Source organism: Pan troglodytes, chromosome X (assembly GCF_028858775.2).
Source record: "Pan troglodytes isolate AG18354 chromosome X, NHGRI_mPanTro3-v2.0_pri, whole genome shotgun sequence".
NCBI lineage: Eukaryota > Metazoa > Chordata > Mammalia > Primates > Hominidae > Pan > Pan troglodytes.
This window is the reverse complement of record NC_072421.2, coordinates 69141438-69285616: the sequence shown is the minus strand read 5'-3', so window position 1 is coordinate 69285616 and position 144179 is coordinate 69141438. Positions and strand designations below refer to the sequence as shown.

Sequence of the window (144179 nt, the reverse complement as noted above, 5' to 3'; positions counted from 1 at the left end):
CTTCTAGAGATAAAAAAGGCAATGTCTAAATTTTTAAAAAATATGTTAGATGAGGCCAGGTGCGGTGGCTCACGCCTGTAATCCCAGCACTTTGGGAGGCCAAGGCAGTTGGATCACCAGAGGTCAGGAGTTTCAGACCAGCCTGGCCAAGATGGTGAAACTGGTCTCTACTAAAAATACAAAAATTAGCTGGGTGTGGTGGTGGGCACCTGTAATCCCAGCTACTCGGGAGGCCAAGGCAGGAGAATCGTTTGAACCCAGTAGGCAGAGCTTGCAGTGAGCCAAGGTCGCGCCACTGCACTCCAGCCTGGGTGACAAGAGCGAAACTCCGTCTCAAAAAAAAAAAAAAAAAAAAAAACATACATACATTAGATGGGACTAACAGCAAATTAGGTACTACAGAAAAAAAGATTAGTGAACTTGAAGGCATAATAATAGAAACTATTGGAATGAAGCATAGAGAAAAAAAGACGGAAAGAAAGAACAGATCATCAATGAGCTGGGGGGCAATCCCAAGCAGCCTTCTATACATGTGATGGGAGTCCCTGAAGGAAGAGGGGTGGATAAAAAAAAAAAAAGGCTGAAATTTTTCCAAATGTGATGAATACCATTAACACAGATCCAAGAATCACAACATACTCCAAGTACAGTAATTATGAAGAAAATTATACCACCAAGAAGAGCAAACTAAACCCAAGAAGAAAATAATAAAGATTAGAGAGGAGATAAACAGAAATAGAAAGTAGACTAATAATACAGAGATTCCAAGATCAACAAAATTGACAGAACTTTAACTAGATTGACTAAGAAAAAAAGGCTCAAATTACTAAAATCAGAAATGAAAGAGGAAACATTACTACCAACGTTACAGAAATAAGAAGGATTATAAGAGACTATAATTATTGGATAATCTAGATAAAATGACCAAATTCCTAGAAACACAAACTACCAAAACTGAGTCAAGAAAAATAGGAAATCTGACTAGACTTACAACAAGTAAAGAGACTGAACCAGTAATCAAAAATTTCCGGCCAAGCTTGATGGCTCACGCCGGTAATCCCAGCACTTTGGAAGGCTAAGGCAGGAGGGTCTCTTGAGAGACCTGCCTGGGAAACATGGTGAGACCCCTGTCTCTACAGAAAAAAAAAAAAAAAGATAGCCAGGCGTGGTGGTGTGCACCTGTAGTCCCAGCTACTGGGACTGGGGTGGGAGGATTTCTTGAGCCCAGGAGTTGGTGCTGCAGTGAGCTATGACCAGGCCACTGCACCCCAGCGTGGGTGACAGAGCAAGACCCTGTGTCTAAAACAAATTAAAAAAAATAATTTTAGGCAGAGCACAGTGGCTTATGCCTATAATCCCAGCACTTTGGGAGGCCGAGGCAGAAGGGATCTTTTGAGCCCAGGAGTTCCAGGCCAGCCTGGGCAACATAGTGAGACCTCGCCTCTACAGAAAATCAAAAAATTAGCGGGGTGCCTGTAGTTTCAGCCACTCAGGATGCTGAGGTGGGAGAATCACCTGAGCCCGAAAGGTCAAAGCTGCAGCGAGCCATGATCACGCCACCCAGCTACACGAGAGGCTGAGGCACGAGAATCGCTTGAACCCAGGAGGTGGAGGGTGCAGTGAGCGGAGATTACACGACTGCACTCCAGCCTGGGTGACAACGCAAGATTCTGTCTCAAAAATAAATAAATAAATAAATAATAAATAAATAAAAAGAAAAAACGTAGGGGAAATATTAATGATCTTGGATTTGGCAATGAGTTCTTGGATATGACTCAAAAGTACAGGTAACAAAAGAAAACTAAGTCAATTGAACTTCATCAAAATTAAAAATTTTGTGCATTAAACAACAATAGCAACAGAGTAAAAAGGCAACCTATAGGATTGAAGAAATATTTGCAAATCATATATCTGATAAGGCATTAATATCCAGAATATATAAATAATTCCTACAACTCGACAACAACAACAAACAACCAAATCTAAAAATGAACAAAGGATTTGAATAGACATTTCTCCAAAGAGAATATACAAATGACCAATAAGCACATGAAAAGATGCTCAACATCACTAGTCATGAGAAAAATGCAAATCTAAACCACAATGAGATGCCACTTCACACCCATTAGGAAGGCTATTATAAAACATACGCCTGCACGTGCACACATAGAAAGCAGCAAGTGTTGGTGGGATTGTGAGGAAATCAGAGCCCTTATACATTGCTGGTGGGAGTGGAAAATAATGCAGTCACTGTGGAAGACAGCTTGGCAGCTCCTCAAAAAGTCAGACATAGAATTACAATATGACTCCGTAATTCCACGCCTAGGTATATATTCAAATGAATTGAAAACAGGGACCGATAATGTACTATAGCTATGCAAGATGTTACCATTTGGGGAAGCTCGGTGAAAAGTATTGGGATCTCCATACTACTTATTTACAATTGTCTGTGAATTTACAGTTATTTCAAAATCAAAAGTTAAACCAAAACCATGCATTGACCTCACTGTTTCCATGGATCAGGAATCCAGGCACTGCTTAGATAGTCTTACAGTTCAGGGTCTCTCACAAGGTTGCAGTCAAAGTGTTGGCCAGGACTGAATTCATGTCAAGGTTCAACTGGAGCAAGATCTACTTCCACATTCACTTTGTGGTTGTTAGCAGGGTATAAAGTACCTTGTGGACTGTTGGACTGAGGGTCTCAGTTCCTTGACATGTTGGCTTCTCCACAGGGGAGCTCGCAACAACACAGCAGCTGGTTTCATCAGGGTATTGAAGTTCATCACCTTGAAGCAAGCAAAAGAAAGCAAGAGCATACCAGCAAGACAGAAGTCATGGTCTTTTGTAACCTAGTCTTGCAAGTAATAGCTCCATCACCTTTACTGTATTCCATTTGTTAGGTCATCGGACCCAGCCCACACACAAGAGGAGGGACTTATACAAAAGCATAAATACCAGGAGTTGGGGATCACTGGGGACTACCTGTCTACCTCAGTAGCCAAATAAAACACTTAAAGGATGAATAATAAGTTAATTTTGGCCAGGCGCGGTGGCTCACACCTGTAATCCCAGCACTTTGGAAAGCCAAGGCAGGCGGATCACCTGAGGTCAGGAGTTCGAGACCAGCCTGGCCAATATGGTGAAACCTGTCTCTACTGAAAATACAAAAATTATCTGGGTGTGGTGGCAGGCACTTGTAATCTCAGTTACTTGGGAGGCTGAGGCAGGAGAATCACTTGAACCCGGGAGTCGGAGGCTGCAGTGAGCTGAGATCACACCACTACACTCCAGCTTGGGTGACAGAGCAAGACCCCGTCTCAAAAAAAAAAAAAAAAAAAGTAATTTGACCCACCAGATACAATGAAATGCATAGTAATTAATATTATAGTGGTCCAGAAAGAAAAAGATTAAGTGGAACTCAATAGAGTCCAGGAGACTCAAACATTGTTAAAGCAAAAAATTGGAAAATTAAATGTCTATCCATAGGATGTTTTAAAAGAATGAGGGCTGGATGTGCTGGCTCACGCCTATAATCCCAGCACTTTGGGAGGCTGAGGCCAAAGGATCACTTGACGCCAGGAGATTGAGACTGGCCTCAGCAACATAGTGAGACCTCATTTCTACAAAAAATAAAAGAAAAAAGAAAAAGAAAAGAATGAGGCAAACTGGGGAAACCTGAATAAAGATTGGTGAATCGTATCAATGTCAATATCCTGGTTGTGATATTTGCAAAATGTTGCCATTGGGAGAAACTAGGCAAAGTGTACAAGGAATCTCTATTATTTCTTATAAATATCTCAATAAAATTTTCAATTAAAAAATGGGTTCCAAGTCACTGCAGAAGAAAAAAAATAATGAGGGATGTGTATATATATATATATATAGAGAGAGAGAGAGAGAGAGAGAGAGAGATGTTCACAATATATTATGTGTAAAAAGCAAGTTGGAAAATACAGTAGTCCCCTTTATCCGAGGTTTCCCTTATCCACCTCTAAGTGTCCAAGTGAAAGGAAGAGCCACACAGCTCTCTATTTATGTATTTATTTATTTGTTTGTTTGTCTGTTTGAGACAGAGTCTCACTCTGTTACCCAGGCTGGAGTGCAGTGGCACAATCACGGCTCACTGCAGCCTCAACCTCCTGCTCTCAGGGGATCCTCCCACCTCCGCCTCCTGAGTAGCTGGGACCACCACGCCCAGTTAATTTTTTAAAAAAAATTTAGTAGAGACAGGGTCTCCCTATGTTGCCCAAGCTGGCCTCGAACGACTGGGCTCAAGCAATCCTCTGGCCTCGAACAACTGGGCTCAAGCAATCCTCCCACCTCGGCCTCCCAAAGTGCTGAGATTACAGGCATGAGCTGGTTCTCACTTTAAGCCAAAAGCTAGGAATGATTAAGCTTAGTGAGGAAGGCATGTTGAAAGCCGAGACAGGCTTTCAAGAAGCTAGGCCTCATGTGCCAGTTAGCCAAGTTGGGAACACAAAGGAAAGGCTCTTAAAGGAAATTAAAAGTGCTACTCCGGTGAATACATGAATGATAAGAAAGTAAAACAGCCTTATTGCTGATATGGTCCAGATAGAAGATCAAACTAGCCACAATATGCTCTTAAACCAAAGCTTAATCCACAGCAAGGCCCTAACTCTCTTCAACTGTACAAAGGCTGAGAGAGGTGAGGAAGCTGCAAAACAGAAGTCTGAAGCTAGCAAAGGTTGGTTCATGAGGTTTAAGGAAAGAAGCCATCTCCATAAAATGAAAGTGCAAGGTGAAGCAGCAAGTCCTGATGTGGAGGCCACAGCCAGTTATCCAAAAGATCTAACTAAGATGATTGATGAAAGTGGCTACACTATGGCCAGACGTGGTGGCTCACGCCTGTAATTCTAGCACTTTGGGAGGCCAAAGCAGGCAGGTCATGAAATTAGGAGTTCGAGACCAGCGTGGCCAACATGATGAAACCCCCATCTCTACTAAAAATACAAAAAACTAGCCGGGCGTGGTGGCACATGCCTGTAATCCCAGCTACTTGGGAGGCTGAGGCAAGAGAATTGCTTGAACCCAGGAGGTAGAGGTTGCAGTGAGCTGAGGTCGCACCACTGCACTCCAGCCTGGGTGACAGAGCAAGACTCCGTCTCAAAGAAAAAAGAAATGAAAGTGGCTACACTGAACAGGAGATTTTCTATATAGATGAAACAGTCTTCTATTGGAAGAAGATGTCATCTAGAACTTTCAAATCTAAAGAAAAGTCAATTCCTGTCTTCAAAGTTTCAAAGGAACAGGCTGATTCTTGTTAGGGGCTAATGCAGCTGGTGACTTTTTTTCTTTTTGAGACAGGGTCTTGCTCTGTCACCCAGGCTGGAGTGCAATGGCACAGTCACAGCTTACTGCAGCCTCCTGGGCTCAGGGGATCCTCCCACTTCAGCCTCCTCAGCCTCCCCAGCAGATGGGATTACAGGTGTGCACCACAATGCCAGGCTAATTTTTTTGTATTTTTTGTAGAGACAAGGTTTTGCCACATTGCCCAGGCTGGTCTCAAACTCCTGGGCTCAAGCAGTCTGCCTGCTTCAGCCTCCTATCCATTGCAGCCTCCTCCCAGCAACGAATGAGGAGTCACTAGGATTACAGGCATGAGCCACCACGCCCAGCTGGTTTACTGAATATTTTAGGCTTACTCGTTTTCTTTCTTTGTTTGTTTTTGTTTTGTTTTTTGCCAGGCGCAGTGATTCACACCTGTAATCCCAGCACTCTGGGACACCGAGACGGGCGGAGTTGAGGTCAGGAGTTCGAGACCAGCCTGGCCAACATGGTGAAACCCTGTCTCTACTAAAAATACAAAAATTAGGGCCGGATGCAGTGGCTCACGACTGTAATCCCAGCACTTTGGGCGGCCAAGGCAGGCAGATCACCTGAGGTCAGGAGTTCAAGACCAGCCTGGCCAACATGGCAAAATCCTGTCTCAACTAAAAATACAAAAATTAGTTGAGCGTGGTAGTGCATGCCTGTAATTCCAGCTACTAGAAAGGGCTGAGGCAGGAGAATTGCTTGAACCCAGGGGGCGGAGGTTGCAGTGAGCCAAGATCGAGCCACTGCACTCCAGCCTGGGTGACAGATCGAGACTCCATCCCCACCCAAAAAAAAAAATTAGCTGGGCGGGGTGGCGGGCACCTGTAATCCCAGCTACTCAGGAGGCTGAGGCATGAGAATTGCTTGAACCTGGGAGGCGGAGGTTGCAGTGAGCCGAGATCACGCCACTGCACTCCAGCCTGAGCAATAGAGCAAGACTCAGTCTCAAAAAATAATAATAATAATATTTTTAAGCCCACTGTTGAGATCTACTGCTCAGAAAAAAAAAAAAAAGATTCCTTTCAAAAGATGACTGCTCATTGACAATGCACCTAGTAATCCAAGAACTCTGATGGAGATACACAAAGAGATTAATGCTGTTTTCCTGCCAACACCCATTCTACAGCCCACAGATCAGGGAGGAATTTAGACTTTCAAGTCTTATTATTTAAGAAGCACATTTTGTAAGGCTATAGCTGCCACAGATAGTGATTGCTCTGATGGATCTGGGCAAAATAAATTGAAAACCTTCTGGAAAGGATTCACCATTCCAGATGCCATTAAGAACATTTGTAATTCATGGAAACACGTCAAAATATCAACATTAACAGGAGTTTGGAAGAAGTTGATTCTATCTCTCATGGATGACTTTGAGGGGTGCAAGACTTCAATGGAGGAAGTCACTAAAGATGTTGTGGAAATAGGCCAGGCACGGTGGCTGATGCCTATGATCCCAGCACTTTGGGAGGCCAAGGCGGGCAGATCACGAGGTCAGGAGTTTGAGACCAGCCTGGCCCACATGGTGAAACCCCGTCTCTACTAAAAATACAAAAATTAACCGGGTATGGTGGCACACGCCTGTAATCCCAGCTACTTGGGAGGCTAAGGCAGGAGAATTGCTTGAACCTGGGAGGCGGAGGTTGCAGTGAGCCGAGATTGCACCACTGCACTCCAGCCTGGGCGACAGAGCGAGACTCTGTCTCAAAGGGAAAAAAAAAAAAAAAGATGTTATGGAAATAGCAAGAGAACTGGAATTAGAAGTGAATCCTGAAGATGTGGCTGAATTGCTATAATCTCATAGTAAAATTTGAATGGATGAGTAGTTGCTTCTTATGGATGAGCAAAGAAAAGTGGTTTCTTGGCCAGGCGTGGTGGCTCACACCTGTAGTCCCAGCACTTTGGGAGGCTGAGGCAGGAAGATCACTTGAGCCCAGGAGTTCAAGATCACCCTGGGCAACACAGTGAGACCCCATCTCTACAAAAAAAGAAAAAGAAAAGAAAAAAAAAAAAAGCCAGTCATGGTGGCACATGTTTATAGTCCCAGCTGCTAGAGAGGCTGAGTTGGGAGAATCACTTGAGCCCAGGCGGCATGAGCCATGATCATGACACTGCACTCCAGCCTGGGTGACAGAGCGAGACCCTGTCTCAAAAGAGGAAAAAAAAAGTGCTTCTTGAGGTGAAATCTACTCCTGGTGAAGATGCTATGAGCAATATGGAAATGACAACAAGCGTTTAAAATATTACATAAACCTAGTTGATAACACACTGGCAGAGTTGGCGAGGATTGACTCCCATTTTGAAAGAAGTTCTACTGTGGGTAAAATGCTGTCAAACAGCATCACATGCTACAGAGAAATCCTTTATGAAAGAAAGAGTGAACTGATGCAGCAAATTTCACTTCTGTCTTCTTTTTAAATATTGCCACAGCCACCCCAACCTTCAGCAACCACCACCCTGATCAGTCATCAGCCATCAATATCAAGCCAAGACCCTCCACCAGCAAAAATATTACCACTCACTGAAGGCTCAGATGATCATTAGCATTTTTTTAGCGATAAAGTATTTTTAGACGTGCTATTGCACATTTAATAGACTACAATATAGTGTAAACATAACTTATATGCACTGGGAAACAAAAAAATCCCTGTGACTCACTTTATTGTGATATGTACTTTATTGCAGTGGTCTGGAACTGAACCCACAATATCTCTGAGGTATGCTTGTGTTGTTAATTGTCCACTCAAGAGCCACCCCCTCCACTTCTTATTTGCCAAAAGAACCCATATATGTGCAGGGAAGAAATATGCCCAACCCCAATATGAATCACGCTTTGTCTAAACCTGTTTCCATTTGTGAGATTCACAATTGTACAACCTTAAAGCTGCAAGTTGCCATATTGTCCAGTATTGGCCATGAGATAAAGGGAAGTGTGTTGATAGTGGGAGAAAGCTTGTGCTTTCATGATATAAGGGACAGCCATAGTGCCACTACTTTCTCCAGTTTCCTTCCCCAAACATGAATGTGATTACTAGAACTAAAGCAGCCATCCTGTGACCATAAGGCAACAAGCACGAAGGCCGAAAGCCAACCTGCTAAGGAGGGTTAAGCAGACAGATGGAGATTGAATTCTTGATGCCATTGCTAAGCCTTTGAACCAAAGCCAACAACTATCTATCTCTGGACTTCTTATATGAGAAAGACAAATACCTACTTATTTAAGTCAAGTTTTTTGTTACTTATAACCACACAAATGGCATCATGTCATTTTCCTACTTAAAACCCATCAATAGGCCGGGCGCAGTGGCTCATGCCTGTAATCCCAGCACTTTGGGAGGCCGAGGCAGGCGGATCATGGGGTCAGGAGATCGAGACCATCCTGGCTAACACGGTGAAACCCCGCCTCTACTAAAAATACAAAAAATTAGCCGGGCATGGTGGTATGCACCTGTATTCCCAGCTACTCAGGAGGCTGAGGCAGGAGAATCACTTGAACCTGGGAGGTGGAGGTTGCAGTGAGCCGAGATCGTGCCACTGCACTCCAGCCTGGGCAACAGATATTCCAAATCAAAGATCCATTATGAGATATATTCTTAAGCATCCATACCTATAGATATGTGGTTTTCTGTGGAATGCCTTCATGATTTGTACAATTAAATAACTCTTTTTATCTGTCAAATATCAGTCCAATGGTTACTTTTTGTGTGTGTATGTGTGTGTGTGTGAGATGGAGTTTCACTCTTGTTGCCCAGGCTGGAGTGCAATGGCACGATCTCGGCTCACTGCAACCTCCCCCTCCCGGGTTCAAGTGATTCTCCTGCCTCAGCCTCCCGAGTAGCTGGGATCACAGGCATGCACCACCACGTCTGGCTACTTTTTGTATTTTTAGTAGAGATGGGGTTTCGCCATGTTGGCCAGGCTGGTCTTGAACTCCTGACCTCAGGTGATCCGCCCGCCTCGGCCTCCCAAAATGCTGGGATTACAGGCGTGAGCCACCGCGCCCAGCCCATCCTGTCCCTTCTCTAAACACTTTTCACCATCTCCATTACTATCAACCTCAACCAAGCCACCATCATCTCCTGCCTAGATTACTACAATAGCCTCCTAAGTACGCCTTGCATGTGTTTTCTCTTTGCCTGGAATGATCTTCCCCCAGATAGCCACATAATTTATTCCTTCACTTCATTAATTTCTCTGTTCAGATGTCACCTTCTCTGAAAGGCCTTTCCTGATCACCTTATCTAAAATAGCAACTCTCTCCTCCTTAACACATACACATTCTCTTTATACCATTATATTACTTTAGTGTTCTTTATAGTACTTATCACCACCTCACAGATATTTATTGCCTCTCTCCACCTCCATGAAAGGACTTTTGTTCAATGCTGTATTTCCAGCACTTAGATTAATCTTGGTACGTAGTATTCACTTAATAAATATTTATTGAATGAATATATGAATTATTTCTGGCTTTTAGAAGAATGGGTAACTACATAATTGAATAAATATATCTCTGTACCCCAAGGCCCAGCATACTACCGGGTACATAGTGGGAATTCAATAAATGTTTGTTGAATGAATCAAGGCTGTAAACGTGCTCATAAGTCTTTCTCTTTTTTTAAGAGACAGGATCCATGGTGGGGTGCAGTGGTGCGATCATAGCCCACTGCAACCTCGAACTCCTGGGCTCAAGGGATCCTCTTGCCTCAGCCTCCCGAGTAGCTGGGACTACAGGTATATGCCACCATGTCTGGCTAGTTTTGTTTTTGGTTTTGTTTTTTGAGACAGTCTCAGTCTGTTGCCCAGGCTGGAGTGCAGTGATACAGTCATGGTTCACTGCAGCCTCAAACTCCTGGGCTCAAGTGATCCTCCCACATCAGCCTCCCAAGTAGCTAGGACTGCAGGTGCACACCACCATGCCCAGATAATTTTTTGATTTTTCACAGAGACTTGGTCTCGCTATGTTGCCCAGGCTGGTCTAAAATTCCTGGGCTCAAGAGATCCTCCCACCTGGGCCTCCCAAAGTGCTGGGATTACAGGCATGAGCCACCACAGCCGGCCTCATAGGTCTTTTAAAATTTTTCTGGTTATCCCATTTCTCCCTTTAGCTATTACTATCATTCTCCTTCCCCTGATAGCCTAGCTGCTTTCTCACCTTCCAGTCACTTTTTTTTCAGCTTAAAAACTTTTATGAAATATATCACAAATACAAAAGTATATCTGACATTTATGGTAGATAAAAATCTCATATATAATTTAAAGAATAAGAAAATGAACATCTAAGTGCCCACCAATCAGCTTACAAACCAGAACCATTACCAGAGCCTCTGAAGCTCTCTGGATACCCTGCTGAATTGCATTCCTTTCCTTCCCTGCAAGATATAACTGCTATTAGGAATTGTACTTTTTTTTCTTTTTGTTTATTTATTTTTTGAGACGGAGTCTCACTCCATCACCCAGACTGGAGTGGAGTGGCGTGATCTCAGTTCACTGCAACCTCCACCTCCCGGGTTCAAGAGATTCTCCTGTCTCAGCCTCCCAAGTAGCTAGGACTGCAGGCATGCGCCACCACGCCCGGCTAATTTTTGTATTTTTAGTAGCAATTGGGCTTTGCCATGTTGCCCAGGCTGATCTTGAACTCCTGGCCTCAAGTGATCCTCCTGCCTTGGCCTTCCAAAGTGCTGGGATTACAGGCATGAGCCATCATGCCTGGCCAGTAATTATACTTTTCTTTATGGCTTTCTCACCCGTGTTTTTGAACCTTATATACATAGAATCATATCATATGAATTTTTCTGAACTTTCCTTCCACATTATGTTTGTGGGACTCATCTATGTTGATATTTGTATCTGTAGGTATTTTTACCAATGTATAGTTTTCCCTTTTATAATAATACCATAATTTACTAAACCATTCTCTTATTGAAGAACATTTGAGCTATTTTCAACTTTTTGCTATAAAGATCAGTGCAGCTATTAACACTCTTGAATTCTTGTACATGTCTTCTGGTACGGTGGTGCAAGAATTTTTCTAGCATATATACCTAGGGGTAGAATTGCTGATTAAGTCAGCTAGGTGCAGTGGCTCACGCCTGTAATCCCAGCATTTTGGGAGGCCAAGGCGGGCGGATCACCTGAGGTCAGGAGTTCAAGACCAGCCTGGCCAACATTTTCACGTTTATTGGCTATTCCTGTTTTCTCTTCTGTGAAATGCTGCTTTATGTTTTTTGGTCAGTTTTCATTGGATGGCTTGTCTTTTTCTTACTGATATATTGTCTTACATATTTTTTTTTCAGAATTTAAAAAGAATTTTTGCCAAAGATAGACCTCCCTATGTTACCCAGTCTGGTCTCAAACTCGTGGACTCAAGCAATCCTCCCATCTCTGCCTGTCAAAGTTCTGGGATGCTGAGATTACAGGTGTGAGCCATCGCACTTGGCCAGGATTCTCTTGTTTTTGTTTGTTTGTTTGTTTGTTTGTTTGAGACAAGGTCTTGCTCTATCAACTAGGCTGGAGGAGTGCAGTGGTATGATCATAGCTCACTGCAGCCTCGAACTCCTGGGCTCAAGTGATCCTCCTACCTCGGCCCCCAAAGCATTGAGATTACAGGCATGAGCCACCGCAGTTGGCCAGGATAGTTATTCTTTTTTTTTTTTTTTTGAGAAGGGGGTTCACTCTTGTTGCCCAGGCTGGAGTGCAGTGGCGTGATCTTGGCTCACTGCAACCTCCATCTCCCGAATTCAAGCAATTCTCCTGCCTCAGCCTCCCAAGTAGCTGGGATTACAGGCACCCACCACCACGCCCAGCTAATTTTTTTGTATTTTTTGTAGAGATAGGGTTTCACCATGTTGGCTGGGCTAGTCTCAAACTCCTGACCTCAGGTGATCCGCCGGCCTCAGCCACCATGCCTGGCCCAGGACAGTTATTCTTTATCAGTTATATGAATTGGAAACATCTTCTGCCAGCCCATCACCTTTTAAAATGATGTCTTATGATGAACAAAAGTTTATTTATTTATCTAGAAACAGAGTCTTGCTCTGTCACCCAGGCTGGAGGGCAATGGTGTGATCTCGGCTCACTGCAGCCTTTGCCTCCTGCGCTAAAGTGAGTCTCCTGCCTTAGCCTCCCGAGAAGCTGGGATTACATGTATGTGCTACCATGCCCAGCTAATTTTTGTATTTTTAGTAGAGATGGGGTTTCACCATGTTGGTCAGGCTGGTCTCGAACTCCTGACCTCGAGTGATCCACCTGCCTCGGCCTCCCAAAGTGCTGGAATTACAGGCGTATGCCACCGTGCCCGGCTTCAAAAGTTTATATTTTTTAACACAGTTAAATGCATCCAAATTTCATTTTATGATTTACCCTTTATGTTATTGTCTAAGAAATCCTTTTGTATACCAAGGCTATAGAAATATTCTTGGTGGGCACAGTGACTCACACCTATGATCCCAGCACTTAGCACTTTGGAAGGCTGAGGTAGGAGCATCGATTGAGGCCAGGAGTTTGGGACTGGCCTGGGCAACATAGTGAGACCCTGTCTCCATAAAAAGTACAAAAATTAGCCAGGCAGGTGTCATGTGCCTGTAGACCCAGCTATTCAGGAGGCTGAGATGGGAGGATCAATTGGTCCCAGAAGGTTGAGGCTGCAGTGAGCTGTGATTGCACTATTGCACTGCAGCCTGGGTGACAGAGTGAGACTCTGTCTCAAAAAAAAAAATTAAAATTAAAAAAAATTTTAAAATTATCTTTATTTCTCCTAAAAGATCTAAAATTTTGGCCGGGCACAGTGGATCATGCCTGTAATCCCAGCACTTTGGGAGGCTGAGGCAGGTAGATCACTTGAGGTCAGGAGTTCAAGACCAGCCTAGCCAACATGGTGAAATCCCATCTGTACTAAAAATACAAAAATTAGCTAGGCATGGTGGCAGGCACCGGTAATCCCAGCTACTCGGGAGGCTGAGACAGGGGAATCACTTGAACCTGGGAGGCGGAGGTTGTAGGGAGCCAAGATTACACTACCGCACTCCAGCTTGGGCAACAGAGCAAGACTCAGTCTCAAAAAAAAAAAAAAGTCTAAAATTTTTGCCTTGCACATCTAAGTCTTTTATCCATCTAGATTGATTTTTGCGTGATGTACGAGGTAGGGTTCCCATTTCATTTTTTTCCTATATAGATAACCAACTGATCTAGCACTGTTTATTGAATAATCTGCAATGCTACCTTGATATTTACCAAGTTTCCTTATGTGTTCAGGTCCGCTTCTGAGTTCTCTACTCTATTCCATTGCTACATTTGCCTATTCCTGTGCCAATCCCAAACTCTTAACTGTTGCTTTAAAATAAGTCTTTTTTTTTTTTTTTTGAGGGAGAGAGAAAGAGAGAGAGGGTCTCACTCTGTTGCCCAGGCTGGAGTGCAGTGGCATAATCATGGCTCACTACAACCTCAAACTCCTGGGCTCAAGCGATCCTCCAACCTCAGCCTCTCAAGTAGCTGGGACCACAGGCGTGTACCACCATGCCTGGCTAAATTTTTTTGTGTGTGTTTTTTGTAGAGATGGGGTTTCATCATGTTGCCCAGGCTGATCTTGAACCCCTGGACTCAAGCGATCCTCCCACCTCCCCTTCCCAAATTGCTAAAATTACAGGCATGAGCCACCACACCCAGCCTAAAATAAGCCTTGATATCCGAAAGGGCAAGTTCCAGTTCCCTCACCCTGTTTGTCTCCTTAGTTATTTTTGGTCAGTTCCTCTTCCATATAAAGTGCCGAATCATTTTGTCAAATTCTATGAAAAATCTTATTGGAATTTTGATGAAACTGCCTTGGAATTCATAGATCAATTTAAGATATCTTTTCATCTGTGTTAGTCCGTTTGTGTCACTATAAAGAAATATGTGAGGCTAGATAATTTATAAAGAAAAGAGGTTTAATTGGCTCACGGTTCTCTGTAGGCTTTACAGGAAGCGTGGTGCTGGCATCTGCTTCTGAGCAGGTCTCAGGAAGCTTACAATCATGGCAGAAGCTGAAGGGGAGCCAGCATGTTACATGGTGAAAGCGGGAGCAAGACAGAGAAGGGGGAGGTGCCGCATTCTTTCAAACAACCACATCTCAGTGAACTAATAGAGAACTCACTCATCACCAAGGGGATGATGCTAAGCCATTCATGAGGGATCTGCCCCCATGACCCAAACACCTCGCACCATGCCTCACTTCCAACATTGGGGATCACCTTTCAACGTGAGACTTGTAGAGGACAAACATCAAACCATATCAACATGTTTACTATATTGAGTCTTGCTATTCATGAATCTAGACTGTCTCTCCACTTATTTAAGTCTTTAATATCTTTCAGTAAAATTTCATTATTTTCTTCATAAAGGTCTTGAAAATCTTTTATTTAGATTTATCCTTTTTCTTTTTTTTTTTTTTTTTTTGAAACGGAGTCTCGCTCTGTCACCCAGGCTGGAGTGCAGTGGCGCGATCTCGGCTCACTGTAACCTCCACCTCCCGGGCTCAAGTGATTCTCCTGCCTCAGCCTCCCGAGTAACTGGGACTACAGGCTCCCGCCACCATGCCTGGCTAATTTTTTGTATTTTTAGTAGAGACGGAGTTTCACCATATTGGCCAGGCTGGTCTCAAACTCCTGATCTCGTGATCCGCCCGCCTCAGCCTCCCAAAGTGCTGGGATTACAGGCGTGAGCCACTGCGCCTGACTCCTCTAGCTTCTTCTACCTTTGCCCTCCCACTGAACATTGGGTCTTTTCCCAAGTTCTCCCCTTGGGCCTGATCTCATCTCCGTAACTTTACATTCTGTCCATTAGCTAATGACATAACAACCCAGCCTTTCTCCTGAGCTCCACTATTTCCAGCTACTTACTGAACATCTCCGCTTGGATGTCTCCCAGACATCTCACTCACCAAATTTGACACTTAATTCATTACCATCTTCAACCCAAAACCTATTCCTTAAGTTCTTCCACAATCATGTCCCACCCCCATCCCTGATTTCCTAAGACAAAAACCTGGAAGAATTCCACTCTCCCCTTTGCCTATTACACTCCCAGAAACTCTAGCAATATTTCAGTTCCTCAAATACACCAACCTCTTTTTTGCCTCAGAGCCTTTGATCTTACTATTCCTTCTACCTAGAATGATCTTCCCCTTGCTCAATGCACGGATGGCTCTTTCTCATCTTCAAGTCTCAGCTAAAATGCCACCTCATTATTAGACACCTTCTCTGTCTACCTATCTAAAGTAGGATGGCCTCTACTCCAACCCAGCCACAATTACTTCAATGCATCACCTTCTTTTACTTCTCACAGTTTGTGTTTACTTGTTTATTGTCTGTTCTTTTCCACTGGAATGCAAGCTCCGTGAGAATAGGATTTATATCCATGTTTTCCATGCTATATTGCCAGAGCCTAGAACAGTGTCAGGTGCATGGTGGGTACACTATATTTATTGACTGGATGAATGAATCCTATATGCCTCCTTATTCCTTGTCTGCCAATAATAGTCAGTCACCAAATGCAGTTGAGTCTACCTCCTAAACATCTCCCAAATCTAGCCCATATTCTCCAACCCAGTCATTGCTTTAATTGAAGCACTCATCACCTCTTACCTTATAGTCTTATAACAGGTGCTTTTTCCCCAAGCCTGGCTCCTTCCCTAATACATTCACTACATTAAATATATACATACTCTGAAACCAGGGCTAATCTCTCTGCGACCAAACTAAATCTAATCACATCCTTCACCTGCGTAAAATTCTGCATTGTCAATCACGATCAAGTCCAAACTCCTTACCATGGCCCATAAATCCTTTGAGGACTCTTGCTTGCTTGCTTGCTCTCTCTCTCTCTCTTTCTTTCTTTTTTCAGAGTTTTGCTCTTGTCACCCAGACTGGAGTGCAGTGGTGCGATCTTGGCTCACTACAACCTCTGCTTCCCGGTTTCAAGCGATTCTCATACCTCAGCCTCCTGAGTAGCTGGGATTACAGGCGCCCGACACCACGCCCAGCTAATTTTTGTACTTTTAATAGAGACGTAGTTTCACCATGTTGCCTACACTGGTCTCGAACTCTTGACTTCAGGTGATCACCCTCCTTGGCCTCCCAAACTAGTGGGATTATAGGCATGAGCCACCGCGCCCAGCCAGAGGACCTGTTTCATAATCTGCCCTGCCTTCTTCACCTTTCCCCAACCCTCACCTTCCTTCCCTATATACCCAATGCTCCAATTATACTGGGCTACTCGTAGCTGTCCAAACATTTCATGGTAGTTCATGTCTCTGGTTTTGTTGTTGTTGTTGTTGTTATTGTTGTTTTTAAGAGTCGGGGGTATCATGCTCTGTTGCCCAGGCTGGAATGTAGTGGCTCCATGTAGTGGCTCACGGCTCACTGTAGCCTTCTCGAACTCCTAGGGTAAAGTGATTCTCCCACTTCAGCCTCCCAAGTAGCTAGGACTAGAGGTGCACACCACCATGCCCGACTAATTAAAAAATTAAAAAAAAAAATTTTTTTTAAGAGATGTATTCTCACTATGGCAACGTCTCAAACTCACGGCCTTAAGTGATCATCCCGCCTCAGCCTCTAAATCGCCGGTATTACAGGCAAGAGTCACTGCACCTGGCCATGGCTCTGGCTTTTGGATATGGTACTATCTGTCTGGAATATCCTCACCCCACCTCACCTGCCAACCCCCTGTTATCCATTCAGATTCAGCTTAAAGGTCTTTTGTACTGTAAAGCTTTTCCTCACACTCACCCAACCTGCCTATACCCTGCAAAGTTGATTTCCTTTTCCTCCCAAATTTCCCCCTTCCTCTCATGTACTTCTGCTGCATCAGCCACACCCTACTCTCAGGTTTGTGCTTATTGTGTCTGACTACCTGTGACACTTGAGGGCAAATGCTGTATCTCATTCTTCATATTCTCAGTTGTCACATGTACTAAGTGCTGGAATGTTTATTGAACAAGTGAAAATGAGCAACAAAAAAAACCCTTTCTAAATAATATCTAAAGTTGTCAAAGTTGTAGTGAAGTTAGTATGTTTACATAGGACTTCTGGCAAGATAAACAAATACAAACTTTTGAAAAGCAATATGACACTACATATCAAAACTCATAAATATCTTTGTAACAGATAAAAGTGGTCACCTCTGGAGAAAGTGAGCAGAGGAGAAAAGGGAAGGGGTAGGGAAGGGAACTTGCTATTCATTCTGAGCTGTTCTGATTTTTAACTGTGTTTTACATAGATAACTATTTTATTTTATTTTATTTTATTTTATTTTATTTTATTTTATTTATTTTTTTGAGATGCAGTCTCACTGTCGCCGAGGCTGGAGTGCAATGGCGAGATCTCAGCTCACTGCAACCTCTGCCTCCCAAGTTCAAGCGATTCTTCTACCTCAGCCTCCCCAAGTAGCTGGGATTACAGGTGTGCGCCACCACGCCCGGCTGGTTTTTGTATTTTTAGTAGAGACAGGGTTTCACCATGTTGGCCAGGCTGGTCTCAAACTCCTGACCTCAAGAGATTCGCCCACCTCGGCCTCCCCTGTGCTGGGATTACAGGCGTGAGCCACCACACCTGGCCAATAACAATTTCAAAGAACTGTTTTTGACCTTTGGCTTAATAATTCTATACTCAAGAACTGATGCAAGAGAAGCAATGAGACAGAAGTAAAAGCTATATGGATGAAATGTTCATTGTATTATCGAAAATTCTGAAATCTTAGAACAAACTAATAATAGGGAAATGGCTAAGTAAATAAGGATAAATTAATTCAATAAACTATTAAGCCAAGGTGGGCAGATTGCTTGAGCCCAGGAGTTCGAGACTAGCCTGTGCAAAACCTTTTATCTATTAAAAAAATACAAAAAGTTAGCCAGGCGTGGTGGCACATGCCTGTAGTCCCAGCTACTTGGGAGGCTGAGGTTGAGGCAGGAGAATAGGGTCTGGAGGTAGGGAACCTAAGGCCGTTTCACGCTGACTTCCTAGAACTAAATTGAAAGGAAAACTCTAAGTTTCCATGTCTAAGTAACAAAAGGACCAGAGGCTATGCCCTTTGCAAACCCCCTCCTTTTCTGCCTGGCAGTTGGGAAATTGAAAGTACCTCAACTAATCAGAGGTTTGCATAGGAGTGTAACTTAGTAATGTCACTTCAGCCTCAGATTGGTTGCTGTCCACAACCAATCAGACTGATTGTGGGCCACCACTTCATTTACATGGGGTGAACACCAAGTAGCCAATGGGAAACGTCTAGGGGGTATTTGGACCTGAGAAGATTCTGTGTTGGGGCCCTTGAGCGGCTGCTCAGGCCCGCTTCCCACCCTGTGGAGTGTACTTTCGTTTTCAATAAATCTCTGCTGTGCTGTTGCTTCATTCTTTCCTTGCTTTGTTTGTGCCTTTTGTCCAATTCTTTGTTCCAAATGCCAAGAACCTGGACACCCTCCACCAGTAACAAGGTGGGAGGATCACCTGAGCCCAGGAAGTCAAGGTTTCGGTGAGCCATGATTGCACCACTGCACTCCAGCCTGGGCGACAGAGGGAGACCCTGTCACAAAAAAAAAAAAAAAAAAAAAAAGTGACCATTTCATAAACTATGTAGAAACATGGAAGACAATTTATGACATAATGTTTAGAAAGCATAATATATATCTGGGTTCCATTCATGTGTGTGTGTGTGTGTGTGTGTGTGTGTGTGTGTGTGTGTGTGTGTGTATATATATATATATATATATTTTTTTTTTTTTTTTTTTTAGACGGAGTCTCGCTCTGTCACCAGGCTGGTGGAGTGCAGTGGCGTGATCTCGGTTCACTGCAACCCCTGCCTCCTGGGTTCAAGTGATTCTCCTGCCTCAGCCTCCCAAGTAGCTGGGACTACAGGCATGTGTCACCATGCCCAGCTAATTTTTTTGTATTTTTAGTAGAGATGGGGTTTCACCATGTTGGCCAGGATGCTCTCAATCTCTTGACATCGTGATTCTCCCGCCTCGGCCTCCCAAAGTGCTAGGATTATAGGCATGAGCCACAGCACCTGGCCATGTATATATATTTTTGAGACATGGTCTTTCTCTGTTGTCCAGGCTGGACTGCAGTAGCAATGATCACCACTCACTGTAGCTTCGACCTCCTGGGCTTAAGCAATCCTCCCACCTCAGCCTCCCCAGGAATTGGAACCACAGGTTCATGCCACCTGTTTTTATTTATTCTATTTATTTTATTTTATTTTATTTTATTTTGTGTTATTTTTAGACACTGGTTCTCCCTTTGTTGCCAGGCTGATCTCTAACTCCTGGCCTCAAGTGATCCTCTCACCTCAGCCTCCCAAAATGCTGGGATTACAGGCATGAGCCACCACACCTGGCCTATACATTCTTTTTTTAAAATATGAATGGAAGGGCTTGGGCACAGTGGCTCAAGCGTGTAATCCAAGCACTTTGGGGGGCTGAGGTGGGCGGATCACTTGAGGTCAGGAGTTCAAGACCAGCCTGGCCAACATGGAGAAACCCCGTCTCTACTAAAAATACAAAAATTGGGCCGGGCTTGGTGGCTCACACCTGTAATCCCAGCACTTTGGGAGGCCAAGGCAGGCAGATCACGAGGTCAGGAGATCGAGACCATCCTGGCTAACACAGACATATATATATATGCACATAATACATGTGTATACATATATATACACACACAGAAAATATTGTGGTAAAAGAAATGTCACCTATAATTTCATTACTGAAACAATTTTCATTTTTGAATATCACCTCTCCGTCTTTGTTCCCTCAATTGTGTAATATTACCTGATAGCAGTCATGGTGCACAAAACATGTTTTTTAAACTTTTATAAATTATTATTTTACAATATTATTACTCTTTATAGGAAATTAGACAATATAAACAAAAAGAAGTGATATAAACCTGTAATCCCACAGTCTAGAGAGAACCTCTGTTAACTTGTTTGTCTATAGCTAGCTTCCAGGTTTGTTCTTACACAGCTGTGTGTATATAATTATATAATTTTTCAAAACTAGATCATAGTTGCACATAACACTTTATATAATGCTTTATTTTAAAACTTTAGGCCAGGCACGGTGGCTCACGCCTGTAATCCCAGCATTTTGGGAGGCCAAGGAGGGCGGATCACCTGAGGTTGGGAGTTCAAGACCAGCCTGACCAACATGGAGAAATCCCATCTCTACTAGAAATACAAAATTAGCCGGGCATGGTGGCACATGCCTTTAGTCCCAGGTACTCAGGAAGCTGAGGCAGGAGAATCGCTTGAACTGGGGAGGTAGAGGTTGCGGTGAGCCAAGATCACTCCATTGCACTCCAGCCTGGACAACAAGAGCGAAACTCCGTCTCAAAATAAAATAAAATAAAATAAAAAATAAAACTGTATTATTAATGTATTTGTTCTGGAGACACTTGAGGTGGGAGGATCACTTGAGCCTCAACACCTCAGACTTAAATGATCCTCCCACCCGAGCCTCCTGAGTAGCTGGGACTACAGGTGTGCACCACCATGCCTGGCTACTAATTTTTTCATTATTTGTAGAGAGGAGGTCTCCCTATGTTGCTAGGCTGGTCTTGAACTCCTGGACTCAATCAAGCCTCCCTCCTCGGCCACTCAAAGTGTTGGGATTACAGGTATGAGTCACTGTGCTCAGCCACCATTATTATTTTCCAGACCTTTTCTACACTTAACAAAAAAAGTGGTCATACTTAATTTTGTATATTGTCTCACTTATTATGTTATGAGCTTTTCCCCATTTCCCATGTTCATCTTGTGGCCATACCCTTTTTCTTTGTCACCCAAGCTGGAGTACAGTGGTGTGACCATAGCTCACTGCAGCCTTAAACTCCTGGGCTCAAGGGATCCTCCTGAGTAGCTGGGACTACAAGCACATGCCACCACACCCAGCTAATTGTTTTTTTATTTTAGTAGAGACAAGGTCTTGCTATGTTGCTCAGGCTGACCTCAAACTCCTGGGCTCAAGCCATCCTCCCGCCTTGGCCTTCCAAATTGCTGGGATTACAGGCGTGAGCCACCGCACCCAGCCTCCATTTTGTTTTGCTTTGTTTTGTTTTGTTTTGACATAGGGTCTCCCTCTGTTGCCCAGGCTGGAGTGCAGTGGCACAATCATGGCTCACCATAGCCTTGACCTCAGTCCCAAGCGTTCCTCCTGCCTCAGCCTCCCAAGTAGCTGGGACCATAGGCTTGCACCACTATGCTTGCCCCCCCGCCCCTTTTTTTTTTTTTTTTGGTAGAGACAGGGTTTTACCATGCTGCCCAGACTGGTCTTGAACTCCTGGGTTCAAGTGACCTGCCCACCTTGGCCTCCCAAAATGCTGGGATTAAAGGTGTGAGCCAGCAGACCCAGCCTGTTTCAATTTTTTTTTTTTTTTTTTTTTTTTGAGAGGGAGTCTCACTTTGTCGCCCAGGCTGGAGTGCATGGCGTGATCTCGGCTCACTGCAACCTTCGCCTCCCGGTTCAAGCGATTCTCCTGCCTCAGCCTCCTGAGTAGCTGGGATTACAGGCGCCTGCCACCACGCCCAGCTAATTTTTGTATTTTTAGTAGAGACAGGGTTTCACCATGTTGGCCAGGCTGGTCTCAAACTCCTGACCTTGTGATCCGCCCACGCCAGCCTCCCAAAGTGCTGGGATTACAGGCGTGAGCCACAGCACCCGGCCTCTGTTTCCAATTTTTAATATTAAAAATATAATGCTTTGATGGGCATATTTTACATGGATCTTCATGTTCATCTCTGATTATTTCCTTAGGATAATTTTCTAGAAATGACTACTAGATGCAAGGGTATGAAAATTCTTTTTTCTCTTTTTTTTGACAGGGTCTCTGTTGCCCAGGCTGGAGTGCAGTGGCACTATCATGGCTCACTGCAGCCTCGATCTCCCGGGCTCAAGCGATCCTCCCACCTCAGCCTCCTAAGTAGCTGGGACTACAGGTGTGTGCCACCATGCCCGGCTAATTTTTATATTTTTAGTAAAGATGGGTTTTCACCATGTTGCCCAGGCTGGTCTTGAACTCCCAGGCTCAAGCGATTCACCCACCTTGACCTCTCAAAAGTGCTGGAATTACAGGTGCGAGCCACCGTGCCCAGCCTGAAAATACTTAATGCTCTTGATGCACGGTGTCAAATAGCTTTCAGCGAAGTTGTACTGAGTTACACTCCCAAGCAGTGTTTCAGGGCCTGGTTTACCACATTCTCATCATAATATTTTCTTTAAAGGTATACTGTGTTTAAAAACATGTTTTGAAAACAGGTAGTCCCATGTTCAAATCCTGGCTCTACCACTTAGTGATGTTACGAATGTCACTTAATCCTTCTAATCTTCAGATTTGTCATCTGTAAAAATAGGCATACTACCACCTACCCTCAAGGTTATTGTGAGGATTAAGGGAGACTACAAACTAGATTGAAACATGTGAAACTGCCAATATTTATTCTTTTTGACCTACAAAAATGTTTTTCATATGGTTAAACCTAATACATAAAGCATGTTATGTGATCTGGAATATTATGTGATCAATAAATTGTAGATATAGAAATTATTATCATGGAAGTGGGATGATAAAAGTGAATGGCATCCTTACTGAAACCTCCCAAACTTAGAAGAAATAAGCACAGATAAACTCAAGAAAAACTGGCCTCTTTAGAAAAGGATTGGAAGCCAGGAGTGGTAGCATGCACCTGTAGTCCCTACTACTTGGGAAGCTGAGGTGGGAAGATTGCTTGAGCCCAGAAGTTCCGGGTTATTATGCTTGAAGGCAGCATGCTCGTTAAGAGTCATCATCACTCCCTAATCTCAAGTACCCAGGGACACAAACACTGTGGAAGGCCGCAGGGTCCTCTGCCTAGGAAAACCAGAGACCTTTGTTCACGTGTTTATCTGCCCACCTTCTCTCCACTATTATCCTATGACCCTGCCACATCCCCTGCTCCGAGAAACACCCAAGAATCATCAATAAATTAAAAAAAAAAAAAAAAAAGAATGCCCTCCCATCCCACCCCTATGAATATCTGGTAAATTCCTTTCCACTCTTCATGGTTTTTTTTTAAGGGTCTCCTCTGTGAAGCATTCTTGTTCCTACTTCGTAAAGAGTCAAGAACTTTTTCCTCTCACCACGGATTCTTGTAAATATTTATTGCAATGATCACTTTTTATTAAACTTGTTTATTTACATATCTACCTCTCATTCTAGACCTTAAGTTCCTTGCAATCAGGAACTATATCTTACTTCTCTATCAGCATCTGGCAGGCTGCTTATAAAAACAAGTGGCTTGGCCAGGCACAGTGGCTCATGCCTGTAATCCCAGCACTTTGGGAGGACAAGGTAGGTGGATCACTTGAGGTCAAGAGTTCTAGACCAGCCTGGCCAACATGGTAAAGCCCCGTCTTGGCTGGGTGCGGTGGCTCACCCCTGTAATCCCAGCACTTTGAGAGGCCAAGGCGGGCGGATCCTCTGAGGTCAGGAGTTTGAAACCAGCCTGGCCAACATGGCGAAACTCCGTCTCTACTAAAAATACAAAAATTAGCTGGGCATGATGGCAGGCGCCTGTAATCCCAGCTACTGAGGAGGCTGAGGCACAAGAATCGCTTGAACCCGGGAGGCGGATGTTGCAGTGAGCTGAGATCGTACCACTGCACTCCAGCCTACAAAAATCAGCCCGGTGTGGTGATGCGTGCCTGTAATCCCAGTTACTCAGGAGGCTGAAGCAGGAAAATCGCTTGAACCCGGGAGGTGGAGGTTGCAGTGAGCCGAGATCACACCACTGCACTCCAGCCTGGGCAACAGAGGGAGACTCCATCTAAAAAAACAAAACAAAAATAGGTGGCATGATAAATGTTGAAATGAACCAATGAATACCATGTACTCACCCAATCCCCCCAACCAAAATTCTGGAAGCCACCTTCCATTCCTCCTTCTCTACCCCCAAATGCCAAGTCCTACTCCCTAAAGATCTCTCAAATCCATCCCCCTCCTCCCCATCCCAATGCCATAGCACCAGTTTGGGCTCCATTCTCTCTTACTTGAACTAGATCCATCCAAACCATTCTCCACACTACTGCTGGAATTTTTAAAAATTTTTATTACAAAAATAATACATACTGTAAAAAAATTCAAACAATACAGAAATAAAAGCACAATATCCCACCCAGCATACATAACAAACACAGAAGCCCCCTCCCCTCCAATCCCATTCCTGGGGGGTTATCATTGTGAACAGTTAGCATATATCCTTTCAGACTTTTACCTTTGCATACACAAGTATATATATAAACACATATAAATAAACACACATGGTTCTTTTACAAAAATGGGATCACATATATGTTACATGAATCTTCAATTTCTTTCTTCATTCATTCATTACACAGATTTCTAAAACGCAAACCTGATTATATCACTTCTCTAAGAGCTTATTTCCCATAATATAAAAATCATACACATTAACATCAAACACAAAGCTTGTGATGATATACTTCCTGCCCATCTTTCAGTCTCATCTCAGCCCTTCCAGCATTAAAGGACTGGAATATAAACCACATTAAATCCTTCCTGGAACAAGGCAGGTACAAACAAACAAACAAACAAACTAGGAACACACTCTGCCATTTCTAGACTGTGGCCTTTCCCATTCGTGTTACACTTTGCCTGGACTTTTCCATCTGGCAAGCTTCTACTAATTCTAAAACAATCAGCTTAAAAATTACCTCTAGGAAGACTTTCCTGACTTTTCAGACATGATTACTCCTCTATTTCCCCTATACTTTATAACTAGCTTCTTAATTGCACTTATCTCACAGTACTATGATGATTTATTAACATGTTTTGAATTCCACTTTCCCTCCCCCAACTTGATGGTGAGCTCTTTGGGTAAAAGGGATTTGTCTTATTTACCTTTGCATCCCAAGGATCTGATAGAGTGCTTATCATGAAAAGCAGATGCTCAGTAACATATCTGTTGAGGATTTTATGATTCTAGGAACATTTACTGAGTACCTACTATGCACAGAACCATATCCTAAGCATGAAAAGAAACAGAAGACACAGTCTTTGCCCTAAGAAACTTACCATTTTCCTACCATTTCCCCTGGGGAGGGTGGGGGGGACAGAAAACATTTAGGTGGCAACATTATCATTTCTGACATATAGGCTGTTTCAAAATTTACGGTAATTTGCCTCCAATCCATTTAGGAACTAGGCATTGCATAATCAAATAATAAAATAATGGGCGGTTTGTCTCACAGGTTTAAGTGTAGCACAGAGTCCACTAGAACCCAATTCTCTGTCCCAGCAGGAGGGCTCTCATCTGCTCCAGCCTGTAAATTAGAAAAGTGAGATGATACCATGCTTGGAAAATTTTTTTTTTTTTTTTGAGACTGAATCTCACTCTTTCGCCCAGGCTGGAGTGCAGTGGCGTGACCTCCACTCACTGCAACCTCTGCCTCCCGGGTTCAAGTAAGTCTCCTGCCTCAGCCTCCCGAGTAGCTAGGATTAACAGGCATACGCCACCACACCTGGCTAATTTTTGTATTTTTAGTAGAGATGAGGTTTCGCCATGTTGGCCAAGCTGGTCTCGAACTTCTGACCTCAGGTGATCTGCCCGCCTCGGCCTCCCAGAGTGCTGAGATTACAGGTGTGAGCCACCACGCCCGGCCGGAAATTTCCTAATCCATCAAGAGGACATAAAGTTACTAGTTCTTTCATAATTTCCCCTCCTTCCCCAGGGAAAAATTATACCAAAAGCAATAAATGGAGTTAAATAAAGGAGGACACGGAAAAATGAGCTTGCTCTTTTCCGTAGTGGTAGGGGAAAGGGGGTTGCTTTGTTTTAAATCAAAGGGTGACATTGCCCCAGGAAGATTAGGAGAGGTGATTTATTATCATTTACTTACTACTTTTAAAAAGGCTAAGGTGTTAGTTAATTTCACGATTTCAGGATCAGATACTGTACAGATATGAACAAATTGGGGAAAGGTGAACCACCTAGGCTGGAGAACAGGGAAGGCTGACCAAGGAGGCCCAAAGGAAGCCTCATTCATCAGAGTCCAAGTCACTGTCCCCAGCAATGGAGTGGAAATCCTCACTGTCCTCCTCGTCCTCTGACAGGTGGACCTGGCTTAGTACGCTCGGCCCAGAGCGCTGCTCTTCCTCCTCCTCATCTTCTTCCTCCTCTGATACCTCATACCCACCGATGCTGCTGAAGCTTGTGTCTTGGGTGTTCGACTTGGGATCAGGCTCCTCATAGCTCCCATAACTGAGAAGAGAAACATGTCATCTCTCAAGCTCGGACACCATCCTCTACCTGACCATTCCCATTCTCAGTGCCACCAAAGGATCAGCCCATCTCACCTCCCCTGGACACTAAAGTGACTGGTTCTGGACTATTCTACATGTCCCTGAGAGAAAAATGACCCTGTTCAAAAACATCAACTTGCCAACGTCATATACACAAGAACCTGAATGGAAGAAACTCCCTTACACCTGAACAACACACTGCCATCTTACATGACCATAAATGCTCTGACAGCCTCATGGTTTCATCTACCACTTACAGTATCCAATTAGTCAATAGTCCTGAAGATTCTCTCTTCAATATATCTTTTCTCTATCCCCTCCTTTCCATCCCTACTCTGCCTGCCTTGGCTTAGTCCTTTGTTATCTCTGGCCTGCACTACTGAAATAAGTCGTCATGCCGCCAGTCTTGCTCTCCTCCAACTGCTTCTTCACACTTCTGCCAGAGTGCTCTTTATTTTTTTGTTTGTTTGTTTATTCTTAATTTTACTTGAAAAAAAAAATCACACAAGTAATGCACGTTCACTGGTTAAAAAAATTAGAATATACACCAGAAAAAAATTTAAAAAAATCAATAACTCCATCATCCAGAGATAATCTTTTGGTATATTACCTTCCAAAATTTTTTGTGAACTTTAGATGCTTAAACATTTTTTTTAATTTACAAAATTGGGATGCTCTACATACTCTCCAGGAAATCTGCCCTCTTCACTAATGATTATAATGAACATCTTTCCATGTCAATAAACATAACGTCTATAGCATAATTTTAATAGCTACATGGTATTCCACACATGGCTGTAACATGACTTAACAGTCTCTCACTAGGACATTTAAGCTGTCTCCAATTATTCCACTATTAGAAACAATGCTGTCATAAAACATCCTTACACAAACATCTTGATGGTGTGTTAATTATTCCCATAAAATAATTTCCTAGATGTGGATTTTTTGGGCCAAAGGGGATGCACGTTTTTAAATGTTTTTATTTATGATGATAAATAAATAAGCCTCTCTCCAAACCACCCCATTTCTATCAATCGACATTACCACCAGTAGTTTGAGAATGTCTTTTTCCTCATAGCCTTTCCAAACACTAGGCATTATCATTCACTTTAATCACCAATATGATAGGTAAAAAAATTGCACTTCGTGGTTTTACTGCGTTTCTTTATTAGGGGAGTTACTATTATTGTTGTTGTTATTATTTTTATTATCATTTTGAGACTGAGTCTTGCTCTGTCGCCAGGCTGGAGTACAGTGGCACGATCTCGGCTCACTGCAACCTCTGCCTCCCGGGTTCAAGCGATTCTCCTGCCTCAGCCTCCTGAGTAGCTGGGACTATAGGTGTGACCAGGCCCAGCTAATTTTTGTATTTTTAGTAGAGACAGGGTTTCACCATGTTGGCCAGGATGGTCTAGATCTCTTGACCTTGTGATCTGACTGCCTCGGCCTCCCAAAGTGCTGGGATTATAGGCATGAGCCACCGCGCCCGGCTGGAAGTTATTTTTTCCTATGATATATTGGCCATTTACATTTCTTTTGTAAATTAGTTCATGCCTTTGCCCATTTTTCTTTTGGGGCACAGGACAATCTTTCTAAAATGTAAATCTGGTCATACTATTCTCATTCAATGACCGCCCAGAACTTTCAGGCCCTTCATGATTTCTTATTTACCTACCTCTTTAAGTCATTTCTATCACATGAATTATAGATCTTACATGGATCAATCAAAAAATCTCCAGTCACACTGAGCTATGTGTGTTCTCTGAAAGCGTTTCATGCCTGTAAAGTGTTTCATGCCTGTGTCTTCATATAGGCTCTTCCTAGTCTCTGGAATGCCCATTGCTTTCTTATTCATTTAGCTAATTCCTATTCATATTAGGCTCAATTTCCTTCTCTAGCCAGCTCTCCTCCCTCCCCACCTCTACCCAAGTCCTAGAAAAACCCTGCGGTTGCCTAGCATAGCACTTTTCATATTACACTATGATTGCCTGTTTTACCTGTTTTAGGTTTCCTACTAGACTGATCTCCTTGAAGGAAGGGACCATATCTTAGTTGTTTTTGTACTTATGATAAATATTTGCTGAAGTAAAAAATTTTAATTTGTTTACAATGTTATTGCATATTATCTGCTTGCTGGTTAGATGTATCATAGATACATTAAATTTAACTTGTCCAAAGCCAAATCCAAATCCATTTTTTCCTCCTTTCCTGCCCCATCTAATATGTATTCTTCCTCTTTCCTCTACCAGACATCTCCATTCATTATTCACCTAACCTCCTTACCTCTTTATGTCCCTTTATTTTCCCCACTCCTGACAAGTCCCTGTTGATAGCCTCATCATCTGTCCCACATTGTCCTAAGTTATACAAATTTGATGTTACTTCCTTTTCCTTAAACTGATGACTCCTATTACCCGCAGGTTAAGGTCCAAAGGTCTTAGCATGCCTTTTAAAGTCCTTCACAATATAATCCCCCTTGCTACACTTCTGGAGCCTCAACTCCCCAACAACTTCCATTTGCTCTGGAACATACTTTGTGTTCCACTTCTGTGTCTTTGAACACATTGTTCCACCTATAAAGTTCTCCCCACCCCCTGCCATAGTACCTACTTAGTAAACTCCTATTAATCTTTTAAGGCCCAATTCAAATGTTCCCTTGTCTGTGAAACTTTCCCTGATAACTCCAAGCAGACTGAGACACTCCCTTCTCAGTGGTGCCTTGACACTTTGTCTTACTTACGCTATAGCACTTATCACATTGTATTTGTAATGTTTTGTTTGTGTCAGTCTTTTCCGCTAGGCTGTGGGCTCCTCAAGGGCAGGATATGTTTTGCTCCTCTGTGTATCCCCCCAGGGCCTAGCACAGTGCCTGGCCCTAGTAGGTGCCCAGGAAATGTTTGATGGATGAAAAGTAATCTGATGTTGGGCCCCTCAACATCATAGCTGGGCACTGATGCCACAGCCCTGTAGCATGTTGCTGCCGATTACCTGATGTTGCTATCCTCCAAACCATGGGAAGCCTCCCCACCGTCTCCCTCATAGGACATCATGCTTTCTTCATTTTCCATGTCCATCCTTGTGTTCTCCTGAAGCATGCGGGGTTGTTTGGGTCTTATTCCACCAGATCCCACATCAGAGTCACTTCCACTTTCACTCAGCTGGATAGCTGTAAAAAGAGACAGATTCTGGGTCATCAAGAGTTAAGCTTGACAGATTTAACTTGATCTTTGGCTTGATCTTCCCAAACTAGTAACTCTCACACATCTACACAGGTATCTTGCCTATACGCCTCTCCTCAAATGCCTCTTATAACTGCCTAGGGTCAACAGCAGCAAGGTTTGTAGTTTAGAATCTGAATCCAAATAACAATTTCCTTTTCCATCTCATGCCAACCTATCTGTATTTTTTCTACCATCTACTCCCATACTTTTCCTCGGCCATTGCCATTAATCCACAAAATATCCCCAAACAGGATTTTTCTTAATTTTCCTTCCCTGTTGCCACATATAACACTTGATCATTCTGTTCTCATCTTTTTTTCTTTTTCTTTGGAGACAGAGTCTCACTATGTTGCCTAGGCTGTAGTGCAATGGTATGATCATGGCTCACTACAGCCTTGAAGTCCTGGGCTCAAGCGATCCTCCTGCCTCAGCCTCCTAACTAGAACTACAAGCACTCGCCACCACACCCAGCTAATTTTTATTTATTTACTTTTTGTAGAGACAGGGTCTCGCTATGTTGCCTAGGCTGGTCTCAAAACTCCTGGTCTCAAGTGTTCCTCCTACCTTGGCTTCCCAAAGTGCTGGGATTACAGGCATGAGCCACTGTGCCCAGCCTTTAACAAGTATCCAGATCAAAGCTGTTACTTAGGCACTGTCTTTTCCACTGTTGTCTTTTGTACCTCCTGCTAATGAATATGATCATCCTACGCCTGAGTGCTCAGTACTCTCAGGTCTATTAATAGGAATTCAATAAAAGAGGCAGCTTCCAATAAAAGCATATGTGGCCAAGAGCGCCTATCCAGTCCAGTTCTGAGGGTGCTGTAGTGAGTTATAAAGGAATAGAAGCAATGGTCGAGGCCTACCAGAGAAAGGATTGTCTCCTTCTTCATCACTCCCAGCATCTTCCTCATCATCTTCTCCTTCAGACATAAGCAAATCCTCATACAGGACACTGGCTTGAGGCTGTTGTACAGTTCCTTCCTCTTCATCTGCAAGATCACCATCTCCATCTTCACCTTCCTGAATGAGACCAGTTGGGGGTCAAAGTCCTATCAACTGACCACATAAGAGACCAGAAGCCACCACCAGGCACACCCCTCCTCCCCGCCCCGCCCATCCCTCCACTTGCTGCCTCACAAGAAGTTAAGTAATTATTTTTGGTGGATAGACTGTTTAGTTGGTCCCAAGGATTAAAGTCAGATTGGGGCTCACTAAGGAGACCCCCTGATATCATCTTAGGATTTGGCCTGGCCTGTACTGATGGGGCTCCTATCATATAAGGGCATAACGTAACCATAAGCTTTCTATAAGCATACTCACTGGGGCTGGAGTCTTAGGTTTCCCATCCTCCTCCTCATCATCATACCCTTCAATATCTACATCAGAGTCTTCCTCGCCCAGCCTACCTCGGCCCTGGCGCATCTGAGTAAGGAACACAAATAGCACATCATTGAGGGACGTGCCTGTAGGAGGAGTTAACCAAGGGCTCTCACCCAGGGTGGATGCTCCTCCCTGATATCCCAGCCAATCCCACTGCTAGTGGGGGCTGTTTAGACAGCTCAAGGCATGCGCATTTTCCCCCATTCTTTGGAAATCACAGCCAGAGTAAAAAACCCAAAGAACAGGAAAGGCTCTTAGTCTACTCTTACTGTATTATTACAAAGAGACTCTTCCTTTCTAACCCAAACTTTCCTTATAGCTTGTGTTGAACTCTTTGGGATAGAAAAACCCTCCTGGGTTTTACACTTTCCAGTGGAACCCTGACTGAGAATAGCTGTAGAAAAGCTGTAGATATTTCTGATATCTCTAGAAAAGGCCAATTTTTAAAATTTAATTTTATAAATAATTTTAATTTAAATTATAATACACATAAAGTAGGCCAATTATTTTGAACTGTCTGAGTGCAGTTGGTCGCTCTAGTCACCCGTCAGGCTACTCTGATGCTTCACACCCTTTTTTCATACTTGTGTCTTCCCTGAAGTTCTGCTGTGCCTGACTCTACCCATGGGGACAGAGAGAATATAACACCAGTCACACGACCTGCTGCCATCCCAACTTGAAATCCCATTTCTAAGCTTTCATTCCCAGGGCCAAAGGGCCCAGTCATTCTTGACATATGTCACATATCACCATCACCATCACCATTCCCCTAGCCCCACTTGCAGGCACAATAACAATCCTATAAAGAGAAAAAGAACATCCTACCTGTGTTACCTGCTTTTCTGGAGTGGCAGTGGGAATATCCAAGACAGACATATTGCTCTCATCTTGAAATACAGAGGCATCTCGAGACATACTGAGGGATGTGTTGGTATCATACAAATCAGGAGGCTGTGGCACAAAACATACAACTTAGCTTCTATCTAGAAAAGGGAAAATAAATACAGATAACTCCCCTTTAAGGCATTTACTGGAGAAAAAGATCATGCAGAGCAATTCAGTTAAAGAGAAACATAGTTTGACACAGCTTTACAGACAAGTTTTTGGGACTCTTATAAATGTTGCCTATTCTAGTAGACAGGTGCCTGATGCACATAATCAGAAGCCTGAAGCAGAAATGCACCAAAGCTATGGGACAATTTTATGTCCTAACAGCCTTTCTGGTCAATAACCTAGTTTTTTTCTAAGCCTTGTCTTTCGGTTTTTAGGCCCAAGGCTTCATATCAGTGCTATTTTGATTGCTTGATTTGGAGACATCTAAGAGGAAATGAGATAAAGGAATTTCAATTCCAACAAGAGCATAGAATGCTTTGATAGTTTATGAGCCCATCAGAGGATGCTACGAAGCAAAATGGCATGGTGAAAAATCATAGGCCTTGGAGTAAAATGTCCTGGGTTTGAGTCCTGGCCCCAACACTTGCTAGTGAGTAACAAATTACTTAACATCTCTAAGCCTTGATTAACTCAACTATAAAACATGGATGATAATGTCTACCTCACAGGGTTGTTGTGAGAATTAAGAGATGTGTAAGTTCCTTACCCATGCCTGGTACTCAATATATTATAGATCCCTTCCCTGTTTTCTGCCCTGGAAAGAACAGGGATTCAGCAAATGGACTATTCTGTGACAGGAGGGCAAGAAGGACTAGATAAAGTGCTCACAAAATAATGTAAAGTGAAAAGAGTTAAGACACAAAACCATAATGATCAATTTCATTTTAAAAGTGTGTCTATAAACACAAATACATACGCTACAGATATGAAAGAAATAAAAATATTCACACTGGCTGATGTTGCTTCTGAGTGGTGGAAGTGATTACAACAGGTAACTTATTTCTTGTTTTTATTTTCCAGTTTTCTCTAACGAACATGTTACTTTTATCAACAGATAAAACAGATATGTGTTACATTGTGTTTTTTAAAAAAGGAAACAAAACTGATTCAGAAGAGGGTTTTGGAGAAACAGAGGCAAAACAAAATTCAAAGCATTACAGAGCAGGTAAATCAATGTGGAACAGAAGAAAGGAAAAATAAGGGGATGAAATTTCTGCAAAACCCTACAGCACAGTGCAGAAAACTGCAAAGTCAACAGTTTTAGATAAGGTGTTAAGCTGAACAGATGATGCAATCCAAGTTAGGTGGAAATAGTTGAGTGAAAATACATTATTGGGCCGGGCGCGGTGGCTCATGCCTGTAATCCCAGCACTTTGGGAGGCCGAGGTGGGCCTGAGGTCGGGAGTTCGAGACCAGCCTGACCAACATGGAGAAACCCTGTCTCTACTAAAAATACAAAATTAGCCAGGCGTAATGGCCCATGCCTGTAAAACCAGCTACTCGGGAGGCTGAGGCAGGAGAATCACTTGAACCCGGGAGGCGAAGGTTGCGGTGAGCCGAGATTGCGCCATTGCACTCCAGCCTGGGTGACAAGAGCAAAACTCGGTCTCAAAAAAAAAAAAAAAAAAAAAAAGAAAATACATTACTGACCACCACCATTTAGAAGTTGAAAGGTATGATTACTATCATGCTTCTTACAACCAACATTGTATTAAGGCAGGTTACACTTTTGCAAACACACTCTAATAACATTTGAGTTTGAGAGTAGTAATGTAAGTAAAGTAAGGACAGTCACTCATGTACACCTTCCTCAGGTTAAGAGATAATGAGTTGGTTACTATCTTAAACTGTTTGTGAGTGAAGGGAATGATGAAAAGGTGAACTGGAATAATGAAGCAGTACTATCTAATCCTACTCTTCATAGGAAACCCTCTAACTGCACCAAACGACAGCTAATGCTCAAGAGAGAAATAGCTAACAGGTTGTCCTTAGCCATTTGAGGTAGTCTGGGAGACGTAGTGAAGAAAGGAAGGTGACTTTGGGGTCTAAGGCTTTGACTCACCAAAGGACTAGGCTTAGGCTGTCCTAGAAATGAGCAAACCATGTGCCATTCAATGGCTAGACTCTCCTGGGGAATGATGGCTAATACCCAGGCTTTAACTTACCAGAAAGTACCTTGTGGAAGCTGTGGGCCTATTAGCAAATAGGGCCTTCCTGGGCAACATCACTCACCCAAGCCCCCTTGACCCAATCTGCCCACACACTCCAAGAGCCTTTCCTTGTTCTGGACCTTGAAGAAGTATCTGAGGGTTCTTTTATACCTGGCCCCTCAGTAACCTAGGTTGTGAGATGAAAGAGAGAGTAAAAGATAGATAGGGATAGTGCATGAACGAGATATAGAGACAGCAATAATCCAACAGAGGTCACATAGGTTGCATTATCAGTTCAGAGGGAAACCTGGATAGAATGAAAAAAAATTTTCCTGTGGGAATTGGCAGAGTTCTGCATTAAAATATTTGATTAAATTTGAAAGGGTCTCAGAGAACAGATAAAGATGTGTCAGGCAAATTAAATTAATTCATTTAATGTTTACAACAATCTTGAAAAGATTTCAGAGAAAAGGAAACTAAGTGAGAGAGGTTAACTTTCCAAGATTACAAAGCTAGACAGCAGGAGAACTAAGACTCAAACCCAGGCCTGCTTTATGTCAATTCTTATGTACTTTCCACCCTACCATAGTGCCTCCAATACAGAAACCAAGCACCAGTGATATTCTGTTAAGTCCTATTCTTCAAATATGCCAACCCTCTAAGAGTACAGTATGGAGGAAATATACTCTTAGTGTATTTCAAGGGTTCAGTTAGACCAGGAAGACTAAAAATTTCTTATTTATCCTGCTCTCTCATTCTTTTGACATGAACATTTAAGAACATTATTAATACTACCTTTCTTCATTTACTAGGAGTCAATCCAGGAAAATGGGTGACTTCTGAGCTACACTGAGATATCTCTGAGGGAATGAGTAATCAAGTGTCTGTAAGGCACAGGAACAATATGGCCCATGTCTGTAACTGAGAAGTCTACACTCTAGGGATGTTCTAGAGTCCCAAAATTCATGGACAAGAAAATTCCCGAGACCCAGAGGATGGCTGGGTCAGGGATCTGATATTCCCAAACACTGCCTAAACAACTAAGGCCCCACCCCATTCATTCATCCCACAGCTGCCTTTTCTGGATTCAAGGCCACCAAGACCCATGGCCCTCACTCACCTTAGCCTTTGAGAAGACAAGAAAGCACACGAAAGGCATATGAAGAGGAAGGACAGAGAAGAATGGTATCTCAGTAAACGGATTTGTTAACATGCTCCCAATTTCCCAAACCAATAAGAAAACTATATGAGGAAGTACTTAGTCCTCAGACTCACCTGAGGCGTGTAGGGCCCTGGGGTCATTGGGTCCAGGCTTTCTAATTCTGCTTCCTCCAAAGCTGCTTCTTTAGCAGTACAAATATCCTTCTCAAGTTGAGTCAAATGTTCATCATACTGAGAAACAAAGAAAATAAATTCATTCAACATGTATTTTAAGTACTGGGGATACAAAAGTAAACAAAAGAAAAAATATCTATCTTCATGGAGCTTATATTCTAGTGGCAGGACACAGATAATAATCAAAATAAATTAAGCAGGGAAGGAAATAGGGGATGCGGAGTTGGGGGGTAGGGAATACTACATTTTAAAATAGGATAATCAGGGAAAGCTCCTCATTCAAGGGAACAGGATTTCAAAAAGCTAGATCCCAAGGGGACCTCTTTTTATTTTTTGAGACAGGGTTTTGCTGTTGCCCAGGCTAGAATGCAGAGATATGGTCATGACTCACTGCAGCCTTGACCTCCCAGGCTCAAATGATTCTCCTACCTCAGACGAGTAGCTGGGACCACACGCGTGTGTACCACCAGACCCCACTAATTTTTATATCTTTTTTTGTAAAGATGGGGTCTCCTTATGTTGCCCAGGCTTAGGACTTCCATCTTTACCACCTACCTCAGTCAATGTCTGGTAACAGACGTTCACAATCTCCTGGGCAGTCTTAGTATACTGACTCTCAGGTCCTATAAATAAAATAAGAAAGTGCCATTATCTTTGCAGACTTGTTCCAGAATTTTACATTCTGTCATCAGCAGTGTGTCCCATTATTCTAGACCTAGAAAAACCATGCCTCAGCTTTAACTTGGACTCTTGTTCTACTTTCAGAGGCAGAAAATTCCAAACATATGCAATACAACACTAACATAATGAACTCCCATGTACTCACTAGCCAGGTTCAATGATTAACACACAGTCAATCTTGTTTCATTTACTTCAATTTTCAGACTCTTCTCAAATTGTTTTGAAGCAAATTCCAGCATCATAACAATTTTCCTCTAAAAATTGTTCAGTATGTGTTGCTAGGTTTCACCATGTTGGCCAGGCTGCTCTTGAACTCCTGGCCTTAAGTGATCCGCCCCCCTCAGCCTCCCCAAGTGCTGGGATTACAGACATGAGCCACTGTGCCCATCCTAAGGATGCTTTTAATAAACAATTATGTCTGATAATATAATGGTGGATACATGTCATTATACATTTTTCAAAACCCATACAATGTATACCACCACCAAGAATGAACCATGGACTTGGGGTGATAATGATATGTCAATGTAGGTTCACCAACTAACACAATTAATATAACACTCTGGTGCAGGCTGCTGTTTTTATTTTGAGACAGAGTTTCGCTCCGTCACCCAGGCTGGAATGCAGTGACATGATCATGGCTCACTGCAGCCCTGAACTCCTGGGTGCAGGCATGCACCACCATGCCCATTTTTCTTTGTTTGTAGAGATTAGGGGTGGGGGGGGGTCTCACTATGTTGCACAGGCTGGTCTTGAACTCCTGGCCTAAAGAGATCCTCTTACCTTGGCTTCCCAAAGTGCTGGGATTACAGGCGTGAGCCACAACGCCCAACCTGGTGCAAGATGTTGATAACTGGGGAGGCTGTATGTATGTGAGGGCAGGGAGTATATGGGAACTCTCTGTAACTTCTGCTCAATTTTGCCATGAACTAAAGCTGCTCTAAAAACAAACCAACTGGTCTGGAGTAAGACAGAATTCCTCCTCTCCCTGTCCCTCCTCTCCCTCTCCCTCTCCCGTCTCCCCACGGTCTCCCTCTCCCTCTCTTTCCATGGTCTCCCTCTGATGCCGAGCCGAAGCTGGACTGTGCTGCTGCCATCTCGGCTCACTGCAACCTCCCTGCCTGATTCTCCTGCCTCAGCCGGACTGTGCTGCTGCCATCTCGGCTCACTGCAACCTCCCTGCCTGATTCTCCTGCCTCAGCCTGCCGAGTGCCCGCGATTGCAGGCACACGCCACCACACCTGACTGGTTTTCGTATTTTTTTGGTGGAGATGGGGTTTCGCTGTGTTGGCCGGGCTGGTCTCCAGCTCCTAACCGCGAGTGATCCGCCAGCCTCGGCCTCACGAGGTGCCGGGATTGCAGACGGAGTCTTGTTAACTCAGTGCTCAATGGTGCCCAGGCTGGAGTGCAGTGGCGTGATCTCGGCTCGCTACAACCTCCACCTCCCAGCCGCCTGCCTTGGCCCCCCAAAGTGCCGAGATTGCAGCCTCTGCCCGGCCGCCACCCCGTCTGGGAAGTGAGGAGCGTCTCTGCCTGGCCGCCCATCGTCTGGGATCTGAGGAGCCCCTCTGCCTGGCTGCCCAGACTGGAAAGTGAGGAGCGTCTCTACCTGGCCGCCATCCCACCTAGGAAGTGAAGAGCGCCTCTTCCCAGCCGCCATCCCATCTAGGAAGTGAGAAGCATCTCTGCCCGGCCGCCCATCGTCTGAGATGTGGGGAGCGCCTCTGCCATGCCGCCCCGCCTGGGATGTGAGGAGCACCTCTGCCCGGCCGCGACCCCGTCTGGGAGGTGAGGAGCATCTCTGCCCGGCCGCCCCATCTGAGAAGTGAGGAGACCCTCCGCCCAGCAACCGCCCCGTCTGAGAAGTGAGGAGCCCCTCTGCCCGGCAGCCGCCCCGTCTGAGAAGTGAGGAGCCCCTCCGCCCGGCAGCCGCCCCGTCTGGGAAGTGAGGAGCATCTCCGCCTGGCAGCCACCCCATCCGGGAGGGAGGTGGGGCTCAGCCCCCGCCAGGCCAGCCGCCCCGTCCGGGAGGGAGGTGGGGTGGTCAGACCCCCACCCGGCCAGCCGCCCCGTCCGGGAGGGAGGTGGGGGGGGTCAGCCCCCCGCCTGGCCAGCCACCCCGTCTGGGAGGGAGGTGGGGGGGTCAGCCCCCCGCCAGGCCAGCCGCCCCGTCCGGGAGGTGAGGGGCGCCTCTGCCCAGCCACCCCTACTGGGAAGTGAGGAGCCCCTCTGCCCAGCCGCCACCCCGTCTGGGAGGTGTACCCAACAGCTCATTGAGAACGGGCCATGATGACAATGGCAGTTTTGTGGAATAGAAAAGGGGGAAAGGTGGGGAAAGATTGAGAAATCGGACGGTTGCTGTGTCTGTGTAGTAAGAAGTAGACACGAGAGACTTTTCATTTTGTTCTGTACTAAGAAAAATTCTTCTGCCTTGGGATCCTGTTGATCTGTGACCTTACCCCCAACCCTGTGCTCTCTGAAACATGTGCTGTGTCCACTCAGGGTTAAATGGATTAAGGGCGGTGCAAGATGTGCTTTGTTAAACAGATGCTTGAAGGCAGCATGCTCATTAAGAGTCATCACCACTCCCTAATCTCAAGTAACCAGGGACACAAACGCTGCGGAAGGCCGCAGGGTCCTCTGCCTAGGAAAACCAGAGACCTTTGTTCACTTGTTTATCTGCTGACCTTCCCTCCACTATTGTCCTATGACCCTGCCAAATCCCCCTCTACGAGAAACACCCAAGAATGATCAATAAAAAAAAAATAATAAATAAAAACAAACCAACTATATCACATCTAAAATAATGAACAATAATTCTTTAATATTATCAAATAGCCGGCCAAGAGTCAAATTTCCCAAATTACTTTATAAACACTCTTTTACATTTATTTCTTTGAATCATAACCCAAGAAAGGTCCATACATTGTATCTGGCTGATGTGTCTCCTTAAGACATTTTTACCTATAAGATGATTCTTAACTATATGGGTCCCCATATGGCCTTAGTTACAAGTTGCAAACTGGTGGCTTGTAGTTTTGTTTGGCTCACATAAAAAATTAGTTCAGTTTGTAAAAATGGATTGAGCTATATACCCATAATACATAAAACACTTTTCTGTATCTAAGTTACATTTCAATAGAAGGCTTTTTTGAAAAAAACTTAGTTGATAACATTTAACAGCTGGGAGATTTCACATAAAAACCTAAATTGTCTGGCTTCTTTTAGAAAATTTAAAGATGTGGCCAAGACAGGGTCAGCTTTCCCACAAGGCACCAATGGGCTGGGGCTGAGTAGCAGCTGTTCCTCTTAGATAAAGTATGTGTTCTCCAGGTTATCAAAGTCCCTCCCAGGTCTGCTTATCTTCTGCCTAGACGCTGAAGGCATTTGAGTTTTCAATCCCTGCCTTAAATACTTAAAATGTTCTTTTAATATACTGATCATTCACTTATTTATTCATAAGACATTTTCTTAATACTTTTTGTGTGCCAGGCATTGGAGATGATAGAAATGAGTGAGATATAGGTCATATCCTCAAGAAATTTATAGTCTAGTACAGTGAGATAGACTGTAAACAAATAGGGCAATACAATGCAATGGAAAAATAGTGGCACAAAGAAGGAAGTGGCTGATTCTGGGAGGTAAGAGGGGAAGAGGAATTAAGAAAGCCTTCACAAGAGGTGATCCCTAAATTGAACCTACTGTTTTATCAGGATATAAAGGATAAAAAATATACCACAGGCCAGGCGCAGTGGCTCAAGCCTGTAATCTCAGCACTTTGGGAGGCCGAGGTGGGGAGATCACTTGAGGCCAGAAGTTCAAGACCAGCCTGGCCAGCATGGCAAAACCCCGTCTCTACTAATAATATAAAAATTAGCTGGGCATGGTGGTGCATACCTGTAATCCCAGCTACTCGGGTGGCTGAGGCATGAGAATCACTTGAACCCGGGAGGCAGAGGTTGCAGTGAGGCAAGATCATGCCACTGCACTCCAGCCTGGGTGACAGAGCAAGACTCTGTCTCAAAAAAAAAAAAGTCTCTTCCAGGTAAAACATCTTACAAGTATAGGTCATTTATTCTTTAAAATATGTAAAATAAAGTTGTATCCTCACAGAAACTGCCTGTGCCAAACACAAACAAAAAAGAAAAGTCAATTATCAAGATATTTAGAGCCGGGTGTGGTGGCTCACGCCTGTAATCCCAGCACTTTGGGAGGCTGGGCAGGATGATCACTTGAGCTCAGGAGTTCAAGACCAGCCTGGGCAATATGGCGAAACTCTGTCTATACAAATAACGTAAAAATTAGCTGGGCGTTGTGGTGTGCACCTGTAGTCCCAGCTACTCAGGAGGCTGAGGCGAGGGGATCGGTTGAGCCCAGGAGGTTGAGGCTGCAGTGAGCCATGATCACGCCACTGCACTCCAGCCTCAGTGACACAGCAAGACTTCATCTCAAAAAAACAAAAAAAAGTAAACAGAAATGTTGCTGGAGAAAATAGGCTGCATACAGGTTACAGGCCTCCTTCACCAAGCCTGTACAACGGTAGTTCCTTACAGTATAGGCTCTTCTACCTATAGGGACCTGCCTCATGGCTAAAACCCCAGCCTATAAATTAGGAATTCAGCCTTTATTCTACTTTAGTTTCGAAATTTAAACATGAACCAACCTCTCAATATCTCAATTCCCTCACTTTATAATACAAGGAAAAATTATTTTATACATTCATGAAGTTTCTCTCTTACTTTAATCCATTTTGAAAATGGGACCTCTTCCTTACCCATTTTCTTTGCAACACATCACTCTAAGAAATATCTACTAATGGCTGGGCGCAGTGGCTCATGCCTGTAGTCCCAGCATTTTGGGAGGCTGAGGCAGGCAATCACCTGAGGTCAGGAGTTTGAGACCAGCCTGACCAACATGGAGAAACCCCGTCTCTACTAAAAATACAAAATTAGGCCGGGCACGGTGGCTCACGCCTGTAATCCCAGCTACTCGGGAGGCTGAGGCAGGAGAATTGCTTGAACCCGGGAGGCAGAGGTTGCGGTGAGCCGAGATCGCGCCATTGAACTCCAGCCTGGGCAACAAGAGCTCTCAAAACAAAACAAAAAAATTAATAAAAATACAAATTAGCCAGGCGTGGTGGCACATGCCTGTAGTCCCAGCTACTCGGGAGGCTGAGGCAGGAGAATCACTTGAACCCAGGAGGCAGAGGTTGTGGTGAGCCAAGATCACACCATTGTACTCTAGCCTGGGCAACAAGAGCGAAACTCCGTCTCAAAAAAAAAAAAAAAAAAAAGAAAAAGAAAAAGAAAAGAAAAGAAATATCCACTAATACCTCTAGAATATTAAAAAAAAAAAAACCCCACACTTACTTGCATAGCTGATACACTTATGTGTTTGATATTAGCTGTTTGTGTCAGTTTTAGACAGTCCATGTTCTCAATAGTTACAAGAGCTTCAGCTATTAGACTCTATTACACTATTATAAGCAAAGGAGCATTTAAGTCTTTCTAATGAAATATGCTGGTGGAACTGGCAAACCACTGTTAAATTGTGGATAAAAATATCCACTGTGATGTTTTCTTATCCCTACCTATACCAGGAGTTCTTATGAGAGACAGAGCTATGAATCCCTTAGAACTATAAACAAAATTCTGTATGTAATATACATTTTTGAGAGCAGAACAGCCTTAGTTTTTCATTGGATTTTCACAGAGATCCATAACCATCTCCAAAAATCTAAAAATATCGTTCTACATTCTGGAGCAATCAGGAGCTTACTAAAAGTAGGATGATCAGCTATAGGTTTTGTAGCTTAGGAAGAAATGAGGAATCCAAGTAAAGAGACAAAGACAATAGAGCCTCTACAGGAATAGTAAAGTTGCTGAAGCTACTGTAGGGGGGCTGGGAAGAAGATTAAACAGAATTGAACTCCAATTCCCACTCCCTAAAGGGTTACTACACAGAAAACCAGAATTCAGTTATAAAGAATTTCTAGAATGACACCAAAATGAATGAAAGATAATCTGTGACTTGTCACTATAAGAATAAGCTACCCACTCATGAAAAGGAATGTTTTTTCTGAGTATATTTTGCTTTTTCTCTTCTTGTTAAATCATGGCTGAAGCAACTCTACATGTCACGTTGGAGAAACGATATTTATTTATACTTTGCCTCATACCAAATAAGGAGCGGTAGGGTCTACAGAATCACATGCAATTCGAATTCAAATGTCCTTAAATACAGATAATGCCAATGACAGCTTTGGAAAGTTGATATTCCACCAAGAAAATTCCTTTTCTGGTTTATAAGTTAATTTCCTTCTGTATGGTGATGTGAGAAGAAACGCAAGTCACAAGCTTCATGGTTCCAGTAAGGGGGGAAAGCAAGCATTATTGCTATTTTTTTTTTTTTTGACACAGTGTCTCGCTCTGTCACCCAGGCTGGAGTACAGTGCCGCGATCTCTGCTCATTGCAACCCCCGTCTCCCAGGTTCAAGTACTTCTCCTGCCTCAGCCTCCCCAAGTAGCTGGAATTACAGGTGTGCACCACCACACCCATCTAATTTTTTAGCAGAGACAGAGTTTCATGATGTTGGCCAGGCTGGTCTCGAACTCCTGACCTCCAGTGATCTACCTGCCTCGGCCTCCCAAAGTGCTGGGATTACAGGCGTGAGCCACCACGCCCAACCTATTGCTGCTAACTTTCTGAAAAGATTCAGAGAAAAACACCAGTCAAGTTGGCAAGCACCCCTGGGCACCAAGGAGAAGAGGGGATTTGTGATCACTCCTAGGCTCATGTTTCCCTTGAGAACTCTTCCACAAATACTAAAAATAATTCCTCCCTAAGAAAATGAGTACTCTGTCAAAACAGCATAAATTATTATCTTGACAGTGGATGGTGTGAGGATATGCATTTGTTCCAATGTGAACCATTAAAATTAAAAAATAAAAGCTCAGTAGAAGTAGAAAGTTTAAAAAAAAAGATCAGTGCCAGATATAAAAAGAAAAATCTGCATACTAAATTCCTAAAGAAATTAGAATTACTAAATGCAACTACACATAGTCCAGATCCCAAAGAGATGAGCTCTGACTTTGCAATTCTTAGATATTTATCTTCAAACTAGATCCAAAACAAGTGAAAATTAAAGAGAAGTGAATATAATCTTTCACAATATAGCTAGGCTCCTTACCTTATGTAGAATGAGGATCAAATGTAAATTAGGATGTTTAGTTTCCAAGATTAAGAGGTTCAGTCTCTTAAACCAGAGTAACATAATCTCACTCAGAATCTAAACTAGAAATTCAAGAAGGCAGAAACCATCCAGAGAGAACTGGGGTAATAAATCTCACTGGTCAAGGGCCTATTTGATGAAAAGCCCAAAGACTCTGAAAATGTTTTTTTTTTTTTCTCAAAAATGAAACACCATTCCATTTAGCAACTTAAAAATATATAAATGAACAGATAGCTTTGGCTAAAAATATATCCTCATTATCTCTACAACTAGAAAAATAAACACCTCAAAACACCTTTTCCTATATAGTAAAATTTATAATACTTCACACCAAATCTAATACTGGCTACTAATGGGATGGTAGGAAGGGAAGAACAAGATTTTTCCTTTTCACTTTATACAACTCTATGCTGTTTCATTTCTTCAATGAACATGTATGTAATTTTTATAAAATTTTAAGTTATATACTTTAATTTTACAGGAATAATTTTTAAAGCATTGATTATTTCCAGCGTTAAAGAGGTTGTAGGGTAACAGATATTTTCCTTCACTGTTATTTTGACTACAAACAGGTATAGCCTTTTGGAACACAATTTCAAAATATCAAGATTTCCTACAGAAATTTTGCACAAGCACACATCAATAAAATATAAAATAGGGCCTTTCGGCCGGAACCGCCATCTTCCAGTAATTCGCCAAAATGACGAACACAAAGGGAAAGAGGAGAGGCACCCGATATATGTTCTCTAGGCCTTTTAGAAAACATGGAGTTGTTCCTTTGGCCACATATATGCGAATCTATAAGAAAGGTGATATTGTAGACATCAAGGGAATGGGTACTGTTCAAAAAGGAATGCCCCACAAGTGTTACCATGGCAAAACTGGAAGAGTCTACAATGTTACCCAGCATGCTGTTGGCATTGTTGTAAACAAACAAGTTAAGGGCAAGATTCTTGCCAAGAGAATTAATGTGCGTATTGAGCACATTAAGCACTCTAAGAGCCGAGATAGCTTCCTGAAACGTGTGAAGGAAAATGATCAGAAAAAGAAAGAAGCCAAAGAGAAAGGTACCTGGGTTCAACTAAAGCGCCAGCCTGCTCCACCCAGAGAAGCACACTTTGTGAGAACCAATGGGAAGGAGCCTGAGCTGCTGGAACCTATTCCCTATGAATTCATGGCATAATAGGTGTTAAAAAAAAAAAAATAAAGGACCTCTGGGCTACAAAAAAAAAAAAAAAAAAAAAAAAAAAAAAAATATATATATATATATATATATATATAAAATAGGGAACAACTAGGCCGGGCACAGTGGCTCACACCTGTAATCCCAGCACTTTGGGAGCCTGAGGCAGGTGGGTCACCTGAGGTCAGGAGTTCGGGACCAGCCTGGGAAACATGGGGAAACCCCATCTCTACTAAAAATACAAAAATTGGCCAGGCATGGTGACGCACACCTGTAATCCCAGTTACTTGGGAGGCTGAGGCACAAGAATCGCTTCAATCCGGGAGGCAGAGGTTACAGTGAGCCGAGATCATGCCACTACACTCCAACCTGGGTGACACAGACTTGGTCTCCAAAAAAAAAAAAAAAATAGTGAACAACTGTCTGCAAGCCAGCATTATGGAAATACTTTAAATGCCTATCAATAGGAGAATGGTTAAATAAATTATGATACATACATCCATGCTAAGAAATAAGTTTAAAAGAACGTAGAAATCTATATGTACTAACATGAAAAGAGAATCAGTAAATATGTCAATTCTCTCCAAATTGATCTATGGGTTTTAACACAATTCTTACCCAAATCCCAGTAAGATGTTTTTGTACATATAGACAAGACCCTTCTAAATTTAGCGGAATGGTAAAAGAACTAGAAAATAAAACAGTTTTGAAAAAGAGTGAGAGGAATCACTCTACCTGATAGTAAGACTTCTAGAAATAAGCCAACACACTCAACTGATTTTTGATAAAGGTGTACATACAGGGCAATTCAATGGAGGAAGGACAGTTTTTTCAATAAATGACGAAAAACTGGACATCCATAGGCAAAAAAAGTACTTCAACCTAAACTTCAAACTGTGCACAAAAAGTAATTAACAACGGATCATGGACTTAAGTGTAAAAGGCTACAACTGTAAAATTTTAGGAAAAAACATAAGAGAAAACCTTTGTGATCTGAACTGGGAGACTTTTTTTTTTTTTTTGAGATGAGTCTCACTCTGTCGTCCAGGTTGGAGTACAGTGGCGTGATCTCAACTCACTGCAACCTCCACCTCCCAGGTTCAACCAATTCTCGTGCCTCAGCCTCCTGAGTAGCTAGGATTAAAAATGTGCACCACCACACCCACCTAATTTTTTTTTTGTATTTTTAGTAGAGACGGGTTTCACCATGTTGACCAGGCTGGTCTCAAACTCCTGACCTGAAGCAACCCACCCGTCTCGCTCTGCCAACTTCTTAAAGAGATACAAACACTGGGCTGGGCGCAGTGGCTCATGCCTGTAATCCCAGCACATTGGGAGGCTGAGGCGGGCAGATCACGAGGTCAGGAGATTGAGACCATCCTGGCTATGGTGATCCCATCTCTACTAAAACTAGAAAAAATTAGCCGGGTGTGGTGGCGGGCAACTGTAGTCCCGGCTACTCAGGAGGCTGAGGCAGGAGAATGGCATGAACTCGGGAGGCGGAGCTGGCAGTGAGCTGTTCCAGCCTGGGCGACAGAGCAGAGACTCCTTGTCTCAAAAAAAGAAAAAAAGAGAGAGAGAGATACAAACACTGGCCACACCTGGGGACTCAAACACCTGTAATCCCAGGACTTCGCCTTGACCTCCTGGGTCAGCCTTGACCAAAGCCTTGACCTCCCGGGCTCAAGCAATCCTCCCATCTCAGCCTCCCGAGTAGCTGGGACTACGGGCATGCACACCCAAACACAAATTTTAAAAATTTTTTGTAGAGATGGGATCTCACTATATTGCGTAGGCTGGTCTCAAACTGCTGGGTTCAAGCAGTCTTCCCACCTCGGCCTCTGAAAGCACTGGGATTACAGGTGTGAGCCACTGTGCCTAGCCTGAAAGATACTATTAAGGGACTGAAAAAGTAAGGCACAGACTGGGGAGAAAATCTCTGCAAATCATATATGTAATAAAGGTCTTATACCTAGAATATATAAACAACCCTCAAAACCCATTAAGAAAACAGGCCGAGCGAGGTGGCTCACGACTGTAGTCCTAACACTTTGGGAGGCTGAGGAAGGCAGATCACTTGAGGTCAGAAGTTCGAGACCAGTCTGGCCAACATGGCAAAACCCCGTCTCTACTAAAAATACAAAAATTGGCCAGGCGTAATAGCAGGCACCTGTAATCCCGGCTACTTGGGAGGCTGAGGCAGGAAAATCACTCAAACCCGGGAGGCGAAGGTTACAGTGAGCCGAGATTGCGCCACTGTACTCCAGCCTGGGCGACAGAGCAAGACTCCGTCTCAAAAAGAAAACACAGGCTGGGCGTAGTGGGTCATGGCCTGTAATCTCAACACTTTGGGAGGCTGAGGCAGGCAGATCACTGGAATTCAGGCATTCGAAACCAGCCTGGCCAACATGGTGAAACCCCGTCTCTACTAAAAATACAAAAAAATTAGCTGGGCATTGGGGCGGACGCCTATAATCCCAGATTCTCAGGAGGCTGCAGCAGGAGAATCACTTGAACCTGGGAGGCAGAGACTGCAGTGAGCTGAGATCGCGCTCAGCCTGGGTGACAGTGTGAGACTCTGTCTCAAAAACAAAACAAAACAAAACAAACAAAAAAACACACAATTAAAACTAGGCCAAAGACAGGGCACTCAGGCAAGAGAAAGAAATAAAGGATATTCAATTAGGAAAAGAGGAAGTCAAATTGTCCCTGTTTGCAGATGACATGATTGTATATGTAGAAAACCCCATCATCTCAGCCCAAAATCTCCTTAAGCTGATAAGCAACTTCAGCAAAGTCTCAGGATATAAAAATCAATGTGCAAAAATCACAAGCATTCCTATACACCAATAACAGACCAACAGAGAGCCAAATCATGAGTGAATTCCCATTCACAATTACTACAAAGATAATAAAATACCTAGGAATCCAACTTACAAGCGATGTGAAGGACCTCTTCAAGGAGAACTACAAACCACTGCTCAACGAAATAAAAGAGGACACAAACAAATGGAAGAAGATTCCACGCTCATGGATAGGAAGAATCAATATCGTGAAAATGGCCATACTGCCCAAGGTAATTTACAGATTCAATGCCATCCCCATCAAGCTACCAATGACTTTCTTCACAGAATTGGAAAAAAACTACTTCGAAGTTCATATGGAACCAAAAAAGAGCCCACATTGCCAAGACAATCCTAAGCCAAGAGAACAAAGCTGGAGGCATCATGCTACCTGACCTCAAACTATAATACAAGGCTACAGTAACCAAAACAGCATGGTACTGGTACCAAAACAGATACAGACCAATGGAACAGAACAGAGGCCTCAGAAATAATACCACACATCTACAACCATTTGACCTTTGACAAACCTGACAAAAACAAGAAATGGGGAAAGGATTCCCTAATTTAATAAATGGTGCTGGGAAAACTGTCTAGCCGTATGTAGAAAGCTGAAACTGGATCCCTTCCTTACACCTTACACAAAAATTAATTCAAGATGGATTAAAGACTTAAATGTTAGACCTAAAACCATAAAAACCCTAGAAGAAAACCTAGGCAATACCATTCAGGACATAGGCATGGGCAAAGACTTCATGACTAAAACACCAAAACCAATGGCAACAAAAGCCAAAATTGACAAATGAGATCTAATTAAACTTAAGAGCTTCTGCACAGCAAAAGAAACTACCAGCAGAGTGAACAGGCAACCTACAGAATGGGAGAAAATTTTTGCAATCTACCCATCTGACAAAGAGCTAATATCCAGAATCTACAAAAAACTTACATTTACAAGAAAAAATCAAACAACCCCATCAAAAAGTGGGCAAATGATATGAACAGACACTTTCAAAAGAAGAAATTCATGCAGCCAACAGACACATGAAAAAATGCTCATCATCACTGGCCATCAGAGAAATGCAAATCAAAACCACAATGAGATACTATCTCATACCAGTTAGAATGGCAATCGTTAAGAAGTCAGGAAACAACAGGTGCTGGAAAGGATGTGGAGAAATAGGAACACTTTTACACTGTTGGTGGGAATGTAAACCAGTTCAATCATTGTGGAAGACAGTGTGGTGATTCCTCAAGGATCTAGAACTAGAAATACCATTTGACCCAGCCATCCCATTACTGGGTATATACTCAAAGGATTATAAATCATGCTGCTATAAAGACACATGCACACATATGTTTATTGCGGCACTATTCACAATAGCAAAGACTTGGAACCAACCCAAATGTCCATCAATGATAGACTGGATTAAGAAAATGTGGCACATATACACCATGGAATACTATGCAGCCATAAAAAAGGATGAGTTCATGTCCTTTGTAGGGACATGAATGAAGCTGGAAACCATCATTCTGAGCAAACTATCACAAGGACAGAAAACCAAACACTGCATGTTCTCACTCATAGGTGGGAATTGATCAATGAGAACACCTGGACACAAGGTGGGGAACATCACATACTGGGGCCTGTTGTGGGGTGGGGGGCTGGGGGAGGGATAGCATTAGGAGAAATATCTAATGTAAATGACAAGTTAATGGGTGCAGCACACCAACATGGCACATGTATATATATTTAACAAACCTGCACGTTGTGCACATGTGCCCTAGAAAAAAAAAAGATACAAAATTATAGCTAGATAGGAGAAATCAGTTCTAGTGTTCTATAGCGCCGTAGAATGACTATAGTTAATAATAATACAATATATAGTTTCAAATAGCTAGAAGGATATTGCACATTCTCAACACAAAGAAATGATAAACATTTGAGATGGTGGACGTGCTAATTACCCTGATCTGATAACTATAAATTATATGTATGGAAATATAATTATGTGCCCTCAAGAATATGTACAATTGCTGTCAATTTAAAAAATTTAAAAACTGTATCATTGAATCCTTAAGACACTAAAGTTAATTTATATAAGAAATTAAAAAAATTTCTTATGCTGTTTTTCAAAAATCATAGCTTTTATGACTTCATATAAATATATCTAAAATAACTATGATATGTTTTTGTAGTCTAATAAAATTTGCACTGAATTCCAAACAATAAAAATAAAAAATAAAAAATAAACTGGGCCAAAGAAATGAACAGTCACTTTACCAAAGAAAATATACAGATGGGGCTTGGCACCATGGCTTTGGGAGGCTGAGGTGGGAGGATCACTTGAAGCCAGGAGTTCGAGACCAACCTGGCCAACATCATGAAACCCTATCTCTATTAAAAATACAAAAATTAGCCGGGCATGATGTTGAGTGCCTGTAATCCCTGCTACTCAGGAGGCTGAGGCACAAGAATTGCTTGAACCCAGGAAGTGGAGGTTGCAGTGAGCAAAGATAACAAGAAGAAGAAGGAAGAAGGGAGAAAGAAGGAGAAAGAAGAAGGGAGGAGGAGAAGACACAGATGGCACATGAAAAGATGCCCAACATCATTAGCCATTAGAAAAACACAATGTATTTGAGGAAATAATTTTAAGACCGAGAGCAAGAAAATGTTTTTAATTTAAAAAAAGAAAAATGCCAAGTAAAATCACAATAGAAGAACAGCTAAAATTTTAAAAAGTGGTAACAGTGAATGCTGCAGAGAAACTGGATCACATACATTGCTGGTGGGAATGTAAAATGGTACAGACACTCCAAAAGTGTGGCACAATCTTTTTGTAGTTCATAAGCTTATGATGACCTAAGTGTGACGACATTGGGTTTTCACGTTCATGTGTGAGATGTGCCTCCCTCAAGCCTTATTACAATGCCAGTACATTTTTTTTCCACATCTGATGTGGAAAAAAAAAATGAAATAGTGCCGTGTCTTGTAAAACTAAACATATACCATTCTATTCTTGGGCATTTATCCCAAAGAAATGAAAAATTAAACTCATCCAAAACCCTGTCTATGATTGCTCACAGCAGCTTTACTCACAATGGCAAAATAGTGAAAATCTGAATGTCCTTCAATGAGTACATGTTTGAACAAACGCTGGTACAACCACACAATGGAACACTCAACAATTTAAAAAATGAACTACTGATACAACAATTTAGATGGACCTCAAGGGAATTATGCTTTGTGAAAAAAGTCAATCTCAAATGGTTACATATTATACTATTCCATTTATATAACATGCTCAAATGTCAAAACTATAGAGATGGAGAACGGATAAGTGGAACAGGAACAGTGGTGGGTGTGGTGGTGGGCGTGTGTGTGTGGGGGGTGCAGATACAAAGAACAGGGAGTTCCTTTATGGTAACAGTTCTAAGTCTTGATTGTGGTGGTGGTTACAGGAACATATATATGGCACGAAATTGCACACACTTATGCACAAATGAATAGATTTTTAAAATGGTGAAAACTAAGTTTTGTAATTTATTTAAAAGTAATGTACCAATATAAATTTCCTGGTTTTGATACTGAAGTACAGCTATGTAAGATATTGCCATTGAAGGAAGCTGAGTGAGAAGCCCACAGGACTCTGTACCATTTCTTGCAACTTCCTGAATCTATAATTATCTCAAAATAAAAAGGATCAGAATACATTCATGAGCAAAAAAGAGCAAATTACAGAATAAAACAAAAACTTGAAAACCTACATGTAATTTTCTTTTTGACTGCTCTTGCGGAACAGGGCTACCCTATAGGCAGTGTGCTGAGAGCAGCGTAATAAGTAAACACGTTTTGTCTAAGCATAGAAAAAAGTACCTAAGACTATAGACCAAGCTGTTATCTCCGGGGAAATGAAAATATGGGAGACAGGAGTGGGAGGGCAGGCAGAGGCTTTAACTTTTAATTTTATATATTTCTAGATTATTTGATCTTTTTATAAGAGATTTTGCTTTTTTGTTTTTTAAAAGGTCTACCTGACAGAAATGTAGATAGGTTAGAAGGAGATAAATGTAAAGGCTGGGACATTCACCAGGCGACTAGGCAAAATGTAATGTGAACTTTAGTGACATACTGGATGTTGGAACTTATTCAAAGTGAAGAATTAAAAAAAAGAGTTTCCTAGACGTAGCTACTGGGTAATGTTAATGCCCCATTAAACCCAGATTGGAAATTGTAAATGAGTGATTCAAGTAAAGAAGGAGAGAGGGAGAAAGTTGGAATAAAGAAGGATAGGAGGAAACAATAATACATTCAGCTTGAGGTATGTTTTAAGTTCCATTGAGACATCCAAGAGGAAATGTTTGGCAAGTGGCTTTGTCTACAATAGAGTCATCAGGAAAGAGGTGGCAACTGAAGTTACAGGAGTGGGCAGAACATTCAGCAAAGGAGATTAAAAAGGAATAGTTTAAGAGGTGGGAGGAAAATAAGGGCTTTTTTATTTTTGGAGTCTTGCTCTGTCACCCAGGCTGAAGTGCCGTGTCATGATCTTGGCTCACTGCAACCTCTGCCTCCCAGGTTCAAGTGATTCTCCTGCCTCAGCCTCCCAAGAACGCTGAGTGCATTCTCATACCACGTGCCACCACGCCTGGCTAATTTTTTTGTATTTTTAGTGAAGACGGGGTTTCACCATGTTGGCCAGGCTGGTCTCGAACTCCTGACCTCAGGTGATCCACCCACCTCGGCCTCCCCCGGCCAGAGCTAAAAATTGTCATGGAAGCCAATCACAATACCGTTGTGAGGAAAGAATGGTCAATGATGTCAAATACTAGGGTGAGGTCAAGATAAGGACAGAAAAGTGCCCACTATATCTGATAATTATGTGATCCTGTTTACTTGGTAGACTGGACAGGGTGGAAGCCAGCTTAAAGCTAAGCGAGGCATTACTGGAAGACAAAGAAAATAGTGAGAGACGTTACATATTCATAAAAGAAGTCTGGCTGTCATAAAAAAGAATGAAACTCTGATACATGCTACAACATGGATGAACCTTGAAAACATGGTAAGTAAAACAAACCAGACACAAAAGGAAGAATATTGTATATAATGTATGATTTACTTATATGACATACCTAGAATAGGCAATTTCATAGAGATAGAAACTAGAATAGAGGTTACCAGGAGCTGGGAAGAAGGGGAGTTACCATGTAAGGGGTATAGAGTTTCTGTTTGGAATAATAAGAAAGTTCTGGAAATACACAGTGGTAATGGTTGCACTACACTGTGATTGAACTTAATGCCACTGATTTGTACACTTAAAAATAGTTAAAATGACGGCTGGGCATGATGGCTCATACCTGTAATCCCAGCACTTTGGAAGGCTGAGGGGAGGTGGATCACCTGAGGTCAGGAGTTTGAGACCAACCTGGCCAACATGGTGAAACCCCGTCTCTACTAAAAATACAAAAATTACCCGGGCGTGGTGGTGCACGCCTGTAATCCCAGCTACTCTGGAGGCTGAGGCAGGAGAAATGTTTGAATCCAGGAAGCGGAGGTTGCAGTAAGCCAAGATCGCGCCACTGCACTCCAGCCTAGGAAACAGAATGAGACTCCGTCTCAAAAAAAAAAAAAAAAAAAAAAAAAAAAGTTAAAATGACAAATTCTTATATTATGTATATTTTACCATAATAAAAAAGTCTGTATGGAAAGAGAAAGAGACAAGATGGCAGCAAGAGACCCAAGCAGGATTGGGGGAAGTTTTTCTTCTCTTCAATGACATGAAGGACTTAACTTTCATATGGAAATATTTCTCTTTTTCTTCTTTTTTTTTTTTTTGGAGACAGAGTCTCATTCTGTCGCCCAGGCTGGGGTACAGTGGCACGATCTCAGCTCCAGGTGCGTGTCACCAGCACCAGTCCCGGCTAATTTTTGTATTTTTAGTAGAGATGGGGTTTCACCATGTTGGCCAGGCTGGTCTTGAACTCCTGGCCTCAAGTGATCCACCCGCCTCGGCCTCCCAAAGTGCTGGGATTACTGTTGTGAGCCACCAAGCCTGGTCAGAAATACTTATACCTTGGGTCCCAATCACTGATGGAAAAAAAAGACCCTTATTATTCATGAGTGGCCAAACTTACAGAGTAGTACCCTCATAACAAAGACTTAGAAACTAGTATTATGGAAATACTTTAAGCATTATATTTAACCTATGAACAATACTGAATCATCTATTCATATTCTTCAAATTGAAACCTTTAGACTTAATAACCAGTTAGGAAAAAAAGAGCACAAGCACAATGGCAGCAAAGCTTTTAAATTTTATATTGAATATCGACAATGAAAAATAAATAAACAAAATAAAAACTTTTAAATTACCTAGGAATAAACTCGACAATGAGAAATTCAAAAGCAACAAAAACTATCAAATTAAATAAATTAAACAAAACATGCCTAGAAACTGTATGAAGAAAACTAGAAGCCATTATTGGGGGACATAAAAGAAAATGTGAATAAATGAAGAAACATAAGCTCCCAGGTGGAAAAATGGAGAATTATAAAGATATACAGTTTCTCCAAATTAATCTATAAATTAAATAAGGTCTCAATCATGTTTATTTATTCGAGGACAAGGTAGAATCTAACAAAAATGACCTTAGAGTTTATTTAGGATAATTAGGCAAGCACAGTCAAGGAATTTAAAATTTTAAAGCCTTTGTGATAAAACAATTATCTGGTGATAATAGCACCAGACTAGACAAATAGATCAATGAAGCAGAATAGAAAGCTCTCAAATAGGTTCAAGAATATATAAGAATTTAGTATATTATAAAGGTAGCATTTTGGCCAGGTGCATTGGCTTATGCCTGTAATCCCAGCACTTAAGGAGGCTGAGGCAGGTGGACCATTTGAGCCCAGGAGTCCGAGACCAGCCTGGGCAACATGGTGAAACCCCATCTCTACAAAAAAACACAAAAATTAGGCCAGGCGCGGTGGCTCATGCCTGTAAACACTTTGGGAGGCTGAGGCAGGCGGATCACGAGGTCAGGAGATAGAGACCATCCTGGCTAACATGGTGAAACCCCGTCTCTACTAAAAATATAAAAAATTAGCTGGGCGTGGTGGCGGTCGCCTGTAGTCCCAGCTACTCGGGAGGCTGAGGCAGGAGAATGGCATGAAACTGGGAGGTGGAGCTTGCAGTGAGCCGAGATCGCGCCACTGCACTCCAGCCTGGGTGACAGAGCAAGACTCTGTCTCAAAAAAAAAAAAAAATTAGCCGGGCTTGGAGATGTGTGCCTGTAGTCCCAGCTTCTTGGGAGGCTGAGGTGGGAGGATAGCTTGAGCCCAGGAGGTGGAGGCTGCAATGACCCATGATCACACTACTGCACTCCAGCCTGGGCAACAGAGCAAGACCTTGTTTCAAAAAAAAAAAAAAAAAGGAGGTAGCATTTCAATTAGTAGGAAAGGTTAGACTGTTCCATAAATGGGACTTGGGCACTTTGGCTAGTCATTTGGGAAAGAAAGTTAAATATTTACCTTCTACTTAAGATTTTATTCTAAAAAGTAGATAAACATTTAGATATTTAAAATATTGTATGTATTAGAAGAAAATATGGTTTGCTATCTTGGGGGTAGGGAAGATCTTTTGAACAGTTATAATACCAAAAATAAGAATCATATAGGAAAAGACTGATAAATACAAATGTATGCATATGAAGTTTCCGTATGTCAGAAATACCATAAAACTAAACATTAAAAGACTTTCTGGGCATGATAGAATAAATGCTATTGGATTAGTCCTCCTACTATAACCAGAAAACTAGAAAAAAACAAATGAAACAACTGTTTTCAGACACTGAGCAACTAGTAGTATAAGATTGTGTGATCCTTGTAAGAAGGAAAGGGAAATGAAGTGAGCCCTACAATTGTCCCTGGCTTTCTGCTGAAGGCAAGCCAATTATAGCAGTCTTCCTGAGCTGTGGAGACATATTGGAGTCTGAGGAGGTTAAGACAGCTGGAAATTGCAAGGCACAACTGGAGAAGAGGGTGCTCCATAGAAAAATAACAAGATCTGCAAGGGTTCCCTTTAGTCTTTGGCTGAATAACTACTAAGCTGCACAGGAATAGGATGAGACTCCAGAATGTCAGGCAAAGGTCCTATAACCTGAACAACTATCAGAGCCCACAAAAGGTTGGGAGATACTCAAAAGCTGGGAACAAGGGGAGATTTCTCAGTTTTTCTTTGTAAATTTATATCTAGATTGTGGGGTCCAACTGAGCATTCTAAAACTTCGGGCTCTCAGGTTTCATGACACATGTTCTACCTATGTCCATCCCAAAGATGGCTTCTTACTGGAGTTGATTTTGGTTTTAAGAGCACTAGAGAAACTTGCTATGAAATCTTTGGGAAAGAGGAATCTCATCATGACTAGCTCAGCATCACCTATTGGTTCAGACTATGTAGCTCATTTCAAATGAGATCAGGCACATTTAGGGTGATATAGCCACAGATTGTGTAGCTCATTTCAAATTTAACTAAACATTAAGTAGTAAGGCCTCTGCCAATTTTGTTAAGTCTGGCAAAAAGTTTGGGTTGTATTTTTCAGAAGGGACTTATCTGTATGACTCTCTCCTTTAACTGTTGCGGTCCTTTTGGGACTGGTGCAAATAACTCCAACCACTTAAAGTTGTGGGCTTTCCTGATTATTAATGTTCTTTTCAAATGCTATTTAAACATGAACAGAGGTTCTGAGACTGATCTAGTACTTACGTGGCAGCTGGAAGGTACAATGGCATAACTCTATAATTACCGTACAGTCCACTGTCATCACTTAAGGACAAGACTAATTCCTCTGATACATGCCGTTTATGTCCAGATGTGTTTTATATGGAGTGTTACTTATCTTCTGGTTTTTGCCTAATGACCCTAATCTTAGTGCTAAGTATTCTGGCTATATACAATATAGTTCACGGGCTAAATATGTGACTAATAAAGGGTAAGTCAAAGAAGTCAGTGTAAAATGTTATAGAAATATGCTCATATGCAGTATATTATGTGTGAAGGATCTGAATATACAGAGTCAAAATAATGTTAACTAGAGATATCATTCTACTAATTTAGATTAACTTTAATACTAACAAAATTTTACAAAATAAAAATTTTAAAGTAGAGAATAAAGTCCACATGGACTTTGTTACTATTTTTATTTTTTGTTTTTTGAGACAGGCTCAGCAACAGGCACACACTGCCATGCCCAGCTAATTTAAAAAATTTTTTTAGAGACAGGGTCTCTTGCCAGGGCTGATCTTGAACTTCTGGCCTCAAGAGATCCTCCTGCCTTGGCCTCCCAAAGCATTAGGATTACAGGAGTGAGCCGCTGCACCCAGCCTGGACTTTGTTACTATTAATTAAAAACAGAGGCAGGATCATATTTGGCTGAACCAACAACGTTTTAAACAGAAATATTATTTCGTGTATATCGCCTGATAGTAGGAAATATTTCATGTGCCTTTCACTCCTCAATGTCTTTATGGTGTCTTTCTAGATGTCACCATTTCATATCACATGGCACCACTAACCCTTATAACCCTATTCAGAAGTTTCCTATTCTCTCATCCACTGGTTAAGGAGGGGGGAAAGTCAGCCTTCTAGGCTGTCCACTGCTACTACCCAGACATTATTTACTTCTTCTTGGGGAGAAAAAAAAAATCTCTCCTACTCTAAGGCCTGTTTTTTACTATGCCAGAGGTTGAAGACTTGGAGCCAGATTTGGCCTGCAGATAGATGTTTTTATTTGGCCAAAGGAGTAAAAAAATATTTAAACTCTTTGCAAATACGTAAAAATTTGAGAAATCACATAAAAAGTCCAGATTTTCAGCTTCTCTTGAAAAATTCAGTTATCTAGCAACACTGGATACTCATTTCCTTAGGACAACAATCAGAAGAAGGACATGCTGCTTTAGATGGAATATGCACTTTTCTAGTTTAGCACAATCCCACCTAGCCCACCTTAGTCATTTACATTACTTGCCTGGCCCCTGCAGGACACTTGAGTTTGAAATCTGTGTTCTTCACCTTTAGTCACCATTATTAACTGATTCTCATTCACAAAGACTTATGCACCTGGCACAATCATTCTCTCGGCTCCAAATCTCTCCCATCATAGTGAGTTACTTTATTGTTCACATGTACAACCTATCCAAATCCCTGCAAATCTTTGTGCCAATAGTTTGCACCTTTGCTCCAGCCAAACACATCCATGGCTATACCCAGAATGCTATCTACTGAAAACTGCTTCACCTCTGGAACTTTCAACTCCAAATATTCTACTTTCTTATCACAGCCTTGTATCTGTCCAGTTTTTTCATTCTCTTTCTCTTACTTCAAGAAAACTGCCAGGCCCATTAATTTCTATCTCTCAACATATTAAGCCTCTCCTGGCATTACTTTAATGTATAATCAGCCCCATGTTTTAAAAACTAAGGTAATGCAGAAGAATATACCAAACTAAGCTATGGGATCATTGTTGTATAACTTCCTGAATCAGCAATTTTACTTGAAGATTGGAGAGGGGATATAAAGTAATTTGGTAAGAAATTTGAAGCAAGTTAAAGTACAGATAAGCCTAACGGAAAATTTGCACACATTTTTAAGATAAAACACAAATTGCCAAAGAAATTTCAAGCTTTTGTGGAGCTGCTCTGAGATATTCCCCCAAACTGGAGACTATAAAGTCACAATCCTCTGCAATAAAGCATCACTAAAGAGTGACAAGGTTTGAGATGCCCGAACTTCAATAATTTTTTTTTTTGCTAATACTCTCAATTCCCAATCTTTCTAGCACATCCACAAAACAAAATCTCAATCCTGAATCAATTTTATCACCTGCCTTCTCAGTTTCCTAACTTGATTTGATGAGCACTGACAAAAATTACAGAACTGTGCCAACTGATACTGCCAAAAAAAAAAAAAAAGTCTCCATCTTCAGCTGGACCTTCAAAAGTTGCTCAACAGCGTTCTTCTGAAATGTCCCTAATCAGCTCCTTTTCCAATTTCCCACAAAAATAATTCGCTTATTGATATTTTTCTTCAAATTCCTTCTCCCACTTTAATCTCAGCAAAAAAATATGCTGTTTCCTACTTTACAGAGAAATAAGATGTTAAAACTTTCTCAATGTCTATCTTCCCACCTCCATAGGCATTTCATATCCTTAATTTTCTTCTCTTTGACCTATACGAAGTTCTCCTCTGCCCAACTGCCTTCATCCCCTCAACATATTGTCTACTTCCTTCCTCCCTTCACAATCAACTCTCAATCTCTACTTTCTTACTTCCCATTCATTCATAACCCCTACAGTCTGGCTTTTTATCCTACCACTTCAATAACCATCCTCTAATAACTTCTAATAACCATCCTCTTTGGTCTTCTCTCTAACACCTGACCTGTTGGTAATTTTCCCTCTTTGAAGTCCTCTTCTCTTGGTTTGCAGTATATTATTCTCTCCTAGTTTTTCTTCTTTCATTCTGGCCACTCCTTCGTATTTTTTTTTTTTTTTTTTTGAGACGGAGTCTCACTCTGTCACCAGACTGGAGTACAGCGGTGCAATCTCGGCTCACTGCAACCTCCACCTCCCGGGTTCAAGTGATTCTCCTGCCTCAGCCTCCGGAGTAGCTGGGACTACCGGTGCATGCCACCATGCCCAGCTAATTTTTTGTATTTTTAATAGAGGCAGCGTTTCACTATGTTGGCCAGGATGGTCTCGATCTCTTGACCTCATGATCCACCAGCCTCGGCCTCCCAAAGTGCTGGGATTACAGGCGTGAGCCACCATCCCAGGCCTCACCTGTTATCTTAAATATTGGAATTTGTCAGGTCTATTCTTATCCCACATCCTCTAAACAGTGACTCTTATGTTTTTTGGGGTCACACACTTTGACAATCTGATAAAATCTATGGTCTTTCTACTCAGTAAAATATACAATCATATTTTACATACAACATCAGAGGGTTCAAGGAATGTACCCTACTCCCTATTTGAGCTCATCTACTTATATTTTTATATGCTGATAATCTGAAAAGTAACCATATTTATAGTATAAATTCTCTTCTGAGGCCAGGTGCAAAAGCTCACGCCTATAATCCCAGCACTTTGAGAGGCCGAGGGAGGTGGAGCATTTGAGGTCAGGAGTTTGAGACCAGCCTGGCCAACACGGTGAAACCCCGTCTCTGCTAAAAATACAAAAATTAGCTGGGTGTGGTGACATGTGCCTGTAATCCCAGCTACTTGGGAGGCTGAGGCAGGCAAATCACTTGAACCTGGGCGGCAAAGGTTGCCATGGGCTGAGATCGCACCACTGCACTCCAGCCTGGGCAACAGAGCAAGACTCTGTCTCAAAAAAAAAAAAAAAAAAAATTCTTCTGAGCTATGGACCTGTACACAGCTAACTACCTATTAGAAGTCTTCACTTAGATGTCCCACCCCAATACAACATAGCAAGTTGAACTCTGCTATCTTTTCTCCAAACCACTCTTCCTGTATTTCCCATATTAGTCAATGGCATCACCTGTTGCCCAAGTCAGAATTTTGGAGGTCATTTGATTTATTCATCCTTCCAAAAACGGAAATTTCTCTTAATTTCAAAAGTACTATGTGCTCACTAAAAAATTCAAATACCTAAGTACAAACAAGTCTAAAGTAAAAACTATTCTCCATTTCTCCCTTTGGTAATTCAATTCCATGGCAACAACTGAGCTAAATAGTGACTGACTCCTAGATGGGATACGTGCTCACCAGTTCATTGGCCCCCACAACATAGCCCATTTCACTCATTTATATTACCTGTCCATAGAATCCAAATTTGTGACCCCCTTTTTAAAATACTGTTGAGTAATATGGTTCTCAATAATGCAATTTGAATATCTTTTCATATGAGCATATACAGATACACCTAATTTGTTAGCTAAGTCTACCATTTTGATAGCTTAGCAGTATTTCATCATATAGATGTGCTTTTTTTTTTTTTGTGAGACGGAGTCTCGCTGTGTTGCCCAGGCTGGAGTGCAGTAGCACGATCTCGGCTCACAGCAAGCTCGGCCTCCCGGGTTCCTCCCATCATTCTCCTGCCTCAGCCTCCCGAGTAGCTGGGACTACAGGTGCTCGCCACCACGCCCGGCTAATTTTTTATATTTTTAGTAGAGACGGGGTTTCACCTGTGTTAGCCAGGATGCTCTCAATCTCCTGACCTCGTGATCCGCCCACCTCAGCCTCCCAAAGTGCTGGGATTACAGGCATGAGCCACCGTGCCCGGCCTAGATGTGCCATTTTTTAAACAATTTCCTATTGTTGGATATTTAGAATGCTCCATGTTTTTGCAATTACAAGCAATGCTGCAAAGAACATTTGTACATGTACCTTTATAAACTTGTGTGGAGTAGTCCCTAGAAGTGAAGTTTCTTAGCCAATGGAAATGAACATTTATAGTCCTCTAAAACGTTTGTACTAATTTATGTTTCCACCAAGAGCATGAGTGCTTGATACCACCTTAAAATCTCTATCCTTTACCCGTGCCCCCAACTTCTAACCATTTATGAAATATCAATTCTACCTCCTAAGTATCTCTACACCCCATCTTCATTTTTTTACTCTTATTGATACTGACCTTAGTTCAGGCCGTCAGTATTTTTAACTGGGAATGCTGTCAATAGTTTCTTTACTGGTCTCTATCTTATTCTCCTCCTCCAATCCATTCTTCAGATGGGTTTCAGAATGATACATTCAGGTACTAATACCTGATATGTCCCTTTCTCCTTCTAAAGGTTTGGTGTAACATACTAGGCGTTTCATGATTTGGCCCCTCTACCTTTAAAATCTCGTATCTCACTACCAAACGTAATTCCACCATGCATCCTAGTCATATTTAACTACCAGCACTTCCCTATCCAAGGCACCTTCATCTACTTTTGCATTTGTGCTATCTGCCAGGAACTTCTCCCCCACCATTTTCCACTTGACTATTTCCTTGGCACAGTAGGTGCTCAATAAGTAGTTATTATCATCATCATTCTTCAAAACTCAGTTCAAAAGTCACTTCTTCTTAGGAGAGTTCCCTGCTTCCTTCTGCTTTTTTTTTTTTGAGACAGAGTCTTGCTCTGTCGCCCAGACTGGAGTGCAGTGACGCGATCTCAGCTCACTGCAAGCTCCGCCTCCCAGGTTCATCTCCTGCCTCAGCCTCCCGAGTAGCTGGGACTACAGGCGCCCGCCACCACGCCCGGCTAATTTTTTGTATTTTTAGTAGAGACGGGGTTTCACTGTGTCAGCCAGAATGGTTTCGATCTCCTGACCTTGTGATCCGCCCACCTCAGCCTCCCAAAGTGCTGGGATTACAGGCGTGAGCCACCGCGCCCGGCCTCCCTGCTTCCTATATGAGGAAAAACCACGGAAAACATATAAAAGATGAAAACAAAGACAATCCTAACCCCATGTCACAGAAATAACCCCTATTATCACTCTGGTGTGTTTCCTTCCAGCCTTTTTTGTACATATATACATCTTTTTTAAAAAAGCATGACTGAGATAAAATAAACATCTTTGTGCTCTGCTTTTCTCACTTAACATTGTGAGCATTTTTTGGTCATTAAGTTTTCCAAAAAAGAGCTTATTAGGTAAATCTGTACCTAATAATTAATTATACAGATGGCACTATAACATCATCCCCTTTATGTCAACTATTCAGGTTAAATAAATCCTTGCTAATATAAGTAACAATGTCATGAATACCTTTGACTACATCTCCGATTAGGATTATAATCTTACCACATGGTAAGTACTTACATGCACTATTTTATTTAATCCTCAAAACAACTCTCTTGAAGGGGGGTACTATTATTCTTATTTTACAGACAGGAGAAGCAGAGACTAAGTTATTTGCTCAAAGTCACATTGCTATTAAGTGGTGGGGCCAATGTTCAAATCCAAGTCTACTTGACAATAAAGTCTATTCACTCAACAATTTATTTTAGTCTCTCAATGTTGCCAAATAGCTTTCCAGAAATCTCACACAATTTTATACTGCCAACAGCAATACGTGAGAGCACCTGTCTCACTACCATTATGTCTACTAAAAAATTGAGTTGGCCTGGCGCAGTGGCTCACAAGGTCAGAAGTTCGAGACCAGCCTGGCCAAGATGGTGAAACCCCATCTCTACTAAAAATACAAAAATTAGCCAGGCACGGTGGTGGGAGCCTGTAATCTCAGCTACTCGGGAGGCTGAGGCAGGAGAATTGCTTGAACCCGGGAGGCAGAGGGTGCAGTGAGCCAAGATCGCGCCACTGCACTCTAGCCTGGGTGACAGAGCAAGACTCCATCTCAGAAAAAAAAAAAAAAAAAAAAAAATTGAGCTAATCTAATAGGTTAAAAAAAAAAAAGTATCTCTTTCTTTCAATTGATTTTTTTTTTTTTTTCTTCCTTCTTAGACTAAGTCTCACTCTATCACCCAGGCTGGAGTGCAGTGGCACTATCTCGGCTCACCACAACCTCTACCTCCCAGGTTCAAGCAATTCTCATGCCTCAGCCTCCTGAGTAGCTGGGATTACAGGCACCCGCCTCCACGCCCGGCTAATTTTTGTATTTTTAGGAAAGATGGGATTCCACCATCTTGGCCAGGCTGATCTCAAACTGCTGACCTAAGGTGATCTATCTGCCTCAGCCTCCCAAAGTGCTGGGATTACAGGCATGAGCCACCATGCCTGGCCCAATTGCATTTCTTGGATTACTAGTGCAACAGAATATTTATTCATGTTTGTTAGCTATTTAATTTTTCTCTTTTGTGATTTGTCCATCTGCCCTCTGCTTACTTTTTTATTAGTATCTTCTGGGTTTTTCTTACTGTTTTACATAAGCTCCTTGTTAAGTCTGCCCTGTCCTAAGTCAGCCATCACCAGGTCAAGTACCTTTCTGTAACACTCTTGCTTATCACTTGCTATACATAGTCTTTTTTAGACATCTGTGAGCTTACCAACACTTCCACTGCCAGAATTCTGGGTGATTAGGTGTTTTCATGAAACAATAATGGATAATTGACCCAACAAGGGACATTTCCACTCTCCAGTTTCCAATGTGTAATAAGCACAGCAAACTGAGAAAGTACATTCTTTCAACCCAAACCAGAATGAACAAAAATGAAAATCTCATCTCCTTAATAATATATGCATGTTCTAGTTACGTATAGTTCCCTGAACTTGCCCTGCTCTTTCATTCTTCCATGATATTGAACATTGTGTTCTCTGCCCAGAATGCTTATTTCTTCATCAGTCTTTCTGACTGTCCAATCCTTCACCTTTTCTCTCCAGTTCTCTGCCCCTTCTGACAAACTTAACAGCCGTACTACTTACTGCTAAAAATTACAGGAGAAAAGTCTTATAATCATGTGGATTCTTAATTGAGAACCTCAGTACGCCAGATAATTCTCTCAAATGTCCTTAGCTCCCTCTTCTATTTGTTTAAGGAATTATAAGAAATTGTTTCCCTGCTTCATTCCTTCAATGTTTTCCCATTTAGGATCAAGTACAAACTCAAGTATAGCACACAAAATCCTCTATGATTTGACTCTTGCCTGCCTCTCAAAACAGTTATTTACCAGTATGTACACTTGAACTGCAACCCCAACACTGTCTTTTTTTTTTTTTTTTTTTTTTTTGAGATGGAGTTTCACTCTTGTTGCCCAGGCTGGAGTGCAATGGCGGCATCTCGGCTCCCTGCAACCTCCGCCTCCAGGGTACAAGCGATTCTCCTGCCTCAGCCTCCCGACTAGCTGGGATCACAGGCATGCACCACCATGCCCAGCTAATTTTGTACTTTTAGTAGAGACGGGGTTTCTCCATGTTGGTCAGCCTGGTCTCAAACTCCCGACTTCAGGTGATCCACCGGCCTCGGCCTCCCAAAGCGCTGGGATTACAGGCGTGAGCCACCACACCCAGCCTGTTTCTTAAACCTATCATGCAATTTCAGGCCTCTGTGCCTTTACATATTGCTGTTCTCTCTACCCTAGAACATTTTCTCCTCCACATTCTTTGCCAAGTAAACACCACTGATCTTTCAGAACTCAGCTTAAGAAAACTCTCTTCTGGATGGGTGTGGTGGCTCATGCCTGTAATCCTAACACTTTGGGAGGCCAAGATGGGAGGATGGCTTGAGCCCTGGAGTTCCAGACCAGACTGGGCAACACAGCAAGACCCCCATCTCTATTTACAAAAAAGAAAAAGAAAAAAGAAAACCCTCTTCCAGAAAGCTTCCTCTAACCCCACTTTTTTTTTTTTTCTGAGATGGGGTCTCACTATGTTGCCCAGGCTGGTCTTGCACTCCTGAGCTCAAATGATCCGCCCGCCTTGGCCTCCCAAGGTACTAGGATCACAGGTGTGAGCTACCGCACCCAGCCCCACTCTAATTTAGATATACTGTCCTGTGACACTCTGTGCATGCTTATAGTAATAAAATTTAAGTACTATAATTTTTCTTTTCTATTTCTCCAACTAAACTAACTTGGAGCGGAGACCGTATCTAATTTGATATTAGTAACATCTATCAGTGCCAGCACATGTAAGTACTCAATGTTTAAAAATTGAGTCATTAAAAACTGAACTATATTAGCTCGTTTATGAAGCCTTCCCTAACTCTCAGGTTATTCCTTGCTCTCGTCTGATGCAATCTGCACATACTTCTATTATAGCTCTTGTCAAGCTGCACTTTACTTATTTATTTTATTTATTTATAGAGACAGGGTCTTGCTGTTGCCCAGGATGTAGTGCAGGGGCGTGATCATAGCTCACTGCAGTCTTGAAATCCTGAATTCAAGTGATCCTCTTGCCTTAGCCTCCCAAATATCTAAGACTTCAGGCACTCACCACCACACCTAGCTAAGCTTTTGTTTATAAGTTTTTTATACAGACAAGGAAGGTCTTGCTATGTGTGCCCAGGCTGGTCTCAAACTCCTGGCCTCAAGCAATCCTCCCACCTCAGCCTACCAAAGTGTTGAGATTACAGGTATGAGCCACCATGCCTGGTTCCAAGCTGCATTTTAATTGTCTCTGCCAACTGGATTGTGAATTACTTGAGGACAGTGACTGTCTTTCTTATCAGTAGATTAAGCAGCTAGCACAGGGCCTGGCATATGTTATTCAATCAACTCATGTACTCAGCAAAACTACATGCACCAGGGAAGCTCCCCATGGTCTATAGCTACCCATTTCCCTAAGCTCCATGTAAGGGCCTGGGACATAGGTGAGTTTTCACATTCCAGGAAAAAGCAGTGATAGCTCAGAGCCCAAATGGATAAAAATCCATTTGATTTTTATGCTCACCTCATTTTTCTGTGCTTTCCAAGATTCCAAAAGTAAGCGTATACTACTTTTTCATCATTAACGGCTAATAGCAATCTTTATAGAACATGCACACTAAAATATATGCTTGCTTTAAAAAAAAAGACTGGCTGGGAGCAGTGGCTCACGCCTGTAATCCCAGCACTTTGGGAGGCTGAGGCAGGTGGATCACCTGAGGTCAGGAATTCGAGACCAGCCTGGCCAACATAGTGAAACCCCGTTTCTACTAAAAATACAAAAATTAGCTGGGCATGGTGGCAGGCACCTGCAATCCCAGCTACTCAGGAGGCTGAGGCAAGAAAATTGCTTGAACCTGGGAGAGGTGGAGGTTGCAGTGAGCCGAGATCGTGCCATTGCACTCCTGCCTGGGCAACAAGAGTGAAACTCCATCTCAAAATAAATAAATAAATAGAAAGACTAGGTCACTCAATTGATTCTGCTATCACTGCTCAAGGTTGCTTTACGCACATAAATTTTAATAATACTGGTTAGGCGTGTTGGCTCACACCTGTAATCCCAGCATTTTGGGAAGCTGAGGTGGGAGGATTGCTTGAGCTCAGCCTGGGCAAAATAGTAAAACCCTGTCTCTACCAAAAAAATAAAAAAATAAAAAAAAGAGCCTGGCACGGTGGCGTGTGCCTGGTTCAGTGAACTATGATCACACCACAGCATCCAGCCTGGGTAAGAGAGCAAGATCCTGTCTCAAAAAAAATTTTTTTAATAATGCTAAGTAATGTTAGATGGATAGAAGATGGACGGATTCATGGAAAGAAAATAAAGAGAAATACCCACCATTATACTTAACACTGTTGGCCAGAATAAGGTTTACATCATCTAGAAAGCTCTCCCGACTCTGATACTTGTGCTTGGAGATGTTCTGTGATGAAAAGAATCAGGCACTCAGATACACACACACATAGTCACTTGATTACAAAAAGGCATTTAGATCAAATCACTCACTCACCTTACGTATGCTCTCTAAATCCATTGGATTGACAATCACTTTGTAATAATCTGGAACAAATTTCTTATTAACTGGGTGATGAAATGGCCAAGACTAGTAAATAGAAAGCATAAGAAATTAAATGGAAACCACTCTTCATACGAGAATTTCACCACCTTTGTTGGGTTACAAATATTCCTAAAAAAAGCTATGGACTCTTTTCCTAGAAAAACACATAATCATACAAAACTTCTGTTTATAATGTAAGGGGTTCATAGATTCCTTTAAGGATTTCTATGCCATGATAGGATAAAAACACTTGCTGTATAGTCATAATTAAAATTCCTTATTCCCTAGTCCCATCCAGAAGTTTTATAGCATTACACACATAGAACACATTCCTATAGTACAAAAGGAAACTCTGTTGAGAATTCCTGGGGAGGATCACTATAACAATATAAAAATGAAATAAAAGACAACCAATGGTGTCTAATTATCAAAGCATCATTTGCTTAGAAGCACCTCTAAATCAAAAGCCTCACATTTGCTAGCATCCTCTCTCTACAGGGCTATTCAGGAGCATTCATATACTGAATGTCAACAACAGGGAGCAAAAACCTCCCTACATCCAAAGATTCCTGGCCTCTTTGATTTCAATGATAATGTACTCTTAAAAAAAAAAGATAATGTACCCATATAGCAAAAAGGTCAATATTTAAAATCACATACCAGTCACAACTGACATACACCACCACTCAGACTCTCCAAAATACACACACATGTACACCCTAAACATTTTTCCTTTCCCCTGCACGATCCTCACAGTATTTGGCACAGAGACAGCTTACATCTGGAACTGCCATCATTTTCTGGGTGACAATGTTGTCCAGAATGAAAGAAAACGCCACTTGGTCATCATCATCCAGCAAGGGGTTGATAGCTTTCTCTAAGCGAGCTAATTTGTCTTCTTTCTGAAATTAAACAAAGCAAAGCCAAGACAGAGGTTTCCCTAAGGTGTGATCACCATAGAAAAGTTAAGGACAATTTGCTGGGCGTGGTGGCTCACGCCTGTAATCCCAGCACTTTGGGAGGCTGAGGCGGGCGGATCACAAGGTCAAGAGATCAAGACCATCCTGGCTAACACGGTGAAACCCCGTCTCTACTAAAAATACAAAAAAAAACTAGCTGGGCGTGGTGGCGGGCGCCTATAGTCCCAGCTACTCAGGAGGCTGAGGCAGGAGAATGGTGTGAATCTGGGAGGTGGAGCTTGCAGTAAGCCGAGATTGCACCACTGCACTCCAGCCTGGGTGGAGAGAGCGAAGCTCTATCTCAAAAATAAATAAATAAATAAAAAATAAATTAAGGATAATTTAAGGTTCAGCTAGCTATCTATTACCCTTGCCCCAGAAAGTGTAACTTTGAATTGCCTACAGAATGACAAAAAGTCAAGATAAATGATATTCCAGGCTGGGCACAGTGGCGCACACCTGTAATCCCAGCAATCTGGGAGGCCGAGCAGGTGGATCATATGAGGCCAGGAACTCGAGACCAGCCTGGCCAACATGGCAAAACCCCATCTCTACTAAGAATACAAAAAAAAAAAAAAATTAGCTGGGCGTGGTGGCACACGCCTGTGGTCCCAGCTACTCGGGAGGCCAAGGCACAAGAATCACTTGAACCCAGGAGGCGGAGGTTGCAGTGAGCCAAGGTCATCCCACTGCACTCCAGCCCAGGTGACAGAGCCAGACCCTGTCTCAAAAAAAAAAAAAATTCCAGTAAAAGGGTCAAAAAGGATGTGTCAACAACTTCTTTAGGTACTCTACATTCTATTCTTCTGGTTCACCAAAATTTATACTTCCCTGAGTGTCAACATCATAGCTCCCCACACACACAAAAAAACATCTTTAGCAATTTAGGCTTTAAGATCATGCTCTCTGTTTTTGCTGTAAAACTACTGCTGAAAACACTAAACATTATTACTGATTAGTGACTTTTGCGTAATGGGACCTAACCCAATAAATTCATTTTAGACTCTAGTAGGAAAAAGTTTGTATTCCTATTGCTCCAAATCCTCATCAACATTTAGTATTGTCAGTCTTTTTAATTTTAGCCTTTGCAGTGGGTATGTAGTGACATCGTGGTTTAAATTTGCATCTCCTCAATAATCAATCAAGTTGAGAATCTTTCCGTGTTTACTGGCTAGTTGTCCTCTTTTGTGAAATGTCTACTTCATACTTACACTTTTGTAGGTTTATAAAGTAGCATTAATTGTTTTCAGTAAGAAGAGGGAATATAGATAGATTATCATTTAAAAATTAAAACTTCTAGCACTTGCTGCTTGGTTGGTTAAAAATATGAAGAAAAAATGAAAATTCTTCCTAAAACATTGACTGGTCTCTTAGCTACAGCTGACTTCCTGGAAACTCACTTTCCTTTGCCCTTTCTAATGAGTTATGTAGGTGCTGGATCTTAATTCTAACTTTGTTAATAGTCAAGATGTCCAGAGCAAATACTTTTCTTCTACGGGCCCAGTTTTTCCATCTACAAAAGGGACTGGCCTATGAGTTCTATAAGTCCCTTCCAGCCTTCACATATACTAAAGATCTGCTACTCCCGCATATATTTTTCCTTCTGTTAAATTCCCTACTTCCTAAACCCTGATATCCCACCCCCACCTTCAAATTCCACTGCCTTTCTCTCATTCTAACTGTCTTACCTCTTTGAGTTTTTCATCACAGAGATCCAGCATGGATTGAGAGATCTGAGTCAATGAGTGTTTTGGCCCTGTAGAGGAACAGAAAGAGATGAAACCATTAATAATGGGAGGCAAAAGCTGCCAACACTTCTTTATCCTTTTAATGCACTTACTTAAGAACCTAAAATGTGTCAGGCACCAGGTTAACTGATGGGTTAGACAGATATACCAGACTTATGTCCATTTTCCAGCACCTAAAACATAGCAGTTACACAATATGAATGAATAAACTAACTTTAACTCTTTCCTTAATTTGTGTGTATCTACACACAGTAGTACTACTGCTGCTTTTAATACCTCAAACATAATACTATGGAAGGGGAGCAATAATTTCTTTAAGAATGCCTAAAGAGTGAGCAGGCAGCAGCGGGCGGCTGGGGCTGCAGGCGGTCGGGCCTCCGGGTCAGGGCGGTGGCGCCATCTTGTGCCTGGGGCCGGTGGGGAGGCCGGGGAGGGGGCCCCGGGGGGCGTAGGGGACTACGGGAACGGCCTGGAGTCTGAGGAACTGGAGCCTGAGGAGCTGCCGCTGGACCCCGAGCCGGAGCCCAAGCCTGAAGAGGAGCCTCCCTGGCCTTGCGCCCCCCACCCCCACGGGAGCTCCAGGCCTGGTTCGGGAGCCCCTGGCAGCCAAGAGGAGGAGGAGGAGCCATGACTGGTCGAGGGTGACCCGGAAGACAGCGCCATTGAGGATCCGGAGCTGGAAGCTATCAAAGCTCGAGTTAGGGAGATGGAGGAAGAAGCTGAGAAGCTAAAGGAGCTACAGAACGAGGTAGAGAAGCAGATGAGTATGAGTCCACCTCCAGGAAATCCTGGCCCAGTGATCATGTCATTGAGGAGAAGATGGAGGCCGATGCCCGTTCCATCTATGTTGGCAATGTTGACTATGGTGCAACAGCAGAAGAGCTGGAAGCTCACTTTCATGGCTGTGGTTCAGTCAACCGTGTTACCATACTCTGTGACCAATTTAGTGGCCATTCCAAAGGGTTTGCATATATAGAGTTCTCAGACAAAGAGTCAGTGAGGACTTCCCTGGCCTTAGATGACTCCCTATTTAGAGGAAGGCAAATCAAGGTGATCCCAAAATGAACCAACAGACCAGGAATCAGCACAACAGATCGGGGTTTTCCACGAGCCTGCTACCATGCCCGGACCACCAACTACAACAGTTCCCTCTCTCAATTCCACAGTGGTTTTAACAGCAGGCCCCGGGGTCACGTCTACAGAGGCCAGGCTAGAGCGACATCATGGTACTCCCCTTACTAAAAAAAGTATGAGGAGGAGAGAGAAGAAAAAAAGAGGACAGAAGGGAAAAAAAAAAAAAAGAATTAAAAAAAATACAAACAAAAAACAGAAGATGACCTTGATGGGAAAAAGGTATTTTTTTAAAAAGATACACTGTGGAAGGGGGGAGAATCCCATAACTAACTGCTGAGGAGGGACCTGCTTTAGGGAGCAGGGGAAGGCCCAGGGAGTGGGGCAGGAGGCTGCTTGTTCACTCTGGGGATTCGCCATGGACACGTCTCAACTAGCAAGCTGCTCCCCATGTTTCCCTGCCCCATTTCACCCCCCTGGGGGCTGCTCAAGGGTAGGTGGGCGTGGGTGGTAGGAGGTTTTTTTATTTTTTAGCCAGGGCTCTGGAAGGACACCAAACTGTTCTGCTTGTTACCTTCCCTCCGTCTTCTCACCTTTCACAGTCCTCTCCTGCCAGCTCCTGTCCAGTCAGGTCTACCACCCACCCCACCCCTCTTCTCCGGCTCCCTGCCCCTCCAGATTGCCTGGTGATCTATTTTGTTTCCTTTTGTGTTTCTTTTTCTGTTTTGAGTGTCTTTCTTTGCAGGTTCCTGTAGCCAGAAGATCTCCGTTCTGCCCCCAGCAGCTCCAGTGTAAATTCCCCTTCTCCCTGGGGAAATGCACTACCTTGATTTTGGGGGTTTAGGGGTGTTTTTGTTTTTCAGTTTTTTTTTCCTTTGCCTTTTTTCCCTTTTATTTGGAGGGAATTGGAGGAAGTGGGAACATGGAGGTGGGAGGTGGATTTTGTTTACTTTTTTAGCTCATTTCCAGGGGTGGGAATTTTTTTTTTAATACGTGCGATGAATAAAGTCGTTTTTGAAAATACAATAAAAAGAAAAAGAATGCCTAAAGAGACCGATGGGTGACTTGTAATTTTCCCACACTTAACATACAAAATTTGTGATTGCAACTTTTGTTTGTAGAATTTACGGTTTGTGGTGTTCTAATAACATCGGGTTAATACAAGCCTGTGTTAAAAAAGAATCTCTGGGCTGGGCGTGGTGGCTCACGCCTGTAATCCTAGCACTTTGGGAGGCCGAGGCAGGCGGATCACCTGAGGTTGGGAGCTCAAGACCAGCCTGACCAACATGGAGAAACCCCGTCTCTACTAAAAATACAAAATTAGCTGGGTATGGTGGCGCATGCCTGTAATCCCAGCTACTCAGGAAGCTGAGGCAGGAGAATCACTTGAACCCGGGAGGTGGAGGTTGCGTGAGCCAAGACTGTGCCATTGCACCCCAGCCTGGGCAACAAGAGTGAAACTCCATCTCAAAAAAAAAAAAAAAAAAAATCTCCATACTGATCCCTATCAGAAGCTTCAGAAAATCCTTGAACTATCTGACCTATCTCCTACACTCCCTGCTTATGAATGCCCTAATTTAAGCTCATCATAAAGCAGCTAAAATATTTTCATCTAGCAAGTAATTCCAATTACTTCTTTTACATATCCTTTGCTAGATTGTATTCGTCTGTCTCTCCTTTTGTGTTAGTGCTCCCCAGAGCCAAAACGTCAGTTCTATTCTCACTTATTATTTAATTCAGCGTTCACTTGTTTATTCATTTAACAAATGTTTAATGACTGTGTACAATGTGTTCAATGATGGGAATATAAGGAAAAATAAGACAGACTTCCTGCCTATGAGACTTATTGGCTTAGGCCAGACACAGTGGCTCACGCCTGTAATCTCAACACTTTGTGAGACTGAGGCAGGAGGATTGCTTCAGCCTAGGAGTTTGAGACCAGCCTGGGCAACATAGTAAGACCTCACCTCTACAAAAAAAAATTCAAAAATTAGCTGGATGTGATGGCATGCACCTGTAGTCCCAGCTACTCGGCAGGCTGACACAGGAGGATTGCTTCGGCCCAGGAGGTCAAGGCTGCAGTGAGCCAAGATTGTGCCACTGCACTCCAGCCTAGGTGACAGTGAGACCCCATCTCAAAAAATAGAACAAAAAAATAAAGATAGTTGCTGGTCTAGTCAAAGAAATGACTTGAAAATAAATTATTGCAAGACAGAGTATAAATGCTTTAAGTATTTATGGATGAAATGATACAAAAGCTGAAAATATATACTAGATTGACCATATGCTAACAAAGTGTTGAACTGACTGAATAGCACTGAAGTTTACTTCCTCTTTTATTTCTGTATGTGTCTAACAATTTCCATAATTTTTTTTTAAAAATAGAGTATTAGTATAAATAGAGGAATATATTGGTTGCCATGAATTATGGAGGAGCTGCATATGAGATACAGATGCTCCTTGACTTATGATAGGGTTACATCCCAATAAACACATAATGAGTGGAAAACATCATAAATGCATTTACTGCTGACAGCACAACACAGTATGCTATAAGTTGTTTTACAACAACTGAATCTGCTTACTGGGGCCGGGGGTGGTTGCTCACGCCTGTAATCCCAGCACTTTGGGATGCTGAGGTGGACAGATCGCTTGAGCCCAGGAGTTCGAGACCAGCCTGGGCAATGTGACGAAACCCTGTCTCTACAAGAAAAAAAAAATACAAAAACTAGCTGGGTGTGCTGAAGCACACCTGTGGTCCTAGCTACTCGGGAGGCTGAGGTGGGAGAATCATCGAGCCCAGGGATACTGAGACTGCATTACGCTGTGATTATGCCACTGTACTCCAGCCTGGGCAACAGAGTGAGACTCTGTCTCAAAAACAAAAAACAAGAAATTTCTTATAATTATGGAGGCTGAGCAGTCCATGGTTGAGGGGCCACAATTAGTAAGAGCCTTTTGGCTAGTGGAAACTCTGCAGAGTCCCGAGGTGGCTCAGAGAATCCCATGGTGAGGGGGCTGAGCATGCTTGCTCAGGTCCCTTTTCCTCTTCTTATGAAGCCACTAGTTCCACTCCCATATTAACCCATTAATCTATTAATCCATGAATGGATTAATTCATTCATGAGGACAGGGTCCTCAAGATCCAGTCACTTCCTGAAAACTCCACCTCTCAATACTGCCACATTTGGGCATTAAGTTTCAATATGAATTTTTCTTTTTTTTTTTTTTTTGAGACAGGGTCTGGCTCTGTCACTCAGGTTGGAGTGTTGGCCAGGCTGGTCTTGAACTCCTGACTTCAAGTGATCTGCCCTCCTCAGCTTCCCAAACTGCTGGGATTACAGGCGTGAGCCACCGTGCCCGGCCTGTCCCTAAGAGTTTTACTCTGGTTCAGCAACTGCCTAAGTTGCACTGTTGTTCTGGAAGCAGTCACTTTGAGCAGAGGTGTTGGACACTGGATGATACCTAGAGGAAGCTGGGAAAATGAGTTGCACAGACAGTAATTGTTGTAGGAATTCAGAGGGGAAATACATTTATCCAGATCAGGAAAGTCAAAGAAGGCTATTCTCGAGGAAGGTGGTGATGACTGTGCCCCTTTTCTATCGACCTTGTGTGTTTGATCCTTATGCCTATTCCTAGATGGAAAAAGAACCGGCTGATGGTCAGTGAATACCCTGGGGTGGTTTCCTACCAGAGTTAAATTATGCTCTGGACTTATTTTAGCTGTGGAACCTGTGCTAAAGAAGACTTCTAGGTGGGAGGCCTCGCCACTCAGAATTGGCTCTGTGTGGGCAGAGAGCAACCCCTAGTGGGCTTGTGGAAAGCATATTCTGAAAGCCACTTTTCTTCTTCTTTTTTCTTCTTTTTGAGACAGGGTCTCCATCTGTCATCCAGGCTGGAGTCCAATGGTGTGATCACAGCTCACTGCAGCCTCGATCTCCCAGGCTCAAGCAATCCTCCCACCTCAGCATCCCAAGTAGCTGGGACTACAGGTACGTGTCACCACGCCTGGCTAATTTTTTTTTATTTTTAGTGAGACGAAGTCTCACTATATTGCCCAGGCTGGCCTCAAACTTCTGAGCTCAAGGAATCCTCCCACCTCAGCCTCCCAAAATGCTGGGATTACAGGCATGAGCCACACACCCGGCTCACTTTTCTTTATTCTGACCAAAATGAGGTGTTGTGTTTGTTTTTGCCTATGATATGGGCCTAATGTAGACCTTAGCTAATGAGACAACAGAATGGGGGATGTCTCTATTTCCCCAAATCCTCAAGGTGAGAAATAAATTGATTCTCAATTTTTTTTCTGTAACCAAATATATATGATTATTTAATGCCCTTTCCTCTGTGCTCTGACACTTAAAGAAGGTACTGCTATAAGAATTAGGTCTGAAATTAGGGCAGTAGTTAAGAACCTACAGAAAGTAGAGTACTTCGGGACCTAAATTGAGGGCAAGGCATTGATGGGGTATTAATATGGGGGTATAAATATAGGAACTCATAATAAACAAGCTTCTTGGAGATCATCTCTGCCATATCATTTACTGTGAAATACTGATTCATGAAGAAATGGATGAGTATGGTGGCATTAAGACCTGTAGTTTTACTCACATAAGGTTGAAGGGGATGAGACTCCTGGTTTATCTAGCATTGTAACCATATTACAGAATTTTTGCCTTCTCCAGTAGTAGAATAGTAGAATTATTAAGAAGACATAGTAGCTTCTAACACTTAATGAGTACTGGCTATGTGAGAGAGACTAATAAGTACTACGCATGCCTTCTTTCATTTAACCCTCAGGTTAAAAATTTTCTCTGGCTGGGTGCGGTGGCTCATGCCTGTGATCCCAGCACTTTGAGAGGCAGAGGCAGGTGGATCACTTGAGGCTAGGAGTTCAAGACCAGCCTGGTCAACACGGTGAAACCCTGTCTCTACTAAAAACGCAAAAATTAGCTGCGCGTGGTGGCACATGCCTATAATTCCAGCTACTCGGGAGGCTGAGGCACAAAAATCGTTTGAACCCAGGAGGCAGAGGCTGCAGTAAGCTGAGATGCACCCCTGCACTCTAGCCCGGGTGACAGAGCAAGACTCTGCCAAAAAACAAAAACAAAAACAAAAACGACAAAACTTTCCCAAGTTCACAAAGATTAGAGGGAGAACTGGGTTTTGCCTCCTGACTTCAGAGCCCAGACTCTTAACCATTTCTTTTTTCTTTCTTTCTTTCTTTTTGAGACAAGAGTCTTGCTCTGTCACCCAGGCTGGAATGCAATGGCGTGACCTTGGCTCAATGCAACCTCTGCCTCCTGGGCTCAAGCGATTCTCCTGCCTCAGCCTCCTGAGTAGCTGGAATTACAGGTATGTGCCACCGCGTATGGCTAATTTTTGTATTTTTAGTAGAGATGGGGTTTTGCCATGTTGGCCAGGCCGGCCTCGAACTCCTGACCTCAGGTGATCTGCCCGCCTCCGCCTCCTAAAGTGCTGGGAATACAGGCGTGAGCCACCGCGCCTAGCCCTCTTAACCATTTCTCTAGCTGAGTGTGACTTGTCTGCCTTTCTCTCCAGTATTGTGATGTCTCTGTTTTTCAGGAATGGAGGTTCCTCTGCTGGCTCTATAGCCAGAGACCCAAAGTGACAGCCATGTTTCTTGATTCAACCCTGGAAACCTTCTATGATAATTTTTAAAAATTACTAACCATTTATTGAGCACCTACAATATTTTAGTACCTTTGATACAGTAGATCCAGACCTTATGATAACGGTGTAACACAAATACCTATGTGGATGAATGGTTTTTAATCTTTTTGAGCTCACCCAAAGATTAAAAAGCCTTCTGTGAGATACTGGTGACAGCTCTGGACCTTCTTTCCAGAAAAATTCACTTATGCACATATACATAGTATTGTACACAACTTCGGAAGAGGCTTCTAGGACCTACTGAAGCCCATCCTCTAGTAGTCCACAGACTCCAGGGTAAGAACTCTTGACTTATACAACCCTTTGTAGCTGACTCTTGTATGGCATTAAGGGTATAGAGAGTGTGGGAGGCATCCTATCTTCCTCATCTTCTCCTCAGAGAGAAATGTTTAGAATAGCTCCCTACATTAACCAAGCATCTCTGAATATTCTTTCTGTCTCTCTTGTACATAGGACTACAAGGGAAGAATGCAGACAATCAAATGTGTGGTTGTAGGAGATGAGGCTATAGGTAAAACCTGCCTCCTCATCAGTTATACAACAAATGTCTTTCCTGAGGAGTATATCCCCCCACTGTCTTTGACAACTATAGCGTCCAGACATCCGTGGATGGGCAAATCGTTAGCCTGAACACGTGGGACACTGCTGGCCAAGAGGAGTATGATGACTGCGAACACTCTCCTAACCCCAGACCAGTATCTTTGTTATTTGTTTTTCCATTGGCAACTTAGAATTTCCAATTTATGGGACTTGGTTATCTATGAGTGTGGGGAAGTGAAGATGGAATAAATTATGACTATGATTTCTAGGATGTACAACTAGATAGACAATCAGACAATAAGTTGCCAGTTGGGCAATGAAAAATGGACATGTCTGGCAGACAACTGGAAGCACAGGTATGGAGCCCTGAAGAGAGGTATGGGGCTGGAGATAGTGATGTTAACAGATATATTATGGCTGAAGTAATGAGAATGAAAAGGCAAGGAAATGATTCGAGAAAGTATTTCTGGAAAAGGGAGAAGACAGTATCAAGGAGGAAAAAGTGGTCAATAGTGGCAAATGCACAAAAGTTCAAGAATGGTATTTCTAACCATATGCAAAAATTTTCAGCATCATTAGTCAATAGGGAAATGCAAATCAAAATTACAATGAAATACCACTTTACACCCACTAGGATGGTTAGAAGGAAAAAGATAGACAATAACAAGTGTTGATAAGGATGTGAAGAAACTGGAACCCTTATACACTGCTGGTGGGATTACAAAATGGTGCAGCTGCTCTGGCAAACAGTTTGGCAGTTCCTCAAAAAGTTAATTAAACATAAGAGTTACCATGTGGACTCGGCAATTCGGCTCCTAGGTACAGACTGAGTATCCCTTATCTGAAATGCTTGGGACCACAAGTGTTTCAGATTTCAGGTTTTTTAAGAATCTGAAATATTTTGGAATATCTGCAAGTATGTGAACATCCCTAATCCGAAAATTAGAAATCCAAATGCTCCAATGAGGATTTCCTTAGAGCATCAAGCAGGCATTCAAAAAGTTTAAGATTTTGGAGCATGTCAAGTTTTTAGATTTGGGATGCTCGATCTTTATATACCCAAGAGAAATAAAAACAAGTGTCCCTTAACTGTCTTACTTGCCTGACAAATAAAAAAAATTAAAATTAAAAAAAGCAAATGTGTGGTTCATGCCTGTAATCGCAGAACTTTGGGAAGCCCAAGCGGGTGGATCACAAGGCCAGGAGATCAAGACCAACCTGGCTAACACAGTGAAACCGTCTCTACTTAAAATACAAAAAATTAGCCAGGCGTGGTGGCACGCGCCTATAGTCCTAGCTACTTGGCAGGCTGAGGCAGGAGAATCGCCTGAACCGAGGAGGTGGAGGTTGCAGTGAGCGGAGATCGTGCCACTGCACTCCGGCCTGGGCGACAGAGCAAGACTGTCTCCAAAACAAAAAAAACCCCAAATGTCCACACACAAGTCTGTACAAAAATGTTCACAAAATGTTCACAGATGCATTATTTGCATTAGCCAAAATTATAAACAATCTCTAAAGGTCCATCAATTGACAGACAAAATGTGGGGCATCCATACAATGGAGTATTACATGATTAAAAAAAAAAATGAGGTTGGGCACAATGGCTCATGCCTGTAATCCCAGCACTTTGGGAGGCCAAGTCAGGAAGATCGCTTGAGCCCAGGAGTTTGAGGCCAGCCTGGGCAACACAGTGAGACTCTTGTCTCTACAAAATAAAAAATAAAAATTAGCCAGGCATGGTGGCATGCGCCTGTGGTCCCAGCTACTTGAGATGCTAAGACGGGAGGATTCCTTGAGCCCAAGAGGGTGAGGCTGCAGTGAGCTATGACTGTACCACTGTACTCTAGCCTGGAAAACACAGTGAGACCCTGTCTCAAAAAAAAAAAAAAAACCAGGAATGAAGTACTGATACATGTTACAATATGGATGACATGTTAAAACTGACCACTTTAGCCAGCCGGGCGTGGTGGCTCATGCCTGATTTAATCCCAGCACTTTGGGAGGCCGAGGCGGGCAGATCACCTGAGGTTGGGAGTTCAAGACCAGCCCAACCAACATGGAGAAACCCCGTCTCTACTAAAAATACAAAATTACCGGGAGTGGTGGCGCATGCCTATAATCCCAGGTACTTGGGAGGGTGAGGCAGGAGAATCGCTTGAACCCAGGAGGTGGAGGTTGCGGTGAGCTGAGATCACGCTATCGCATTCCAGCCTGGGCAACAAAAGCGAAACACCATCTCAAACAAACAAACAAACAAAAAAACCTGACCACTTTAAATGGTTAAACTGCATGGTATGTGAATTATATTTCAATAAAGGTGTTTAAATAAAAGGTTATTTCTGAAAGGTGGCCAGTGGATCCAGCAATTAGGATGTAGCTGGTACTTCAGCAGAAGACAAGTGCAGGGTTGTGAGGCATAAACAGTAAGTGAAAAAGTGGAGAACAGTATATGGAGCATGGTGGTTAAGAGTACAGGCTCTGACGTTAGATATAACTGGATTAACATCTCTACTTTATCTTTTTTTTTTTTTTTTTTTTTTTGAGACAGAGTCTCGCTCTCTCGCACAGGCTGGAGTGCCATGGTGCGATCTTGGTTCACTTCAACCTCCACCTCCCAGATTCAAGTGATTCTCATGCCTAAGCCTAGTGGTGGCTCATGCCTGTAATCCCGCCACTTTGAAAAGCCAAGGTCAGTGAATCGCTTGAGGCCAGGAGTTCAAGACCAGCCTGGCCAACATGGTGAAACCCTGTCTCTACTAAAAATACAAAAATTAGCCAGGCGTGGTGGGGCGCAGCTGTAGTTCCAGCTACTTAGGAGGCTGAGGCAGGAGAATCGCTTGAATCCCAGAAAAGGAGGAAGTTGCAGTGAGCCAAGATTGTACCACCACACTCCTCCAGCCTGGGTGACAGAGTGAGACTGCCTCAAAAGAGAAAATCAGCCGGGTGTAGTGGCTCACGCCTGTAATCCCAGCACTTTGGGAGGCTGAGGAGGGCAGATCACCTGAAGTCAGGAGTCCGAGACCAGCCTGGCCAACATGGCAAAACCTCATCTCTACTAAAAATAAAAAAATTAGCCCGGTGTGGTGGTGCATGCCTATAATCCCAGTTACTCAGGAGGCTGAGGCAGGAGAATCGCTTGAACACAGGAGACAGAGATTGCAGTGAACCAAGATCGCAGCACTGCATTCCAGCCTGGGCGACACAGCAAGACTCCATCTCCAAAAAAAGAAAATCACAAATGTAGATTAGAAATGCCCCTAAAAGGCCGGGTGCAGTGTCTCATGCCTGTAATCCCAGCACTTTGGGAGGCCGAGGCGAGTGGATCACGAGGTCAGGAGATCTAGACCATCCTGGCTAACACGGTGAAACCCTGTCTCTACTAAAAATACAAAAAATTAGCCAGGCGTGGTGGCTGGCGCCTGTAGTCCCAGCTACTCGGGAGGCTGAAGCAGCAGAATAGCATGAACCTGAGAGGCGGAGCTTGCAGTGAGCCAAGACAGCGCCACTGCACTCCAGCCTGGGTCAAAGAGCAAGACTCCGTCTCAAAAAAAAAAAAAAAAAAAAGAAATGCCCCTAAAGGTAAAGTCATCTTCCTCTTTTTTTTTTTTTTAGTACATGTGCAGGATGTGCAGATTTGTTACATAGGTAAACATGTGCCATGGTGGTTTGCTGCACACATCAACCCATCACCTCATCATAAAAAAAAATAAATTTTTTAAAGCTATTTAAACACTACGGGCTTGTATGTTCATCTGGAAAATGAGGGTTATAACAGTATCCATTTTAAAGATTTCTTATGGTGAAATAAAGGAGAATGCGGCCGGGCGCGGTGGTTCATGCCTGTAATCCTAGCATTTTGGGAGGCCAAGGTGGGTGGATCACAAGGTCAGGAGTTCAAGACCAGCCTGGCCAACATGGAGAAATCCCGTCTCTACTAAAAATACAAAAATTAGCCAGGTGTGGTGGTGGGCGCCTGTGATCCCAGCTACTCGGGAGGCTGAGGCAGGAAAATCACTGGAACCTGGGAGGAAGAGGTTGCAGTGAGACAAGATGGCGCCACTGCACTCCAGCCTGGGCGACAAAGCAAGACTGCATCTCAAAAAAAAATAAAATAAAAAGAGGTAATATGAGTTGGTCTGGAAATATAGGGAAGAAAGGCATCCCAGAAAGAGAGCAAAGACTGAGAGAGCAAAGACTGCAAAGTCATGAAGAAATGATAAGGGATATTTTGTGAAATATAATGCTGAGTGTGGCAGGGGTCGATAGTGGGTATGGGAGCCAGTTATTGGAGATAGAAAGTAGATAAATGGGTTGGGCCTGCTTGTGAAAGGTTTTAAAATTCACGTAGTACTACTATCCCATGTTTACAGATGAGAAAACTGAGGAGGGTATGAGAAGTTAAATAACTTGTCTATGGTAACTCAATTAGTAAGTGCCAGAGCCATGATTTACACTCTATCTGTACTCCGAATCCCTACATTTATATCTGTGAATCTGTGCTCAAGGATGCAAATGGAAACCAGAAAACCTTATCCTTTACATGCAGAAGCTATACTGTTTCCTCTTTTTAAGACACAGCAACAGGCCAGGCGCAATGGCTCATGCCTGTAATCCTAGCACTTTGGGAGGCCAAGGTGGGCAAGATCGGTTGAGCTCAAGAGTTTGAGACCAGCCTGGGCAACATGGCGAAACCCCATCTCTACCAAAAAAGTACAAAAATTAACAGGGTGTGATGGAAAGCACCTGTAGTCCCAGCTACTCAGGAGGCTACTGGGCAACAGGAGTGAAACCCTGTCTCACAAGGGAAAAAAAAAAAGACAAACAGATTTCTTCCTCTTTGTCTTCTCAGCTTTTGAGCAAAGTGAACATGTAACAGCACCTCTAACAAATTTGTAGACCAAATCGAAGATTCAGACACAGCAAATATGGTCACAAGTGCATACTCTACACAGATTCCATCCACACTGAACGTCTCTCTCTTTTTTTTTTTTTTTTTTGAGACGGAGTCTTGCTGTGTTGCCCAGACTGGAGTGCAGTGGCACGATCTCGGCTCACTACAAGCTCCGCCTCCTGGGTTCACGCCATTCTCCTGCCTCAGCCTCCCGAGTGGCTGGGACTACAGGCGCCCGCCACTACGCCCCGATAACTTTTTGTATTTTTAGTAGAGATGGGGGTTTCACCATGGTCTCAATCTCCTGACTTTGTGATCCGCCCGCCTTGGCCTCCCAAAGTGCTGGGATTACAGGCGTGAGCCACCGCGCCCAGCCGAATGTCTCTCTTTTGTACTAACCTAGGACCACGTCTCCCACTACTTTCCATGGAACTGTTTCATTGCAACGAATAGACTCCAAATTCTCCAAAGGATATAAGAATTAAACAGTGGGAATAAAAAGAAGTGACATTAGGCCGGGCGCAGTGGCTCACACCTGTAATCCTGGGAGGCTGAGGCGGGTGGATGACGAAGTCAGGAGTTAGAGACAAGCCTGACCAACATGGTGAAACCCAGTCTCTACTAAAAATACAAAAATTAGCCAGGCATGGTGGCGCACGCCTGTAATCCCAGCTACTCGGGAGGCTGAGGCAGGAGAATTGCTTGAACCGAGAGGCGGAGGTTGCAGTGAGCCAAGATTGCGCCACTGCACTCCAGCCTGGATGACAGAGTGAGACTCCAACCCCCTCCTTAAAAAAAAAGAAGTGATATTTATTAAATGACTGAAAATGTACATTACCTGATTTTCATACCCACAAATGAATGCACAAATACACTGTAGTCCTCTCAGTCCAATCTAGTCTGAATTTAGGGCCACTAAGGAATAAGGATCGGAACAGTGACCTTTGCAATCATGGAACATTTGATTCTTACCATTGTAGGTTGCACTATTTTTCACAATTAGCTCCAGATGCTCTCTGAACTCTTCCCGAGATGGGTAGAGGCGTTTACGCACGTTTTCGCGGAGTGTTTGTAGGTCCATTGGCCGAGTGATGATTTTGTAGTAGTCCTTTACAACCTTTGCATTGACTGGAGTGTGGAAAGGGTATGTCTGCAAACAAGGGCCAGAACCATACATCAGCAAATAACACTTGCCAGAGCCAATTCCTGAAGACTTTCACATCTTACCTATCTACCTGGCTATCAACACTGAAAGGAATCTTTCTAGATGGAGCAGGTCTGTTTCCTCTACTAAACTGCTTAAAAAAACAAACAAACAAAAAAAACTAACTCCCTAAAAATTAGGCATTCCAGTTACCTAAATCTACAGATTACTGCCCTCTATTGGAAATCACAGACAGAACAAAAGGCCTTGACATCCCTACTATAGATATCCAATGCAATGAACTCACATTTGGAAGATCTCTCATGTCATTGATGATAGACTCCAAGATGGATGACAGCGTCACCATAGGGTCTGTGCGGCGCCGGTGGATGGACTTATGAGGTCTCTAAGGAGAAATGTGAAATCAGAATGCTTCCTCAGACCAAAAAAAATCCACATTCTGTCCAGGCACAGTAGCTCACACCTGTAATCCCAGCACTTTGGGAGGCTGAGGTGGGTGGACCACTTGAGGCCAAGAGTTCAACACCAGCCTGGGCAACATGGTGAAGCCCCGTCTCTACTAAAAATACAAAAATTAGCTGGGTGTGGTGGCATGTGCCTGTAATCTGAACTACTCAGGAGGCTGAGGTGGGAGGATCACTTGAACCTGGGAGGCAAAGGGTGCAGTGAGCCAAGATCACACCATTGCACTCCAGCCTGGGTAACAGAGCGAGACTCTGTCTCAAAAAAAAAAAAAAAAAAAAAATCTGCCGAGCACGGTGGCTCACTGTAATCCCAGCACTTTGGGAGGCCAAAGCGAGTGGATTACCTGAGGTCAGGAGTTCAAGACCAGCGTGGTCAATAAGGCAAAACCCCATCTCTACTAAAAATACAAAAATTAGCTGGGTGTGGTGGTGTGCGCCTGTAATCCCAGCTACTTGGGAGGCTGGGGCAGGAGAATTGCTTGAACCTGGGAGGTGGAGGTTGCAGTGAGCCGAGACTGTGCCACTGCACTCCAGCCTGGGCAACAGAGTGAGATTCTGTCTCAAAAAAAAAAAAAAAAAAATCCACTTTCTCTAACTAGACAAACATATTTTAGAAATCTTATAATGAACAGTACAAATAATTTTCAGGGCAAGGCAACTGGAGAATCTAAGGCTGTCAGAGCTGTGGCATACAGGGCTGGGGAATCAATGATAACCTACCTAATCAGAAGGAAGCAATGCACATACTCACATTCAAATAGTCACAGTGAACAGTGGTTCCAACTCGCCGTTTCTTCTTTGGAGGAAGCTGCTGTTTAGGAAACTTGAGAACCAGAGATTTTCTGCGAACCTCATCCGCACTAAAATCAAAACACTTTAGTAAGATACAGCCCCTATTTCTAGTTCCCAAGGGGAAAAAAGCAACTATAATTTAAAAAAAGTCCAAGGTACCTAAGCATGAGCCTAGCGAGGAAAAAGCCAAACCAAAGGCCAAACATCCACCTTCTAAGGTTCAGATCAGGCAAGCCCTCATAGGCTCTCCAAGTTAATAAATAACTAGGCAAGTCACAATTTTACCTCAGTTCCCTATTGGGAAGATAAGGAAACCAGACTAAAGAATTTTAAGAATCCTTCCAGTTCCAACATTCTTTTTTTTTTTTTTTTTTTTTTGAGCTGTAGTTCGCTCGTTACCCAGGCTGGAGTGCAATGGCGCAATGTCAGCTCACTGCAACCTCCACCTCCCAGGTTCAAGTGATTCTCCTGCCTCAGCCTCCCAAGTAGCTGGGATTACAGAAGCCCACCACCACGCACAGCTAATTTTTGTATTTCTAGTAGAGACAGGGTCTCACCATGTTGGTCAGGCGGGTCTCGAACTCCTGACCTCAGGTGATCCACCCACCTTGGCATCCCAAAGTGCTGGGATTACAGGTGTGAGCCATCGAACCCAGCCCCAACATTCTATCTTAAATGTTAAAAGGCTAGGTTCAGAATGGAAACAAGAAATTAAAAACTGGTTTGAAAACAGAAAACAAACTAGTTTGGGCTTCCCTCAATCATTAAAGCTCATTCACCTTCTTCTTTTCCACTATAAGGGACCATGGTATCACATTTTTTCTTCTTCATTTTTTAAATTTAAAAACTGTTTTTTCAGTAATAGAGACAGGGTCTCACTATATTGCCTAAGCTGGTCTCGAACTCCTGAGCTCAAGTGATCCTCCCACCTCAGCCTCCCAAAGTGCTGGGATTATAGGCATGAGCCACCACGTCCGGCCCATCTTCCTCTTCTAATGTGTTTCAAAAAACAATGACTATTACGGATATTAATAATTAAATCAACAAGGATGGAGGCTGGGTGTAGTGGCTCATGCCTGTAATTTCAGCACTTTGGAAGGCCCAGGCAGGCGGATTGCCTGAGCTCAGAAGTTCGAGACCAGCCTGACCAACATGGTGAAACCCCATCTCTACTAAAAATACAAAAATTAGCCTGGCGTGGCAGCACGTGCCTGTAGTCCCAGCTACTTGGGAGGCTAAGGCAGGAGAATCACTTGAACCCAGGAGGCAGAGGTTGCAGTCAACTGAGATTGCACCACTGCACTCCAGCCTGGGCATATAAAATAAATCAACAAGGATGGGAAAAGGAACCCAAAACTGAAAACAAACAGAAATAAATGACTGTACTGTATCAAATTGATTTCTTAAACTACACACAAAAAAAGAAGTGATTCAAATATGTTTGGAAGGCCGGGCATGGTGGCTCACGCCTGTAATCCCAGCACTTTGGGAGGCCGAGGCAGGTGGATCACCTGAGGTCAGGGGTTCGAGACCAGCCTGGGTAACCTGGTGAAGCCCCGTCTCTATTAAAAATACAAAAAACTTAGCTGGGCATGGTGGCGGGCACCTGTAATCCCAGCTACTCGGGAGGCTGAGGCAAGAGAATCTCTTGAACCTGGGAGGCGGAGGTTGCAGTGAGCTGGGATTGCGCCACTGCACTCCAGCCTGGGCGACAGAGCGAGACTCTGTCTCAAAAAAAAAAAAAAAAAAAAGTTTGGAATAACCTAACTATACCTCAGTGGCATGTAGTCCAAGAAAAATAAACTACAAAAACCATCTTGAACCTACTTTATGGGTTTGTTGGTGGTAGTGGTATTATTATAGTAATTCTGAAACTATTTTGTACATATCATAGGACAGAGCAAATTTCTCAATAAATATATTGATTTCTAAGTAAATACATACAGAAATTAAGTTATTTCTTGAGAATGGATACAAATATGAAATAAGGGAAGATGAGAAAAAAAGATCTATAAACTAAATTGGAGGTATCAGTATAAAGTTGTAATTTAAAATATATGTATACCAGCTGAGCGTGGTAGCTCATGTCTATAATCTTAGCACTTTGGGAGGTGGAGGCGGGCAGATCACCTGAGGTTGGGAGTTCGAGACCAGCCTTACCAACATGGAGAAACCCTGTCTCTACTAAAAATACAAAATTAGCAGGGCAAGGTGGCACGTGCCTGTAGTCCCAGTTACTCGGGAGGCTGAGGCAGGAGAACTGCTTGAACCAGGGAGGCGGAGGTTACAGTGTGCCACACTCCAGCCTGGGTGACAGAGCAAGACTCCGTCTCAAAAAGAAAAAGGAACCTGGGCTTTTGGAGAAATGGCCGACTCTAGGTATATAGGATAGGAAAATTTGAAAGAGAGCTTTTAACATCTTGTGCCAGAAGGCTGGGCACGGTGGCTCACGCCTGTAATCCCAGCACTTTGGGAGGCCCAGGCGGGCGGATCACGAGGTCAGAAGTTTAAGACCAGCCTGGCCAACATGGTGAAAACCCATCTCTACTAAAAACACAAAAATTAGCCAGGTGTGGTGGCACAGGTCTGTAATCCCAGCTACTCGGGAGGCTGAGGCAGGAGAATCCCTTGAACCCGGGAGGCAAAGGTTTCAGTGAGCCGAGATTGCGCCACCGCACTCCAGCCTGGGCAAAGGAGCAAGACTCTGTCTCGAGAAAAAACACAAAAACATCTTGTGCCAGAAAGCAAGGAAGTTCTCAAATATTTATAGGGTCATTAAAAAAAAAAAAAAAGAAAAAAAAAAACACAGGATCTGGCTTGAGGGAGTCAAATTTGGGGCACTATGTGAGCATCAAAATTAATTATGTTAAGGAATTATAAAACATTAAATTTCCAAAGGAAAGAATTTCAGAATCCATAGTAATACTTGGAAAGGGAGAGTAGAAAGCTCTTTTTTATAGAAAAATGTTAGCTAATGTTGAAGAAATGCTAGAATTAGAAAAATTACCATTTTGGAACCCCCACTGAAATAACTGAATAAAGCAATGGTCATCAACCGATGCTAAAACTATTAAAAGATTGTCAGGGAACAGGATATTCATCAACATGTTAATTACAAAGAAAAAACATATTTTATTATAGGATCTGAGGATCACCACTTTAACAAGATGATCAAAACAGTGGGAAAACCTGACATTATGTGCTTGCTGATGTAGTACAGTAAGTATATCACCTAAATATGACATTAAATGTCTTGCCAACAACATTTAATTGGAATCTGATCAATGAGAGAACAGACAATTCCAGAATATGGAATATTTTGAGGCAATTGGCCTGGAATCTTCAAAAAATTCAATGTCATGAAAAACATAAATGGGGCTGGGTGCAGTGGCTGATGCCTGTAGTCACAGCACTTTGGGAAGCTGAGGCAGGAGGATTGCTTGAGCCCAGGAGATTGAGACCAGCCTGGGCAACATGGCAAAATCCTGTCTCTACAAAAAATACAAAAATTAGCCAGGTGTGGTACTGCACACCTGTAGTCCCAACTACTCTGGATGCTGAGGTGAGAGGATAACTTAAACCTGGGAGGCGCAGGTTGCAGTGAGCTGAGATCATGCCCCTGCACTCCAGCCTGGGTAACAGAACCAGACCCTATCTCAAAAAAAAAAGAAAGAAAAGAAAAGAAAAGAAAAACATAAAAGGTAGGGAAAATCATTCTAGATTAAGAGAGATTCAAAATATATTTAATGTTTGAACTGGGATTGAATCCAGAACTGGGGATGGAAGCAATAAAAGACACTGAGACAACTAGGGAAGACTAAATGAGATCTGAATATTATATATTATTACATTAATGTTAACTTTCTTAGGAGTGAAATATGATGCCTGCAACTTAGTTCCAAATGATTTAGGAAAAAAAAGTTTTAGGTATATAAAGATGAAGCACATGTGACAAAATGTTAACAATTAGTGAATTTAGAGGAATTATATATTATATTCTTTCAACTTTTCTGTAGGTTTTGCCATTTTCAAACTAAAAAGTTAGGGGAAAGAACTTTACAACTTCTCCATTTTATTATCTATTAAACTCTCTGAGGGCAAGACACAAGTATAAGCACAGTTTCTATGTCTCATCCATCTTTTGGGATGGTCCTTTATTAGAACACTACGAGGCCGGGAGTGATGGCTCACGCCTGTAATCCCAACGCTTGGGGAGGCCGAGGTGGGAGAATCACTTGAGGACAAGAGTTTGAGACCAGCATGGCGAAACCCTGTCTCTACTAAAAATACAAAAATTAGGCCGGGCATGGTAATCCCAGCACGCCTGTAATCCCAGCACTCTGGGAGGCCTAGGCAGGCGGATCACTTGAGGTCAGGAGTTTTGAGTCCAGCCTGGCCAACATAACGAAACCCCATCTCTACAAAAATACAAAAATTAGCCGGGCGTGGTGGCGTGCGCCTGTAATCCCAGCTACTCGGGAGGCTGAGGCATGAGAATCGCTTGAACCCAGGAGGCAGAGGTGGCAGTGAGCCACTGCACTCCAGCCTGGAAAACAGAGCAACACTTTGTCTCAAAAAAAACACAACAAGATTAGGGACCTTGCAAATATTATAAGCGTCTAGAAGTAGAACAAGAAGAGATAACTGACATCTACTATATGTCAGGCACTGTACTGTATGCTTTGTAGTCTGTCTCATTTTATCTTCTTAACTATCCTGGTAAAGGTGGTTTTATTTTGTAACTAAGGAAACAGACTCAGAAGTTAGGCAGCATGCTCCAAAACAAGTGGTACAACCTAATCAGTGCTATAATTTTCATTACTGGCAACAATAACTGAGGAAACGCCATCAAAATTCCTGTTCCTTCAGTTCCACTTCAGAGAACACATCACATCTACCCCTGCCAGCCACCAATATAACCAACCTCAAATAAATCTGTCCCATAGCACTTCCTGCCTGGTATCTCTTACCTCTCAATTAGCTGTTTCCCCAAGACAATTTTGGTCCCTTCAACCTTGATAAGTTCTTCATTATCATTATGAATGACTGTCTTTTCCAACTCCTCCTCCTGTTCTTCTGTCATGGCAACAGGGTTGGAAGGTGGCGCATTTGTTTGATAATAGAGGGGGCAGAATTTGTTAGTCCTCATGTGTCCAATGGCACCACATGCCCCACATTTCAGCTGCAAAAGGAAAAGTATCAAACACGTCAGAGGTAAGTAGGCTGAAACACATATCAGAGATAAGCAGGTAAGAAATAAAGTCGTCCCTCAGTATATGCAGGGGATTGGTTCCAGGACCCCCAAGTATACCAAAATCCACACAGTGAAGCCCATATATACAAAAAGCCAGCCCTCCATATACACAGGCTCCACGTACCACGATCCACGCATAAGTGGAACCATGCAGTTCAAACCTATGTTGTTCAAAGCTCAACTGTACATACAAGACGGGAAAAACAAAGTCAGCTTCAGAACTTTTGCTCTAATAGAATTGTTATGCACTGATCAACCAGAAGCCACTAGACAAAACTGCATGTATGGAAATGACACATAGAAAAAAAATGAAATCCAGAGACTAAACATTGCTTTAAAAATCAGGTAAGAAGAATAAAGAGAAGATTTCCACTCCCAATTTAAGTTGTAAACTATGAAAATATTAAATATGCAGGAGACAAGCTGTTGGAAGCCCATCTACATTCAGCAGCATCATCAGCCTGCTGGGTGTATTCCCATTCTCTAGTCAAAACAAGAAAAAGGTTCGAAGACACCAAGTCTCCATCTCAGTTTTGCAAATGAGTAGCTCTGGTATCCTAGACCTCAGTTTCATCTGTAAAATGGGGCCAATACTGTATCACACTTATCTAATGCCACATACAAAAAGGAACATTAAAACACTTAATGACCTCAGTATGCATTAAGAACAGTTTCATTTGTTGAATATTTTATAGTTTATAAAGTGCTTCCCCTGAATTATATCATTTAATACAACAACACTGTGGACATATCATTTGATATTAGAGAAAACAAGTTTGGAGAGGTTAAGGTCACAGACCTATTAAATGGCAGAAACAGAACCTGAATTCAGATCTTCTGTTTCCAAGCTCATGGCTCTTTCCACTGTACCACAACTGCCTCATCTTAGGATGCTTATTACAATCACAGTAGTATCTGTGATCCTAAGTTATGGAAAACAACTTGTATGTTTTACTTTTGTTGCTTCTTTTAATATGTACAATATTTTAAAGGTACATATTTAAAAATATATACACACAGACAACAGACATGAAAGTACATGTTAAAAAACCTACCAAACTTGGGCCAAAAGCAGTGGCTCATGCGTGTAATCCCAGAACTTTGGGAGGCCAAGGTGGGAGGATCACTTGAAGCCAGGAGTTTGAGATTAGCCTGGCCAACATAGTAAAACCCTGTCTTTACTAAAAATACAAAAAATTAGCCAGGCGTGGTGGTGCACGCCTGTAATCCCAGCTACTCGGGAGGCTGAGGCACGAAAATCTCTTCAACCTGGAAGCCGGAGGTTGCAGTAAGTGGAGATCACACCATTGCACTCCAGCCTGAGCGATTAAGCAAGACTCTGTCTGTAAAAAAACCAACCAAACAAAAAAAAACCTACCAAACCTATCTCAACTCCTAGAAAATATTTCAGATAAAGAATAAGGCCAGGCATGGTGGCTCATGCCTGTAATCCCAGCACTTTGGGAGGCCGAGGTGGGCAGATCACCTGAGGTCAGGAGTTCAAGTCCAGCCTGGCCAACATGGTGAAACCCCATCTCTACTAAAAATACAAAAATTAGCTGGGCGTGGTGGCGGGCGCCTGTAATCCCAGCTACTCGGGAGGCTGAGGCAGGAGAGCCGCTTGAAACGGGAAGGTGGAGGTTGCAGGGAGCTGAGATGGCGCCACTGCACTCCAGCCTGAGCAACAAGAGCGAAACTCCGTCTCAAAAAAAAATTAGCTGGGCATGGTAGCACATGCCTGGTAGCACAGCTACTTGGGAGGCTGAGGCGCAAGAATCGCTGGAACCCAGGAGGTGGAGGTTGCAATGAGCTGAGATTGCGCCATTGCACTCCAGCCTGGGTAACAGAGTGAGACACTGTCTCAAAAAAAAAAAAAGAATAAATAACAAGCCAGGCGTGGTGGCTTATGCCTGTAATCCCAGCACTTTGGGAGGTGGAGGCTGGTAGATCACCAGGTCAGGAGTTCGAGACCAGCCTGGCCAAAATGGTGAAACCTCGTCTCTACTAAAAATACAAAAAATTAGCCAGGCATGGTGGCAGACATCTGTAATCCCAGCTATTCGAGAGGCTCTGGCAGGAAAATCGCTTGAACCCAGGAGGCGGAGGTTGCAATGAGCTGAGATCGCGCCATTGCACTCCAGCCTGGGCAATAGAGTGAGACTCTGTCTCAAAAAAAAAAAAAAAAAAAAAAAAAGAATAAATGACAAGCAGGGCATGGTGGCTCACGCCTGCAATCCCAGCACTTTGGGAAGCCAAGGTGGGAGGATCACTTGAGCTCAGGAGTTTGAGACTAGCCTGGGCAACATGGCAAAACCCGGTCTCTAAAAAAAATACAAAAATTATCTGGGTGTGGTGGCTCGTGCCTGTAGTCCCAGCTACTTGGGAAGCAGAGGTAGGAGGATGGCTTGAGCCCAGGAGGCAGAGGCTGCAGTGAGCCGAGATCATGCCAGTGCGCTCCAGCCTGGGCAACAGAGCCAGACCCTGTCTAAAAAAAAGAGAGAGAGAACAATAGCACCAGATTTGGTGTGGAATTGTCAACACCACTCACATTAATATTGAGAACACCCCCAAGTAGTCACATCAATTCAAACCAGCTTTCCACAATATACTTCCCTCATTCCCAGTAAAGGAGGATATCAAAAGCTAAAGGAAAAGGTATACATTCTTCCTTTACTCCGTTAGCTGTAATCACACCACATTATACTTACTTTTAGGTCAGGACGCTCCTTCATTTTCTTGGGCTTCTTCTCAGGAGGACCCTTAAGCTTCTCCTTTTCCTGGTTCCGCTTAAGCCGCCTCAGTTGCTCTTGAATCCTCCGCCGTTCTTTTCGCATCTCTTCCCGATGTTGTTCATCAAAAAGGGCAAATTTTCGACTGAACAGTGTGAGCAGCAGAGGAAGAAAAATCACAGGACCATAAGCAAACCTTAACCAAGAAGACTATCGTGATAGCTAACATCTCAGGACTAAAGTAATCCATCCAGGCTAAGATAAAAGGGGCTACATGCCATTCCCATCTCCCTCCCTAGTCAGCCCTCCATTTGCAGAGGTAACTCTCTTAGAATAAGTCCTGAGTAATCTCTAAGGTTTTTTTTTTTTTTTTTTTCTTTCTTGAGACAGAGTCTCCCTCTGTCACCCAGGCTGGAGTGCAGTGGCGAGATCTTGGCTCACTGCAGCCTCTGCCTCCCAGGTTCAAGCGATTCTCCTGCCTCAGCCTCCTGAGTAGCTGGGATTACAGGTGCGTGCCACCACACACAGCTAATTTTTGTACTTTCAGTAGAGACAGGGTTTCACCATGTTGGTCAGGTGGTCTCGAACTCCTGACCTCGTGATCCGCCCGCCTCAGCCTCCCCAAGTGCTGGGATTACAGGCGTGAGCCACCGCACCCGGCCAGTAATCTCTAAGATTTTTGCAAACCAACCAATCAAAATGCAAAGGACCAAAATGGAACAAAACATGCCTTCATCTCGTGGCAAATACCGAATAGAATTTTCCCTGTAATTTGGCTCTATTCAAACCCAATCTAAAGGCAAGATAGTTCTCAATTACAGCAGAGTTCTAGAAATAACTGTGAAGAATCCTGTCACTAAAATTCAAGCACCCACCCCAATCACCATTCCCCACCATTATTACTATTCTCCCTATCACACTCGAAAGTGGTGAATCAGGCCAGGTGCCGTGGTTCATGCCTGTAATCCCAGCACTTTGGGAGGCTGAGGCAGGCAGATTGCTAGAGCCCAGGAGTTCAACACCAGCCTGGTCAACATGGCAAAACCCCATCTCTACCAAAAATACAAAAATTAGCTGGGCATAATCCCAGCTACTCTGGAAGTTGAGGCACGAGAATCACTTGAACCCGAGAGATGGAGGTTGCAATGAGCCAAGATCACACCGCTGCACTCCACCTGGGCCGCAGAGCAAGACTCTGTCCTCAAAGAAAAAAAAGGAAGTGGTAAATCAAACTCACATGAATTCCTCATCTTTTGTAGTCCGTATGCGCACATAGGCATCAATGACAGCTGGTTTTCGGACTGTCTCACAGCGAACATACTCTTTCCCCTCTTCATCTCGAAACGTGCGATAAATCTTGAGACAGCGTCCAGTGGCAGAAGAGTTAAGGCTAGTCACGGAAGCTGTGTCATCATCTCTGTGATTGTTTCCGGATGCTGCTGAGCCTGCTGCTGCAAGGTAGGTAGAAAAGATTTCCAAACGTTCCCCTTATCTCCCAAATGATCATTTTCTTGGGACTGAGTGGAGCTATCAAAGCTCAACATGCCACAAAACTATGGTTCTACAAAAAGCATCAAAGTCATCATCAGCCCCAAGAATATGCTGATTTGTCCTTTCCTGACTTCATTTTAGGCACTGCCAATTTCCCCACTTTTTTTTTTTTTGAGACAGGATCTCTCTCGCTCTGTTGCCCAGGCTGGAGTACAGTTGTGCAATCTCGGCTCACTGCAACCTCCACCTCCCAGGCTCAATCCATCCTCCCAGCTCAGCCTTCTGAGTAGCTGGGACTACAGGCGTGCACCACCACACCCAGCTAAATTTTTGTAGAGACGGGGTCTTGTCACATTGCCTAGGCTGGTCTCTAACTCCTGGGCTCAAGAGATAGGCCAGCCTTGGCCTCCCAACATGCTGGGATTACAGGCCTAAGCCACACGCCTGGCCAATTTCCCAACTTTTGTAAGTACAAAAAGTTCTGAAAGAACCTCAAAGAACTACATGTTTGCTATAGGAGATAGAGAAGCAGATTCCTCTGAACAACAGTGCAAGAGAAAAGACCATGTAGGAAGTGGGTGATGATCACATTACAGATAAAAGCACACAAGGCCGAGTACAGTGGCTCATGCCTATAATCCCAGCATTTGGCGAGGCTAAGGTGGGAGGATCACTTGAGCCCAGGAGTTTGAGACCAGCCTGGTCAACAAAGAAGACACTGTCTCTACAAATTTAACTAGCCAGGTGTGGTGGTACACACCTGTGGTCCCAGCTACTCAGGAGGCTGAGATGGGAGGATCCCTTGAGCCCAGGAGGTTGAGGCTGCAGTAAACAAGCCATGGTTGCACCACTGCCCTCCAGCCTGGGCAACAGAATGAGGTCCTGTTTCAAAAAAAAAAAAAAAGTACCCAAGCACGCAACTCGGGGGGAAAAATGGCACTACAAAAAACAAGTTCCGAGTCTTAAAGCCTAACATAAGCTTCTCAAACATTAATATGAATAGGAATCACCTGAGGATCTTGTTCAAATGTAGGTTTTTTTTTTTTTTTTTTGAGACGGAGTTTCACTCTGTCGCCCAGGGTAAAGTTCAATGGCGTACTCTCAGCTCACTGCAACCTCTGCTTCCCGGGTTCAAGCGATTCTCCTGCCTCAGCCTCACAAGTAGCTGGGATTACAGGCACCCACCATCATGCCCAGCTAATTTTTGTAGAAATGGGGTTTCACCATGTTGGCCAAGATGGTTTTAAACTCCTGACCTCAGGTGATCCGCCTGCCTCAGCCTCCCAAAGTGCTGGGATTACAGGTGTGAGCCACCACACCCAGCTGCAAATGTAGGTTCTAATTTAGTAGATGTGGAGTGAGGCCTGAGATTCCACATTTCTAATTCCCAAATGATATAGATACTGTGTTCCAGGACTATACTAGAAAACATAGATGACCACATTGGTGGAAGGGCTATATCACATTTTTACAAAGGACCCAAAACAATGAAATTACACAAAACTTTTACAGAAAAGAGGAAACAAAGGGAAGACTACTGTGACTGAGAAGCCATATAAATCTTCATCATCAGCCTTTATCCTCTCTCGCAGTATCAACATCCAAGTTTTCAACTGCCTCTTTAACATGTATACTTCAAGGGTGTCAAAGGGACCTCAAACTCCACATATTACACATTCCCTTCCTAACTTCTTTTGAGACATGAGACAGGGTGTCACCCTGTCACCCAGGCTGGAATGCAGTGGTGCAATCTCAGCTCACTGCAACCTCTGCCTCCCAGGCTCAAGCGATCCTCCCACCTCAGCCTCCCGAGTAGCTGGAATTATAGGTGCCTGCCACCACATCTAATTTTTGTATTTTCTGTAGAAACAGGGTTTCACCATGTTGCCCAGGCTGGTCTCAAACTCCGGGGCTCATATGATCCTCTCACTTCGACCTCCCAAAGTGCTAGCATTACAGGCATGAGCCAGCATGTCAGACCTTGAAATTCACTACTTTAATCAATGGTACCAACATCTTTCTAGTAATCCCAGAGTGAAATCTTAAGGTTGCCTTGATTTTCATCCTTAATGCCCTCCATATCCCAACCCAATTCAGGTCTTTATTATTCCCACCCTCAATTTCTACAATTTTAAAACTCTTTTTATGGTCTAAGACTCCTTCTGAGGGTCTTCTGAAAGCCATGAATGTTCTCAGAAAATGCACATTTAAGGCCAGGCGCAGTGGCTCACGCCTGTAATGCCAACACTTTGGGAGGCTGAGGCAGGCGGATCACTTTGAGCTCAGGAGTTCGAGACCATCCTGGGCAACATTTTCTATAAAATACAAAAATCAGCCAGACATGGTGGCACGCACCTATAGTCCCAGCTACTCAGGAGGCTGAGGCAGGAGGAATACAAAATACAAAAATTAGCCAGGCATGGTGGCATGCACCTATAGTCCCAGCTACTCAGGAGGCTGAGGCAGGAGGATCGTTTGAGCCTGGGAGGCGGGGACTGCAGTAAGCTAAGATCACACCAGTGCACTCCAGCCTGGGTGACAGAATGAAACCCTGTCTCCAAAATAAAAAAATAATAAAATGCACATTTACATATTTTACATGTAATTTCAGAAGTTTCAAAGATAACTCCCTAAATTCATTTACAAATTCTGTATTAAAAACTCTTACCCTCTAGGATAAATGCACAAAAAGCTCATTTGAAGTACAGCACTAATAGCCCAGGCTTGGCCAGGCACCTGATACAGCCAGAGGCAGTTAGTGGGGTGGCATCATCTCTGCAATTGGTCCTCCACAGACAATCCTAGAGTCCAGTTTGTAAAAAGCTTTCTACTTCATTCACAGACTTTTCTACATGCAACCCTTACATCTTCTGCCTCCAGATCTCCCTCAATTACAGTCTGCAGTTACGTAGGCTCCTTTTTTAACCCTCCTCTTTTTTATCTGTCTGTGAAGCCAAGATCCTCACCCAGTAGCATTCGCTGTAGTTCCTTCCGCTCCTGTTCCTCCCGTTCACGTGACAGCTGAGAGCTGGTTTTCTTGTTCTGCAACATGTTCTCAATGTTCTTTCCCATTTCTTCAAAGTCACTATCTTCAGCTGAGCTGCTGTCTGTGTCAGTTGATAAGACTTCAGTTGATGACAGAACCCTAAAAAGAGAAAAAGCAATGTGCAGAAAGAACTAAAGAAATATGGTTGCAGGCAAAAGTAAAAAATTGGGAAATCAACCTTAAAAAGGCATACTCAAAATCCATTAAGACATGGGGCCCTTAACAGAAAAGCTTTACAAAGTTTTCCTAGACATTTGGTCAACAAGATAAGTTTGAAAAATTGTAGTAACTCTTTCAGAATTCCTGGAGACAACCTGATAAATAAATCAGCACACTGGTCATTTTTAATAGTGTATTAACATCCTCTCACAACTAAACCTTTAGAAAAAAGCCCTACCTGTCACCTGCTACCATTGTGCTGTTTGTTAGGCCCAAGTAGGCCATAAAAGTTGTCATGGAACCTAGAACACAAGACTAGCGTCTCCTTCTGTTCAAAAATTTTGCCAAGTTGGGTTGAAGGGAATAGGTAATCTGGTGGTGGGATTACAAACATATACTACCCTGACATGTCAGATATCTGACTACCTAGGTAGTCAAACTTTTAGGTGACCTCCTCTTTATTATGAAATAGTGCCTGGAACTCCTCCCCCTTTCCAGCTTGGATTTTCTGCAGCACTAAAACGACCCACTTGTTCTGTAGGTCAAAGATGCGCTGACATTCCTCTTTGTAACGCTCTTGATGCTCAGCCACAGAAAACCTTGATCCACGGGCAAATTTACTCATGGGCCCCTCTCCAGAACGAGCCTGTTCTGTTGACATTGTGCGCACCACATCAATCACTTCCCAGCGGGACAACTTTTTAATCTACGAGACAAATAGCCACACACAAATATAAATATATATATATACACACACACACACACACACACACAAATCATTCAGGGATTTCAAAGGACAAGCCAATGTACACAGTTAGACCAAAAAAGAAAAATCACCCCAAAGCAGATTACGTAGAAAGATAACTCCTAAAACAATATCTAAGACTTAGCTTACTATACCCTACAATAAAGTTCCCCAGATAGTTCTTTACATCTGCCTCCTAGCAATTCCAACTCTATACAAAGCCCCTAGTATACTCTAAATTTTCCACTTCCACACTCACCTCTTCCTCAGGCACACCAAATTTACGTAGAAGTTGCTTGGCATTTTTCAGGGAAAGGCGACGAAGGTCTGCATCTGTTCCTGTCACTGTCTTCTTCACTGGCTGCGGTTCTTTATCATCCTACCACAAACAAAAAAAAGTGAGACTCCTAAAAACCTGAATTCCTTTTAAGTAAGCATCTAAGTCATTCTGCTACCTTAACTACATTCCAAGTCCTCCACTCACCCATTTCTTTCTCCCTTGACTTTCTCATTCTAGAAATAAACACAATCTCACCTTCTGCTGTGTTGGTTTGTTTGGAATCTTCACATAGGAGAATCCTTCACCACACCCCGTGGGATCTGCCACTCCAGTCACCTCTAGCAGACACTTGCCCTTCATGGCAGCAATGAAGGCCCTTGTGGTGTTCCAAGGGGCAGTGCGAACCTGAGATAAAGAAAAAGATTCTCAGGGCAGTGGGAAACATTTGTTCTATGTCTAGCCAATATCTACAAGAGTAGAATAATTACAAACTATTTTCATGTTCTTTTTTTCTAATGTTTAATTTTTGTGGGTTCATGCTCTCTTAAACTGTCCACAAAAATCAACAGTTAAATATAGCTACCTAGTACTCAGTTCTCTTCTATCCTATGGTACAATACTTACAACATGATATTAAATAGAGGTCAAGAGCTCAGGCAGGATAAGGAGAAAAATAAAGAACAGTGGTATCCCTTCAGCCTCTTATCCCTTGGGCTTCAATAAACATTCTTAAGGACAGTGTTTCCCTCACCCTCATGATGCTCAAAATTAGACTAATGACTACATTTGATTGTCCAATTGCTCAAACAGCTGTTTTAGAATGAAACCTATTTTCTCGAAATAGTTGACATGCTTGCTTTCAAAGCATTGGCCCCCTTTTCCAGTGACACTAAACCAAAGTCCATTCTATTTCTGCCACTGGTTTGGTCAAAAAGGTCTGTCCTCTCCTGGGACCCTGAATAGTGTTTACCAACCCCTGCAAGATTCTTAAAGAATTAAGCCAAGGGGTGAATGTGCCTGCCCACACAGACCAGTCGGGAGTACATGAGGCCAGGTGTGGTGACTCACACCTGTAATCCCAACACTCTGGGAGGCTGAGGCGGGCAGATCTCTTGAGGCCAGGAGTTCAAGACCAGCCTGGCCAACATGGTGAAACCCCATCTCTACTAAAAGTACAAAAATTAGCCAGGCGTGGTGGTGCACACCTATAGTCCCAGCTACTCAGAAGGCTGAGGCACGAGAATGGCTTGAACCCAGCAGGCAGAGGTTGCAGTCAGCAGACTGCACCACTGCACTCCAGCCTGGGAGACAGAGTGAGACTCTGTCTCAAAAAAAAAAAAAAAAAAAAAAAAAGAGTATATATGATTAGCAAGAAAATGGCCAGTTCTCTAAGGTTCAATCTGGAAAGCCATTCAACAGAATTCTTTTTTTATTTTTAATTTAAAAAAAATTGTTTTTCTTTTTTAGAGACAGGGTCTCACTATGTTGGCCAGGTTGGTCTTGAACCCTTGGCCTCAAGTAACCCTCCCACCTTGGCCTCCCCAAATGCTATGATTACAGGCCTGAGCCACTGCGCCTGGCCTCAATAGAATTCTTAATTTCTGAAATTCTTAGATATCCACTCATTTTTCATTCCAACCTCAAGAGAGTAGTACAACGATTCTTTACTCACTCTGTGTGGCCTCATTTTCTGCTTCATTTTATAATCACTTAATTCATTTAACAAATATTTATTGAATACCAACTACACACTACTCCTCCATACTACTTTTTCATGAACCTCAAGTTAGTGAGGGAAAAACAGCCAACCAAGTTCATTACTATGTGATCAGTGCCACGGGAAGAAAGTAGAGGCCAGGCACAGTGGTTCATGCCTATCATCCCAACACTTTAGAAGGCCAAGGCAGGACGATCGTTTGAGCCTAGGAGTTCAAAATCAGCCTGGGCAACACAGTAAGATCCCATTTCTTTCTTTTTTTTTTTTTTTTTGAGATGGAGATTCGTTCTTTTAGTCCAGGCTGGACTACAATGGCGTGGTCTCAGCTCCCGGCAACCTCCACCTCCCAGGTTCAAGTGATTCTCCTGCCTCAGCCTCCCAAGTAGCTGGGATTACAGGCGCACGCCACCACGCCCAGCTCATTTTGTATTTTTAGTAGAGTCAGGGTTTCACCATGTTGGCCAGGCTGGTCTCGAACTCCTGACCTCAGATGATCTGCCCGCCTCGGCCTCCCAAAGTGTTGGGACTACAGGCATGAGCCACCGCGCCCGGCCGTGAGACATTTCTACAAAAAATTTAAACTATTAGCTGGGTGTGGTGGTGTGTGCTTGTTGTCCCAGCTACTCGGGAGGCTGAGACAGAAGGACTGCTTGAGCCCAGGAGTTCAAGGCTACAGTGAGCTGTGATCTCACCACGGTACAGCCTGGGTAACAGAGCAAGACCCTATCTTGGGGAAGAAAAAAGTAAAGGGGTACTATATGTACATAATGAAAGGAGAATTATCATCCAATCGAAATCCAGGGTGGAATGAGGGGAAAAGTCCAGGAAAGCTTCCCAGAGAAAATAACTTGTAGATGAGAGTCAAATGGCAGAGGAGTGGAGAAAAAATATCTTAGCAGAAGACATAACTGAAAAATTCTGAAAGGGAAGAGAAATTTAGGAAACTGAATGAACTTCGGTATGGTTGGAGCTTAGAATATAAGACAGGCAGTGACAGGAGATGAAAGGAGGTCAGATTAATATGCAAGGCCCAAATCATGTGAAGTCTTATAAATCAGGTCAAAGTCTTTTTTCTAGAAGAAATGAAAATCCTGCCAGGTGCAGTGGCTCATGCCTGTAATCCCAGCCCTTTGGGAGGCCAAGGCACGAGGATCACTTGAGATCAGGAGCTCAAGACCAGTCTGGCCAACATGGTGAAACGCCATCTCCACTAAAAATACAAAAAATTAGCTGGGCATGGTGGCATGCAACTGTAATTTCAGCTACTCGGAAGGCTGAGGCAGGAGAATCGCGAGAATTGCAGGAACCCCGGTAGGTGAAGGTTGCAGTGAGTCGAGGTCATGCCACCACTGCACTCCAGCCTGGGTGACAGAGCAAGATTCTGTCAAAAAACAAAACAAACAAACAAACAAAAAAAACCCATATCATATAAAATATAATATTTGATATATCGCATCATTTTTTCTGGCATGAACAAAGCAAGAACATCTAACAGTATACTTTAAATGTGTACAGTTTATTTTATGTTATCTCAATAAAGCTGTCTCTTTTAAAAGGATAAATGAGATGTATTAATGACTAATACAAACTAGTATAAAGCCTTACTTCATCATCAATCTTCATCTGGAAATCTTCCTCATTTTCTTCTTCTGGAGCAAAAAAGGATTTCTCACCATAGCCAGCATCCTGGAAGAGGACAGATCCATGCATAAATCAGTCAGTTAAAAAACACAAAGCACAAGTTTTTTTTTTTACTGAATACAAGTACAGAATACCAAAGTCTATTTTGCATAGATGGATTCCATAAAGTCTTCACTATATCTAACACCACGGCACATCCTTAAGCTATAAGATACATTACAACATGCCAAGGAGCTTACTAGCTGATATACAGATAGTTACAGCCCATAAGCAAGCTGAACAGAGATGCTCAATAACTGAGTCTCATTAACTCAGTGGGACAGAGCTGTGCTGTCACACCTCAGCTGGACCTTTTCTCTTTTGGCCTTATAAGAATTCTGTGCTTCTCTAAACCACACATTCAGCACCATCATCATCTCTGCCTACCTGAGAGGCTGACAAGTACTTTCCCTGCTTATATGCTTATCTTGCAAAGAAGAGATTAAAGTCACCCAGTCACCATTTTCAAAGCAAAACAATATGCCCAAAGTTCCTCATTATGCCTTCCCACTGATACTTAGCTACACTATAGTTTTTCTCCAGAACTGATGTACGTAGAAGCACTTTATACAAATTCAACTTTTTAGTAATTGGTAATAATCTAGTAAACCATCCTCCCTAAGCCAGTGAGAGAAAGAATCTTCTCTCTCATCTCTCTGGGGGGAAGAAAAAAAAAACAAAAAACCACAGGCATAAGTGGTGTCTAAGAGGAAGGTGTTCACCTTCAGTCGTTGCTCTGCAGCTATCATGCTATAATAAGCACAGCACTGCTCTGGTGACACCATAGCTCTGATCTCTTCTTCCGTTGGTAAACGAAAATCAGACTTAAGCACCCACCAGTTTGAGTCCATCCCTGGAAAAGACATATACATAGAGAATGAGACCATTCTGAATTCCAAAGGCCCTGATATTTATTGACAGCAACAGGGACAGCAAACCAAAACTGTAACAGGCCTAGCCACAGTTGGCATGACTGGCCAAGAAAACCCCAGCTGCTAAGTTTCCTACAACTCATAGAAGATATCCAACAATCACATTAAACTTCCTGGCAGCCAAATTCAAAAAAGCAACCAGAGTGTTAGAAGATCTGCTACCTCCTTTCAACAGCCATCAATTTCTATTTTATTAACTATATGCTTATCCTTTAACTCAAAGCCATCAAAATTCTTTTCTTGGAAAAAGGCAGACAAATAACTAGTCACAACAGATGACCTGTGCGTTTGAAGTCAGCGCAGAGCTTTAGCCTCTTCCGGATGCTGCTTTCTGAATGGGAAGGAAAGGCTTTTTTTATATCTTCCATTCGTATCCTCCGTGGCCGATCTTTACTTTTCCAGAAAAGGCGGTAAATAAAAACCTGCCCAACAAACCAAGTGTATTTTATTTGGCAAAGAAAAGGATAAAAGTCCTCACTAGGGCCTCTTCCTTTGCTAAGCTCTAATGTATTTTCATCTTTCCCGATGTGCTCCCAAACCCACACAGCCTACTTTTTCTGAGACAGAGTCTCGCTCTGTCACCCAGAGTAGAGTGCAGTGCCTTGAACTCAGCTCACTGCAACCTCTGCCTCCCGGGCTCCAGTGATTTTCCTGCCTCAGCCTCCAGAGTAGCTGGGACCATAGGCGTGCGCCACCATGCCTGGCTAAATTTTTTTTTTTTTTTGAGACTGAGTTTCACTCTTGTTGCCCAGGCTGGAGTGCAGTGGTGCGATCTCGGCTCACTGCAACCTCCGCCTCCTGGGTTCAAGCGATTTTCCTGCCTCAGCCTCCTGAGTAGCTGGGATTACAGGCATGTGCCACCACGCCTGGCTAATTTTGTATTTTTAGTAGAGACGGGGTTTCTCCATGTTGGTCAGGCTGGTCTCAAACTCCCAACCTCAGGTGATCCACCCACCTCGGCCTTCCAAAGTGCTGGGATCACAGGCGTGAGCCACCACGCCCAGTTAATTTTTGTATTTTTAGTAGAGACAGGGTTTCACCATGATGGTCAGGCTGGTCTCGAACCCCTGACCTCAAGTGATCCATTCGCCTCGGCCTCCCAAAGTGCTGGGATTACAGCCATGAGCCGCCACGCCCGGCCCCAACATACCCTTTCTGTATACAACCCAATCCCCTCCCAATCCTCCCATTCTTACCTGTAGAAAGTCTCGAATATGCGTATTGGCCCTTTTGGAGTTAGGCCCAGGAACTTCAAACAAGGGACACTGCTGGCCAACCACAAAAATATCCACTAATTCCCGAATATAGTAACCCTGTCTTGTCCGAATGATCAAGAAATCAGTTTCTGGCATCTTATGAAGATAAATTGGAGCACGAAAAAGGTTGTTCTCAAATGCCTAACAAAAGTAAAAACACAAAAATTATATACAGAGTAGCCCTAGGAAATTCAGTCAACTGCTGAGAAAGAAATACCAAGCTTATTGCTCTCCATCTTAATTATGCCATCTAAGGTCTATCCAGTAATACAAATAAATTAAAATATGGATTATCAAATGTGACTAAACAATTTTTCATCCACTATCTTTCAGAGTCAGTAGGGGAGAAAATACAGGATGTGAATTCAGATGATGCTAGCTCTGCCATTACCTATATGATTTAACATGTCTATTTAAGCTATTTAACATGTCCAAGTTTAGTTTTCCTCATCTACAAAACAGAGATACTTAAAAATGCCTATACCTCACAGGACTGCTATGAAGATTACATATGAAAATCACTTCAGAATGTACCAAGTACTCTACTACTACCCTAGACCCCAGTGTAGCCCAACACACAACGTGTGAGAGCAACATTTGTTGAATAATTAAATAATTAAAAAATAAAACAACGCCGGGCACAGTGACTCATGCCTGTAATCTCAGCACTTTGGGAGGCCGAGGCAGGTAGATCACTTTACCTCAGGAGTTCAAGACCAGCCTCGGCAACATGACAAAACCCCATCTCTACAGAAAATACAATAATTAGCTGGATGTGGTGGCGTGCGCCTGTTGTCCCATCTACTTGGGAGACTGAGGTAGGAGGATGGCTTGAGCCCAGGAGGCAGAAGTTGCAGTGAGCCAAGATCGTGCCACTGCACTCCAGCCTGGGTCACAGAGCCAGACCCTGTCTCCAAACAAATAAATCATAAAACAACCAATGAGGTAGAAAGAGTGCTAGACAGAATAGGCTGGGAAAAAACAAAAGGAAAACACAAGACAGTAGGACAGAGGACAGCTGAACAGAAACATTTGAGCTAGTTTAAGTAGAGGCAAGATAGGGATAAACTGTCACAAGAAGCCTGAGTCTAAGGAAAGCCTTCCCCGAAAATCAGAAGAGTAGACAGAAAGAGGGAAGACCATCACTGAGTGTGGAAAGAAAATTCTAAATGTGAAATATAGGCAGAAAAAGAATTACAGAAGAATACAGAAAAAGATTTTTTTTTTTTTTTTGAGATGGAGTTTCGCTCTTGTTGCCCAGGCTGGAGTGCAATGGCACGATCTCGGCTCACTACAACCTCCACCTCCCGGGTTCAAGTGATTCTCCTGCCTCGGCCTCCCGAGTAGCTGGGATTACAGGCATGTGCCACCATGCCCGGCTAATTTTGTATTTTGAGTAGAGGCAGAGTTTCTCCATGTTGGTCAGACTGGTCTCGAACTCCTGACCTCAGGTGATTCGCCCACCTCGGCCTCCCAAAGTGCTGGGATTAACAGGCGTGAGCCACCACGCTCGGCCAGAAAAAGATCTTTAAGAGACTACAAAAGTAGCCACAAAAGAGGCTGAATTGGTAGAAAACCTCAACAGAAAGTTCCAGGGAAAGGAGAAGAACAATACAAAGATGATACTAAACATCTGGTTAGCAATAGACTATGAATGTAAAGGATAAAGAAAAAAACTGAGCTTTGCAGATGCTTTAGGAGAATAAACAACAACAACAGTAGAATAAACTAGGTATAAGAGTAGGACAAATGGTTAAGATTGCCAAGAGAAATGAAATGGAGGAAAAAAACAAGATGGGAGAGTGCTAGAGATTTTCCACATCATTTGTGGACCATCATACTTCCCCCCTTGAATATATAAAAGCTGTTACAAGAGAGCCTCTTTACACCCATTAGAACAAAGGAGGGGAAAAAAAAGCATTTCACTATGGCTGGGGACTGTAGATGGCACAGTTCAGGTGTGGTTCAATATTCACAATAACCACAGCTAACATGATCAAAATGTTATCAATTTTATACACAAAAATTAAATATTCATAAATTATAGTAAATTTATAGTAAATTAATCCTAGGTTGACTTCCTTATGCTTCCCAGATGTTACTGAGCTTACCAGTGTGTATTTTTAAAAACCTATTTTACATTTAGCCTGAGAATAACACAATTCACAGCCAGTTTTAAGAAAAAGATTTCTTTAAAACATTTTTGGATTATACTTATTTTCTTTGTACTTAAAATTAAAGCATCTCAATCAACTAGAATTATAATAGTTCTTTCTGAGCTGACTGGTTCCTCATTTATCAATTTCCTTAGTTAACAGTAAAAACAGGAAAGAATTCCTCACTTGCAGCAATTGGCCAGGATGGAGAGAACCCAGGAAAGGAGATGTATGGCAGTAAACAGTTTCCCCATATTTACAATCTGGTGCTCCAGGATCTTTTCCAGGTTTCTATAAGGAACACAGAAGACCCAGTTATTTAGAATATATCAATAATCCTACACAATATGACCATAGCACTTTACTAATACAGGTTGAGTATCCCTCATCCAAAATGCTTGTGACCAGAAGTGTTTTGGATTTTGGAATAGTTGCATTATACTTACCAGTTGGGCATCCCAAATCTGGAAATCCAAAATGCTCCAATGAGCATTTGAGTATCATCATAGTGCTCAAAAAGTTTAGGATTGGCCGGGCATGGTGGCTCATGCCTGTATCTCAGCACTTTGGAAGGCCAAGACGGGCAGATCACGAGGTTAAGAGATCGAGACCATCCTGGCCAACATGGTGAAACCCTGTCTCTACTAAAAATACAAAAATTAGCTGGGTGTGGTGGCACACGCCTGTAGTCCAGCTACTCAGGAGGCTGAGGCAGAAGAATTGCCCAAACCCAGGAGGTGGAGGTTGCAGTGAGTGGAGATCATGCCACTGCACTCCAGCCTGGCAAAAGAGCAAGATTCAGTCTCAAAAAAAAAAAAAAGTTTTGGATTTTGATTTTGAATTTTGAGATTTGAGATGCTCAACATGTTATAACTACAAAAAAAGGTACCACTCCTTTCTCCCAAGAAATTTATGGTATATGTTCACAGATTACCAGTAGATCTCTAACTACAGCTACGTTAATAACAAAAAATTTGTATGTAAGTTTGCAGTTTGTCTCACTACAGCTATGTTAATAACCAAAAGTTTGTACATAAAAGTTTATGGAAGCATAAGCAGAATTATGTATGGGAAAAAAATTTTCTGAGCAGAGACTCACCCGTTTATAATAGTTCTTTATCTTGGTTGCCATGCCAACCTGCATCATTAAGGGTCCATTTTCCTCACTATATTCTGCAAGAATAAGATCACCATCTTTGCCTGTGAGGTCCTGAGGTGTGCGCATAAAAAACATCTCTCCACCACCTGAAGCTTGCCTCTCTTGTTCTCTCATCTGTCCAGAACAAAGAAAATACCATCTAGCTCCTGACAGGACACTACTACACACAATGACGTTGTTCAATCTGAGACAAACACACCAAAAAGATTTTACCTATTTTTCAATTTCATAATCAAAATTTTCAAACATACTGTAAAGTTCAAAGAATAGTACAGTCGGCCCTCCATATCCATGTATGGGTTCTGCATCCGTGATTTCAACCAACCATAGATAGAAAATATTCAGAAAATACAAGTGCATCTGTGCTGAACAGGTACAGACTTTTCTTGTCATTATTCCCTAAACAATAACAGTGTTAACAACTATTCACATAGCATTTACATTGGAGTAGGTATTATAAGTAATCTAGAGGTGATTTAAACTATAGGAGAGGATGTGCATAGGTTATGTGCAAATATTATGCTATTTTATCAGAAACTGGAACATCTAAAGATTTTGGTATCCAGAGAAGGTCCTAGAACCAATCTCCCAGAGATACCTAAGGACGACTGTACTATGAACACTTATTATCCCACGTCGCTGTTTATATTTCGCCATTTTTTTAAACCTTTATCTTTCTATAGACTTTGCTGGACAGTTTTTGAAAGATGCAGTCATTCTGACACCTCACCTTTAAATATTTTCACATGAATCACCTAACAATAAAGACATTCTCCTAAATAACCAAAATAACATTCTATCACATCTGAGAAAATAACCAATTCCCTAATACAATCTAATACCTGGTACATTCCCTTAATTTATACCCCAATATCCTTTATAGCTGTTTTCTAACCAGAATTCAATTATACCTTGGCCTTTTTTTTGATGTGCTTTAGCAAAGGTTGGACTGAGTGGGGACCTGGCTGAGAAAGTGCACCAAATGAGTACTTTTTCAGAGGTGGGCGATGGAACTGCCGGAGTTTGATGGGCCCCATGTGGGTGGGAAAGAAGGGCTGCCGTAATTCCACAGCAGGAATTGAATGCTGAAACAGGAAATAGAAGGGTTAAAATTAGCTAATTCCATCCTAAGCAAGATTTTCCCATATCCTCCGTCAGAACAAAGCCACGGGGTTCTCCTCTATCACAGAAAAGACACTACTTGTACCTGGATAATATTCCCTCCAAAGGTGCCTCGAAGACCCTGTTGCTTGGGATAATAATACTCATCATTGGAGAGATTCCATGGATCTTTCACTTCTGGCTGAGACATGTTCTAATGATAGATAATCAAACAAATCTCGGTCAGACTATCCTTCTCTATTACCTTTCTTTGTTCTTCTAAACACCAAGCCCCTTTTTTCTTCACACACCTGCTGTGGTTCCTCCTTGATGACTCCTGTTTTCCCTAAGAGAATTCGACTCTTCTTCAGAGATGATTCCTTCTTACTCTCCTTGGAGGGGGAGTTAGAGGTGGCCTCTTCCTTCTCATCAGGAATTTCTGAGAATAAAACAAAAATAACTTGAGTTGCTCTCCCTGAAGATTCACCTTTCCTACAGACAAGTATCCAGTTTTCTTCTTTAAGGTGATGGATGTTCCAATGAAGGTCTTAACTAGACCTTTCATCCCACCCCAGGTAACTTCTAGTCCACGATTTACTAACTGAACTACACCTGTATCTTTTCATCCCATCCCAAATCACTTCTAGTACATGATTCACTAAGTGAACTACACGCTTGACATCTCAAAGGTACTACTTTCCGACAGTCCTACATGAGTTTTCCCTAGGGAATACACAAATAATAAAAACTAACAGCCACAACTTTGCTCTCTCAAACTGCTACCTAGAAGTTTCCAGTCCATGATTCACTAACGGAACAAACTATGCTCTTGACATCTCTAAGTTGCAACTTTCCAACATTCCTATGTGAGTGTTCCCTAAGCATATACACAAATAATATAAACTAACAGCCAAAACTTCGCTCTCTCAAGCCGCTACCTACAGGTTTCTAGTCCTAATCATCTCCAACCCTTCTGATTTCCTCCTGCCCGTTGACATTAACAGCAAGTTTTCAAAGGAGAAGAAACACTGGCCTCTGCCAGTAATATACCCAAAATGAGGTTCTCATCATTGGGATCAAGTGTCAAAACAGGAGGTTCCAACAGCCGGGGCATGGCCTGAGCATCCCAAATGATATTGTCCTCCCAGCGTCCATATACCAGATCCTCATTGTCAATGGGAAAAATGGAGTACCAAGGTTTGTCATCATCAAGAGTGGCTGCAAAACCTAGTCAAAGTGCAAGGAGGAAATAGTAACAGAGAAAACATTTATGCCCCTTTCAATCAAGATTCTGGCAAAGATAAAAAGAGTTACTCATGTTAGTAGAGTGAGTTAGTGGAGTTATTCATGTGTCCACTGAAAAGGAACCTACACAGTGTATTTCTCACTTTAAAATAATGTTGCAGGCTCAGCACGGTGGCTCACACCTGTAATCACAGCATTTTGGGAGGCCGAGGCAGGTGGATCACTTCAGGTCAGGAGTTCAAGACCAACCTGACCAACATGGAGAAGCCCCATCTTTACAAAAAATACAAAAATTAGCTGGGTGTGGTGGCACATGCCTGTAATCCCAGCTACTCGGGAGGCTGAGGCAGGAGAATCACCTGAGCCCAGGAGGCAGAGATTGCAGTGAGCTGAGATCGTGCCATTGCACTCCAACCTGGGCAACAAGAGTGAAATTCCGTCTCAAAAAATAAATAAATAAAAATAATGTTGCAGTCAAAAATGTCTACTGCAATACTGTTTATAATAGTTGAAATTTAAATAGCCTAAATGTTTAAGAAGGAATTGGTTAAATTATGATAATAAATGATATGGTAAAGTATGCTAACAATAAATGGTAATAAATTGTATTAACAAATGCAACGTTATCGGTAAATTATGAAACATTCGTAATAATAATATATAACCCATAAAGTGGGCAGAATGGGAGGGAAAAAACCTATTTCTTAGGTTTTAAAAATCAGACATTTTTGTATCCGGGTGTGGTGGCTCACGCCTGTAATCCCAGCATTTTGGGAGGCCAAGGCAGGCAGATCACTTGAGGTCAGGAGTTCAAGACCAGCCTGGCCAACCTGGTGAAACCCCGTCTCTACTAAAAATACAAAAATTAGCTGGGCACAGTGGTGCACGCCTATAATCCCAGCTACTCGGGAGGCTGAAGCACAAGAATCACTTCAACCTGGGAGGCAGATGTTGCAGTGAGCCAAGATCGCGCCAACGCATTCCACCCTGGGCGACAGAAACTCTTGTCTCAAAAAAGAAAAAATTTTGTTTTTCCTCCAAAATATAAAAGTAATCCAGCTTTCTATGTTTATATAGTCTGCTTTTATTCATTTACACTAATAGGATATCATATATGTTGTTTCATATCTTCTTTCTTTCCATTTAAAATGAGTTTCTCAAGCCAGACGTGGTGGCATGCCCCTGAAGTCTTGGCTACTCGGGAGGCTGAGGCAGGAGGATCGCCTGAGCCCAGGAGTCCAGCCTGACCAACAATAGCAAGACTCTACCTCTACAAAAAATAATAATTTAATTAAAATAAAATGAACGAGTTTCCCATGTCATTAAACATTTTTATAAAGAACTCTAAATGACACAAAAATATTTATGTGGCTGGGTGGGGTGGCTCTTGCTTGTAATCTCAGCACTTTGGGAGGCTGAGGCAGGAAGATCGCTTGAGTCTAGGAGTTTGAAACCAGTCTGGGCAACAAAGTGAGGCCCTGTCTCAACAATAAAAAATAAAAAATGAAAGAGAGAAAAATATTTAGTAAGTGAAAAGCACAGTATGCAAAAAACTGTACATACGGAAATGAGCTCAACTACATACACACACAGCACAGAACACTGAAAATACACCAAAACTTAACAGTTGATAATCTCCAGATAGATTACCAGTGACTTTAACACTATACTGTATTTTCAAAGTTTTTTACATTAATCATGGCATACCTTAAAAAAAAAAACCTATTTAAGGAGAAAAAAAGGAAACTAGAATTCTAAATACAAAGGGACTTGGGAACAAAAATATACTATAAAGTACTGTTATAGTTCAGAAAGATCATTAACTTCAGGCCAGGCGTGGTGGCTCATGCCTGTAATCCCAGCACTTTGGGAGGTTGAGGCAGGTAGATCACCTGAGGTCGGGAGTTCAAGACCAGCCTGACCAACATGGAGAAACCCCATCGCTACTAAAAATACAAAATTAGCTGGGCGTGGTGGCACATGCCTGTAATCCCAGCTACTCGGGAGGCTGAGGCAGGAGAATCGCCTGAGCCCAGGAGGGAGAGATTGCAGTGAGCTGAGATTGCGCCACTACACTCCGGCCCAGGCAACAGAGCAAGCAAGACTCTGTCTCAAAAAAAAAAAAAAAAAAAAAAAAAAAAAGATCTTTATCACATGTTTTTAAGAAACCTGAGTCTGGCCTAGCTTCTTAACAGGGCAAAAAATTACATGGACTATCTCCCTCCAGGTTGAGCATAAAAATAAAATAAAAATTACAGGGACTAGAATTAGGCCTCAGATCCTAAAAATTTCACTATCTCTTGGCAGCTCAGAACATCACAGCCAGCCGGGCGTGGTGGCTCACACCTGTAATCCCAGCACTTTGGGAGGCCGAGGCGGGTGATCACCTGAGGTCGGGAGTTCGAGACCTGCCTGACCAACATGGAGAAACCCCATCTCTACTAAAAATACAAAAATTAGTTGGGCATCGTGGTGCACGCCTGTAATCCCAGCCACTCCAGAGGCTGAGGCAGAAGAACCGCTTGAACTGGGGAGGCGGAGGTTGCAGTGAGCCGAGACTGCAGCATTGCACTCCATCCTGGGCAACAAGAGCGAAACTCTGTCTCACCAAAAAAAAAAAAAAAAATCACAGCTGAGCCCACTTATGGTGACTAAGATTAAGGGCAGTATCTGCTAGACACAGCTGGCACAGAAGCACACCTTGCTGAACATTGTAAGCCATCGCATTCCTAGTCATGCTAGAAGGAAGCCAGCCTGCCAGGCTTGCACGCTGAGGTTTTGTCCCTTTGTGTTTGACATCCTCCCCATCCCAGATGATATCATCCTCCCAATGCAGCTGTGTCACCATCAGGAAGTTTTCATCAGCCAGAAGATCAGTGCCATTGTTTTCCTCAAGTTTCCTAAATTCCTGTGTAAATAGGGAAGAAAAAACACATCCTTGATTGGTCACTGGTCAAGGTTTCCACTCCAAATTCCACATTAGAGATACATCAGACACATTGTAAGTGGTCCTTTACTTGAAACAACCACCTGATAACGGAGGAATATTTGCCTCTTCCCACTCCTAGTCTGGCACAGCACTCATTTCACAAACAGAATCCTTAGAATAGGACCTAGCTACCAGGGTGATACGCCATACCAAATAAAAGGCTGAGACACCTCAATCTCCCACCAAAGAAACCCTACCACCCAGTATCTCCCCAATTAAAGAGTAAAGTTAGTAAAAGTAATAGGACCTGAGTACATTGATTCCTTTCTTACATACCAGTGTTGCTCACCTCTATCATTCTAGATTTTATCACAGGTTCATGTTCTGTCTTTCTCAGTTTGAAGCCATAGTCAAACCCACTGCCATCTTCAGGGACACCCAGCATATCATACCACAGTCGGGCAGGCCCATAACGCCACTCAGCCACTCTTGGTTTGGTATCTGTCACTTTATCTATATCTCCAGTTGATTGGGAAAATTTGGACTCCACAGGAGCCATCATCGTGATCTGTAACAGAAGAAAGAAGTAGAGCAGGGAGAATTTCCTGATCCCAGATGTCCTAAGGCTATAGAGAGTTAACAGTCAGGAGGGGAACTTAGAGAAACTGAGGATGATTTACCTGGAGTTAGAATGTAAACAATGGAGATGTATCATAGCACATTCCACCTATCAATCAAACCTTCTTATTCAGCAGCATATCACCATCTACCCCTCTCATCCCCGCCTACCCCACCAAACATTTTTCTTTTACAATAGGGAAGGGGCAGCCACTGAGATTGAACCCATGATTACTCATTGAAAATTAGCACAGAATTCTATCTGCTATGGTGTTATTTACAATTTAGACATAAATTAGGGAGAACTCATTGAATTCCTTTGTTCCTCTCATAGGCCTTAATCTCAGGTCTCTATTTTGCCTACTTCATCATCAGAGAGACACTGCTCTGGAGGTGGTGGTGGAGCGTAGTCGTCGTTCCACAAAGACTTCTGGCTGACTTCTGATTCTACTGAGCACTCCACCTCCTGGATCTGCTCTTCCTGTATCAGCTCACGGTGCTTCTTCTTCCTCTTTCTCCGAGCACTCCGCCAAACAGATGGGACATTCTTCCCTGGTCCAAAAAGACGTAGAAAGCGTAACACCTAGAACACAGAATACATTACTATGACACAGACTCAAAGTCAGATGGGAAAACAGCAGCATCTGGGCCTGAAAACTCCCTTGAGAGATCTCTTCAAATGTGGGGGAGAAACAAAGGAGTGTCGCATTCAGACTTGTAACGTCTAAGAAAGTAAAGAAGCGTTCCTTAATAATTTGGGCTAGTTCTTTTAAGATAACAGAGAAATTTCCAATGAGAACAGCATAAATCACATTTACTATCAATACATACAACTTTAAAAAAAAGACCTAATACAGTGTGAAGAGCTCTTATGTAGCCAATAATATGTCACTGAGTAAGGAAACCCCATTCCATACTCAGCATCTTAACAACAAAACTCATTATTCGGAAGAGGTCAGTGGTTTGCAATCTGAGCATTCTCCACAGAATGTACCTTTCCAGGTCGAAATTCTGGAAAAAGTTCTGTGACACTTGGCAACAGCTTGGTGGCATCATGCTGCATAATCCCAGCCAATGGAAGGGTCAGCTTTCCATCCTCAGATTCTGCCTGTGTTGCTTCCTGAGGTCCCATCTCAGATTCTGAGTCAGAGGAACTACTGAAGTCCACTTTCTCTGAGGCCAAAGAGGAAGGGGCAATGATGGAGGGCAAGATGATGCCTTCTCCATTTTCAGACACTGCAACAAGGAAGAGAAACCCCTTTGGCATGTAACTGTGAACATATTTCCTCGAATTCCGCAAACACCCACTTTAGGCTATACACATGGCTCAATGCCAGGAGATATAGGCCCAAGCACCCAAATCATAATACTAGTATGCAACCCAGAAAACTCATTCTAACTCGTTATCTCCCATCATCCCCCAACTCACCACGTACCTGGTACCCTAGGGTTGTGATGAGAAAACAAACACTATTACTACATTTACTACTTTCCGATTTTTTGTTGTTTTTTTTTTTTTGAGACAGAGTCTTGCTCTGTCGCACAGGCTGGAGTGCAGTGGTGAGATCTCAGCTCACTGAAACCTCTATCTCTCGGGTTCAAGTGATTCTCCTGCCTCAACCTCCTGAGTATCTGGGATTACAGTCATGCGCCACCACAGCTGGCTAAATTTTTGCATTTTTAGTAGAGACGGGGTTTCACCATCTTGGCCAGTCTGGTCTTGAACTCCTGACCTCAAATCATCTGCCTCCACCTCCCAAAGTGCTCGGATTACAGGTGTGAGCCACCACACCTGGCCCTACTTTCTGTTAAGTAACCAATATTGTAACCAATGTTGTGACCAATAGCTAAACTATGTAATACTTTATACCACTCAGGTAGTCCTAGTTCAGAGACTCATGAGCTGGAGAATTTTTTTAAGCCCACGGGACAACATTAAGGTTCTTTGGCATAAATAAGATCTATAAAACAAAGTTAACAGCTGACATTTAGCAGACTGTTAAAAGAAATGGCTTAAAACTCCAACAGGAAGAATTTAGGTTAATACAAGCCTCAAAATACAGGAGGTCAAAAACACTGCTCTTCCCCAGTTTTCAAGCCTAGGACAGTTACTGTTATAGGAATAGGTAAGATAAACACTGAAGACTCTACTAGCCTTTGAAATCTCTGAATATCTGGTAGTTGACACTATCTGATTTATCAACATTCCAGGGCACCTTCCTAATTTAACCACTTCATTTAAAATAAAGCCATCTAAACAAGTAGTTTCCAAATACCAGTATACAGATCAGGTGTATCATAAATTACTTAAGAAACTCTTTAAGATTCCCGGGTTCAGCAGGGAGCAGTGGCTCACGCCTGTAATCCCAGCACTTTGGAAGACCAAGGCGAGCGGATCACTTGAGGTCAGGAGTTCCAGCCCCTACTCTGGAGGCTGAGGCATGAGAATCACTTGAACCCGGGAGGCGGAGGTTGCAGTGAGCCAAGATCGTGCTACTGCACTCCAACCTGCACAACACAGCAAGACTCTTTCTCAAAAAAATTTTAATTAATTTAATTAAATTCCTGGACTCTACCCAAGATCTTCTGAATCAGGCTCAAGGGGTGAAAGTCAGGTATTCGTTTTTTTTTTAAAGACTCTAAGTGATTCTGATGGGTAGCCAGATTTGAGAACCACTGACTAAACTACTATTTCTTGAGCACATGTTAAAATACTGTTGCCAAATGTTTTAAAAGTAAAACTTCCCTTTAATACTAAAATTTGCGATTGTATGAATTATTTCTAGAAGTTTTGTCCTTTCATATAAGCTTAAGTTTGTCCCTTATGTGTGTGCCACAAGCCTGGACTTAGGAATGAAAACTTGCTCCTAAGACAAAAGTAGACAATCTCTACTTACCACCGGTAATAGCATCCTGGTCCTTATCCTTCTTCATTGGTCCCGGGGGTGGAGGTGGAGGAGGCATCAACTTGCAATCAATGTCTTCACAATCAGCATCATAGTCATCTTCATCATAATCTAATAAAACCAAGAAGGTGATCTCCTCAATATCCAAAATATTATACAACCGCCTTAAGCTTCCTTGCCACTCAATTTTTTTTTTTTTTTGAGACAGAGTCTCGCTCTGTCGCCCAGGCTGGAGTGCAGCGGTGCAATCTCAGCTGACTGCAACCTCTGCCTCCCGAGTTCTCCTGCCTCAGCCTCCTGAGTAGCTGGGATTACAGGAATGTGCCACCACGCCCAGCTAATTTTTGTATTTTTAGTAGAGACGGGGTTTCTCCATGTCGGTCGGGCTGGTCTCGAACTCCTGACCTCGTGATCCACCTGCCTCAGCCTCCCAAAGTGCTGGGATTACAGGGCCACTCAATAATTTAAAGCACCACATGAAACACTATGCATATCCCTTAAGAACACACAAGTGAAAAAAGCAAGGTGAGGGTCAGGCATGATGGCTCACGCCTGTAATCCCAGCACTCTGGGAGGCCAAGATGGGCAGATCACTTGAGCCCAGAATTTCAAGACCAGCCTAAACAACATGGAGAAACCCCATCTCTACAAAAAATACAAAAATTAGCTAGGCGTGGTGGCACACGCCTGTAGTACCAGCTACTCAGGAGGCTGAGGTCGGGAGACAGTTTGAGCCCGGGAGGTCAAGGCTTTGATGAGCAGTAATCGTGTGACACAGCAAGACCATGCCTCAAAATATTTTACATATCTATCTGAAACATAGCTTTAGCCTTCCAAAAGAGATGACATCACGGTGCAAGTCAATTGCTATAACATATATAATATCTCACACAAGATATGATGGCTGGGCATGGTGGCTTCACGCCAGCACTCTGGGATGCTGAGGCGGGCAGATCACCTGAGGTCAGGAGTTCAGAGACCAGCCTGGCCAACATGACAAAACCCCATCTCTGTCAAAAATACAAAAACTAGCCAGGAGTGGTGGCATGTGCCTGTAATCCCAGCTACTTGGGAGGCTGAGGCACAAGAAGCACTTGAACCGGGAGGTGAAGGTTGCAGTAAGCCGAGATTGCGCCACTGCACTCCAGCCTGGGCGACACAGTGAAACTGTCTCAAAAAAAAAAAAAAGAAAGAAAGAAAAGAAAAAATCATACAACATATGAAAGCGTTTCCAAGAGCTGCTTGAAACATTTGCTCCTTTCCTGACCATATCTTTTTTAGAATTTTCATACTGGGCCAGGCACAGTGGCTCGCACCTGTAATCCCAGCACTTTGGGAATCTTCTCCCTCTGTCAGTTTCCCATAAGACTGGTCTTTCATCTCTCAAATGAGAGATGACACACTTTTTCTATCTGTCATCTGCAGTTTATTACTCTTTTCACTGCCCCTTAACCATTGGCATCACTCAAGAATTCGTCCTAAAGACTCTGCTTTTATTCCCCTATACGTTCCCTATTCCCTTTCTCAAGAATCACCTTCACCTAGATTAAACCCAAATCTACATATGCGGCCCTAATTTACCTCCTCTACAACTCCACGACTCTTCTGCTTCCTAAGGAAACTTTCTACTCAGATATTTAACAGCTGTACCTTATAAAACACTGAAATATCCTTTATCTCTTTTAAATTCCCTATCAACATCACATCCATATGCATTTTCCCAGCTTATGGCTTTAGTCCACTGTCTCCTTCATCAATCTCATAACCCCCAATATACATTTATCCAATTGATCATTACAAATAGTAAGTATAGGGCCAGTGAGGTGGCTCACACCTGTAATCCCAGCACTTTCGGAGGCTGAGGCGAGCGGATTGCCTGAGCTCAGGAGTTCAAGACCAGCCTAGGCAACATGGTGCAACCCAGTCTCCACTAAAATTCAAAAAATTAGCTGGGAGAGGTGGCACGGGCCTGTAGTCCCAGCTACTCAGGAGGCTGAGGCAGAAGAAATGCTTGAACCGGGGAGGCAGAGGTTACAGTGAACCGAGATTGCGCCACTGCACTCCAGCCTGGGCAACACAGTAAGATTCTGTCTCAAAAAAAAAAAAAGTGGCCAGGCGCAGAGGCTCACGCCTGTAATCCCAGCACTTTGGGAGGCTGAGGTGGGTGGATCACGAGGTCAGGAGATCGAGACCACCCTGGCTAACACTGTGAAACCCCGTCTCTACTAAAAATACAAAAAATTAGCCTGGCCTGGTGGTGGGTGCCTGTAGTCCCAGCTACTCCGGAGACTGAGGCCGGATAATGGCGTGAACCTGGGAGGCGGAGCTTGCAGTGAGCTGAGATCGCACCACTGCACTCCAGCCTGGGTGACAGAGCGAGACTCTGTCTCAAACAAACAAACAAACAAACAAAAAAGTAAGTATAGCAACTTCCTACTACTAAACTTCCATTATGTGCCAGGCATTTCTAGCTGTTTTATGTATAATCCTCCCAATAACACTTCAAAACAGGAATTATCCTGAGATACGGAAGAGACTGAATTTTAAGTGACAAAATCAGAATGCAAGCCTGGTTTAACAACAAAGCCTACACTCTTTCCAACACAATTCCTCACTCACCAAGCCCTGTATTTTTTTTTTTTTTTTTTGAAACAGGGGTCTTCCTCTGTTGCCCAGGCTAGAGCACAGAAGCTCAATCATAGCTCACTGCAACCTCCAACTCCTGGGCTCAAGTTATCTTCCCGCCACAGCCTCCTGAGTAGCTGGGACTATAGGCAACCAAGTCCTACGATACTTTATCAGTATCTTCTAAGTTTGACCCTAGCTATCTTTTTTTTTTTTTTTTTTGAGGCAGACTTTCACTCTTGTCACCCAGGCTGGAGTGCCGTGGCATGATCTCAGCTCACTGCAACCTCTGCCTCCCGGGTTCAAGCGATTCTCCTGCCTCAGCTTCCCGAGTAGCTGGGACTACAGATGTGTGCCAACACACCCGGCTAATTTCTGCATTTTTAGTACAGACAGCATTTCACCATGTTGGTCAGGCTGGACTCGAACTCCTGACCTCAAGTTATCCGTCCACCTCAGCCTCCCAAAGTGCTGGGATTACAGGCGTGAGCCACCACACCCAGCCTGACCCTAGGTATCATTTTCTATAACTGTCACCCTACTTCGGACCTTAATAACTTTACATCTCTAGCCTGCAACAACAGCCTGCAAGTTGGTGTGACATTCACTCTTTTACTAATCAAAACCCCAGAGCGACAAGTATCACTCTTCTAAAGCCTCAGAAAGGGAAGCCTCTAAGACTGTAAACTAGCAAAGCAGAAAAAAAGGAAAGCCAACTAATATTTACAGACCATTTACCGTAATATTATACTATGTGCTTTTACATCATGTGATAATGAACTTCAATTCTCACAAAAGTATGAATATTATCACCTTTACTACAGACAAGAAAACTGGGGGATTATTACAAATGAGAAATCCAAGCCTCAGAGATTCAGCAACCTGCTCGGGGTCACACTAAATATGGAGTTGGAATTTGAATCTATGACACTCTAAGCCTAGGACACTGACTCCAAAGTCCTTTTCTTTTCATTATACCATCCTGCCTCTCACTCAACAGTCTATGTTGGTTTGCAATTCCTTATGTCATCAAATCCCAAGTAATGCATACATAAAGGTACTGTGAAATTGCTCTATCCTTGGTTCTTGCTATTTGGCAGCATGTTTTCTACTCCTTTCAAGAAAACCTACTGGCTAATTCCCCCTCCACACACACTACTTGCTTATTTCTAAATATCTCCAAACCTTTAGACAAGCCGTGTTTCCAAACCAAAATCCCCTGCTGCTCCTTCTCCACCAAACCTTGCCTCACTTTCAAAATTTTACTCAAAATTCACCTCCATGAAAGCTTTATTAGCAATCTACACCCACTTCCAATTATTCCAAAGAAGCACCCTTGTAAACCAAGCCATGCAAAGGAGCCAATGCCAAGGAAGGAAAAAACTAAGGGTATAGGTGAAGGCACCCCTAGAGGACAAGAGAACTTAGAAATGAGCATCCCAGAGTACTGAGATTCTGTCAAATGTAGCATCCTCCTTTTATAGGAAGTTAGCTCATAAAACTCACCTAGGGAAACTCCCAGCCTTTTCCTTACCATCCCTAGTCAAGACAACAAACACAAACCTGGAAATTATAACCTCTACTGAAAATAACTGCCACCATCTCCCCCCAGTCAGGGTGCTCAAAAATGACAGCTATTGACTTACCTATTCTTGCAGCCCATCAAAACTAAATGTAACACTCTATATACAGAAACATGATCTCATAGGTGGTTTGTCTTACTATGAATAATTGTTCTGCATTTGTTCACGTCATCTTCCCCACAAGATAACAATATCCTTAAAGGCAGGGCTTATATCTTCTATTTTTCGTGGGTTACTTTTTGTATATGCAACACAGTTAATTCTTTTCATATAAGTAGCACTCAAATCCATAAGCTGTCCCGAAAAAACTAAGTTCAAGTATTTACCAAGGTTTTATCTACATTTATCAGCAGCCTGAAATCTAGTTCGAAGAGGTGGACGATGAATAAATAACGAGCAACTTCACATAAAAGTTTCAAGCAGGCCAGGCGGGGTGGCTCACACCTGTAATCCCAACACTTTGGGAGGCAAAGGTGGGCGGATTACCTGAGGTCAGGAGTTCGAGACCAGCCTGGCCAAGATGGCGAAACCTCATCTCTACTAAAAATACAAAAAAAATTAGCCGGGAGTGGTGGCACACGCCTGTAGTCCCAGCTACTGGGGAGGCTGAGGTGGAAGAATCACTTGAACCCGGTAGGTGGAAGTTGCAGTGAGCTGAGATCGCACCACTGCACTCCAGCCTTGGTGACAGAGAGAGACTCTGTCAGGTGGGGTGGGGTGGGGGAGTCTCAAGCAGTGAGAGGTAGAACAGGGCAGTGCCAAAAATGAACTATGGACCAATACCTCTAGATTCCAGACCACTAAATTGAACTTCTCAAGATCAGAAAATGGACTTCATTATCTTTTGAGACAGCATTTAGCTCTTGCCGCCCAGGCTGGAATGCAGCAGCATCATTTCGGCTCACTGCAACCTGCCCCTCCTGGGTTCAAGCCATTCTCACGCCTCAGCCTCCTGAGTAGCTGCTACTACAGGCGCACGACACCATGTCCAGCTAATTTTTTTATTTTTAGTAGAGACGGGGTTTCTCCATGTTGCCTAGGCTGGTCTCGAACTCCTGGCCTCACGTGATCTGCCCACCTGGGCCCCCCAAAGTGCTGGGTTTACAGGCCTGAGCCACCACACCCAGCGGACTTCATTATCTTTGAAACACACTGCCTAGGCCAGGTGTGGTGGCTCATGCCTGTAATCCCAGCACTTTGGGAGGCCGAGGCGGGTGGATCACGAGGTCAGGATATCGAGACCATCCTGGCTAACACAGTGAAACCCCGTCTCTACTAAAAATACAAAAAAAAAAAAAAAATTAGCCAGGCGTGGTGGCGGGCGCCTGTAGTCCCAGCTACTCGGGAGGCTGAGGCAAGAGAATGGCATGAACCTGGGAGGCAGAGCTTGCAGTGAGCCAAGATTGCACCACTGCACTCCAGCCTGGGCAATAGAGCGAGACTCCGTCTCAAAAAAAAAAAAAAAAAAAGAAACACACTGCCTATCAGTTTAGAGTACATAACAAGTGCTCAAACAACGTCTAATGAACTGAGCTAAATTAGTCAGTCTACTACTAGCTAATTGTATTACTTTTGATAAAATCCCACATTTTATTATAAAGTTCTCTAAAGTTCAAGTTTTCCTTTTCTACTAGAGATTACGAATAAATAATTCCTAAGACTCCTTCCACTCACTGACTCTACCTTCTAAGTCTGATGTTTTGATTCTACAATGTAGCACCTTATACCAAAGAGGAAAAAAACATATTTGCAAGCAGGTATCAAGTTCATTGTTTTAGGCAGGGTGCGGTGGCTCACACCTGTAATCCTAACACTTATGGAGACCGAGGGGAGCAGGGTCACTTGAGGTAAGGAGTTCGAAACCAATCTCGCCAACATGGTGAAACCCCTTCTCTACTAAAAATACAAAAAAATTGGCCAGATGTGGCCGGGCGTGGTGGCTCACGCCTGTAATCCCAGCACTTTGGGAAGCCGAGGCAGGCAGATCACGAGGTCAGGAGATCGAGACCATCCTGGCTAACACGGTGAAACCCCGTCTCTACTAGAAATACAAAAAAATAGCCGGGCTTGGTGGCGGGCCCCTGTAGTCCCAGCTACATGGGAGGCTCAGGCAGAATTGCTTCAAACTGGGAGGTGGAGATTGCAGTGAGCCGAGATCGTGTCACCGCACTCCAACCTGGGCAAGAAAGTGAGACACTCCGTCTCGGAAAAAAAAAAAAAAAAAGGTGTTTTTTATTGGGTTTTTTTTGTTTTTTTTTTTTTTTTGAGACGGAGTGTCTCACTCTTGCTGCCCAGGCTGGAGTGCAGTGGCACGATCTCGGCTCACTGCAACCTCCACCTGCCGGTTTGAAGCAATTCTCCTGCCTCAGCCTCCCGAGTACCTGGGATTACAGTCATGCGCCACCACGCCTGACTAATTTTTTATTTTTAGTAAACGGGATTTCTCCATATTGGTCAGGCTGTCTCAAGCTCCCGACCTCAGGTAATCTGGTGAGCCACCACGTCCTGCCTAGTTCATTGTTTATGTATGACGTTGTATCCTTCTTGAACTATCCACTCCTTAAGGGCAAAAACTGAATTTATTTCATAGTTTCCAACTTTGAAGTGTATCTCACAAACCCTGTAGGTATTCAAATACCAGGTGACAAGAAAGCTACTTGTCATTAACTAAGAATTCATGACTGAACAGTGTGAGGAATAACCACATGAATACGGTTAAGACTGGCCAGAACACAAAAAAAGATAGCAGCTACTTGGAACTGACCTGACAAAGGGAGTGGAGGAGCCAAAGCAAAGGCACAGAGAGCAGAAACAATGGCAGACAGCGGGTATGGAAACCAGAGCCCAAACTGGACTATACAGCAGGATAATGCACTGGAATGTTCAAGCCAATACACCAAAGAATCACCTGAGTGGCAAAGGGGCTGCAAGCTCCCCATCGTCTGCTGGTATCTTCGGCTTTCATCTTCTGCCACCTCGTTGATGTCTGAATAGTCCACAGCATCTTCTGTACTCCTAACCCACCCTATGAAAAAGCAGGGAGAATCGCAACAACAGTAAGTGACCCTCACTCCCTCAGATAATTCCCATTTAAAAGTACATGTACAGGCTGGATGCGGTGGCTCACGCCTGTAATCCCAGCACTTTGGAAGGCCAAGGCAGACGGATCACCTCAGGTCAGGAGTTCAAGACCAGTCTGACCAATATGATGAAACCCTGTCTCTACTAAAAATACAAAAATTAGCCAGGCGTGGTGGTGCGTGCCTGTAGTCCCAGCTACTCAGGAGGCTGAGACAGGAGAAATGCTTGAACCCGGGTGGCGGAGGTTGCAGTCAGCCCAGATCGCCCCACTGCACTCCAACCTCGGAGACAGAGCGAAACTCCATCTTACACACACAAAAAAGTACATACATAGTAGGTGGCTACCCTCCTCCCCCGCCTACTCCCCACAACCCAGACTTCACCTTCATCATTTACCAAGGCACCGTCAGTCCCGGTCAATTCTTCATTTGCCGTGAGTTCAGTGATCAGGCTGCCCAGCCCCAAAGCCCCCAAGCCTGCCAAGTGCTTCTTACATTCCTGAAAAAGGGACAGCACGAGTCGAAGATAACAACTAAACCTACGACTCCCACACCACAGGACTTATTTCCCTGGTCCACGACAAAGTCACAAATCCACATGAAAAATGACTGTGCAGTGTGCCAAAACAAGCAACACGTTCAAGAACTGTAATACACATCTACCAAACTCCGCATCGATCAGATCTTTATTAAAGCACCACAGCCAACTGCATCGCCCACACTTTAAAGTATAATACTACAAGAGAAGACGAATCAAATAACTACTGCCAAGACTGAATGAATGGAACGGTCGTTCTCGGAACGAGGGCCGAGGCAGGGGGATCAGTGGGATTGGAGGCGTCGAGGCGGGGCTCGTTCGGTCCCTGTTTCGCATGCGCCTGCGGCACAGGAGGGGCCACAGCCGCCGACAGCTTCACTCCTCAAGAAAACGGGCCTAAGGCAGGGTAGTTTCACTAGGGCGCAGGACACTATTTCACGAAAGTCAGTGAAGACGCTGGGAGAACCACCTAAAAGGCGCACTGTGACCAGGAGGCCCGCCCGGGTGCTAGGAACACCCCATTGTCCTAAGCCTGAGGCCGGAACCAAACGAGCGGGGGGCAGGTCCTGTCCAGTCCTCTGGCTCTATAGAGCCATCTCAGGGCAGCGATGTCAGAGGGGCAGGCAGTGTCAAGAATCTCCAAGCAGGTTACGGGTGGGAAGCCATCTCAGTAGGCGAAACCAGCATGTGTCCTACTGTCTGGTCGGCAGAGCGCTAGCTCCAAAGCCACTATTCCCTGCGCCCCTGGCCCCGGGCTCGCCTCGCGCTCTCTTCTGCCCACTCTCCCCCAGAACGATCACTCCCACGCCACGTTGCTCCCGCACCCATGAGGACGGGATCCTCCTCCCCGGCGTTAGCTGCGCCCTGTTTTCGCTGCCTGAGCACCCTCTCCTTTCCTCCCCGCACCTCCTTCCTCTGCTTAGCCCCACCCCCCCAGCCCTACCCCCACGCCCACCCCCTCACATCATCCAAGACGCTTTCCCCCTCCAGCTGCCCGGCTCCATTGATGTTGCCGAAAAGGAAACCCGCTAAAGAAAATGGGCCGCCTCCAGAGGAATCTTCGTCGCTGTCCGTGTCTGACATGATGGCGGCAGCAGTGATGGTAGCTGCTGTCCGCAGCAGCAAATCGCAGCCGGGTCCCATAGACCGGAAATAAAACAACAGTCGCCCAGAAGTGACTTACTGAGCTCCCTTACCCTATCAGCCTCTACCGGAAGCTCAATACAGAGGGGAAGGGGAGGGGGAAGGGGGGAGAGGGGAGGGGGAAGGGGGGGAAAAACCCGGAAAGACCGGCTATCCTAAGAGAAAGAAGTAACTACTTTACTAACGGCTTTTGATTCGACGCTACGGGATCAGGAGGATGGATATGTGGAAAGCGGTTGGTCAAAGAAAATATTCAGTCCCGCCCACTCCCACTGCTCCGCGCGCGAGCTTTCTCACGGCACCGAATTAGAGCAGTGGCTCTTCCTCCAATCAGAAGGAGCTGCTCGGGTCACGTGGCTTACGCTCAGGCAACCTCGGGTTCCTGTACCACAATACCCGGAAGTAAGGGTAAGAGCCGGTCTTTGTGCTGCGTGCAATTTCACCGCTCGGTCCCAAGGAGAGACTTGACGTAAATTATACAGGCATTCCCCAGCTATGCAGGTTACTTGTTTTGAGTTGACATTTTTCCCTAGAAATTGATTTTTTGACCGGACGCGGTGGCTTACGCCTGTAATTCCAGCACTTTGAGAGGCCGAGGTGGGAGGATCGCTTGAGCCCACGAGTATGAGGCCAGCCTGGACAAGAAAGCGAGACTCCATCCATACACAAAATCAAAAAAATTAGCCAGATGTGGTGGCCAGTGCCTGTAGTCCCAGCTGTTGGGGGGTCTGAGGTGGGAGCCAGGAGTTGGAGTCTGCAGTGACCTGTGATCGGGCCACTGCACTCCAACCCGCCTCAAAAAAAATACTTGTTCCCCCAACGTTTTATTTCGGAAAATGTGAAAGTTTAGTAAAATGAACAGCTGACCCCTCACCTAGACTCACAATGGTTAACATTTTGCTAGGATTTTTGTTTTTCTAAACCATTTATGGGCATCTTGTTCTTCACTCCTAAAAATAAGCATCTTAACTATGGAACCAAAGTACCTTTATCACAACTTTAGGAAGTAAGTCAATATTATTTAAGGAAGAGTCCGCACTTAAATTTCCCCAGTTGTCCTAGTTGGAACATTTTACGGGGTTTCGTCATGTTGCACAGGCTGGTCTCAGACTCCTGGGCTCAAGCAATCTGCCCGTTTCAGCCTCCCAAAGTGCTGGGATTGCAGCCATGAGCCACCACCCCGGCTTTCACCTTGCTTTTTTCACATATTATGATAATATAGACTGAAATAATTTCTTTACCACATCATAGCACTCTTCCTCATTCTCCCTTTTTTCCAATACTAGGATCCATTCACGTTTCATGCATTGTATTTGGTCATCTTCCTTTAGTCCAGAATCCACCTGCCTTCTTGTTTGTTTTTCATGACACTAAATATTTGGAAGAATCCAGGCAAGTTGTCTTGAAAACATTCCATGATCCGAATTTCTCTTGTTTCCTTTTTTTTTTTTTTTTTTTTTTTGAGACGTAGTCTCGCTCTGTTGCCCAGGGTGGAGTGCAGTGGTGCTATCTCGGCTCATTGCAAGCTCCACCTCCTGGGTTCACACCATTCTCCTGCTTCAGCCTCCCAAGTATCTGGGACTACAGGCTCCCGCCACCAAGCCCGGCTAATTTTTGTATTTTTGGTGGAGACGGGGTTTCACTGTGTTAGCCAGGATGGTCTTGATTTCCTGACCTCGTGATCCGCCCACCTCGGCCTCCCAAAATGCTGGGATTACAGGCGTGAGCCACCACACGCCCGGCCTTTTTTTTTTTTTTTTTTTTTTTTTTTTTTGAGACGGAGTCTCTTGCTCTGTCTCCCAGGATAAAGTGCTGTGGTGCGATCTCGGCGCCACCACCCCCGGCTAATTTTTGTATGATTAGTAGAGCCGGGGTTTCACCATATTGGCCACACTGATCTCGAACTCCTGACCTCGTGATCCGCCCGCCTCAAGTGCTGGAAATTATAGGAGTGAGCCTCCGCGCCCGGCCCAGGTTAAATATTTTATCAGCCATCAGAAGGTACACTGTCAAATACAGTGTTGTCCTAGTATTGGTGATGCTAAATTTCATCACCTTGATAAAGTAGTCACCACCAGATTGCTCCATCACAAAGGTACAACCCTGTGTAATTACTAAGTAATCCACAGATACTTAGAGATTGTGTGAATATTCTTTTTTTTTTTCAGTCTTTTGGTACTGAGCCCATCCTTCTGCAGAATAAATTGTGAATATTCTTTTCCCCATTGACCTTGCACCCAATGTGGTTTTAGCATTCATTGATGTCCCTTGCCTAAATCAGTTATATTGGGAGAATGCGAAAGGATGATCTTTCTTTCTTTCTCTTATTTTTTTTTTTTTGAGAAAGTCTCACTCTGTTGCCCAGGGTGGAGTGCAGTGCCGACCTCCTTCTCCCAGGTTCAAGCGATTCTCCAGTCTCAGCCTCTTGAGTAGCTGGGACTATAGGAGCATACCACCGCACCTGAATTTTTGTATTTTTAGTAGACACGGGGTTTCACCGTGTTAACCAGGCTGGTCTCAAACTCCTGACCTCAGGTGATCCACCCGCCTTGGCCTCCCAAAGTGCTGGGATTACAGGCGTGAGCCACCGCGCCCAGCCTGGAATGCTTTTTAATGTAGTTTATGATAGTTATGTAGCAGTGCGCACAGTGGCTCACGGCTGTAATCCCAGCACTTTGGGAGGCCGAGGCAGACAGATCACCTGAGGTCAGGAGTTTGAGACCAAGCTGGCCAACATGGTGAAACTGTATCTTTACTAAAAATACAAAAAAATTAGCCGACACGGTGGCGCACATCTGTAGCCCCAGCTACTTGGGAGGCTGAGGCTGGAGAATCGCTTGAACCCGGGAGGTGGAGGTTGCAGTGAGCCAAGATCGCGCTACTGTACTCCAGCCTGGGCAACAGAGCGAGACTCTGTCTCAAAAAAAAAAAAAGTTATTTAGTACGATATATTGTCTCTTGGATGCTTGTGCTTGAGGAAAAGCAGACTGAATAAAGGTAGAGGCTTGTAGGATGTGGAAGGAGACTTCAGGTCCTATAAATATAAAAGATAACTTTTTTTTTTTTTGTAGAGACAGGGTCTCACTATTGTAGCCCAGGGTGGTCTTGAACTCCTGAGCCCAAGCAATCCTCCCGCCTTGGCCTCCCAAAGTGTTGGGATTACAGGTATGAGCCACCACACCTAACCTAAAGATACAATTCTTTTTTTTTTTTTTTGAGATGGAGTCTCGCTCTGTCGCCCAGGCTGGAGTGCAGTGGCGTGATCTCGGTTCACTGCAACCTCCGACCTCCGGGTTCACGCCATTCTCCTGCCTCAGCCTCCTGAGTAGCTGGGACTACAGGCGCCCACCACCGCATCCGGCTAATTTTTGTATTTTTAGTAGAGACGGGGTTTCACCGTGTTAGCCAGGATGGTGTCGATCTTCTGACCTCGTGATCCGCCCGCCTCGGCCTCCCAAAGTGCTGGGATTACAGGCGTGAGCCACCGCACCCGGCCGAAAGATACCATTCTTGATTCAAAACATGGTTTCATATATTCACATTGTTCGGTCCAAACAGTAAAATAAAAAGTTTTTAAAAAATAAAAATAGGCTGGGCACGGTGGCTCACTCCTGTAATCCCAGCACTTTGGGAGGTCCAGGCGGGCAGATCACCTGAAGTCAGGAGTTTGAGACCAGCCTAGCCAACATGGTGAAACCCCGTCTCTACTGAAAATACAAAAATTAGCCGGATGCGGTGGTGGGCGCCTGTAATCCCAGCGACTCGGGAGGCTGAGGCAAGAGAATCGCTTGAACCCAAGAGATGGAGGTTGGCAGTGAACTGAGATCGCACCACCACACTCCAGCCTGGGCAACAGAGCGAGACTCTGCCTCAAAAAAAGTTATTTAGTACAACATATTGTCTCTTGGATGCTTGTGCTTGAGAAAAAGCAGATTCAATGAGAGGTAGAGGCTTGTAGGATGTGGAAGGAGACTTCAGGTTCTATAAATATAAAAGATAACATAATATTCTTTTTTTTTTTTGGTAGAGACAGGGTCTCACTATGTAGCCCAGGGTGGGCTCCTGAGCTCAAGCAGTCCTCCCGCCTTGGCCTCCCAAAGTGTTGGGATTACAGGCATGAGCCACCACACCTAACCTAAAGATACCATTCTTGATTCAAAACATGGTTTTATATATTCACACTGTTCTGTCCAGAAAGTAAAATAAAAATTTTAAAAAAAATAAAAATAGGCTGGGCACGATGGCTCACTTCTGTAATCCCAGCACTTTGGGAGGCCCAGGTGGGCAGATCACCTGAAGTCAGGAGTTGGGACCAGCCTGGCCAACATGGTGAAACCCCATCTCTACTAAAAATAGAAAAATTAGCTGGATGCGGTGGCGGGCGCCTGTAATCCCAGCGACTCGGGAGGCTAAGGCAAGAGAATCGCTTGAACCCAGGAGACGGTGGTTGGCAGTGAACCGAGATCACGCCACTGCACTCCAGCCTGGGCAACAAAGCAAGACTCTATCTCAAAAAGAAATGTTTTTAAAAATAGGCCGGGCACAGTGGCTCACGCCTTTAATCCCAGCACTTTGGGAGGCCAAGGCAGGTGGATCACTGGAGGTCAGGAGTTCAAGACCAGCCTGACCAACATGGTGAAACCCCATCTCTACTAAAAATGCAAAAAAATTAGCTGGGCATGGTGGCACATGCCTGTAATTCCAGTTACTTGGAAGGCTAGGGAAGGAGAATAGCTTGAACCCGGGAGGCAGAGGTTGCAGTGAGTGGAGATCATGCCACCGCACTTCAGCCTGGGCAACAGAGTGAGACTCCATCTCAAAAAAATTTTTAAAAAATGGTTTTACATAAATTTACCTTGTGACCCAACAATTTCACTCATAGTTTTCTACCCACGAGAATTAAAACATATGTCCACAGGAAACTTTGTACATGTTCACAGCAGTGTTAATAATAGCCAAAAAGTAGAAACAACCCAAATGTCCATCAACTGATGAATAGATAAGCAAAGTATGGGATATCCACATAATGGAATATTATTCAGCAATAAAAAGAATTGTAACCAGGCAGAGTGGCCAGCACTTGTAATTCCAGCTACTTTGGAAGCTGAGGCAGGACGATTGCTTGATCTCAGGAGTTCAAGATTTAGTGTGGTATGACTGTGCCTGTGAATAGCCACTGGACTTCAGCCTGGGCAACACAGCTAGACCCCATCTCTAAAAAAAAAAAGAAAGAAATGAAGTACTAATGCATGCTACAAAATGAATGTGCATTGAAAACATCCAAAATGAAGTAAGTTACAAAAGACCATATGTCATATTATTTCATTTATATGAAATACCCAGAGAAGACATCTGTAAAAGAAAGTAGACTAGTTTGTCTAGGGCTAGAGGTGGGAACAGGGATTTACTGAATGAGGCATCTTTTTGGGGTGATAGAAATGTTCTAAAACTGGATCTTGGGGATGGCTGCACAACTAAGTAAATGTATTAAAAATTATTAAATTGTACACTTGAAATGGGTGGATTTTATGTTATGTAAATTATACCTCAATAAAGCTGGGTTTGAATACAAATACATGGTTCTTTCCTTACAAGTGCACCAGCGCTACACAATTACCAGCCAGAATTAGTCAATTTTTATAACAAACAGAAGGATATTTTGCTAAGATGACTGGAAGAGGCAAAGCACGTTAAATGATGTCTTATCTTTACAACTCCAGCCCCTAGTATGGTAATGCTTGTAACATAGTAGGAGCTTAATAATTATTTGCTGAGGCCGGGCGCAATGGTTCATGCCTGTAATCCCAGCACTTTGGGAGGCCTAGGCAGGCGGATCACCTGAGCTCAGGAGTTCGAGACCCAGCTGGGCAACATGGTGAAACCCCGTCTCTACTAAAATACAAAAATTAGCCGGGCATGGTGGCACACACCTGTAGTCCCAGCTACTCCTGAGGCTGAGGCACGAGAATCGCTTGAGCCCAGGAGGCGGAAGTTGCAGTGAGCCGAGATCACACCACTGCACTCCAGCTTGGGCTACAGAGTGAGACTCCGTCTCAAAAAAAAAAAAAAAATGTCTAAACAGGATCTAGTTTCAGGCATTACAAAGGATAACACATCAGTTTGAAAAGAGCCCCTATCAGAGCAATATGAATTCTGCTAAAATTGAAGCAAGAACATCAAATTTATGTTCAAGTTTGGATGAAAGAATGGTGAAATCATTGGTGCTTCATGAAAAGTTTATGGGGACAATGCCATAAAGAAATCAGCATTTGGCTGGGTGAGGTGGCTCACGCCTGTAATCCCATCACTTTAGGAGGCCAAAGCGGGTGAATTTCTTGAGGCCAGGAGTTCGAGATCAGCCTGGCCAACATGGTGAAACCCCGCTTCTACTAAAAATACAAAAATTATCCGGGCGTGGTGGCGCAGGCCTGTAATCCCAGCTTCTCGGGTGGCTGAGGCAAGAGAATCACTTGAACCCAGGAGGCAGAGGTTGCAGTGAGTCAAGATTGCGCCACTGCACTCCACCCTGGGTGACAGAGCGAGACTCTGTCTCGAAAAAAAACAACAAAAAGAAAGCGGTTTACAAATAGATAACTCATTGTAAGAAGGGACAAGACAATATTGAAGATGAAGCTGACAGCCGCAGACCATCTATTTTTTTCTTTTCTTTTTTGAGACAGGGTCTGGCTCTTTTTGTTTTTGTTTTTGAGATGGAGTCTTGCTCTGTTGCCTAGGCTGGAGTGCAGTGGCACAATCTCGGCTCACTGCAACCTCTGCCTCCTGGGTTCAAGCAATTCTCCTGCTTCAGCCTCCTGAGTAGCTGTGACTAGGCACACACCACCATGCCCGGCTAATTTTTTAAATTTTTCTTTTTTTTTAGTAGAGACAGGGTTTTGCCATGTTGGCCAGGCTGGTCTTGAACTCCTGGCTTCAAGTGATCCGCCCACCTCAGCCTCCCAAAGTGCTGGGATTACAGGTGCGGGCTACCATGCCCAGCCCTGAGACAGGGTCTGACTCCTGTCCCCCAGGCCGGAGTGCAGTGGTCCAATCTCAGCTCACTGCAACCTCTGCCTCTGGGGCTCAAGCCATCCTCCCACCTCAGCCTCCCAATTACTGGGATTACAGGCACACACCACAATGCCCAGCTAATTTTTGTATTTTTTGTAGAAACAGGGTTTCACCATATTGCCCAGGCTGGTCTCTAACTCTTGAGCTCCAGCCCACCTCGGCCTCCCAAAGTGCTGGGATTACAGGCGTGAGCCATCATACCTGGCCTTTCCTCAGTTCATTATGTAAAAAAACTGCGTTTAACGTGGTTAAATTCTCAGGACCCTCAGTTCTTTCAGGATGGACTAAATTGCTGGTATCATTGCTTATGAAAGTGTGTTGGCCGGGCGCGGTGGCTCATGCCTGTAATCCCAGCACTTTGGGAGATCCAGACAGGCAGATCACCTGAGGTCAGGAGTTCGAGACCAGCCTGGACAACATGGTGAGACCCCCGTCTCTACTAAAAACACAAAAATTAGCCGGGTGTGGTGGCGCATACCTGTAATCCCAGCTACTTGGGAAGCTGAGACAGGAGAATCACTTGAACCCGGGAGGCAGAGGTTGCAGTGAGCTGAGATTGCACCACTGCACTCCAACCTGGGTGACAGAATGAGACTGTGTCTTAAATATTAATACATAAATAATAAAAATTAGCTTTCCTAATAACTCAGGACCTACCTGTCTAGGAATAAACCATCCTAGCCATGAGAGATCAGACAAAACCTGGAACCAGAGACTAATTTTCTTCTAAAGTGCTTTCTCCAAAAAAAATTTAAAAATAAAAAGGAGGGGCCAGGTGTGGTGGCTCACGCCTGTAATCCCAGCACTTTAGGAGGCCAAGGCAGGCGGATCACGAGGTCAGGAGATTGAGACCATCCTGGCTAACACGGTGAAACCCCATCTTTACTAAAACTACAAAAAATTAGCTGTGCGTGGTGGCGGGCGCCTATAGTCCCAGCTACTCGGGAGGCTGAGGCAGGAGAATAGCGTGAACCTGGGAGGAGGAGCTTGCAGTGAGCAGAGATCACGCCACTGCACTCCAGCCTGGGCAACAGAGCGAGACTCCGTCTCAAAAAATAATAATAATAATAATAATAATAATTAAATAAATAAAAAGGAGGGAAATGTGAAAGGAAAATATCTTGGGTCCCCCAAATCACTAAGCTAAAGGGAAAAGTCAAACTGGGAGCTGCTTAGAGCAAATCTGCCTCCCATTCTATTCAAAGTTATCCCTCTGCTCACTGAGATAAATGCATATCTGATTGCCTTCTTTGGAGAGGCTAATCAGAAACTCAAAAGAATACAACCATTTGTCTCTTATTTACCTATGACCTGAAAGCACCCTCTCTGCTTGGAGTTGTCCCACCTTTCCAGACCGAACCAATGTTCATCTGACATATGTTAACTGATGTCTCATGTCTCCCTAAAATGTATAAAATGAAACTGCTCTGACCACCTTGGGCACATGTCATCAGGACTTCCAGAGGCTGTGTCATGGGCTCACATCCTCAGTCTTGGCAAAATAAAACTTTCTAAATTAACTGAGATTTGTCTCAAATTGTCAGGGTTCACATGCCCAACCTGGACTCTCCACAGCCATTAGACAACCAATGGTGTCAACAGTGAAGAGCTATCCAAAGTTAAGGGTGCAGTGATGAAAGAAAAAAGAAAAGCAAAAAAAAAAAAAAAAAAAAAAAAAAACCACTTTAGCCCATGCACTTTAGCCCATGGTGAGAGAAAAGGGAAACCAGAAGAAAAGGAAAGAGAATAGGGAGCTTATGTAACCTTTTATCTTCTATCAATACTTGATATCTGCTTGACTTTCAGGTTCCAGATTCTCCAAGAGTAGGCTTGACAGATGTATCAAATAAAAACACAAGATGGCCCATTAAATTTGAATTTCAGATAAACAATAATGTTTTAGTGTATGTTCCAAATACTGCATGGTATATACACTAAAAAATTTCTGTTGAAAAAAATACAGTTTGGGGATTTAAAAAAATTCTAGAAAATTATCTGTTTATTTGAAGTTCAAATTTAACAGGTCATCGTGTATTTTATCTGTCACCCCTATCCAGGAGGCTATGCTGACCAAACCTTGTCAAAGAGCAACAGGGAGGCTACCACAGAACAAAGCACAGACACCTTACCCACTGCAGGGGGTGGGGACCATGCAATCCTTTAGCTTCATTTCCCAAACTCTCAAAAACCCAATGCTATTTGGCAGGGAGCATGTGTGCACAGTGGAGTTATCAACCACTGTGCACTAGGTGAAGAAGTAAGTTTTCCTTCCAGATCAAATGAAAAAGGTCAAAAATACAAGCAGGGAAGAGAAGCAGGCCCACTAGGACGTGGAATCTGACTTTTTTTTTTTTTGAGATGGAGTCTCGCTCTGTCGCCCAGGCTGGAGTGCAGTGGCGTGATCTCTGCTTACTGCAAGCTCCGCCTCCCGGGTTCACGCCATTCTCCTGCCTCTGCCTCCCGAGTAGCTGGGACTACAGGCACCCGTCACCATGCCTGGCTAATTTTTTGTATTTTTAGTAGAGACGGGGTTTCACCGTGTTAGCCAGGATGGTCTCGATCTCTTGACCTCGTGATCCACCCGCCTCGGCCTCCCAAAGTGCTGGGATTACAGGCGTGAGCCACCGCGCCCAGTCGAAATCTGACTCTTATTGCCCCGGAGCAAGCTTAGCAACTCCAGCAAAACTTGAACTGCTTTATAACCACAAGGGGAACGACCTCAGTGGCTAGAGATATAGATCTGGGCCAGACTCGGTGGCTCACACCTGTAATCCCAGCACTTTGGGAAGCACAGGCGGGTGGATCACCAGGGGTCAGGAGTTCGAGACCAGCCTGGCCAACATGGTGAAACGCTGTCTCTACTGAAAATACAAAAATTAGCTGAGTGTGGTGGCGGGCGCCTGTAACCCTAGCTACTTGGGAGGCTGAGGCAGGAAAATCGCTTGAGCCCAGGAGGTGGAGGTTGCAGTGAGCTGAGATAGCACCACTGCACTCCAGTCTGGGTGACAAAGTGAGACTCCGTCTCAAAAAAGAAAAAAAAAGATATGGATCAAACATGCTAAAACTCTCTTGGAGCAACTAAAAGACCTCAAAAGACACACAGAGCTGAATAAACACACAGGGAGATGTTCCAAGCAGGGAAGGACAGGAAGCAAGCAAGGCAGCCTGTGTAGACTCAGAACAGCTAAACCCAGACACAAGGGCAGAAGAGAAGTCTCAGAAAAAGTACAGAACTCCAACAATGACTGGCAGGACAGTATTTTATTTGTTAGTTTTATTTAGGGGGTTAACTTATTTTTTTCTCCTTTTTCTTTTAATGTTTAATAGAGATGGGGGTCTCCCTATGTTGCCCAGGCTGCTCTGGAACTCCTGGCCTCAAGCGATCCTCCTGCCTCAGCCTTGTGAGTAGCTGGGATTACAGGAGTGAGCCACTGCACCCTGTTGTGGGTTAACCTTGAGTGGTCTATTCTTAAAGCTGAAAGTGACAGAGGGGCCACACGGAAGACTTAGACACAAGCTTTTTTTCAGAGGGATTGGTAATTCCACATCACAAGGCCCATAGTGTTATCAGGATGTGATAGCAGATCTCACTGTCAGATCCCACCTCCAATGCACTACTATCATGACTAAGTGCCAGACCCATCTCCCGAAGCAAAGGAACAAATAACAAGATCATGCTGATAAACATTTGTCTCAAAGGCATGAAGAGGAAAGCATCAAAAAGAACAAGACTACATTATGCTTTTTGGTTTTACAGCCTCTTCCTTGGAAATTCCTAGTTCCCATTAACCCATTCTTTGAAATGGTATCAGCCGGGCGCAGTGGCTCACGCCTGTAATCCCAGCACTTTGGGAGGCTGAGGCGGGTGGATCACAAGGTCATGAGTTCAAGACCAGCCTAGCCAAGGTGGTGAAACCCTGTTTCTACTAAAAATACAAAAAGTAGCCCGGCCCAGTGGCGGGTTCCTGTAATCCCAGCTACTTAGGAGTCTGAGGCAGAGAATTGCTTGAACCCGGGAGGCGGAGGTTGCAGTGAGCCGAGATCACGCCACTGCACTCCAGCCTGGGCGACAGAGCGAGACTCCATCTCAAAAAAAAAAAAAGAAATATTGTCACCAAACATATTAATAGGTGTTGCATGGGACCAAAAAAAAATTCAGTGGTGAAATAAGTTTGAGAAATGTTACATACATCATATTAAGTTATAAAGTCTTGCCATTAAAGAACCTGTTCAGTTTCATTTATTTATTTGTTTATTTTTGAGACAGAGCCTCTCTTTGTCACCCAGGCTGGAGTACAGTGGTACAAACCCAGCTCACAGCAGCCTCAACCTCCCGGGATCAAGTGATCCTCCCACCTCAGCCCCTCCAGTAGCTGGGACTACAGGCGCACACCACCACACCCGGCTAATATTCACATATTTTGTAGAGACAGTTTCGCCATGTTGCCCAGGTTGGTCTAAAACTCCTGAGCTCAAGCCATCCACACGCTTTGGCATCCCGAAGTGCTGGGATTATAGGCATGAGCAACCGCGCTCAGCACTATTTTAAATTGCTGGTTCTTGAGCTTATTTGATGACAGAACCGTTTTTTCCTTTTTTTTTTTTTTTAATCCCCAGTAGGAAGAACAGAGTTCTGTTCTTCTCACAGAACTCTTTTAAGGAACATCTATTACCAACTCACAGAACTTTAAAAAATGCTCCTAAACCATTTTTGTGAACATGTCTCATCTCAAGAATGGGAGAAACATGTCAACACTGGGAACACCCAGGAATCACACATAATATGGTTTTATTTATTTATTTATTTTTTTTTTTTTTTGAGACAGAGTGTCACTCTGTTGCCCAGGCTGGAGTGCAGTGGCGCTATCTCGGCTCACTGCAAGCTCCGCCTCCCGGGCTCATGCCATTCTCCTGCCTCAGCCTCTGGAGTAGCTGGGACTACAGGCACCCGCCACCACGCCCAGCTAATTTTTTTTGTATTTTTAGTAGAGACGGGGTTTCACCGTATTAGGATGGTCTTGATCTCCTGACCTCGTGATCTGCCTGCCTTGGCCTCCCAAAGTGCTGGGATTACCTGCGTGAGCCACCGCACCTGGCCCATAATATGGTTTTCAAAAATTAGTCGGCCAGGCACGGTGGCTCACACCTGTAATCCCAGTACTTTGGGAGGCCAAGATGGGAGGATCACTTGAGCTCAGGAGTTCAAGACCAGCCTGGGCAACATGGTGAAACACCATCTCTACAAAAATACAAAAATTAACCAGACATGGTGACACGCACTCATGGTCCCAGCTACTTGGGGGGCTGAGGCAAGAGGATCCCTTGAGCCTGGGAGGTCGAGATGGCAGTGAGCCATGTTCATGCCACTGCCACTGCAGTCCAGCCTCCATGGATGACAAAGCGAGACTCTGTCTCAATAACCGAAAAAAAAAAATTCATATATGAGAAAGTTTAAAGCAATGAGATTTAAAAACTGGATAACCAGCCGGGCATGGTGGCTCACACCTATAATCCCAGCACTTTGGGAGGCAGAGGCAGGCGGATCACCTGAGGTCAGGAATTTGAGAGCAGCCTGGCCAACATGGTGAGACTCCATCTCTACTAAAAATACAAAAATTAGCCAGGTGTGGTAGTGCGTGCCTATGGTCCCAGATACTCAGGAGGCTGAGGCAGGAGGCAGGAGAATTGCTTGAAACTTAGGAGGTGGAGGTTGCAGTCAGCCAAGATCGTGCCACTGCACTCCAGCCTGGGTGACAGAGTGAGATTCTCTCTCAAAAAAATAATAAAAATAAGCTGGGCACGGTGGCTTACACCTGTAATCCCAGCACTTTGGGAGGCTGAGGTGGGTGGATCACCTGAGGTTAGGAGTTCAAGACCAGCCTGGCCAACATGGTGAAACCCTGTCTCTACTAAAAATACAAAAGAATTAGCCCGGCATGGTGGTGGGCGCCTGTAATCCCAGCTACTCAGGAGACTGAGGCAGGAAAATCGCTTGAACCTGGGAGGTGGAGGTTGCAGTGAGCCGAGATGGCGTCATTGCACTCCAGCCTGGGTGACAAGAAAGAAACTCCATCTCAAAAAAATAATAATAACAATAATAATAATAATAAATAAAACCAGATAAACTTGTCCTTCCATGAGGCACTTGCTCAGTGGTAAATATAGCAAGGAAAGCTCCAATTAGATTTAAAAGCAGACAAGCAAAAGTCTACAATGAACAGTCCTAAGCTGCTCTGCTTAGTCATTGCCTGGCCAGGAGAGAAAAGAACAGCACTGAGTGGCACCTCCTCTTACCACTTTGACGAGGGAGACACACACACACACACACACACACACACACACACACACACACACACCTTCCTCCAAAAGGTCAGACCAAACTTCAAAGCAGCCATGTACAAACAAGTCTGTCTTTGTTCCTCCAAGAGCTGAATATCCTGCAGTCTAGGGTTTCTGCAATGGCTCATGCTGGCACTCTTTAACTGCTGACAAAGGAATATCACCCTTATACTTCTTAGTTGCAGTCCCCAAGTGGCACCTAGAAGCTATAAGAGGATGTACTTCTTGGTGTTCTTTGTAGCAGGGTAAAGCACAGCCCGGACAGCTTCTAAAAATACCTCATGCACCCCATCCTGCATCAGGGCCGAATATTCCAGATACTTCACAGCCCCCAACTGCTTAGCCAGGGAAGTGCCTTGCTGGGGAGTCGTGGGTACTAGGCTCTGCTCCTTCAGCTTCTTCACTGTCTCAAGGTTACTCCACAGGTCCCTCTTGGTGCCTACCAGCAGAACAGGCACATTGGGGCAATGATGGGAGACCTCTGGGTGCCACTTATGCCTCACATTGGCATAAGAGGATGGGTTCCCAGAGGAAAAACAAATAACAAAGATACTGGTCTGGGGTTAGGAGAGTGTTCGCAGTCATCATACTCCTCTTGGCCAGCAGTGTCCCACGTGTTCAGGCTAACGATTTGCCCATCCACGGATGTCTGGACGCTATAGTTGTCAAAGACAGTGGGGGGATATACTCCTCAGGAAAGACATTTGTTGTATAACTGATGAGGAGGCAGGTTTTACCTATAGCCTCATCTCCTACAACCACACATTTGATTGTCTGCATTCTTCCCTTGTAGTCCTATGTACAAGAGAGACAGAAAGAATATTCAGAGATGCTTGGTTAATGTAGGGAGCTATTCTAAACATTTCTCTCTGAGGAGAAGATGAGGAAGATAGGATGCCTCCCACACTCTCTATACCCTTAATGCCATACAAGAGTCAGCTACAAAGGGTTGTATAAGTCAAGAGTTCTTACCCTGGAGTCTGTGGACTACTAGAGGATGGGCTTCAGTAGGTCCTAGAAGCCTCTTCCGAAGTTGTGTACAATACTATGTATATGTGCATAAGTGAATTTTTCTGGAAAGAAGGTCCAGAGCTGTCACCAGTATCTCACAGAAGGCTTTTTAATCTTTGGGTGAGCTCAAAAAGATTAAAAACCATTCATCCACATAGGTATTTGTGTTACACCGTTATCATAAGGTCTGGATCTACTGTATCAAAGGTACTAAAATATTGTAGGTGCTCAATAAATGGTTAGTAATTTTTAAAAATTATCATAGAAGGTTTCCAGGGTTGAATCAAGAAACATGGCTGTCACTTTGGGTCTCTGGCTATAGAGCCAGCAGAGGAACCTCCATTCCTGAAAAACAGAGACATCACAATACTGGAGAGAAAGGCAGACAAGTCACACTCAGCTAGAGAAATGGTTAAGAGGGCTAGGCGCGGTGGCTCACGCCTGTATTCCCAGCACTTTAGGAGGCGGAGGCGGGCAGATCACCTGAGGTCAGGAGTTCGAGGCCGGCCTGGCCAACATGGCAAAACCCCATCTCTACTAAAAATACAAAAATTAGCCATACGCGGTGGCACATACCTGTAATTCCAGCTACTCAGGAGGCTGAGGCAGGAGAATCGCTTGAGCCCAGGAGGCAGAGGTTGCATTGAGCCAAGGTCACGCCATTGCATTCCAGCCTGGGTGACAGAGCAAGACTCTTGTCTCAAAAAGAAAGAAAGAAAGAAAAAAGAAATGGTTAAGAGTCTGGGCTCTGAAGTCAGGAGGCAAAACCCAGTTCTCCCTCTAATCTTTGTGAACTTGGGAAAGTTTTGTCGTTTTTGTTTTTGTTTTTGTTTTTTGGCAGAGTCTTGCTCTGTCACCCGGGCTAGAGTGCAGGGGTGCATCTCAGCTTACTGCAGCCTCTGCCTCCTGGGTTCAAACGATTTTTGTGCCTCAGCCTCCCGAGTAGCTGGAATTATAGGCATGTGCCACCACGCGCAGCTAATTTTTGCGTTTTTAGTAGAGACAGGGTTTCACCGTGTTGACCAGGCTGGTCTTGAACTCCTAGCCTCAAGTGATCCACCTGCCTCTGCCTCTCAAAGTGCTGGGATCACAGGCATGAGCCACCGCACCCAGCCAGAGAAAATTTTTAACCTGAGGGTTAAATGAAAGAAGGCATGCGTAGTACTTATTAGTCTCTCTCACATAGCCAGTACTCATTAAGTGTTAGAAGCTACTATGTCTTCTTAATAATTCTACTATTCTACTACTGGAGAAGGCAAAAATTCTGTAATATGGTTACAATGCTAGATAAACCAGGAGTCTCATCCCCTTCAACCTTATGTGAGTAAAACTACAGGTCTTAATGCCACCATACTCATCCATTTCTTCATGAATCAGTATTTCACAGTAAATGATATGGCAGAGATGATCTCCAAGAAGCTTGTTTATTATGAGTTCCTATATTTATACCCCCATATTAATACCCCATCAATGCCTTGCCCTCAATTTAGGTCCCGAAGTACTCTACTTTCTGTAGGTTCTTAACTACTGCCCTAATTTCAGACCTAATTCTTATAGCAGTACCTTCTTTAAGTGTCAGAGCACAGAGGAAAGGGCATTAAATAATCATATATATTTGGTTACAGAAAAAAAATTGAGAATCAATTTATTTCTCACCTTGAGGATTTGGGGAAATAGAGACATCCCCCATTCTGTTGTCTCATTAGCTAAGGTCTACATTAGGCCCATATCATAGGCAAAAACAAACACAACACCTCATTTTGGTCAGAATAAAGAAAAGTGAGCCGGGTGTGTGGCTCATGCCTGTAATCCCAGCATTTTGGGAGGCTGAGGTGGGAGGATTCCTTGAGCTCAGAAGTTTGAGGCCAGCCTGGGCAATATAGTGAGACTTCGTCTCACTAAAAATAAAAAAAAATTAGCCAGGCGTGGTGACACGTACCTGTAGTCCCAGCTACTTGGGATGCTGAGGTGGGAGGATTGCTTGAGCCTGGGAGATCGAGGCTGCAGTGAGCTGTGATCACACCATTGGACTCCAGCCTGGATGACAGATGGAGACCCTGTCTCAAAAAGAAGAAAAAAGAAGAAGAAAAGTGGCTTTCAGAATATGCTTTCCACAAGCCCACTAGGGGTTGCTCTCTGCCCACACAGAGCCAATTCTGAGTGGCGAGGCCTCCCACCTAGAAGTCTTCTTTAGCACAGGTTCCACAGCTAAAATAAGTCCAGAGCATAATTTAACTCTGGTAGGAAACCACCCCAGGGTATTCACTGACCATCAGCCGGTTCTTTTTCCATCTAGGAATAGGCATAAGGATCAAACACACAAGGTCGATAGAAAAGGGGCACAGTCATCACCACCTTCCTCGAGAATAGCCTTCTTTGACTTTCCTGATCTGGATAAATGTATTTCCCCTCTGAATTCCTACAACAATTACTGTCTGTGCAACTCATTTTCCCAGCTTCCTCTAGGTATCATCCAGTGTCCAACACCTCTGCTCAAAGTGACTGCTTCCAGAACAACAGTGCAACTTAGGCAGTTGCTGAACCAGAGTAAAACTCTTAGGGACAGGCCGGGCACGGTGGCTCACGCCTGTAATCCCAGCAGTTTGGGAAGCTGAGGAGGGCAGATCACTTGAAGTCAGGAGTTCAAGACCAGCCTGGCCAACACTCCAACCTGAGTGACAGAGCCAGACCCTGTCTGAAATAAATAAATAAATAAATAAATAAATAAATAAATAAATAAATAAATCAAACAAATAAATCAGAGATCTTTAGGTATGCTTAAAGGATTGGAAACTGGGAGAGGCCTGGAGCTGTCGAGACAGCACCCCAGAAGGCCCCTGAGTGAGTCATTCACTCCTAACCCTGGTATTACAATGTCTTAAAAGTCTTCCAACCTCATCTACTAAAGCAGTGGTGTCCATATCTTTTGGCTTTCCTGCACATTGGAAGAAGAATAATTGTCTTGGGCCAAACATAAAATATACTAACGATTCTGATGTGCTAAAAAAAACAAAAATTGCAAAAAAAAATTGTTTTAAGAGAGTTTACAAATTTGTGTTGGGCCACGGGTTGGACAAGCTTGTCCTAAAGCATCCTTCTCCACAGGTACAGTCTGCCTGGCAGTCAACTGTCTCCTGGGCTAGACACACAATATGAAAGTCCTAACAACAGTCAAGACAAGAGTCCAGCTCAAAGTGGTACTGTTTCTAACACATTCTCCATGTGTCAACCGTCTTCCCACAAGTCTGAGTTTACATCCACTTGAATGGCTCTCTCTAACTTTCTGAAACCCAAATAATTCAATAGAAGACCCCATTTTTAATCTACTCTACTTTCTGCAACTTAGTTTATCTACTGAATCAGGGGAGACTGACTTATTTGGTTCAAGACAGGTTAAAAGAGACTCTAGGACACTCCGAGATGAAGCAAGCCATTTGAACCCTCCCCAGCCCTGAGCCAGAGGAGACTATCTTGCACTTGGAAATTTAAATGAAGGACAGGCAAGCCTAGTGATCCATCAACTTACACCACAAGCCCGTTTGACACTTCACACACATCCTTCTCCACCAAGGGTAGTTGATTCCGGGGCTTCACGTGGACGTGTGAGGCTGGGACAGAGAGGTACCCTCCATCGGATTCACATACAGGAAAGCTGGCTCAATCTCCCTGACATACACACACCTCACCCCATCCTCAAATCCCTTCCATCCAGGGAGTGGCTCATAAGACAACCGTCTCTAAAACAACCTCCTGGGGGATAGGGAGACTCGGAGAGAGAAGATCGCAGTTAGGGATTGGCTCGGGGGTTCTCAATCCGATCATTCTCCAGAGCCATTCGAATGCCAGAGCCTCCCGGGCGTCTTGAGTTGGGCTGTGCAGGTTCTGCGAACTGCGACCAAGTCCCACTCCGTTGTCGGACACAGTCTCCACTCGATGCCTGAGACCTCCTGGGAAGTGAAGTTCTAGGGCCAGCCTCACTGTAAGTCACAGGCTTCTACACTACATCTTCAGGTAATCGAGGACTACTTAGATCGCGACCTCAGTACGAGTTACTTAGCCCAGGAACCCCCAAACCTCATCTTTCCCTTGGCAAAGTGAGACCACCCCGTGTTCCCCAGATCCCCAAGTCCTATTTTCTCCTTTGGACTAATATTAACATAAAGAGACACGGACATGAGAAAGTATTTGAGAGAAAAAAAAAAGTAAGTAAAGACAATGAGGTAAAAAAAAAAAATTTGGGTGGGCGCGATGGCTCACGCCTGTAATCTCAGCACTTTGGGAGGCCGAGGTGGCGACGGGGGGAGGGGGAGGGGATCAACTGAGGTCAGGAGTTCGAGACCAGCCTGACCAACATGATGAAACCCCATCTCTACTAAAAATACAAAAATTAGCCGGGTATGGTGGCGTGTGCCTATAATCCCAGCTGCTCGGGAGGCTGAGGCAGGAGAATCGCTTGAACTCGGGAGGCCGAGGTTGCAGTGAGCCAAGATCATGCCATTGCACTCCAGCCTGGGCGACAAGAGCAAAACTCCATCTCAAAAAAAAAAAAAAAAAAAGGCCAGGTGCAGTGGCTCACGCCTGTAATCCCAACACTTTGGGAGACAGAGGTGCGATGACCTGAGGTCAGGAGTTCGAGACCAGCCTGACCAACATGGTGAAACCCCATCTGTACTAAAAATACAAAATTAGCCAGGCGTGGCGGCGCATGCCTGTAATCCCAGCTACTCAGGAGACTGAGGCACGCGAATCACTTGAACTTGCAATGAGCCAAAATCGCACCATTGCGCTCCAGCTTGGGCAACAAGAACGAAACTCTGTCTCAACAAACAAACCAAAAAATAATTTTTTAAATAAAATAATTATTAAAAAAATAAACAAAAACACAAACCGAGTGTGGTGGTGCCCGCCTGTAGTCCCAGCTACTCTGGAGGCTGAGTGGGAGAGGATCGCTTGAGCCCAGGAGTTCAAGTCCAGCCTAGGCAACATTGCGAGAGCCCAGTCTCCAAAACAAATATAATCTTAAAAAAAAAAAAAAAAGACAATGAGGTAGTGCGAGAATTACAGTTCCTTTCTATCAGTGTACATTAGTTTGAATTTCCAAGAGTTTTATATAAATG

General features: G+C 43.5%; 2 protein-coding genes and 3 pseudogenes across 11 annotated transcripts; 3 read left to right on the top strand and 2 right to left on the bottom strand.

Annotated features, from left to right (window-relative positions):
- Positions 1-24418: 24418 nt before the first annotated feature.
- On the bottom strand, positions 24419-124721 carry TAF1 (TATA-box binding protein associated factor 1). Of its 10 annotated transcripts, none has more exons than XM_016943026.3 (39): positions 124465-124721; positions 123348-123462; positions 122792-122908; positions 115667-115786; positions 113764-114005; positions 113134-113352; positions 112501-112719; positions 111923-112130; positions 109028-109204; positions 108289-108416; positions 108084-108191; positions 107788-107961; positions 106817-106990; positions 105904-106008; positions 103502-103702; positions 102586-102727; positions 102096-102226; positions 101299-101379; positions 98232-98381; positions 97956-98075; positions 97482-97657; positions 96713-96891; positions 93493-93706; positions 92235-92400; positions 89243-89454; positions 84232-84340; positions 83303-83401; positions 82824-83001; positions 69596-69663; positions 67728-67850; positions 66901-66993; positions 66729-66813; positions 36190-36257; positions 35575-35691; positions 32081-32206; positions 31196-31297; positions 30739-30895; positions 29643-29820; positions 24419-26610 (listed from the first exon to the last, which is right to left on the bottom strand). In XM_016943026.3, the coding sequence occupies exons 1-39, from the start codon at positions 124642-124644 to the stop codon at positions 26388-26390; spliced, it is 5784 nt and encodes a 1927-aa protein (XP_016798515.1). In that variant the 5' UTR covers positions 124645-124721; the 3' UTR covers positions 24419-26387. The 10 variants fall into 10 exon arrangements, 7 of the variants coding, with proteins under 7 accessions (XP_016798515.1, XP_054532316.1, XP_054532317.1 ...); XM_054676341.2 differs by having other exon boundaries at positions 93493-93703; XM_054676342.2 differs by having other exon boundaries at positions 113764-113942.
- Positions 44192-44765, top strand: LOC134807023 (large ribosomal subunit protein eL21). The gene has a single exon (XM_063804767.1). The coding sequence runs from the start codon at positions 44247-44249 to the stop codon at positions 44727-44729; it is 483 nt and encodes a 160-aa protein (XP_063660837.1). The 5' UTR covers positions 44192-44246; the 3' UTR covers positions 44730-44765.
- Positions 50402-50529, top strand: LOC112207239 (small nucleolar RNA U13; annotated as a pseudogene).
- LOC112206830 (polyadenylate-binding protein 2-like) lies at positions 70267-70897 on the top strand (annotated as a pseudogene).
- Positions 138258-138831, bottom strand: RHOG2P (RHOG family member 2, pseudogene; annotated as a pseudogene).

What these genes read in the sequence shown, in the direction of transcription:
- TAF1 (XM_016943026.3), bottom strand. Translation starts at nt 124,644, where the DNA reads ATGGGACCCGGCTGCGATTTGCTGCTGCGGACAGCAGCTACCATCACT. An exon ending in TTGGTGTGCCTGAGGAAGAG is followed by an intron (nt 97,658 to 97,955) that starts GTGAGTGTGGAA and finishes TTTGTCTCGTAG; the next exon opens with ATTAAAAAGTTGTCCCGCTG. An exon ending in AGGAGCGTCCTGACCTAAAA is followed by an intron (nt 89,455 to 92,234) that starts GTAAGTATAATG and finishes TTCCTTTTGCAG; the next exon opens with CTGAAATGTGGGGCATGTGG.
- LOC134807023 (XM_063804767.1), top strand. Translation starts at nt 44,247, where the DNA reads ATGACGAACACAAAGGGAAAGAGGAGAGGCACCCGATATATGTTCTCT.